The 108,460-nt window shown below is 40.1% G+C and overlaps 22 protein-coding genes across 38 annotated transcripts; 14 read left to right on the top strand and 8 right to left on the bottom strand.

The window, feature by feature from the left end:
- Positions 1-20,606: 20,606 nt before the first annotated feature.
- On the bottom strand, positions 20,607-32,577 carry LOC115765595 (arrestin domain-containing protein 17). Its single transcript, XM_030709245.1, has 4 exons — positions 32,204-32,577; positions 22,796-23,327; positions 21,354-22,192; positions 20,607-21,292 (listed from the first exon to the last, which is right to left on the bottom strand). Exons 1-4 carry the CDS (start codon positions 32,316-32,318, stop codon positions 21,234-21,236), a joined length of 1,545 nt encoding a protein of 514 aa, XP_030565105.1. The 5' UTR covers positions 32,319-32,577; the 3' UTR covers positions 20,607-21,233.
- Positions 23,749-27,794, top strand: LOC115765594 (tetratricopeptide repeat protein 14 homolog). Of its 2 annotated transcripts, XM_030709243.1 has the most exons (7): positions 23,749-23,821; positions 23,962-24,500; positions 24,566-24,777; positions 24,835-25,053; positions 25,276-25,796; positions 25,856-26,159; positions 26,533-27,794. In XM_030709243.1, the coding sequence occupies exons 2-7, from the start codon at positions 24,018-24,020 to the stop codon at positions 27,611-27,613; spliced, it is 2,820 nt and encodes a 939-aa protein (XP_030565103.1). In that variant the 5' UTR covers positions 23,749-23,821; positions 23,962-24,017; the 3' UTR covers positions 27,614-27,794. The 2 variants fall into 2 exon arrangements, with proteins under 2 accessions (XP_030565103.1, XP_030565104.1); XM_030709244.1 differs by lacking the exon at positions 23,749-23,821 and having other exon boundaries at positions 23,843-24,500.
- Positions 28,795-30,982, top strand: LOC115765596 (GTP:AMP phosphotransferase AK3, mitochondrial). Of its 2 annotated transcripts, none has more exons than XM_030709246.1 (2): positions 28,795-28,889; positions 29,864-30,982. In XM_030709246.1, the coding sequence occupies exon 2, from the start codon at positions 29,896-29,898 to the stop codon at positions 30,547-30,549; it is 654 nt and encodes a 217-aa protein (XP_030565106.1). In that variant the 5' UTR covers positions 28,795-28,889; positions 29,864-29,895; the 3' UTR covers positions 30,550-30,982. The 2 variants fall into 2 exon arrangements, with proteins under 2 accessions (XP_030565106.1, XP_030565107.1); XM_030709247.1 differs by having other exon boundaries at positions 28,807-29,075.
- A 154-nt stretch (positions 32,578-32,731) lies between the features above and the next one.
- On the top strand, positions 32,732-35,494 carry LOC115765749 (arrestin domain-containing protein 1). Its single transcript, XM_030709411.1, has 4 exons — positions 32,732-33,224; positions 33,997-34,364; positions 34,431-34,968; positions 35,028-35,494. The coding sequence occupies exons 1-4, from the start codon at positions 33,113-33,115 to the stop codon at positions 35,402-35,404; spliced, it is 1,395 nt and encodes a 464-aa protein (XP_030565271.1). The 5' UTR covers positions 32,732-33,112; the 3' UTR covers positions 35,405-35,494.
- Positions 35,495-35,567: 73 nt separating this feature from the next.
- Positions 35,568-38,394, top strand: LOC115765715 (mitochondrial thiamine pyrophosphate carrier). Of its 2 annotated transcripts, XM_030709375.1 has the most exons (4): positions 35,568-35,912; positions 35,975-36,213; positions 36,421-37,107; positions 37,181-38,394. In XM_030709375.1, the coding sequence occupies exons 3-4, from the start codon at positions 36,542-36,544 to the stop codon at positions 37,653-37,655; spliced, it is 1,041 nt and encodes a 346-aa protein (XP_030565235.1). In that variant the 5' UTR covers positions 35,568-35,912; positions 35,975-36,213; positions 36,421-36,541; the 3' UTR covers positions 37,656-38,394. The 2 variants fall into 2 exon arrangements, with proteins under 2 accessions (XP_030565235.1, XP_030565236.1); XM_030709376.1 differs by lacking the exon at positions 35,568-35,912 and having other exon boundaries at positions 35,972-36,213.
- A 112-nt stretch (positions 38,395-38,506) lies between these two features.
- Positions 38,507-40,192, top strand: LOC115765716. The gene has a single exon (XM_030709377.1). It carries the CDS (start codon positions 39,455-39,457, stop codon positions 40,151-40,153), a length of 699 nt encoding a protein of 232 aa, XP_030565237.1. The 5' UTR covers positions 38,507-39,454; the 3' UTR covers positions 40,154-40,192.
- Positions 40,193-40,502: 310 nt separating this feature from the next.
- LOC115765671 (methyltransferase-like protein 4) lies at positions 40,503-41,643 on the top strand. Its single transcript, XM_030709334.1, has one exon. It carries the CDS (start codon positions 40,503-40,505, stop codon positions 41,553-41,555), a length of 1,053 nt encoding a protein of 350 aa, XP_030565194.1. The 3' UTR covers positions 41,556-41,643.
- Positions 41,644-41,763: 120 nt separating this feature from the next.
- LOC115765670 (T-complex protein 1 subunit gamma) lies at positions 41,764-43,949 on the bottom strand. Its single transcript, XM_030709333.1, has 4 exons — positions 43,833-43,949; positions 43,712-43,773; positions 43,084-43,583; positions 41,764-43,022 (listed from the first exon to the last, which is right to left on the bottom strand). The coding sequence occupies exons 1-4, from the start codon at positions 43,864-43,866 to the stop codon at positions 41,984-41,986; spliced, it is 1,635 nt and encodes a 544-aa protein (XP_030565193.1). The 5' UTR covers positions 43,867-43,949; the 3' UTR covers positions 41,764-41,983.
- A 271-nt stretch (positions 43,950-44,220) lies between these two features.
- On the top strand, positions 44,221-45,977 carry LOC115765701 (G-patch domain and KOW motifs-containing protein). 2 transcript variants are annotated; one of them, XM_030709362.1, is made up of 3 exons: positions 44,221-44,408; positions 44,467-45,188; positions 45,244-45,366. In XM_030709362.1, the coding sequence occupies exons 1-3, from the start codon at positions 44,272-44,274 to the stop codon at positions 45,282-45,284; spliced, it is 900 nt and encodes a 299-aa protein (XP_030565222.1). In that variant the 5' UTR covers positions 44,221-44,271; the 3' UTR covers positions 45,285-45,366. The 2 variants fall into 2 exon arrangements, with proteins under 2 accessions (XP_030565222.1, XP_030565221.1); XM_030709361.1 differs by having other exon boundaries at positions 44,227-44,408; positions 45,260-45,977.
- A 14-nt stretch (positions 45,978-45,991) lies between these two features.
- Positions 45,992-47,463, bottom strand: LOC115765707 (ARL-6-interacting protein 1 homolog). The gene is made up of 4 exons (XM_030709368.1): positions 47,351-47,463; positions 47,152-47,251; positions 46,693-47,058; positions 45,992-46,629 (listed from the first exon to the last, which is right to left on the bottom strand). Exons 2-4 carry the CDS (start codon positions 47,173-47,175, stop codon positions 46,426-46,428), a joined length of 594 nt encoding a protein of 197 aa, XP_030565228.1. The 5' UTR covers positions 47,176-47,251; positions 47,351-47,463; the 3' UTR covers positions 45,992-46,425.
- Positions 47,464-47,554: 91 nt separating this feature from the next.
- On the top strand, positions 47,555-48,685 carry LOC115765705. The gene is made up of 4 exons (XM_030709367.1): positions 47,555-47,636; positions 47,712-47,836; positions 47,897-48,324; positions 48,438-48,685. Exons 2-4 carry the CDS (start codon positions 47,736-47,738, stop codon positions 48,614-48,616), a joined length of 708 nt encoding a protein of 235 aa, XP_030565227.1. The 5' UTR covers positions 47,555-47,636; positions 47,712-47,735; the 3' UTR covers positions 48,617-48,685.
- Positions 48,656-50,085, bottom strand: LOC115765704 (histone PARylation factor 1-like). The gene has a single exon (XM_030709366.1). The coding sequence runs from the start codon at positions 50,011-50,013 to the stop codon at positions 48,715-48,717; it is 1,299 nt and encodes a 432-aa protein (XP_030565226.1). The 5' UTR covers positions 50,014-50,085; the 3' UTR covers positions 48,656-48,714.
- A 145-nt stretch (positions 50,086-50,230) lies between these two features.
- On the bottom strand, positions 50,231-52,308 carry LOC115765702 (26S proteasome non-ATPase regulatory subunit 12). Of its 2 annotated transcripts, XM_030709363.1 has the most exons (4): positions 52,132-52,308; positions 50,987-52,026; positions 50,770-50,926; positions 50,409-50,711 (listed from the first exon to the last, which is right to left on the bottom strand). In XM_030709363.1, the coding sequence occupies exons 2-4, from the start codon at positions 52,018-52,020 to the stop codon at positions 50,409-50,411; spliced, it is 1,494 nt and encodes a 497-aa protein (XP_030565223.1). In that variant the 5' UTR covers positions 52,021-52,026; positions 52,132-52,308. The 2 variants fall into 2 exon arrangements, with proteins under 2 accessions (XP_030565224.1, XP_030565223.1); XM_030709364.1 differs by lacking the exon at positions 52,132-52,308 and having other exon boundaries at positions 50,231-50,711; positions 50,987-52,020.
- Positions 52,309-52,381: 73 nt separating this feature from the next.
- Positions 52,382-54,285, top strand: LOC115765703 (histone acetyltransferase type B catalytic subunit). Its single transcript, XM_030709365.1, has 4 exons — positions 52,382-52,520; positions 52,708-52,861; positions 52,924-53,425; positions 53,480-54,285. The coding sequence occupies exons 1-4, from the start codon at positions 52,452-52,454 to the stop codon at positions 54,123-54,125; spliced, it is 1,371 nt and encodes a 456-aa protein (XP_030565225.1). The 5' UTR covers positions 52,382-52,451; the 3' UTR covers positions 54,126-54,285.
- A 101-nt stretch (positions 54,286-54,386) lies between these two features.
- On the bottom strand, positions 54,387-59,220 carry LOC115765699 (katanin p60 ATPase-containing subunit A1). 5 transcript variants are annotated; one of them, XM_030709358.1, is made up of 5 exons: positions 59,013-59,220; positions 56,081-56,373; positions 55,405-56,030; positions 54,873-55,347; positions 54,387-54,814 (listed from the first exon to the last, which is right to left on the bottom strand). In XM_030709358.1, exons 1-5 carry the CDS (start codon positions 59,126-59,128, stop codon positions 54,489-54,491), a joined length of 1,836 nt encoding a protein of 611 aa, XP_030565218.1. In that variant the 5' UTR covers positions 59,129-59,220; the 3' UTR covers positions 54,387-54,488. The 5 variants fall into 5 exon arrangements, with proteins under 5 accessions (XP_030565218.1, XP_030565216.1, XP_030565219.1 ...); XM_030709356.1 differs by lacking the exon at positions 59,013-59,220 and adding an exon at positions 57,869-58,362; XM_030709359.1 differs by having other exon boundaries at positions 54,388-54,814; positions 55,405-56,018; positions 59,013-59,219.
- Positions 59,221-60,221: 1,001 nt separating this feature from the next.
- On the top strand, positions 60,222-89,333 carry LOC115765785 (exocyst complex component 4). 6 transcript variants are annotated; one of them, XM_030709459.1, is made up of 19 exons: positions 60,222-60,395; positions 63,225-63,408; positions 81,863-81,913; positions 81,993-82,056; positions 82,125-82,453; positions 82,512-82,583; positions 82,765-82,773; positions 83,199-83,311; positions 83,373-83,535; positions 83,601-83,796; positions 85,330-85,430; positions 85,727-86,067; positions 86,127-86,880; positions 86,944-87,068; positions 87,134-87,439; positions 87,510-87,911; positions 87,976-88,579; positions 88,645-88,851; positions 88,904-89,333. In XM_030709459.1, exons 2-19 carry the CDS (start codon positions 63,316-63,318, stop codon positions 89,078-89,080), a joined length of 4,107 nt encoding a protein of 1,368 aa, XP_030565319.1. In that variant the 5' UTR covers positions 60,222-60,395; positions 63,225-63,315; the 3' UTR covers positions 89,081-89,333. The 6 variants fall into 6 exon arrangements, with proteins under 6 accessions (XP_030565319.1, XP_030565322.1, XP_030565323.1 ...); XM_030709462.1 differs by lacking the exon at positions 82,765-82,773 and adding an exon at positions 82,956-82,961; XM_030709463.1 differs by having other exon boundaries at positions 63,225-63,381.
- LOC115765786 (protein jagunal) lies at positions 60,402-61,970 on the bottom strand. Its single transcript, XM_030709466.1, has 3 exons — positions 61,778-61,970; positions 61,023-61,395; positions 60,402-60,955 (listed from the first exon to the last, which is right to left on the bottom strand). The coding sequence occupies exons 1-3, from the start codon at positions 61,864-61,866 to the stop codon at positions 60,824-60,826; spliced, it is 594 nt and encodes a 197-aa protein (XP_030565326.1). The 5' UTR covers positions 61,867-61,970; the 3' UTR covers positions 60,402-60,823.
- Positions 89,334-89,498: 165 nt separating the features above from the next.
- LOC115765663 (m7GpppX diphosphatase) lies at positions 89,499-90,909 on the top strand. Its single transcript, XM_030709320.1, has 3 exons — positions 89,499-89,735; positions 89,789-89,947; positions 90,025-90,909. The coding sequence occupies exons 1-3, from the start codon at positions 89,543-89,545 to the stop codon at positions 90,831-90,833; spliced, it is 1,161 nt and encodes a 386-aa protein (XP_030565180.1). The 5' UTR covers positions 89,499-89,542; the 3' UTR covers positions 90,834-90,909.
- A 661-nt stretch (positions 90,910-91,570) lies between these two features.
- Positions 91,571-94,830, bottom strand: LOC115765661 (nuclear receptor-binding protein homolog). Its single transcript, XM_030709319.1, has 2 exons — positions 93,140-94,830; positions 91,571-92,532 (listed from the first exon to the last, which is right to left on the bottom strand). Exons 1-2 carry the CDS (start codon positions 94,340-94,342, stop codon positions 91,717-91,719), a joined length of 2,019 nt encoding a protein of 672 aa, XP_030565179.1. The 5' UTR covers positions 94,343-94,830; the 3' UTR covers positions 91,571-91,716.
- A 279-nt stretch (positions 94,831-95,109) lies between these two features.
- LOC115765692 (symplekin) lies at positions 95,110-99,152 on the top strand. Its single transcript, XM_030709350.1, has 5 exons — positions 95,110-95,323; positions 95,390-95,583; positions 95,666-97,800; positions 97,853-98,769; positions 98,830-99,152. The coding sequence occupies exons 1-5, from the start codon at positions 95,237-95,239 to the stop codon at positions 99,031-99,033; spliced, it is 3,537 nt and encodes a 1,178-aa protein (XP_030565210.1). The 5' UTR covers positions 95,110-95,236; the 3' UTR covers positions 99,034-99,152.
- Positions 99,153-100,111: 959 nt separating this feature from the next.
- On the top strand, positions 100,112-101,630 carry LOC115765764 (lipase 3-like). 3 transcript variants are annotated; one of them, XM_030709428.1, is made up of 3 exons: positions 100,112-100,366; positions 100,426-101,148; positions 101,203-101,630. In XM_030709428.1, exons 1-3 carry the CDS (start codon positions 100,214-100,216, stop codon positions 101,590-101,592), a joined length of 1,266 nt encoding a protein of 421 aa, XP_030565288.1. In that variant the 5' UTR covers positions 100,112-100,213; the 3' UTR covers positions 101,593-101,630. The 3 variants fall into 3 exon arrangements, with proteins under 3 accessions (XP_030565288.1, XP_030565289.1, XP_030565290.1); XM_030709429.1 differs by having other exon boundaries at positions 101,216-101,420; XM_030709430.1 differs by having other exon boundaries at positions 100,295-100,366; positions 100,460-101,148.
- A 1,090-nt stretch (positions 101,631-102,720) lies between these two features.
- Positions 102,721-104,111, top strand: LOC115765754 (lipase 3-like). Its single transcript, XM_030709416.1, has 3 exons — positions 102,721-102,876; positions 102,936-103,658; positions 103,716-104,111. The coding sequence occupies exons 1-3, from the start codon at positions 102,721-102,723 to the stop codon at positions 104,109-104,111; spliced, it is 1,275 nt and encodes a 424-aa protein (XP_030565276.1).
- Positions 104,112-108,460: the final 4,349 nt, after the last annotated feature.

Consider the following 108,460-nt stretch of genomic DNA (forward strand, 5'->3'; position numbering starts at 1 on the left):
ACCAATTGAAGCAGCTTTTTCTGAATTCCGTTTACTTATGTAAAGTAGTTAAGTGTATATCAATTTCAAATGATTTTATATTGTTCTAAAAAATGATATTTTTTCAGTGCTTACAATGGTTTCGTTTATATGTATAGCGGATTAAACAACGATATATTCCCCATTTTCTCAAAGCCAATTAAACTTACGTTTTTAATTTCCCTATTTAAATTGATAACGTTTAAAGAAATAATTTTAAATATTTTAACGAAAAAATTACTCAAACATATAAAGTTCAGGTTCAACTTTTTATTCATTTAAAAATAATTATAATATCATTTAAATAACCTTCAGTTTAATTTTACGTTAACATTTCGATAATAAACCTGAAAATCAAAATATGAAATGTATATACAAGTTTATAAAAAACAAACATTTTATCTAAATAAAATCATGAGAAAACTGTGTAAATCTCAGGTTGAGCAAAAACGTATTTAATGCATTTTTTTTAAATGAGTTTTGTATAGCTGAATATTATAGATATCAATGGAAGCCTTCGTTTAGCCACAGCCGCGCCCCACTAAACAGGACTAGCAATAAGCACGGACCCACGGCTAGCTATTGCCCACAGCTAAGCAATTGCCACAGTCACCGCCATGCCACCTCTTAGCAAAAAGGCACATTAATAATTTTTGGCTAGCTATTTGCTTACCAATATCAAGTGGCAAGTCATTATTCATAGCCTGCCAGCCAACTAATGATTATGAACAGTTTACCAGGGATACACTTGAATATGCCCAATGGCTGGAGCTATAGGTACCCACCTTTAGAGTTGTGGGCTAGAACTAGAGGCTGTTCATGCAGAAAATTATATGCATAAAACAAGTGATTATGCTGTCGAGAGCCCTTGCTATTATTAGGACTGTAAAAATGGCATAAAAATGGCAGAACAAGGGACAGAAGCTTCATCGTGGCCCAGTCGAGCGTTCGAGTAGAAAAATTACAAGTCAACAGCAACAAGAACAACTTGTAAGAATGCTCTAGTCGAAAGCAACACGATTGAGAGATACCCTGTAGAAATATAAAGGTAAATAAACACATCCATATCCAATTTAAAACTTAAAAAAAATAAAATAATTTACGGTTAACTAAAATCATCAAGCTTTAATAGATTTTACATATCAAATCTCCAATCGACAATTTTTATATACAAGCTTTAATTAATCATTCTTTTCTCGTGATTTCTATTACACCCCATTCTTGGTTTATTTCTTTGTGTACAGGGTATACCAAGTACAGCAAATTCCGCTAAACAGCCTTCAACAATAAGTGCAAGTCAAGCATGGGGCTTGGACTTAGCCTGGCTGGCAAGGCAGGTAGGCAGGCAGCCAGGTGCACAAAGTGGGCGTGGCTTTAACATCCGCTTAATGGTAAAAGTTTTTTGCATGCGCAAAGCCAGCGCTTTAATAATGTAACCTCAAAATTTGGGTCAGTAGTCGCTTTATGGAAAGTCATTTGGATGTTGAACCGAGTTGGCGAAAAAGTCGCGCTCTGGCAATTATGACACGACCATATGTTGCAGCCACGGCTAAGAGCCAGTGGCAGCTGCAGGTGCATTTGCCACTCTGACTCGAGTTCCCCTTGCGTTTATTTTTTTTTTTATATATGTTTTGCTTTTTGTGCTGGGGCTGTAACCCGTTAATGTGCTGCACTTAAAATTTATACCATGAAATGGTACAGCAGACAACTTTAACTTGTTGTTGTTACTTGCCTTTTGGTTTATTTGCTGCCTTTGTTGTTGTTGCTGTAGTGTGGTATACTTTTTGTGAGGGTCGCCTTAAGTGCTCAGCAGAAGCCGCAGGACTTCACACGCCGGCAATGTGCACACAGCTCGCTGCATACCTGTGGTCAACCGCCACAGGTGCCATTTATAATTCAGCCACAATTTTAATTATGTTGGTAAGTCAGAGCCAGTAGCAGCAGCAGCAGTTTCAGCACCCAAAGCAGTGAAATAGTCAACTACCCTAATGGCAGCCGCCAACGCCCCCACTTTAGCATTTGTGGTCAAACTATGCGTATACGTAATCTCAAGGCTCAATATAAAATGCATGGCAAGCAGTTGGCTATTTGGTTAAGAGTCACAAATGCGCTTAACTTTGCATAAGATTTAGCTTTTCTCTCACCACCTATGTGAGCATTGATGTCACTGTCAATCGGCTTAGTTGCTGGCATGAACATTGACATGGCTCCTGAGTGCCCGCTAATGGATAGGTTGAAGCTGAACACATCAGTGCTGACGTGAGCTTCTATTGACAATCAGGATAGTTCTCGTAGCATCTTACCGTCTCAGTTGTGCATTTTTTTCACGCTTTTTACTAAAAAACATATATGATTTCTATCTTATGTTAAATAAACCACCAATCAATTGCATTTATTTCAAGTTTTTACGTAGTTCTAAAAATAGTTTACTATACTACACGAGTTGTAAAGTAAAGATAGCACGTTTAAATTTAATAGATTCAACATTCTAACGAACCAAAAAAGAAATGTCCACTACTTAAACTTAAGATTCTTAATCATGAACATAATAATAGTATCACAACCCTTTTAATAGTGATTACCAATGCTTGTATGTTCTCATAGTTTGAATTGCCAAAAGCTTTTTATGCTTTCAGACAATTAGAACTAAATGCAAGCCACTAAAATTCTACCGAGAAACTTTGCTTGTGTGTGCACATCAGTTTTTGTAATAGGCGCCATAGCTTATGCTTTATATGAGCCATAAAAACTGTGGGCTCTTGTTTTGTTATTATTTTCATTCGAGTTTTATGAGAGCGCGCCTACAGCATAGTGTGCACCAAGAAGAAGAGAAGAGTTGCTTGCCATATGCTAAACTTGAGAACGTTAAAGGACCATCAAGAAATGCGCATTGTTGTGCATTCAATTGCTCTTCAGGTTTTCCATTATATATATATATATTTTTTTTTTATGTTGGTAAGGCACCGACTCATAATCATCATAAGTAATCTAAATTCACAGTTATAGCATTGTTGAGCTCTAGTTTAGGCACCGCATCTTCATCCATCTCGCTTGCTCCTCTTGAGCGCACTGTAAAGTGCAAAATTTTATAGTCGACTTTTTGGCAGCGGCAGTAAAACTGAATCGTGGTACGGTGCTGCCTATTTTCCTGGTCAAGTGTGTTGCACATAAATGGAAATGACTTTTGACTCTGGTTCTAAGCAGTTTGAGTATGTATGTCGCACATACTCATACGCACACACAAGCACTGGTTGTTTATTGTAATTTACATTTATGGCTATTGTAATTATAATTGTTTTCCGGCAAAGCAGCCCGTTGTTTTACACACACACTTACACACATACTCATTAAAAATTACACTGTGGGGCGCATAAATATTATTTTGCCTGTCTCTGGTCGCATTATGTTTTGTCTAGCCTCACATTTGTTGTTCATTAATTAATTTTAATGTTATTGTGTTGCACTTACAAAATATTTTGATGCACCCATTTATTTTGTATCTTCCTTTGTTGTTTAAAGATTGCAGAATGTTTCGTTTATTATTTAGCTTAAAATATTTATTTTATGTTTGTTTTTGTTCTATTAACTAGCCTACAAAATTGATGCAAAGATTAGGTCTGTTTCTTTTCCTTAATTCCAGCTAGTTGAAACCAGTTAGACTGTAGTAGCAAAAAATAATACTTAAAAACTGGCAAGTAGGAGTCCTCTAGTCGAAAGTGCCCGACTAGGGGATTCCCTGAACATTCTTCCACTAATTACAAATGCAGCTCACGCAAAGCGCTCATTCGTCAAAGCTTTACAATAAATTGACCTATGTCAAGGGATATTCGTGCATTAACCTTATTATCCGAGATTTGCTTAAAAAAACAGGATTTCGACATCGATTTTTATCGATTACAGGGAAATGGTAAGTAAGTAAAATGATCGAAAACGAACATATACGTTCCAAATTTTAAGTCGCTAATTCTTGTAGATTGTGCGTTCCATATCAACTCGACTATTGATGCTGGCCAAGAATATATATATAATTAATGGGTTCGGACACGCTTCCTTCAATTAGTGAGGACATGGCCCATCTTTTAAGGAGACCAAGCACAAAGTGTAGTTGAGAACAGAAGTTGATTGCATGGAATATAACTGATAATAACATTTATTAAAGCAGTTTTATTGCTTTGCCGAGCATTTAAAAATCGTTTAAAGAGTAAATTAGAAATAAATATAAATATTAGAAACGAATGGAGCTTATTATTAGCATGCAGTTGTTTGGCTTTGCATTTGATATATTTTTTCAATTAGTGCAACGTTTGATATTGCAATGCCAAAAGATTTGTTTGGCAATTTATTCTGCAAATATTGACAAAATAAATTACTGGAGAAAAACAAGGCCATAACAAACACAATAAAACCATAAAATGAACATGCATGCATTAGTAGAATGACAAACACAATATTTATTATTGAAATGCATGGCTTTAAACATGAGCAGCTTGTAAAAGTCCTAAGTGAAACAAAGATTTACAAGTTGGCAAACATAATGAATACACTTGAAAAACTTTGTTCAACATATTACAACCATCAAACTCTAGCATGAAAAAACAGTCCGCAACCCTTTTAATCATGTTATTTCTTTTGATCCAAACAGCCAACACTTTAAGATAAGAAGGTTCGGCTTAGCACGGCAATAGGTGTGTATGTGAATCTTTTCTTAAGCCATAAGCAGTCCAAGTTTACGTAAACTTTCTTATAATTCTTATAATCTCCTGCAACGATGTAAAAACCAAAAACCCACTTTTGAGTTTCGTCCCACTATACGATCCTCTTGAATTCAAGTAGGACGCACAGGTTTTCATGCATTGCTTATGTGTTATACTAACACGTTGTCTTGGCAATCTAATAAACTTTATCTCTGTTTGTACTCTAGTACTAATTTAGCGTCTTGTACATACGCTTTCCCTACTATTATTTCCCTTTCCTACGCCCGGTTTGACCCTAACCCCCCGTGTGTTTCTAATATAATCATGTGTTTGTCTGTGAGCCTTCGGTAAGCATCACAATATCTTTATATACAAAACTGTTTATCCCGACTTACTGACTTACTGACTTAATGATTGGTGATCAACGCACAGCCCAAGCCGTAAGAGCTAGGTAGCTGACATTTTTACTGCAGTTACCTAATGTTCCACCCGCATGTCTGGAAAAATCGCGGAAAGCGCGTGTGAAACTTTTTTATTTACCATCCATCGGCTTCAAACTCATTTTCAAAGATCTTGTTCAAATTCATTTGAAGGTTGTTTCACACTTTTCGAAAAATGCATTCCTCTTTGGTGTCAAAGATTTACGGGATGACGTTTCGTGCTCAAATTTATTTTCATAGATCTATATGAAAAAACATTTGAAACTTGTTTTGGTTTTTGGTTTTTTGGTCTAAATTTTACATTTTGCCCGAATTGCTTCAAGATTCTACGTAGGAGCTTAATGAATACGTGATTCAGCCATTTGGGTAATTCCACCAACAACAGTGGTATATTAGTGAAATTGTTGTCGTATGAAAGTATTTTGCTTATCATCCGATCGGCTTTAAATATCATTGTGAGATCAAAGGTTAAAAAACGAAAGGCGGAAATCATTGATTTCAACACTTGGTTCTTTATGCGATGCACTTAAAATATATTTTTAAATAGAATTGGGTCATATCTAAACTTTTAAGCGCAAAACGTTACACGGGCAAGGCCGGACAATACCCACTAGTAAATTAATAAAATACCTGACGAAAACTTTCGATTGTTTTACGAATTTCAATAAATTCAACTAAACAATACTTAAGGAGCTTAACTTGTATGCCAAACTTGAGCTGATACCAACACAATGTACTGAACCAAACTGCAACAAATTGCTTAAAATTAAATTTTCAAAGTCTATTATCCAGCTTTCCTAAACAAGCAAATTTCGTTTTGTATAGAATTTCTTAATTTAAATTTACTTCACAGACATTAACAAGGCAAAGCATCGATAAGCTTGCTAACAAGCCACTCTTACACACGTTTTGTATGGCCTTCGGTTAGCCAACATTTTAGTCACTTTCAATATTTGTCAGATACGGCAACTCAAACGATTCTATGTCACTCAATTCTCTGTACAATTACTTGAAATTCGTTTGCTATTCAAGGGCCGGCTGCTTTGCAGCTTTTGTGCATTGTTAAATTTTATTTACCTGCCTGAATTTTGCAAGCCTCGTATTGTTGCCGTTGCTGTTGTTCTATTTACAATAGCATTGCAGTCCAGACAGTCGATCGACCTGGCCACAAAAGAACATAACAGCAACAAAACCGGCAGCTGAACTTTATATATAAGTTAAATGTTTGAAAACAATAATATTTGCTTAGTTTTAGCGTTAATGGAAATTGAATACAATTGGCCCTTCCTGCCAAACTAGTCATAAGTACCAAAGAGAGTTTATTAAGAAGATTTTTATACCCTGAAATGGGGGAATTGGTTTTGTAAAAATGTTAGTAACTGGCAGATGAAGGCATCTTCATCAATTATTTTCGTATTTAATCGACTTTTCGCCAAAATACACTTGCTTGCAGCGAGAAGTTAAAGTACAAACAGAAAAAATCATTTGTTACTGATAATTTAGTTTTAGTATTTATAAATAACTTGCGAAGCTTCACAGATACAAATAAATAAATAACCCCGTCCTTTTTGTTTCGAATGTTTTTAGACTGTCCATATTTGGTTGAGCAGAAATCTCTGAAGTGACATTTCAGTAGTCTACATATTAATTTCAATGCCACGCCCCTGTAACACAGCTGTGCACACGCCCCCAAGTGCATTGTCCGTGGAAAAGCGCGTATCTCATATTTCTTATTTTTAATACATTTTGCGAGGAGCTGGGGAAATGTTAAGTTTAATTTAATTGCCACAGCAAAAGGCCAAAGGGCGCAACAATGTGGCCCAAGGCACAGGGCAGACACCTACACACACACACACTTGTAGTTGTTTGTCATTATTAACATGTGCACACACACCCCGACAAGCGCATACACATTGCCACTATTATTGTTTCGCACATTTGTCGTTGTTATTGTTGCTCTTGTTCGGGATATATGTTTATGTAGTACATAGCCCCTCTGTATATTGGCCAGACATTTCATGTTTGAGTGCGGCATACATGTTAATGATTGTACGCACACACACACACACACACACACACATACATGCAGACGCACGCCCTCGCGCGCACACAAGCAATGGCAATTATTATTGCGCCGCATTTTTGGCGTTTGTTGGCTTAAACGTAACCACACATTTGGGGAAATTATTGTTAATATGCAGCTGCGTACCTGCCTTAATATACAGCCAATTTTCAAACCGTATTCAACCGCAAACAAGCGTTGCTTCTGCCATGCATGTCCCGATTTTGATGCCCTGCCACCTGGCATTTAATAAGTTTTAAAGTGGTTTTGAATCAACCACAATTCATGAATCTGCGCACTTGGAAGCCTAAACATTTTGAGGCTGAATTACGAGTGCGAACAACCAACCAAAATTAAATTCTACGTATAGTTAACTAGCAATTGGTCAAGATGTATGCAGATAAAAACAAAAATGTTTCCACATAACAACATAATCTTTTACCATGTGGTCTTTATTTTATATTTCATACGTCCTTAAATCTCTTATTCAACACGTTACACATTATATAAACAATATTTTGCAGCGGGATCGTATAAATTTTTTTAATATTTACCCAATAACATCATCATCGCCTATAACATTTATCAAAATGAATTTGCAAATAGTTGGTAATATCAAAAATGTTGAAAATTTCAATTTAAAATTTAATCTGCTTTTGCTTTTGCTTTTTTATTCTGCTCATACGCTGGAAAGCGCTTATTGAAGAGTAGGCAGGCGCATTGTTATTGCAATTGAAATATCAAAAGATAATTAACATAATAATATTGTATGCCAACGCAAAAGCCCACTCACAAACTCACACACACACACACACACACACACCAGTCAGGGAAATGCAGGCGCCCAAAGCCAGTAAAAATAACAAAAGGGAATGTGGAACTTGAAAATAGCGCAACGAGTAAAATTTATTACAGTTAACACACACACAGCAGTCGCATAAAGTACACGAGCATACACACACACACACACACACACACACACACACACACTCACACAGTCACAGTAACACGGGCTCATATTAGCGTTTTGCTATCAACTGCAGAGCATTTGGCAGGAACCTCCTCACTTCGGCCATGAAACACTTTGGCACAAATTTGAATTTTATTTGCTACTTCCGTCGTTATATTGTTTGAGTACTCGTAGGTGCAACTGTGCATGTGTGTTTGGGTGTGTATGTGAGTGTGCATCCATAAGGCTGGTGAAGTTGCATACGAGCATTACCGTTAGCCCTGGGGCGCTTTGCTTTTGTCATGCACCAACTAAAAACTTATAAATACGTCATGCTGCTAATGTGCCATAATTTGGTGTAGAACTCAAGGTATCTATCTCAACACTTTACACAATACAAACGCAAGTACTTGTACTTGTGCTCGAGTCTTTTCGTTGCTTCAAGAACACACAACTCACTATATGGATATAGATTAATGTTGTGACAGCAAGGCGGCGAAAGAGCATATAAGTATTTATGATGTATTTAACCTGATTAGCAACAACTATAATATGTATCTTAAAGATACTTCTACAACTTGTATTTAATTTAATTTAAAAAACAACAAAACATTATTTCATGCTAATTCAATTTTTAAAACCCATAGATATATGGAATAAAGTTTAGTTTGTTTCTTGCTCTGTTGTAAAAAGTTTATACAATCAAAAAAGAATATTTAATAAAATATAGAGAGAAATTTATTATTATATTATTATTATAATTATTAATAAGAGGTTTTATTAAAATAATAAGTTCACTCTATATTTATATTTTGTATGTATATTTTAAAATACCGGTCTGACTTTAGTTCCGTCCGAAAAGAGTGTGTGTGCCCAGGCAGTATAACTTTTAGATTAATACAAAAGCTATTACAATGAATGCTCACAGCAAAAGTCTTTGTACACGCACACATCTATGCCTATACTCAATAAGCCAAATTAGGCATCTTTTTCTGATCTAACAGTGAATAAATTGAGTTATGCAAAGTTCGGCTATCGAATTAAATGTGCGCTGTAAATGTGCACAGCCAAATTGCATTTCATTTTGTTGGAGTACCTACTCGCCCTCACTTATAAGAAGCGAGCAACGCAAAATATTTTTTAACAAATTGTGCGCATAAAAGTAGGCAAGCAAATTTCAACCCGTTCTGCTTTTAAATTCACTTTGACTTGCGTCATTTCCTGCAGCTAAATCACTAATTAAAAACCGTTGACCGCGATAATGTTTACACGCTAAGAGCCGCACATCCAGCGGGCAAAAGGCCCATGGGCCCAACGGGTCGAATTTGGGGTTACAAAAAGTGACTACAGAACATTGGCTATGTACATCAAAATCTAGATACGTATGTAGAAATTCATGTATAAGAAGCTGCTTATGTAAACAATGTGAATACATTTTTATTTGTTTATTTTAATCTAAAAGTGTAAACAAGTGGGCTTGTATATATTTTAACAGAATCCCTCTTTTAATATAAGAAAAGTAAATAATGCTACAAATTAAAACATATAAACATTGAAATGCTGCAAACATTACGGCTACAAAGCAAAATGCTTATTTAATTAATGTTAATTAAATCTAACACGTTGTGTCATCGTAAATTTCCTGTTGCAGGTAGTAAGCTATTTATTTCTAACCACACTTCTTATCTTAAGTGTATGAATAGGTTGTTCTTATTCATTAAAAGTTAATTCACTAATTGTTCAATCAACAAGTTAAGGATGCAATGGACAAAAATATACAGATTCTAAAGAAAATAATGCCGATTGTCTAGCAGCCCTATGTAAAAGCCTTTCAGTCATACAAATCGCTTGAAAATTAATAGACTAACGAGCAATTACATATTGCCTACTATCTTTGTGAAAATCAAAAATGTATTTTTACATATTTTACACTGATATGTTCATAGGTAGGTCATAAAGGTTTTGTCATATTTTGTCATCATTTCCCATTCAATGAAATTCATGTTTTCAATATGGTAAATAAGTCGACTAACTAACAGCCTGAAGTCAACTATGTTAACTAATAGCCATCAAATGCACAAAAATCTAGACACTTCATAACCAAGCTTGACCACACTTTGCTGTCAACGCAATTTAACCAAAATTCTCATATAAAAAAATATACAAACCCTAGGCTAAAATCACATTTATTGCGAGAACTTTAATTAAATCGCGAAACTTATCATTTATATGTTTTCGCAATAGCAAAAAATAAATAAAAACCCACGCCAACATGCCCTGTAAAGGACATTTGATTTATAAAACAAAATGGAAAAATATGGTGCAACATATCTATCCAACTCACACAATTGAATTTCCTATGTTAGTGACTATATGGGGTATATACCTCTCTATGTGACTGATTGATGATTAACTGACTTGACTGACTGACTCACAAACTGACTGACTGACTTACCGACTGATTGGTGATGAACCCACTGCCCGCAACCCACAACCCATCCACCCGCATGTGTGAAACTATTGCTTGGTGGAAATGGGGTTCAAAATCTTGGTGGATGAAGTTTCAAATTCTCAAATTCATATCCAATGATCTTTATGAAATTTAGTTTGAGAGTTTTAAGTTTCGCCAGATCAAACAAAAACCTATTTTCCTAGTACAACATAAATACTTAATGAATAAGTGTTTCAGCAATGTTCGAAATTCCACCCACAGCTGTGGTAAATTGGCGGAAAATGTTCAAAGATCTTCTTTAAAAGTTTATTTGCTATGTTTTTCCCTAAATCCAACGAACGAAAGTTTATTTTTCGGCTGCAAGCCTTTCACCACAAGACTTGGCGGAAAACGTTCTTAATTCGAAAAACTTTATATAAAAGTTAATTTAAGACGTTGAGTTCAAATTAATACGGGAAGATTGAAATATTCCACGGGCGGAAAAAAAATAAACTAGCGACGGGCAATGCCGGGGAATACCCGTTAGCTTATATATATATATATATAATTTTTTTTTCTTTTTTTTTGGGGTAGGTAATTTGCACAAACCAAGCGCTGAAATCCGCTGACAAATTACTAATTGAAAGAGAACACGCGTGCAGCTGTGCATGTGTGGTAGGCAGGTGGGCGTGGCCAGTTGCGCGCCCCGCTATGCTCCCAATACGCAGTGACCCGTACGGTCCACGTTTGTTTGCCCAAATGCACGATGTGCATGTGAGTTGAATCGAACGCCCAACGCTTGGCTATGTGAATAGTTAGCGCTATGAGTCTATGGCTCTATCAACGGCTCTGCCAATGGATGCAAATGCTGTTTGTCGAGCCCAAGGCTGCCGCTTGCTACGCCCCCTGCCCCCGCCTGCCTGCTTGCTAGCCTGACTGACTGATTTATATGCAAAACGCGACAAGAGCAGTTTTTCAATTAAATTCGTTTGAGTTGTCGTCGCGGATTTCAATTTGAAAGCTGCCATATAATTTATTAGCATTAGCCGCACAACGACTTGAGCCCACCCACCAACCCGGCAACAAAAAAAAGACACAAAATTTAAAAAATAGAACTGAAAAATATAAAACGAAAAACTGAATATAATGAAAGCAGAGCTTCATCAAATGCGGCTCAATCCAATAACACAGAGAATGAAATTGTGACAAATTTGCTTTTCACTTTGGAAAATTAAAAACGCGCACATAAAATATACACACAGAACAAAATTTTCATTCATCATCACAAAATTTCGCAATATGCGTCCACCAAAAGATGCTCTACCCAAGTTGGAGTATTCTAACTGCAATATTGCAGTTGTGGATTAGAATATACAAATATTTTTTTTTATTTTTTAAGCTCTCTGGTGTAAAGTTTAAAAACAATATATTTTTTTTGTTTTATATATATTTGTGAAATGAACAAATAATGGTACTCAAAACAATCTTCAAATATCTATGTAAAAACTAACTTTCGATATGTGGAAAGTTGGTAATTGGACTCAACTAAACTTCGATCGGGCAATGCCGAGAAAAGCTATTAAAATTCTATTATAGTTTTAATTTTTTTATTTAATTAGTTTCGTATCAGGAAATTCTATTCAAATATTCAATTCTATTTATATAAGAATCTAAATACAAATATCTTTAAATCAAATAATACAATTCAAGATGTTAAAAATTCTTATATAAAAAGAAAATCAAGCAGTTCTTATTAAACGCTTAAACGCTTTCAATTGTCGACATGCCTTAACGGAAAGGGAATTTCCCTTTCTTGCGTTTACAAATTTTTTACAATATTTTTTTTTTCCTTTTGTCATCGCTTGGCTTGGCAAACTTTAATCCAAGGCATTTCATATTGATTTACTTAAAAGGCAATATCAGTTTGCAAAGCAGCGGCAAAAGCAGCCCTTAGCTCAATACTCGTACAGCACAGCACAGCAAGGCGAGCACCCATATCGAGAGAAATGTGAAAATTGTTCAACGAAAATCGGAGTGAAATTAAACTAAAACCCGCCGGCGATAACATTGCCATTGACCGACTGAGGATGAGGAGCTACAGTACAGCTGGGTGTGGAGGACAGGCTGTCCGGCTGAATGACTGTCTGACTTGTTGGCATTCATTTTGGCTGTGCGGCCGACAACGCAACTTGGGTACACTTAAGCGACAACGTACTCGACTATGTCTGGGCTGCATGGCTGTTACTGGGGCCAGGCCAGATTCAGGGCCACGGATGTTCAGGTCCCCTACCTTTCTAATGATACAAAAATTGCGATTTGAATGCAAATAACTGCAGGGCTGCTCCAGACGGCCGGGCCGAGCCGAACCGAACCGAACCGGACAACAATTACATGGCATTGAAGTGGACTGCGATGGGGTGTCAGCTCGGGCTGTAGCTTTTTCAACTGCCATTTAAATTTTACAAAATGCAAATGTAAATGGAATTTTTGGGCTTTGGTTTCATGCGACGCCTGTTGGCATCTAAATGAAGTCCTTCAAGGAGGCTATGGCATGGCTGGCGGAAGCGAGGGAGTGCCCAAATGCCAGTTCACATAATTTTGGAGGCCAGGTAACGTCTGTTTGCATTTAATTAAATGCCAATATTTGAATCAATTTGCATTCAATGTGAAAAATGTTCGGCATGGCGACTAATCAACTCATAGTTAACATTTCTTCGTTGGCTCTGCATATTTGTATTCTATTAATTTGGCCATTGGCAAACTTATTTACCCAACTGACAGAAGAATGCGATCCAAGTACCTGGTACACGAGCTGACCATGACTCATGCCAAGCTATGCCAAGCATTTCACTTTGGCCTTGTCAACATTTCTTGTTAATTTTGATTTCGTTTTGGTTTTGTCATTGTCAACATTACTTTGACTTAAATGGTATTTGGTATACCCTGTAACCATTTAAATGAATAACATTGTGTTGGTATATGTAAGAGACAAATGACAAATATCTAACGAATGAAAGCCACAGATATGTTTATGTTCAACAGTCTCTGTCAACCTATCCGTACCAATGTCCATTCGGCCTTTATAAGAGATACAACAAGCAAATATTGTAAAAAGTCAGTTAAGATTTGTTTGTCCAAATCCACACTTTACAGACGATTTTTGGTTAATGTTTAGCTTGGTATGTCATCTTTGAATACTAAAATTTCTCGTACTGGATATCCCATAGTCGAACACCCCCAACAACTGTTTTCTTACTCATTTTCATTTACTGTGCAATGTATTTAGCAGTCTCTTTGGCATTTGACAGAGTGGAATTGGAGCGAACGATTTGCTTGCCGCATATTTGTAAATTGAATTTAATATCCTTATTCAGTTTGCTTTTTTGAGCCAGTTAACCTGGCGAATTAATCGAGCTCGCATTTCAATTTAATTTGCGCACTTTATCGTCTGCATGCACATACATCGAATAACTGAACATTCATATGTATGTGGCCCATTAGCTAGGTGAGAATGTAAGTACGTTGCATTCATCAATCAGGTTATGTGCCATATTTATTCAGCATAAATTGATGAAGCTCTGAGTTTTCGAGTATCTTAACTTTTACTAAAATTTTAATCGAGTGAAGCTCTTATAAGCACATCACATTATTCTATTACATAAAAGTGTATGTGCCTAGTCGCCATCATTTTCCTTTCTCGAATTTGTTTTACTTTTATGTGGAACTTTTTTATGTTATGTGGCATGTTTGCAGTTTATTAAATTTGAAATTCATTTCCCAGCAATTTCGATGAGGGCAAATCAAATTTTAGTATTGCCTGCGAAGTAATTATTTGCGTATAATTAAATTTAGGCGTTTTACTTTATGTAAGCCAAGTTTAAATCAAATATCAATGTTAAATCAAATAGCAAATGGTCATTTTTGCAAAAATGTTGCAAGTTCAACATATTTTTTATTTAATTAAAGTGAACAATTTTGAGACGCAACATTCATAAATTAAAGTCAATTTTAGCATGATTTATTATTTACGCAAAAACACACAAAGTATTCATTATACCCTGTAATTAAGTGATAATAACGACTATTTTTTTCGATATTTCGATATAAATCGTTCGGATTTCTAAAAAAAAATATAGGTCTTTCCCCGCATCCTTAAACTAGATCAGTCAAAAAATGTTTCAGCGCCCGGAAGTTTTTAATTTTAGTGATTGAAATAATTAAAAAAGGATTTTAAAAAGGATAAAATACGATTATTGATTTCCTTTTAAAGTTATTTTTGATTTTTGCACAACGATTATATTCGATATTAAAATTTGATGTTTATTTTGGACTTACATAATTTGTTTCGATTAAACTTTTCATATGTTCACTATCTAATAAAATGATTGCTTTTGTTTAGAATGAATAACTACCGAGTTTTTTAAATTAATAACATTTGCGCCACAACTAAATTTTAATCTAATTACAGGGTACATTTCCCAGTCGATTACACTCGCATTGCCCTCGAACGTATGCAAATCATGCATAAAACACCTTCATTAAATTTACTAGTGACATTGACATAAATACCACATATGTCCACATCAGAGGTGTTAATTTATATAAATGTGTTTGTTAGCCATCGTTTTTATATTCCTATACATTTTTGGTATGCCGCGACAAGCAGCCAATAATAATAATTATCAAGCAGCATTTAAGCATTTATTGGTTTGCTGCAACGTAATTTAATTATGTTGATTTTATGCATTAATTGCTGATTTTTTTTATTTACCAAAAAAAAAGAGTATTTATTTTTATTCAAACGATTCGAAATGCAAACAATTGCACGCTAAATGTTGAAAGCTTTTTTTAACATTTATCAGAGTTTGTTTATTGATTGAACAACCAATGCGCATATACTCCATTGCCAAAGTTTTTATGCAAAACTATGCTAGCTGCAAACATTTCTCAATCAAACCATATAAAAGCGAGCATATGCTTGTAAAACCGAATTCAAACACTCTTTAGATATCAATTTTCTTTTTGATAACAATTGTTAAATGTGTCTCTGAGATGACACTGAATCTTCCTAGTTAATCGACCAAAAGTTACCAGCTAATATTATTCACCCATTTTCTGATATTCTCCAATAAATCAATTCCATAAAAATTATCTAAAGCAATGTTACCTGCCAAGTAGGGTAGAAATTGAAACTCAAGCTTTCGGTATTTAAAAATTACGCATACGTATCGTGGCGCTTGCAGGCAAAGGAAAATAATCAAGCAGCATCAAAAAGCGAGGATTATATAATATGAAATATTTCCTCAACTATGCATAAATTGGTCGGTCTTCTGCTTAAGTTGGTCTGACAGTTGAGTATGGCATGTGCTTTGTTGTGGCCTATTGAAGGCCGGTCAGTGCTTTGGAATTTCTTGAAAACCCTATTGGCTTTGGTTATAAAATCATATGATAACCGCAAGCTTTTGCTGTGGCTTGTTCGCCAATACGGCCATAGCACAAGGCTCATCAATCAGGCCATTCCCCCGATCCCATAGCCAATTCACATGTAAGCCACTGCTGCTGCTGCATTTGAGCGCTGGCCGAATTCTTCACAAGCTGTGACGCAATTCGTGCGAACGTGTCTCTATAACAAAATTAACAGAAATTGCAACATATTGTTGCATGTGGTCGAATTAGGGGCAGCAGCACGGGCAGCTTGTCTGCGTGCGGTTCCAGAAGGTGGACGGCACGTGCGTATGTGGTCTGCACCACAACAAATTGCTAGAGAAATCAACGTGACGGTCAGCATTTGTGTCAAAAACTTATTTGCCAACTGCCAATAGCAACAAAGTGTGCATTAAATTGCAGATCTTATACCATAATAAAAACATATTTCGAGCAAAAATGTAAACATTTTAAGTACAAAAAATTTGGAATTCAGTTCACGTTTTTTCTATTCAGATTCTTAATGTAAATCAATGAAAGTAATCGAAGCCCAAGGCTTTTTTTTTTTTTTTAATTTTTACACTCATCATCTTTATCATCATATAAAGTTGTATAGATCTAAAGCTTTTTAAGAATACTATATGAGTCGATAAAAGCCCCAAATTTTAACTTAGTATAAGAATACAATTAACTATAATTAATTTTTAATTTATAAATAAATAGCTATTCAGAATTCGGTTAGCAGTGGTTATATGATGGACTGCCTAAGCACGTATAAATTATTATTATATTAATATATATTATATTATATTAATATTTTGAAAATTTATAATAAAATTATAAACTCAATATAAAATGCTGACCTTACACATATGACTATTAATTCATCATCCGAACTGTCAATTATGGTCATTCTATTTGTAATTTTCTGTCAGTGTAATCCACAGACAGAAACTTCAAATGCAATTTTTACACAATGCCGCACAGCTGGAGTTCCTTAACGACAACAACAACAACAACAACAACTCTAACAACGAAGAATATGTTTAATGAAGCGACTGCCTGAGAGCGAGCAACAACAATGACAAAAGGGTCGCAGTCTTTGGCAACTGTTGCCCGTCCAAATCGTGGACTGAGCCCGTTTCACGCCCATTCACACTGAAAGACTGCTAGGAACCGGGCTGCGGGGGCGTGGGGAGTCACCACATGTGACCAACAGCTGTGGCAGCAGTAGCTGCAAAGATGTGCTACCTCCCATTGAATATCATAGAGATAGAAATAGAAAAACGTACGTGCTAAAATTTGTGCGCTTGATTAAATTTGGAGTCGCAAAATGGTTGAAAGCCAAAAGGCGAGTCCGTGACCATTGGCAAGGCCACAAGTGTAAGCCAACCTGAAAGACAATCAGGCGCCAATTTAAAACCATTTTCACTGCGGGCAACCAGTCACTGTCCAGCAAGCCACCAGGCAGCCGGCACCACCTGCTGCGGCAGTCAGCTGAAACAGTTGCAGTAACTTCTGCTCGATTAGTTTTGATTTGGTTATTCGGCATTAGGCAATATGCTTTTTACTTTGCCCAATTTCATTCATTTTCCCCATTGTTGACTTCCCCTCGGCTCAAGCCCAAGACCAGGCCCAGGCAAATATACTAATTTTCAGCAAACCCCCCCCCCCCCCCTCCTCCACGTCAAACGAAACCAGCTGATTCTGCAGGCAGCTGGGGCATGTGCCGCCAATTCGTATACAAAGTTGTTCATGGTGTGCTTGCCACACGGAAATACCAAAGAAAACTTGCTGGTCACCCTCACAGGCCCACAGCTCATATTAACTTTTCTATATCAAGAACATGCGGATCTCATTGTAATTGGCATTGAGCTCTTAATACCGAAGAGCAGAGCTAAACTAACAAATGCGGGGTTTCGTCACTATATTATTGAAATTTCCAGAATTTAATTGACCAATTCCTTCTATGGCAACTATATGATATAGTGCTTCAATCTAGAGCAACAAGACAAAATCCATGACGATGGCTTAAAGACCGAGAGACTAGCTTGCCTGGAAACAGACAGCCGAGCATGGGTATATCGACTCGGTCATTGATACTGATCAAGAATTTATTTATTTATATTCTCATGAGAAACTCAATATTCTCTAAACATAAAAAAAATGTAGATCTGTTATTACCAATTTTAATTTATGCGCGTAAAGACAAGGCTGATGTCATACAAAAATAATTTTAATTTGAGCGCTGGCCTCTGGCTCAAACAATATTAAAGGCAAAGAATATATATGTTTATATTATCTTTGGCAAAGGCATGAAGCGCAAACTATTTAATATCTTAATAAATATGAAACAACAATTGTTCATTTTTGTATCTGACTCCACAAATCTCTTGGAACTCTCCTTTGCGAACAAGAATAAGAAAATATGTAATTATATATTTTAACGTTAATATCATATTACGGAAGTAAATCAATTTTCCTGATACGCGACAACTGAATACTTCAACAGAAAAAAAACTTAAGTCTACAATTATTATTAATTCTCTAAATTCAATTATAGTTAGGCATAACAATTAATGCTGGCTGGTCAGCTTTTACTTGCTTACTGTTCAGCCATATAGACATAAGTTACATTTTTATATTAATACCACATTTTGCTTCATGTGCGTGTTGCTGATCTTGCATCTGTTGGTCACACATGGCGTATACTCAACATCAGCTGGTGGCACGTTTTTAATCCCAAAATCAAATCACTAAATTGGTCGAATCTTACGTGGCATAAGTCACAAGTCCAACTGTTTCTTACCTTAAATGTTTGGCATGGAGCAACAAGGATTAAGACATTAAAGAGCTAGGCGGTTGGGCAGCCGGGTTGCTTGGGGAGCCCCAAGCCACAAAGGGGCCAGTTCACGTGCGTCAAGAGTCGCCCCTTAACACCTGTATAATTTGACATAAATACCAGAGCCAAGAGCTCGATCGTTTGTCGCGCGTGTTGTTGGTCCCTGAATAAGAGGTATTACACTTCCGTTAAATGTTGCTATTATTTAACAATTTTGTTTATGTATGCTGCCCATGCAGACACCCGCTTCTGCTGTAGCACTGCACCCTCGACTCTCTGCGCAAACATACCCTATAAAAAATATAATTTATGGTTACTAAGACTATGCTAAAGGTGTTGGGGGAAGGGAGAGAAAACTAAATTGTCGTCATTTCGTCGCCGTTGTTCCTCGAAACAAAAAGAGGGAAAACAATTACAGCTGACTTAACACTTCCGTTGCTTGTTGAAGAAAACCGCACACGTTTATCCTACACTCTGGCGCCGGGATAGGCAGAGAGGGGCGTGAACGCACTGCTCCTTCAAGCACTTGAAATTGTAATTTAACACGTACACGTAACAATACACCGTTTGTATTTCAGGTAACTACTTGCGTAGGTGGTCAGTTTTGAGCCGGGCGACACACACGACACAACGCCCCACCGACTTGTTGACCCGTTTGCGATGGGGCACATAAAGATTACAAATTTTGATTTGGGGCTTGCTGTGCACCAAGAAATTTTATAAAAATCAAATGTTAACCGATTGCTCGACCGGGATATACAAATACAAATTTCGCCAGGTATATAAGTTTTTATCAAGTCCACAATCCGTGTCAAATGAACAAAAAGGTTGAAGTTTAAAATGGATTCAGATTAGGGCTTGTTGTCGTTAAAAATTTTGCATGACTAAAATTTAACTAGAGTCCTCGTTGGATAAGTTACCTTAGTGGCCGAGTCGTGCAGAGACAAATCAACGAGAATGCCGGCTCGGATTCCAGGCTAGATGCTGTCAAGTATTAGCTGAAAGCCATTCTAAACATAACTATTTCAGAAAATTGTTGTTCCCAATAATTTTGTAACTATATAATACTACTTATAACAATATTCTTAGAGACTAGATATGCCATATTCCTCAGCTCAATAAATAAATTATAATTCATGTATGTAAACATTTTATTGGCGCCATTGCGTTCATAAATCAAATGTCAAAAAACTACAGCAATAAAAATATTCCAAAAATATTCGCTGAATAATTAATAAAGCACCTTAGCGAAATAATTGATGTTATGATTTGGCTTGTGCAACTTAGATATGAAAAGTATCGATCGATAAATTGGTTTTGCATATCGATTGTCGATCAGTGTACATTTCATTTCGAAAGCTTTTCGTTCAAAGCATTTCGAATTTGTTCACTTTAGCTGTGCGTATTCGAGTAAAATATATAAAAATAATTATTTAAATGTGGTGCAAATAACAAATATTTGTTGAAAATGGGCGATTGAATGGACTATAACAAACATTGACCCATCGATAAGTGTTAATTGTTGATTGTTTCGGTGACCTTTCAATAAATATTAAAGAAAATGAGGACTTTCAAAAAAGGTTTTTTTCAATTCAATGAAATGCACACACAGTTGGCTGTCATAAATAATATGGGATTAATAATTAATAGTTTTTTTAAAGCTGTCTCAACATATTTTTGGAAAAAAATTTAATTTGGTAAATTGCAAGACATTATATGTAAAAAAATAAAGTTTGTGCTTTACAGTATAATATTATAAAAAAATAAATTAAATTCTTTATGATTCTTCAGACAAATTCAGTTGACGATATTTGGGTAAATTTCGTTTAACTAATTTAAAATATTCGATTAAAATGGTTTAAATCTAGTCACGATTTATTTTAGAATATGAATAAGCCAATAAGCTAACTATTCGCTAGATATTGAACGTCTGTCGCTACCACGCCTTTTAAAAAGGTGCGAACACAAAATTGGCGTTAGTATAAACGAGTCTAATCAGCCACACAAAGGCAAGGTTTCTGCTGATCCATTTAGGCAAAATTACATTTGGATATCTTACGGGCTAATGCGAAACTTATCAATAAGTTAATTGATGAAACTATTTTACACATATATTTAATGCGCTGATTTACAATGACGCGTATTGTATATATGTGTTTGTTTTTGTGTGAAAATTTGATGGCATTGTTCGTTTCGTTACGATTTGCTCATTCGAGATACGTTTTGTAACATTTGTTTAAGATACACAACTCCAGATAATAGTTAATAGTTATGCTTGTAAGCACTCTAAAGTAAACCTGAAGCGTTTCTGGGCAAAGCTTAGGTATAACTGGGCGGCAATGAACTACATAGGGGCGTGGCAATGATTGCATCTCACTTGGGCGACTCCGGCGGTGCATTGGCGCTGCCAAAGAGCTCCTCGTAGGAGGGAGCTGCAATAGATTACAAAGTTTGAAATAAAATCCTAAACAAAAACTTTTAGAAAAAACTTACGCAAAGCCTGCGCGCCGCCGGTTTGGCGTGACTGCAGGTAAGATCCGGACGCTGCTGAGGTGGATGGCAATTGGCTATAGCCGCCGCCAGCTTGCGGCTGCGGTCCACCTGACGTAGCCGGCGGAGGCGTCAGAGCAAGCAGCGTGTACTGCGGCGATTCGGGCAATGGATACGGTGGTAAGTGTGGCGGTGGATAGGACTGCACCATCAGTGGGCTGGATGAATAAGGCATGTAGGGCACATTCGAGCTGCTGCGCAAGCTAGCACGAGCCGAGGGGCTTCCGAACTGCGAAGATTGCGAGCCAGATGTGTAGGACAACTCGACGCCACCAACTGCTGGACTCAGCGTTGAATCCGATGTGGTGGAGTTCAGGGAACTGCATTCGCTGTATACCGATGAATGCGATGGCGAGCCAATGGAAGAGTCTAGCGTTGGATACACAGACAAAGCAGCAGTCGGCTCAAAGGGATTGCCTGGTGTGACAGCAGCGTCGTCCGGACCTGGTGGCCCGTCGTCGGGACGCGGTGGCAGCGATGGACGCACGGAGCCCAGTCTGGCAGACACATCCTGCGAATACACCTTGAAAGGCAAGTTAAGCACCAAATTTTTAAAGAAGCCGCGCAGCACAGCCTCAACACGCAGCTCATAGGCTATGGTTATAACGCCACTGTACTGCTCATCCGTAGGCTGTGCCGTGTCCGGCATGAGCAGCTCGTGGGCAAAGCTGCGCTCACTTTTCTTGGCGACCGCGCCCGTCTCCTTGTTGGCAATCGCGATGCACTCGACCTTTTGCACGCGCAATGGCACGTGGCTGTAGTAGGTGACGTACTGCAAAATGCTGTAGAAGAGGATTCAAATCTTGTTATTAGCATGGGGTGAAAGCGGAGTATGTGCTGTAAAGGATTGGGTGTTGGGTTCCGGGCCAGTTCGATTCTCTAGTTTGTATGTTTGTGACAGCATCGCGACGCTGGTCAAAGGTAATCTTTCTGCCGGGTGTTCCCCCGACTTAAAAAATCGCTTTCAAATTATTTGTAAACTTTTTTTCCTATTTGTTTACCATGCACATTGCATTCAAAAATGGTTAAAGCAGCGTTAACTGATTTTGTGCATATATATGAAAAGGGCAGAAAAAAATGTCTCCGACGCCACAAAGTAAATACGTATCCCTTGTTCAAGACGGCGAGCCAAGTCGTGCATGAGTATTCGTCCTTTCATCTGCATGGGTCGATAAATACCTCCCCACATACCCCACAAAATTGAACATAGGTTTTTTTAAGGGAAAGCCCTGAACCCTCAAAATTGCATATTGTGATCGGACTAAAGACATCGAGAATCCATTTACCATTTTTGTGGATATATATATATGTTTGCAAATACAAATCTAGCTTAACAACATATTTAACTGGACGTTAACTTAGACAGCCACATGGCCAGCACTTACTTGAAGCGCAGCTTCTCCACATTCGTTGTGCTGTTGTTCATGACGGTAACACAAATGCGCAACGGTTCACCTCGCACGGCGAAGTCCTCGGGCAGCAGGGCCAACATGGTAATGGGTCGTGTACCAAACAGGCTAATTGTCTTGGTGATTTGCTTCTCCAGCGGAGTGGGATTGCTGCGATATGTCGATGGCAGGGGCATATTCTTTACCACTGAAAATGGTATGGTGTGGCGCTCGTCGAAGGTCCAGGGTCTTTGTATGAGTACACGCATCTTGTACTTAATGCTGCCATAGCTGCCCCGGAAACTCGAAGGCAGCTGACGGCCCAGTGCCACATTGAAGTTAAAAGTGTGCTCGCCGGGCGACAATTCCAGGCCGCGCGGCTCGAATTCGGGAAGCGGAGTTTCACTATGCTCGTAAATCTCTTTGCTGGTGTAAAATAAGCTGCGCGTGTACTCATTGTTGTTGGAATTTTTGCGCAAGATTTCCATCCATTTGCATTTGCCTTTGCCAGTTACCTGAATTTTAATTGCTTTAAGGAAAATAAAAATTAATTTACTAAACTTTTTTTTTAAATTTAAACAGTTTCAAAAGCGCCGTCTATCGTGTTATTCGAGAACTACTTAGCTATCAGACAGCGTTGCCAACTAGTGACAATGCACTCGGCCTCATGGTTCGCGTCTTGACTTAATTCACACAAAACAAAGTGCTCTGCTCCTAACCGTAACATTTTTGTACTATAAACATAACATTTAGTTTGTAGTTTTATATATTTTAAATTTAAAATTGTATATTCAATGATGCTTATTCAATGAAACAATTGGCAGTGCCTTTCGTTATAGCATTTCAATTTCTGCAACTGTAATCGCAAAGGCGTAGCTGCCCACAAAATATCGATAACCTTCTGTATGTGTCTTTCAAAATACCAGAGTTGCCACGTGTTTACTGAACAGAAAACACGATTTTCTTCGGGCATTGGAATAAAATATATGAAGGCATTTAATTGTATTATCTGAGTTTAAGCAGGCAAGTTACTGTAAAAAATCAATCAATTAACTTGTTCACTCACTTAGCTGCAACACAGGCAAATGCATTTTATTCAGCTATGGGCGAGCCGCAAACATTGTCATGCGTTTCTCTTTTTCTTTATTTTTTTCGCACTTCAGGACGCCGACCAGTGAAAATTGTAATGGAGTAGAAATTGCAACAGTCCGCTGCGAATATGAATGCCAATTATATATCACGCGCACTCTGCTATCATGGCCAGCCATTGCAGAAAATCTGGGACGATGAGCGCGGCATTGAGGACTTGCGCCGCCTAAATCTGACGCAGCCCGACTACAGTGTGTACCTGGAGCGGCAGAAGTATTTTACATTTCAGGAGCGTGCCAAGCGCTTGAAGATTCATCAGTTTCTGGCACGTAAAGCATTGGATTTGTATGACCGGCAGTTGGTGGGCAATGTGATGGAGGAATCATGGCTAACACAAATGAGCAACTGCATCGCACAGCAGCCACCGCTTGAGTTTTATTTGAATGTAAAGGACAAACGCAAGGCCTGGGCATATCGCATAAGCGCACTCAAGCAGGGCGACATCGTGTTTGCCTCTGTGCAAAAGGTAATGGCCAATGCGAACCGTATTATGGTCAAGCCCTTGTGCACAGGAGAACCATTGCACTTCTATCTGGCCGATATGCCCATTAAGGTTGGTTTTCAATATGCCGGTCCCTTCTCCAACTTAATTTATTTAATATTATATATTTTTTTCAGGCCATCATTATGCAGGACCATTGGGGTCCACTACCGCTGGACAAACAGGGCAATCCCCGTTCATTTGCAATAAATGATTTCCTACGCTGTGAAGTGTGCAACGTATCTGCGGATGTGGAGCGCATGACTTTGGGCATGTTGGGTGTGTACAATAAAACGCCAGATCTGCAACTGGGCCTATGTGATCTCTCGGCACTTCCCAATTACTATCGGTATGTGGATTGTTCACGTGCAAAATAGTCTTTCCATTATAACACATGTGCGCTTAGTCAAATACATAATCAGGAGCCATCGAGTGCACCACATTATGAGGATCAGTTGAATGCAGCGCTGGAATTTGAAAATCCCAACTATGATGTACTATTTCAGCTCAATGGACTGCAGCCCAACGAGAATCTGACATTGATGAGCAATATCAAAGTGGGCTTTCCCGAGGCTGAATATGCTCTCGAGTTGCGCCAGAAACAGGCCTCACAATGGGCATTCCGGTAAGTGTTATAATTTCAAATCACGGCTGGTCGCAAAGTGCGCTGATAAGCAAGGTTATATGGACACTATTTTGAATGGTTCACTGATAATGCGAGCAGTAGCGACCAGCCGTGAGTTGAAGCATTTTAGTAGCGAGAACATGCATCAAAATATGTATGTATAATTGTCCATATATCCATTGCATACACCCACACACGTACGCAAATTATTTCTAAAATCAGCTCCGTAGCTGATGGCATTGAGCACTTTAAGAATGGCCAACAAGTAGAGGCCTTTCAATGCCTAAACAAGGCCCTAAACATTGATCCGCGCAATGTCGAGGGTTTGGTGGCGCGCGGGGCGCTATACGCGAATCGGGGCAGTTTCTTGAAGGGTCTGAAAGACTTTGAAAAGGCGCTAATGTTGAATAAGTACCATGTGAATGCGCGTAAATATATGGGCGAAACCCTGGTGGCACTCGGACGCAGCTATGAGGAGGAGAATCGCATTCCGGATGCTATCAAGGCCTACAGCGATTGCCTGAACCTATTGCCACAGCATGAACAGGCACGCATCTCGTTGGATGCACTGCAGCAACAGCGATCAGCAACACTTGGCAACATTTCCAATCTCAGGCCCATACAGCATGGGGCCGAGCTGCTCAATTTGCCCAACGCTGCTGGCGCTGCCATCACCATTGGCTCCTCGGACGATTCCAGCTCATCAAGTGCCAGTGACAACGACAATGACAGCGAGGAGCAGCGTAAGTGTCAGCCTAACACGTGACTGAATTTACCACAACCAACCTATTGTACATTTTAGCCGGCAAATCGCGCTCCAGGGACGTTCATTTGCCCATAGAGCGGAACAAGCACGCCGTTAGCGACGCCCTATCAGCCAACGAGTTCAAACTGGACGATGATGAGACCATGAGCAGTGTTCGTCGGCTGTTGCGCGAGGCCAGCAAGCACAAGAAATCCAAAAAGCGAGGAAAAAAGAAGAAGGACAAAGATCGCAAGGACCTCAAGAAATCCAAATCAAAGTCGGCGGATGAAGTTGATACAATGACAAGCACAGAGGCTGCACTCGAAATGCTCAAGAAAATTGACTATGCGGAGGCGTTCAGGTAACTGCGTGTATCTCATGTTAAGCGGGTCAAAACCTTGATCATAAAAAGATGACTGGCACACCTGTTGCTACTACCTTCATATATTGTATATTGGATTCCTTCATCGTTCATTAACCTGAACGTCTTCCTCCTTTGGATATGCATATATATATATATTTTTGAGCCAGTCACAGCCAGTCACTGAACACTGTAATTTTCCTAGTTATGATCTGGGCCCATTGACCCGCTTTAAGTGCCCGCAATCAAATTGATTTTATCCTTGCGCTCATCCATGCATGAAGTATTAATCGGAATAATAAGTATGCTAAGTGAGTTGCTTGTGTTTTTTGTGCACATTTTACACGTTTCCTTTTTGCTAAAACCTTTGCAGACTCATGAGTAGCAGCAGCAGTGATGCCCAGCTCAAGGCCCAGCTGCAAAACTATTTTAAGAGTAGGGAACGCTCGGAAACACCCCCGCCGCCGCCACCGCCTGCACCCACCACAATGCGGAAACATCCATCGGCAATTGATTACAGTTTAATGATGGGACCAAGCACTTCGAAATATGCTGCCGCTGCGGCAAATGTGGATGATGAGCAGCCGCCGCCGGCGCCCAAGTTTCACATTCATCAGCATCAGCAACTGCAGCAACTGGAGCAACAACAGCAGAAGCTCTCATTTCAAATTAAGAAGCGTCCGCTGCAAATGGATAAATTTGGATTGCTGCGCTTGGCCACGCCACTCAGCTCGCATTCGCACAGTCGCAGCCGCAGTCGCTCGCCTAGACGACGCAGTCGAAGCCGCTCCCGCGACAGACGCTCTTTGCGACGGCGTGGTGGCAGCTCGCGTTCTCGCAGCAGGAGCAGGAGCCGCTCGCGTTACTCAAGATCTAGAAGACGACGCACACCTAGCCGTAGCCGTAGTCGTAGAAGCAGTCGCAGTCGAAGTTACTCGCCTTCACGTTATGGAGGAGGGAGATCACGCTTTAGAGGGGGGCGTGGACATAAGCAACGCTTTGGAAATCGTCGTACCCGCTCACGTTCCTTTGGCCGAGGACGTCGCACGCCGTCGCCGTTTGTGCCTCGACGCACACCCTCGCCATTTGTACCCCGACGCACACCATCCCCATTTGTGCCTCGACGGACGCCTTCACCGGCCACTCGCTATCGACGAACTCGCTCACGTTCACGCAGCTTTAGTCCTGGGCGATATCATTCGAAGCGATTCACGCCGCGCGGACGTGGACGCGGTCGTGGACGGTTTCAGAATCGTTGGAACTTTGACAGCCGTCATAACGGCAGGCGTTCGGGTCCCGAACGGAGTGTGAGCCCGCCTGGTGATGGACCCACCATCGAAGAGGTAGACGAAATGATCAAAGAGGCACAAAAGGAGCGCAAGCAAGGCATCATTGAGAGCGATAAGGATATACTTAAAAAGAAAACAACAAACGCCCCCAGTGACAGCGGTTAGAATTTAAGTATAGGTTCATACAGCGTTAAGTTTCCCTTTATACGTAGCTCTATGTGTACTTGATAAACACTCAAAATGTAATTAATATCTGATAGACCCCATTAACACAAACATGGACACCAAAATAAAGATGCTTACGAAGCAATTTGCATGATCTGCATGCATTACAGATAAAGAAATCTTTTTTCATAACCGTCAATAAATGTTTAAAAAAAAAATGTTTTTGAAAATTCATGAGAATGTATATCTTACGCCAGATATAAAAACCAAAACCCAATTTTTGAACGTGTTTCAAGTTATAATTTTTATATCAGCAAAGGTAAGCAACATTTTATAAACGATAAAAACATTTTAAATTCAAGTCTTTATTGAATGCACAGCCAACTAAGTTTTCTATAAAGCAAATAATAAAATAAGATATTTTTCAGAATGCATATAGCACTGGACGCTCGGGAATGAAAATTTAGACCTGTCCAGAAATTAAAAACTGAATTTTAAATGCCTTAAAATTAAAATTTTACTTTTGACAGCATTTTATATATTTTTTTTTTCGATTAGGTTAATTAAATTTTGTTTAAATTGTACGCTGGAACGGACGATTTGCGAGCGCCCAATTTATTGAAATCCTCAAAATAATCGATAATTTTGGTATCGAACGAACAATTATTATCGATAAAGTTGCAATGGTTTTAAACCTCATATGGCAACTTGCAATTGGCAAACATGTTTACAAATTCGTAAAACATTTCGCATGTAATTATAAGGAACACCAATATATACCCCTTTGGGCATTTGTTTTCAGGGTATATCCCAGAATCGCTACCGATATCAACAGTTGATACAGTTTGTTGTTTTCATAGCCAATGGCTCCTTACTAACATGTACAGATGTATGCATTTCTATTTATTTAAGAAATGCGTGCTTCGTTCCTCTCACGAACAATTACAGCCACAACAAACAAATCGAGATTGCGCAAACCGGCTATTCACAATAGTGGGCGCTCTCTTACGCACCCGTATGTGTATGGGCCCACACAAAACAAAGAGCGCGAGAGTGCTTACAGCTGTATTGGTGCGCCACACTTGGCGCTGAAAATCGTACGAGCAGCGGGCATAAAAAGTCTGGACGCTAAACGAAGTTCAAACTGAGTCCGAGATAAAGCGTGTTACCCCCGTCCGCATTCAGTTGATATTTGCCTGCCGGCAGCAGCAGAAGCAGCTTTGGAGCTCACATCAGGGGGGAATATGTGCGTCTGATTGTGTGCCTATGTTTCTGTGTGAGTGTGTGTGTGTGTGTACATATATATGTTCGCGCACAAGACTTTGATTTAGAATAATAAACGCGACAAGTTATTGTAATTAGTACGTGAGCTTAAATTATAATCGAATAAACACGCGTAACAGGTAGCGAAATATATATTTAGCGAATATTATATCACAATAAATATAAAAAGAATAATTGGGTAAGTAAGATACGGAAGCATCGTTCTGTTGGCACTATAAATTTACATAATGCATAATGCAGCGCACATTCGTTCAATACGAAACAACGGGAACAGTAAACTACGCAATGCAAGAAAATCGCGAATGCGAACGAAAAGTGCAGAGAAAAACAACACGCGGCGACATTGGCTTTTGTTTGGACTTTGAACGATAAGAGCGCACCCACCACAACAACAGCTAAACACAACAAAAGCAATAACTACACAAAGACAAAGAACTTGAAAAAAAGCCATGCTTGTGGTTGTTGTTGTTGTTGTTGTTGTTGGCTGCGCTACATTGTTGTTGCCATGTTGAGCTTATGTCCATTCAAAGGCCATGTGCCTTAACAGGCAGTGAATGAAAATAAAGATTACCACGTTTACGAATTATAATCGCTTGCTAGATAAAAATAGTTGAGCGTTATCTCAAAGCCGAAAGTATATTAAATATTGGAGGCAGCCAATTTAGCAGAACAATCAATTAACATGAAATATAAACGAAAAACTTATACAAAAATATTTTCCTAATGTATCACTGCCGACTCAGATAACAAGTTACTCAGAATTTTGAAACACTTTTACGTTTTGGAAAGGGAGTTACAGCTAGCTTTAAGCATTCGTTGACTTTCTTTGTAGATGTCGCTTATAACCACATTCTCAATAATTGCCTTAGCAACAGAAAAGAAAATAATTTGAGACTGTTAGCATGTTATCAAAATAGACAAATAATCACAAAACTTAACTCATATTTCTTTTCATATCTCTTGCAGCGTAAATTCAACAAAAATACCATATAATCATAATGTATACGAAAATCTTTCGTGCTGTGATAATCGGAGCTCCTGGCTCAGGAAAAGGCACCATATCGGATCGCATTGTCAAGACTTTTGGCTTTCTGCACATCTCCTCGGGCGACATTCTCCGCCAAAATATTATCAACAACACGGATTTGGGCAAAAAGGCACAACGGTATATTGCCTCCGGCCAACTGGTGCCCGATGAGATAGTGACTAAGACAATGCTGGCCCGTATCACGGAGGTTGGCAACAAGTCCTACATTCTGGATGGTTTTCCACGCAACAGTGCCCAAGCGGACATTCTGTCGGCGCGTGAGCAAATCGATGCTGTTATCAATTTAGACATTCCACATGATGTAATCATCGAGCGTGTAAAGCATCGCTGGATACACGCACCATCCGGACGTGTGTACAATATCGGCTTCAATGATCCCCAGGTGGCCGGCAAAGATGATGTGACGGGCGAACAGCTGACCCAACGCGAGGATGACAAGCCTGAGGTGGTCTCCAAACGTTTGCAGCTCTACGATGAGCTGATGGGCCCAGTGTTGGCCTGGTATGCGAAACGTGGTCTGGTAACCAGTTTCAAAGGACGCGAAACCAAAGAAATTTGGCCTCGTGTCGAGCGCTTTCTTAAGGACAAAGTAAACAAGGGATAAGAGGGTGGTATTATGGCAAACAGAGAAAAACAGTTCAATATTGTGCACAAATTTTTGTTTCTTATAAATAGGCAGCTGTTGCTAACGAGGAGTAAGATGTGTTCAATTAAGGCCTAACATATATATTAGATATATATTGTGCGTAGTGGGGTGGGGCCAATGGGGGGTTTTACGGTTCATTGTAACTAATTAAATGTAATTGCGAAGCCTTATAAACTACAAACGAATCAAAAGAGTAAAATGTGTCCAAATGTATTTGTCTTTTGCCATACATGTGTATTCACTGATAATGTGCTACAACCATCAAAAACATTCCCCTAATAAAAATGTTTTGTTTTGATATGAATATTATATATACATATACATATATGTACTTGTATAAACTCTTCCAAGTAGGTGCTCTGATAATAAATCGTTTTTTTTTTATGTTTTATATTACCTATTGATAACGTACTTGCTGATTTTAACATGGAGCGATAAATGATATGGCGAAAACCATATTAAAGCTACGTAACACAAAACACTTGATGTAGAACAACAGATTTTACGCTCTATGGCTTCCCATATGCAGCAAACTCATATGCCCCGCTTGTTGGTGTGTAGGGCACAACAGCTGTGTTGAGTGGCGCTCACGAGGTTCTCTCTTACGCACACATACCCAAAATCGTTTAGTCAAATAGAATTAATGAGATAATGAAGTTTAGTAAACAGAAGGACGCCACATTGTTCTCTCTTTCATTCCCTTTCTGTAGGCGTCTTAACTCACAGAAACTACGATATGCAGGTGTTTGTTTTGATTTTGAAACTCTGTAAGTGTAAGCAAAGGAATGCAGTGTAGCAACTGATGAAAATAAATACGAGATTTATACTTATCTAATAACCGGCTGTTTTTCTCAAATGTAGTACAAAGCAGCTACTAAATATTGTGCATTGATAATAAACCTATTTATTTTAATATAGGCTACGGCTTATATGAATTGTAACAACAATAGTATATTTTAATATTTATTGTTGTATATCGCGTGTTAAAAAGAATGATGGTCGACTCTTTCCAATTATTAAAATCTTCTCTATTGACATTGTCAATTGACATTAATAGCGAGAGCGATGCAGTATGTGTTCACTATTTTCTAGACAGTACTGTATTGAGAGCAAAGCTCTCTTTGTGCTTCAGCCAATATTACGGCATTTTTAGTACATACACACGCACGCACAGAGGGAGTACGCGTACTCGCACACTACACCTGCACCCTGCTCGCCGCTATCTAAATGAACCCGCGCGTAGTATTTCCTGAATCAAATGACCCCACAAAAAAAGAAGAGCAATTACCAAATGCAAGCAATTGAGCACTTATCGATGAACAACACCAAATTTAAAGAATGCAGAATCGAAATCTCGCATAAACCAAGAGAAACTAAACGTAACAAAATGGCTACGGCTGCAGAGCTTTGTTTATACTGTTGTTGTCGTTGTTAAACATCTTCTTTGTTTATGCCAATGCGGCCATAACGAAACCACGATGACAATGGGTACAACAAAATCAGAAAACTTCACTACTGACCGCAAATTGTGGTCTGGCAGGGCCTGACTCACTCATGATGCAAGCTCTGGTTGTGAAATAACAAATAATAACAAGAATAATTACAATTTTACCTCTTATTTTGGTACGCTTGTTGAGATTCATCCAAATCTCGCCGCGTATGACCTGCCCGGCATAGAAAATACGTTCTGGATTGTCCAGTCGAATGCATAGTCGTTCGCTTTCCATGCTGCTGCTCTCATTAAATACTCATCCAAAAATAACATATAAAACGCCACATTTGAGCGGCCGCTTTGGTATCACTGTGCAGAAATACAACTACAACTTTGCACACTTTTAATCAGACAGAGCATGAATTGAGTCTTACACTTTAACTGATAATATGTAGCGGGATGTTAATTACATTTGCGCGCACTCAGGTCTTTTTAAATTAGATCAACTACGGCAAATATTTTTAATAATTCATGAAAAGTAACTAGAAACGTTGTTGCTTTTGTTTTAGCTTGCCACACGATAACGATAAGCGATAACTTTTACAAATCAGCTGGCGCTAAACATAAAACGGTGTTGCCACCTGGCTTGCAGTTGACGCGCTGAAAGTTTACATTTAAAAACGCGATAAGCATCACATTATTCAAAAGAAACATTTTATTGCTATAATTTGCACAATACCAAATAAAAATGATCAATTGGTTGCAGGGCTGTATTTTTGTAAGCAGGTACTTCCCCGATTATTCGACAAGAAGTAGACGCCACGCACAGAAACGCACAGAGCGCATTGCCGAAGAGCATATGAGAATTTATTAATCGGATTCTGCTTCAGTATTAATTTGTTGCTTGTCGCGTCCAGTGGTCGTGGACGCATGAGTTGGTCGTTGTGTCCTCACCTCGTGTGTGTTCCGCGTTGCCTGCCACAGTCAACAAAATAAAGATACCACATATCCTGACACTGCCTGTCACCAAGGTCCATTTACATACATATATACGTATATCTACACAGCCCAATAACGTCTACCCAAAAGATGAGCAGCAAGGTGAATTTTAGCTTCGATAGTATCTTGGGCGTCTACTACGCTGGCCAGGTAGTATCCGGCACAGCAGAGCTTATCACAGAGCGCCCAAAAACCATACGCTGTAAGTGTGTATTAGCCCAAGACGTAAATCATATTTCGTTGTGGCTGTGGATGGCATGACGTCATGGTGTTCCCTTCCTCATCCAATTCCATTGCGAATAGAAATTCTCTGGGCTTGGGGCAGACGCTTCATTAGTATTCGAGCCGTCATTGTTGTTGTTGTTGTCGTTGTTGTTGCTGCTGCCGTTGTTATGTATTTCTTTTGTTATTGTGCCGGTGGCTAATGCTCATATATGTGAATATGTATATGTTTATATGCATATACAGACATTCATATATTCGCTGTCGGCTATTTGATATTGTAGCGAGAGTAAAGAAACTAGTTTTTCTTCGAATTATACAGCTGCTATTTGTTATGAATATTGGGCATTAAAGTTAGGCTTGTGCTTTACTTTGATTTGTAAACGAACAATTTACTTTTGATTTGAAATTTGAAAATGAAATAACATCAGCCTAGAGCTTTAGAACAACAACAAAATGGGTACTTTTAGGTTTTCGATTTTTTTTTGTGGCTGTCTTAAATTAACTTGAAAGACGCATAATTATGCTTTAAACTGGTTTTATAATGGTCCGCAAATAGAATATGATTCTATAAAAAGTCAGGGCCATGTCAAATAAATTCGAATTAAGCACAATTGAACTTGGCTGAAACGCAGCTTGATCCGTAGACTGCCCACATGGCATGCAGCTTAATAACATTACAATTAAATTAAGCCAATTACTCTCAAGCCACCATCTGCTCTCTCCCTTTCACTCTTCCTGTTCCCATACAGCCATATATATAACCGTGAATGGTTTTGTGGAGACGCGCTGGCAGGAAAGCGTCGAAAAACCCGGCGCCGATGGCAAACTAGTTAAAACTCTAGAGACGCACACCGCCACTGAGATCTACTATAGCAGCGATAAGTATGTGTATGGACAGAGCGGTGGGTCGCAGCTGGAGCTGCCCCAGGGCAAGTATGTGTTCCCCTTTCAAAGCAGCATACCGCCCCAGGCGCCCACATCTTTTAACGGCACGCATGGACAGGTAAAGCACGAGGTGACCTTGACTATAGATCGAGCCGTGCGATATAATAATATATTCAAACAATGCTTTACGGTTATACTGCCGAACGATTTGAACGTGAAGCGGGAGCATTTGGTAGGTCGAACATCGGATTTCAAATACTATTGGAATAAACTAATCATTACCTTATTTTATGCTCAGCAACCCCTGAAGCGTATTGAGGAGAAAACCTTCTGGTGGGGCTCAATATTCGGCGGTAATAAGCCAATGGTCATGGATGTGAGCACCTCCTACGGCGCCTATGTGCCTGGCCAGAAAATACAGTTCCACATTGTGCTAGACAATCAGTCAGATGTGCAGTGCCAGGATGTGAAAGTGCGTCTGTTCAAGAATGTCACCTATCGCGGCAAAGCTGGTGATAAGGAGCAGCTTAAAACTACGGAGGCGCGTATAGCCGACAAGCACTGTGGTGAGGTGGATAAACATAATAAGGCGCAATTTGATGAGTACCTACTGGTGCCGCCCACAACACCAACAACACTGAGCGAGCGAGATCCTATTCGGGTTAGCTACACGCTTCGTTTCATAGCCAAAACATTCCGTTTGCATGGCGGCGGGGATTTGGTGGTAGAATTTCCGCTGGTCATTGGCACAGTGCCATTGATAGGCAGCGCTGACGATAAGGGTCCCGGGCAGAAGCTGCAGGCACCGACCACAAATGGCAGCTATCAATCTTTGCGTAAGCGACATCTAAGTTATCTATTAGCCTGTGTTTAGGGCATTTTTTTATACCCGCAGCTCCACCAAATTTTCAAGAGGATGTGTGCACTGAGCACTTTGAGTCCAATACGTTTAAGCCACGTTATCCGGTCTACTTGTTCAATGGGCAGCCTGCAAGTGCCAATGGAGCCAAATCACCTGTACCCAGTCTTTATCCGAAAGCCGAGGACACATCGCCAGCAGCTCCAGTGCATTACACACCAAATCCAGTGTCGCCAGTTGCAAAACCGACGACAGTTCCAGCTCACAAGACGCCACCGTATCCTGTGCAATCGCACGCAGCTGCACCTGCTGGTGGCAACAACTTTGAAGTGCTCGGCTTTAGCATACCCCCGGGCTATCAGCCTTCGCCGAGCGCACCTGCTGATGCCTCTGGCAATATAGGCTGGAAATAGTTATATACATATATTCTGTATTATATATTATTTTGTATAAGCACTTTGGATATAGTTCGGATTAATATTGTCGCGCGCACGTCCGGTGGCAACGCCAAAATAAATATATCGATATATCGTTAAAAAAGCGCTGGCAGTTTACTTTTTCAGCTGGTGCGCACAGCAACAGCTGTTTTGGGAATGCACTTGACGTAACTTAAGGCCAAGTTTTGTTTTCAATTTGTTTTGTTATAGCCGAAAAGCGTTTCAAAACCGGTTTTTACAGCCTTTCGCATAAACTGCAGCTAAATCAACGAGCGGCAACATACAGTTATTACACACACACACACACACAAGCGCTGGGCAAAAGAAAGTTTTGACGCAATCGCATGGCCGCTACTTGTAATTTGTAATGAAGAAGCGTCGTGGTCGTGCGGCCGCGCAGCTAAACAGTTAGCACTGCACTCTGGCAGCGAACAGTCGAATTTATTGACGAGCGACTTTTGTGGATATTTGGCATATTTTTAAGGTGAGGCATTCCGTTTGTTATGCATACCAAATGCAACGGCTTTATCTTTGTTTTGCCAGCAGCATCAGCCCTGCCAACCAGACAACAAAACAACAACAACAACAAAAGTGAAATCGCCGATAAGACGCCCCCATCCCTGAATGAATGAATTTGTGAATTTAGTCTGATTGAAGACTATGTCAAAATTGGCGCGCATGCGACCATAGCGAAACCAAAAGGAAAAAAGAAACCACAACACCAGGCATAAGAGGTGCCTAGTGAAACAAACGACTGACACGCGCTCCACTGGGCATGACACCTTGTAAGTTCGGCCTGCGATCTTCATCTCATCGCATCGTTTTTTCACACATTAATTTGGCAATCATTTGATGACTGTGCAAACAATTTGACGCGAGACCAGGGCGCACCTTGAATAGTATTTCAGTAGAGCGACAACGGAAGAGTTGAAAACTATTTTGTTTGTCTAACAGCACATTAATGCCGCCGTTGTTGTTTATATGATTTACAGAAATGCCATTGAAGACGCAGCCGCAGTAATAAAAGTGAAATCAGCACGAAAACCAGCACGCACAGGCACACCAAAAGAGCCATTGACATCGATACAGTTAGTTGAAAAGACAGCGAGCAATATGACGCCGGCGGTAACTAGCAGTACTGGGACCGTATCAGCGTGTCCCCCGCCCACATCCACACCGGTCAGTCAACGACGCAAACACAGCGCACGTGAGCAACTGCAGCAAATTGCTGCCGGCGGCATGGCGGCCGCTATTACACGTTCCACCTGTCAGCCCCTGGATGTGCTCAAGATACGCTTTCAGCTGCAGGTGGAACCATTTAGGACAACTGAACATAACTTGGTCCTACCAGGCCACAAATCCGGTACACTATTGCAGTCCTCTAAATACACGTCTATTATTCAAGCCGTGCGCACCATTTATCGCGAGGAGGGCCTGTTGGCCTTCTGGAAAGGTCACAATCCTGCCCAGGTGTTGAGCATTATGTACGGCATCTGTCAGTTCTGGACATACGAGCAGCTTAGCTTGGTTGCCAAACAAACCAACTACCTCAAAGATCACCCGCATCTCTCAAATTTCATGTGCGGCGCTGCAGCGGGCGCTGCAGCAGTGATCATCTCCACACCTTTGGATGTTATACGCACACGCCTGATTGCCCAAGACACTAGCAAAGGATATAGGTAACATACAAAATATTAATTAATTTGAACTGAATTATAATAATATTAAAATAAAAATTCAATTCGTTTACAGAAATGCAACGCGTGCTATCACGGACATTATGCGGCAGGAGGGACCACGTGGAATGTATCGCGGCTTGTCTTCAGCCCTGTTGCAAATTGCGCCCTTGATGGGCACCAACTTTATGGCCTATCGTTTGTTCAGCGAATCGGCGTGCACTTTCTTCGAGGTGGACGACCGTAGTAAGCTGCCTACCTGGACGCTTTTGGTGTTAGGCGCCTCGTCGGGCATGCTGTCCAAGACAATTGTGTATCCGTTTGATTTAATCAAGAAGCGTCTGCAAATCCAGGGCTTTGAGCAAAATCGCCAAACATTCGGACGTACCCTTCAATGCAATGGCGTTTGGGATTGTCTTCAGTTAACGGTGCGGCAGGAGGGTGTATGGGGTCTGTACAAGGGCGTTGCTCCCACGCTGCTCAAGTCAAGCCTGACAACGGCCTTGTATTTTAGCATTTACGACAAGCTTAAGCAGGTGCGCCTCTGGTAGGCGCCGCGACAGTTTTCTATTTAGCACATAAGTAGTGAAAAAGTTCACAGCACAGAATCTATTTTTATATGCAATTTACAATTAACTCTGTAAATGATACTAAGCATAGTTTCTCTGTTAATTAGTTATCGTTTTTAGTACGGGTTTGTTTTATATTAATAAGTATCTGATTAAACCATGCGCCAACCTATAAACTATATGCACAAATGCATAGACGATTCAGAAATGCCACTGTTGTTTAGTTTTATTTATCCAGTTCTGGACACTAGATATAAACGCCGCATTTTTCATTTTTGTTGTATACATTCCACATATTATTATTAAAAATGCCTCATGATACGATTTTCAAAGTGATGTCTGTACAAATGTTGACAATCGGTTTAGCAAGAAGTAAATCTAGCATAATATTATCAATTTTTTTATATATTCTACCGATATATTAAGTTATCTGTTTATATAAAAAGGTTTGTCCGAACTCATTGCTGAGCAAGCGGAAAAAGCTGCGAAGCCGAAATTTGTACAGAAGTTTCTCTTTGGGTATGCAAAACATCTGAAGCAACGCAGACACATAAATTGTGCTTTTCAAAAGTGAGCGCATGAGCCTGTGCAACTAAGGTCAAGGGTCTGAGCGTCGGAATAACAAGCGAGAGGTCGCCGGTTCAATACCAGGGTATTTTTAAACTTTTCTGTAAGCAAAACAAAAAACGGTGAACGCATAGTTGTATTGTGCAAACAGATATAAATATATAACTAAGCTTGTTCAATATTTTATAATTATTAAACTTGTGACGAGCACACGTATGCAACTGTTTTTATTGAAGTGGAAAGCAAGCAATTCGCGTTTTCAGCCATTTTTTATACAAACATAAAAGAAACATGCATTATAAAGGGTATTTATTATTTGGCACGCTATACCTACCTGATAAGCAGGGTATTTTTGTTTAAACTTGGGCCCACTGTTTAGTGAGCTTTTACTAACGATTGTTGTGAAATTGAAAGATTGGCATATTTTAAAAGCTTCACTTCATTCATTTGGCTGAAAGCAGTTGTTTTCTGGTTTTGTTTACTTAGTAAAGATTTTGGATAAGGGCGGGTCGGGAATCAGGATAAACACATACGATGCAAATGCAATTCAGCTACACAAATCTTAGGCATTTCTGTGAGATGCCGGTTCCGGGCATCTACTCTATCTGAGGCGGTTGTATTGAAAGTATCTAGGATTTTTTTTATAATGTTCTACGATCCCGTCTGCTATTTCTGCTCTTTGCAATTTGGCAAGCTACAAAATCTGGCCAAAGTGCTTGCCAATAAAGATGTAAGATCGTTAAGAATACCGGAATCAAGGGAATACGATGCGCAGCGCGAGCGAAGAGTTCCGGAAAAGACGCTCGACGAAATGCAATAAATATACGTATATATGTTCCATAGCTGGTTTCTTTTAAGCATTTATAATCAACCTTTTTACTCTTTCACTTTACAAGAGTTTGCGAATAGAATGTCAGCTTTAGACCATAGAGACAAAGAGAAAAGACGCATAAGCATATGTGCTCTCTTTATATTTAGTAAAGATTGGTGACTTCGCCATATTGCATCAGATTTTGTTAAAGCATTGGAATGAATCATTTGGTATATTTTATTTAGCTTCCTTTACTTGGCCTCAGTTAGAGTTTGGTTCCGCAGCTATCATGTCGAACACATTGCCAAATTACAACAGTTGGTTGTCCCCACGACATGCGGAGCGATTGAAGCGTCTTGGTTAGGGAAGCTTTACATACACGCTGAGATTGGAGAAGCGTCCAATGGTTATAGCGCTGCATCTGTTTGCCGATGACTTGGATGGACTGAAGCATTGGCTAGATATGATCTATGAAGTGGCAGTTCCAGATTCGTTTGGCAAGCAAATAGAATTTCTTGTCGATGATATTTGGGCAGCATACGTCTTTGATCTGTTTAACAAATATCCTTTTCGGCGCGATGATAGTAGTTTCTCCACGCAATCGCCTCCATTGATATTGGGAGTAAGTGCAGCTGGTGAAGGGCACTTTTTTGGCAGCGCCCATGGACCGAGCACGCCTAGCCTGGAAAGCCTTCGTGTGTTCTGCACTCAATTATTGACCGATTCACTAGTGCAACAGTTTAGATTTGAGGATAAGCGACGCGTGCCGGATATAGAGTTGGCAAACTTCAATGACCTTATCTACGGGGCACAGCAGGCGGATATTGTCCTTGGATTTAACAGCTCACACAAACTTGGAACGGCTAAAACTGAACATTTTCTTGATAATCTAGAGCGACTGGCTGCCAGAATGGAACAGGAACAAGTAAATATATTCAAAATGAATATACATACAAATAAGGTCCCCAAAAAGTTTAATTTCGAAGACACTCCTGCAATGTTCCTGCTACCACGATACGACAAACATAATCCCATACGCTGCTACCATTGGGCATTGGAGAATGCCCCTACATGTTGCAGAGCATGCCGGGGAAGAACTTAATTTCTATGATCGACGCGCAATACGCAGGCTGCACGCAGAGTTGCTTAAGAAAATGCATAACTATTTCAAAGAAGAAAATATGAAGTTATATCGTCATTGTTATTAATATATAATTATCATTACCATGATTTGCTTACGCTTGGCCATAAACAACACTCGAGTCGATTTAGCCATGTTTAAATGCAATTTAAAGAGTTTAAGGCTGAAATATTGAAGGTCAGCTTAATGTACGTAAAAAAGATAAAGATAATGTTCAAATGTTTGCATGCATCAATGCATCAATGTAACGTTAACAGCGAATATAATCGATAACACCTTATCGATACATCGTTATGTTAAGACAGTCAACATGCAAAAATTGCAGCTATCAAAACAAAACGAAAAACACGCGCTTTTACTTGATCATAGGCAACTTATAAACACAGCCTACAGCGCTGCAGTGCCTAGCAGTGAGACATATGAACTAAAGTCGCAGCTGTTTCAATTTCAACCAAAAGTAAGTCAGCAGCCACAACAAAACCAACGAAAACGCAATCGCAAACGCAATTTGAGCGAAACAGCGAAGAATGCAGCAGTGGACAACATTAATGAGTACCTTGAGCTGTTGCCAAGAGCAGAAGTGGACACAGTCAGAACTCTGCCGCGCTACTGGGAGGATGAGTACAGACTTCCCCAGCTGCATGGAAGCAATACGAGCGGTAAATTTCAAACGTTCCAAACTCCGGCAAGCACTTTCATCATACCACACGCAGCCTGCTTTTACAACCACAATGTGGATCAGTTAAGGGCGTTGCTGCCGCAGCTTCGGCCGAACTATGATTTAATCGTGATTGATCCACCTTGGCGTAACAAATATATACGCCGCCTGAAGCGCGTCAAGCAGGAGTTGGGCTATACCATGATGGATAACGACCAGCTAGCAATGCTGCCGCTTGGACAACTCACGCATGAACGCACCTTGGTTGCCATTTGGTGCACGAACTCAAACCTGCATCAACAAGCGCTGGAAAAACAGCTTCTGCCCCGTTGGCAACTACGTTTGCTACATAAACTGCGCTGGTACAAGCTAAATACGGCGCATCAACTCATCAGCGACTTGAACCAAGAGGATGCCTCACAAAAGCAGCCCTATGAGGTGCTCTATTTGGCATGCCATGTCCAGAGCAATGGGGCATATGCCACAGACTTGAAACAAACAGAACTGCTGCTTAGCGTGGCCAGCATTGTGCACTCCCACAAACCGCCACTGCTGGACTGGCTGCGTCAATATTTGAAGCTGGAAAGAGATCAAGTGGAGCCCAGATGCTTAGAACTGTTTGCACGTTATTTACAACCACAATTCACATCCATTGGCTTGGAGGTATTGAAGCTAATGGATGACCGCTTATACGATAAAAAATAAAGAGAAACTAAGAAGAATAATTTTTATGAGGGCTCTGAATTCTTGTATGTGGGATGGCCCTGTTGTTCTACAACTATATATAAACACTACACTACACTATATACATATACAAATAGTGTCTTTGCAGCGAGTTTTATTTTAAGCTTTCCATTTTATCCATCTTTGCTGTACATATGCCGTTTCCTCGAACTTGTTGTGAAAGCTTAGAGAATCAAGGTATTACATGAATAAATCGTGTTTTATTTTCGTTTATATTTGTTTACTGTTAATGAGAGCAAATGCAACAAGAATTTTGTATGTGACGGAGCTGGCGAAATGTTAGACATTTGTAGTGTGGTGTGCATGCGTTTTGTTTTGGTGGTTTGTGTGTTAAATTAAGTATTAAGATATTAAGCATTATTAATACACATGTATTTGTTGTTCATTGCCTACTCTTGGCCCTGAGCCATGGCTGCCGGGTTGGTTGGTTCGTTGCCGCCGCGCTTCTTCGATCCAGACACAATATCATCGATGCGCAGCAGCAGAATAGCTGTCTCCACAGCAGTTTTGTAGGTTTGCAGCTTGACGGCAAGCGGCTCCCAAATGTTCTTCACATTCATGTCGACAATTTCGCCAGATTCACCATCAATGCCCCAGGCACAGACGCCGGCGCCAGTGTGTGAAGCGTGCTTGGCACGCAGAGCGGTGAGGGCGCGTATGGTATTTGCGCCGCAATTCTGGGCCAGTGTGCGTGGTATGATCTCCAGTGCGTGAGCCACGGCTGTGTAGGGTCCCTTGACCTGCTTACGTGTCAGCAGCTGGGAGGCAGCCATTTCGACGGCGCCGCCGCCTGCCACAAGACGTGGCTCCAGCACAAGATTCCGGGCCACATGCAGGGCATCCTGAAGATTGCGCTCCGTTTCATTTAGGATGTCCTTACTGGCGCCGCGCAGCAGTATGGTGCAGGCCTTGGGATCCTTGCACTGTGTGACAAACGTGAAATACTCGTCGCCTATTTTCTTGATCTCGAATAGTCCGGCACCAGTGCCCACATCCTTTTCTGTCAGCTCCTCAGTGCGATTTACAATGGTAGCGCCGCAAGCACGTGCAATACGCAAATTGTCCGTTTTGCGCAGGCGTCGGATAGCCGTGATGCCCGCCTTGAGCAAATAATGCTGTGCCAGATCAGAGACACCTTTCTCGGTAAACACCAGATCCGGCTTGACTGCAATTATATCAGCGCAAACGCGCTGCACGAACTCCTCTTCAATTTGCAGCATGCGCGTAAAGTCCTGCTCGCCAATGATCTCAACATTTGTCTGGCTCTCGCCCTTTTTGTACTCCAACGAGCAATCCAACAGCACAATGCGTGGATTCTCAATGTAGCGACGCATTTTGGGATGCGTCACATCCTTGTTAAGCATAACGCCCTTCAGCACACATGATTCTTCAATAGCGCCACCGGGAATCTTCTCTACCTTAGCATAGCTACACATATTATAATATAAAATTAATAATTAGACCAGATAACTATTCTTCAAACACCTACCGCTTAATATCCACCTCCAAGCGTCCATTCTCATTTAGCGTAACAGTCTCAACAGCATCCAAGGCAATCTTGACAGCCATGTCAGACCACTTACCAATAAATTTGGTGCCGACGCAGGCCTTTACCACATCAGCCATTTTGGCCTTATCATTAACATCCAGCTGCACACTCAAATCGGACTGCAAATGATTAACAATATCCTCGAGGGCTTCCCGATAAGCCCGAATGATCACTGTCGGATGTATTTGCTGTTGCAAGAATGGCTCGGCAGCAGCAAGCATCTCGCCGGCTAGTACAATGACAGAGGTGGTGCCATCGCCAACCTCCTCGTCCTGTGTGCGTGCAATCTCAATCATGCTCTTGGCTGCCGGATGCTGCACAGTAATCTCTCGCAAAATCGCATTGCCATCGTTGGTCATCACAATGCCGCCCATTGGATCCATAAGCATTTTCAGCATGGCCTGGGGGCCCAAGCATGTGCGTATCACATCAGCAATGGCCTAAAAGGGACAACAAAATTACAATCTTGTAAACAGATGGTCACAATTGCACGAAAGTCGCAAGAGACATGTGAGTCACAAGCGTTACACACACGCACACACTAGCGCGGTCACACGCACACACATACCTTTCCGGCTTGGATGTTTTCCAACTGCACTTTGCGGCCCGATTCTCTTTTTGTGTTTTGACCTACACGATAAGAATAAGTTGATAAAATGTCTCACATCAATGAAAAATGTAGTACTTACTCAACACGAGTATTGGTTGTTGTCCACCAAACATATTTATAGGTGATTTTAATTAATTTCTATGCGAAAATAAAAGAACTCGTGCCTCGCGTTCCGCTGTTGCCGCTGTTTGAAAGAGAATGAGTGACGTTTGTTTTTGAGGTTAGAAACGCTGACACACGATTCGAGAAGATTCGATAACATGAATTGTTAATGCCAATTAATTAGAGCTTTACTTTATAATTGTTGTTTTTGAAATTACTCACGTAAATACTGTTTAATATAAATATTAAATGCTAGAAATTGTGATTTATTTAATTTGGCAATGCTATTGAAAATGATCAAACTCGATATCGATAATGAATCGATAACATTACGCGCTCTGGCAGCACTCTGACCACAGCTGTTGCGTTTTTGTTTATAAACGTTTTCCAGCGGCATTTTAGTCAAAAACAGACCAATGGATGCCAAAAAGATATCTTTTGGCTTTAGCAAGGTGGCCAAGAAGCCAAATATATTGCCCAGCAAAGTGCCAAAAGAAGAAAACAAAGTTGAGCTAATAAAATGCCTCGAAGGCAAGGAAATAAGACTGGTCACGTAAGTTTACACTTTTCCTAAAACAATAACAAGCTAATTCTGTTTTCTATACTACTAGTGAAAAACAAGAAGCTGCGCCACTGGTCATACAAATGCCAACTAGTCAGAAAACATCCACAGCGCTGGCAAGTCTAATGAAAAGACGTGCTGTACTGCTGGGCGAAGATGATGTAGAGCCCGAGGAATCCACTGTCGAGCCACAGTCCATAGCTGAAGTGACTGCTAATAGTGAAGGCGCAAACTTAGAACAACGCGCCGCTCGTGAGCTAATCGCCGCCGCACTCGCCAACGGCAATGAAATTGTGGATGGTGAAATGCTTGTGTTGCCGGCGCTGAAAGCTGATGAGCTGCCGCTGGATGGTGCCAAGGAGGCAACCTTGGATGACTATGATTCAATACCTATAGAAAAGTTTGGTCTTGCAATGCTGCGCGGCATGGGATGGGTGGATCCGCCGCCAAAAAAAAAGGGATCTGCTCTAGTGGACGAGGCGCCATTTTTGCGACCCAAAGGCATGGGCCTGGGCGCTGACAAGGCTTTGAAGCCAAAGGCACTGTTGGTGCAGCCGGATAAAAATGAAGTGTTGGAAATCAAGAAGCAAGCTTTTGTACGAATATTGGGTGGCAAGCAGAAAGATCAGTATGGACAAATCGAGGGCTTTGACGATCATGCGGGCCGTGTGATTGTTAAAATGGCCATTGGAGGTGCCAAGGAGGCATTCAATGAGTTTCTCTGCCAACCCGTCTCGCGCAAAGAGTACTCGCAGTATGGCAAGTGCATAAGTAAGTGGCAACCACAAATATTTAAAGAGCAGACTAAGTGAAAGGTAAATAATAGTTGCAATCGCTTACAGATACGGCCAAGTACGAGGAGTTTAAGAAGCAGGAAAACGAGCATGGCCAAATAATTATCAAGCGGGAAAAGTCAACGGAGCGAACTAGTGTCAAAACAGATCGTCGGGAAAGACAACGTGAGGAGGAGCGCAGATTGCATAGAACAAAGGACGAAGAACGGAAGCCATATAAATCAGAGCAGCGCAGTGTCAAGCCTGAAGAACGACGAGCTGATAGCAGGGACTACAAAGAAGAGTGCAGCACATCCTATAGGCGAGATGAACGCAAACCTTACAAGGCTGAAGGGCGGGCCAGAGAAGAAAGCAGAAGCAGTAGTCGTTACCATGAACATGGTCAAGATTCACTCCCCAGTAGCAGTACATCAAAATCGAGCAGTCGGCGGCGACAGCAAAGCAGCTCAGACGAAGCCGAAGATACGGGTGAATCAACAGAAAGTGATTCCGATTCCGCATACGAGCGCAAAAACAAAAAGTCGAAAAGTGGCAGCAGCCGAAACAAATCCAAGAAAAGGAAGTCAAAGAAAACAAAAGGTAAATCGCATCGTCAACATCGCTCCTCGATCAGCAGTGAGGACAGCGACAGCAGCGCAGATGAACGTGCGCGACGTCGTCATCAAAGTAAGCACAAAAAGAAGACGAAGAAAAGTAAACATGCGCGTTCCCGCACACGATCCCGATCACGCGATGGTCGTGCCAGGTAGTACAAAAAAAAAAAGAAGTCGGGTGACTCAATTGTTGACTCACTTCAAAACTTTATTTTAAACATTTATGTATCATTAGTAGACGCCTAAGAGTGCATGCCTATGCAGGATTACATTAAATTTCAATTAACTCACAAATAATCACAAAAATGTCTTTTCTTTGAGAATCTTCGGGGGCCCATACAAACTTAAAGTTAGAAATGCAGCTATGTATAGGTTTCCAAAATATCTTATGTTTAAATCATTGTTTTTAGCTATTTATGTGAATGATAATACTTTCATTATGCGCAAAGTATACTTAGCTTTTATGATAGACTAAATTTATTGATAAGGGTGTACGAGATGGCAAGTAAATGACTTAGTTATAAATATATATGCGTTTTTGGTCGAATGTGATGGATTGTGTGTGTGCCTGATGAGTTTTATTTAGTAATCCATAATATAATTTAATAAATAATTAACCATCTACTGCAGTTTCTTTTTGCCATATTGAATTTTTTCATTGATTATTTTAGTGACTTTCTGGGTGAGGCCCTTGAACACATCCTTTTCATTCAAGCCCGGCCACATGGCCACTAGCACAGTGGCACAATACATGAGCAATAGATTGTTTATGATAGCACCAATCCAGGCCAGAGCCAACAAGCCGATGCTTATTATGATCACAACCTATTGAAATCAGGAAAAGGTTGTATTCATACAGATGTCATTGTTTTATATTTTTATACTTACCATTGTTGGCTTGCGCTCCTTGAACAGGTAATCATACCATTCGGCAATACCTGACTTAATGCTATATAGCTGTCCGCAAACTTCCTCAAACTTGGCCTCTTGTTCACCATCCCATTTGTCTCCGCTGGAAACCAAACGCGACAACATTGGAATAACAAAGTCCATAAAGAACGCCAATAAAGCCAACAAAGAGAATAGAGTTATAAAAGATAGATCCATGTACCATAGCAACAGATACATGATACTGATGGCGCCAAAGACGACGCCGGCATAGTATTGCTTTTCCCATGTAAGAACGCCGTAGGCACCTACAATGGCATTGCGGAATGGTTCCAGGTCGTGCTTAAGCTTGATTAGAGCACGTTTCTGTAATTTAATGCAGTTTTTGGTTTTTTTTTTCATGATGGCGGAATTTGTTGCGTATGTGTAGTTACAAAAATTCAAAAGAATCACAATTACCTGGTCAACCTGCATTGTTGTCATTTTCGTTAGTCGTCTTTCTTAAACTGCTCGCTTGGTTTAGTTTGTCGTATATGTAGTTGTTCCCACTACAGTGGCGCTATTGTTATTTTAGGAGAAAAATCAATTTGTGCGAACTTCCAGTAAGGACGTAAAAAGCATCGATAACAACGTTTGCTAACGTAAATTATCGTCTTACGTGTTGGTATGGCAGCACCGATTATACTTGATTCAAGTTATGGACGATACTATCGGTTTCATGGGGCAGTGACAAACTCTTTTAAATATCAGAAGTTTGTGCGTGATTATCAAAATTGTACCTAACATGTGTTAGTAAAATCTAAATCTGATAAGTCTTTGTTATAAATATAAGGAGCAATAGTTAAAAAATTATAAATGAAGCTAATAAATAAAACAGAAGGGGTGTTTGCTTTAACAGTACTGTGACTTGCTACTTTAAAATACTATTGAAGAGCAGTATCAAGGTATTCCACTCGATACTTTTGAAAATGACTTGAACAAATTAACACAAGCGGCTACGCTTTCTTGTTTTTCAATAGAGATCTTTTTCCATACAACACACAATGAGCTGTCCGGGCTTTGGTGAAGTTAACATACCCTCTTCCCGGGCCTTCTGGGATGATTGCGAGGAAGACGAATTTGAGAGCATTGAGCCGGCCACAAAGTGAGAATGCAGTTCTTGTTTGTACCGTGCTTTCTCCAACAGAATATAATATTTTAACAGGTCGCAGCTGAAATTTACTGTTGGTGCGGAAGAAGCACCATTCGCTAGCGAGCTTTTCGTACTTGTCGAAGGACCGCACATTAAAGAATTTTGCAGTGGCGCGCTGCTTCAGGACGCAAAACCCATTTGCGATATACCAGCCAAAACTTCATCTTTGCATTGGAACGCTTCAAAGGGACAATTGCTGGCCGCACTGGAAGAGGATCTGACTAGCAGTGGCGAAGTCACTGAGCTGCTCATACCTTATGCACAGTTGGCTAAACGCGTGCTGACCATCACCATAAAGCCCAAGGTAGACTACAAAAGTGAGGTGATCGGCAGATACAGTGGGCACGTGGCCATAGTGCATAGCGTAGGGGGCAAAGGAGACGATAAAGCTGTGACCGAGCTAGAGGCACCCAACTTTATAGCTGGCGTAGCAGCAGGCAGTAAGTTTTCAAGCGCATATACGCACTGATTGGTGATCAGGAAAAAAAAAACTTAACGGGCGAAGCCCATATCAGCTTTTATATTAATGAATACATTACTTTGATTTCTTTAGTTGCGAGCTGGCGCAATCAGATGGAGTTGCCGGTCAGCTCTTATGTTATTTACACTGACAAGCTGCCATTGGATGTAATTGCTGCTCAGCCAGTGCTCAAGCTGTTGCAGAAGCTTGGCGTACCGTGCACCGAACGTTATATTCCACCAGCCAAGGATACCTCCTACTTGTATATGTAAAAATAGTTAACATAAGCTAAGGTGGCTGTTTATATTTTAATTAAAGGTTGCGGTTGCAAGAAAAATTACCACACCATTCATTTGTAAAGAAGTTTAACTTATTTTAATACTTCAAATATGCTCAAATTGATCTCCTTGGTGCGCTGATCCAGGTGTGCCTTGGCGATGGCTATGAATTGTGGTCGTGAGAGCAGCGAATATGCGGGCACGAGCAGCGAAGAGATCAGCATATGCAGCTCCTTGTGACCACTGCTAAACAAATCGAGGCCCAACTCTAAAGCTGTGCCAAAATCGCATTCATCCATAGCTATATTAGCTGCATTGGCGACCGGCTGTAATTTCTCTAACACAGCCTGCTTGGCATTGTCGCTGCCATCATTGAGATCTTTGCGTTCAAATAGAGCCAAGATTTTCTTTAGCTCTGCATCGCTAACCATTAGCGGCCGATACCCCTGCTGCGTCTTGCGCTCGTAGGGCACCACAATGCCAGCTCGATGAAACGTCTTGGCCAGCACCCGCTTATCGCGCTCATTCTTCAAGCTGTCGAGCTGGGCCATTTCCAGCGAGTTATCACTGATGTACTGCTTCACCGCTTTTTTGGTGGCAGCTACTTGGGCTGCTGTAAATGGTGTACCCACATAATCATGTTGCAAATAGTGGAGAAACGCATCAAATATGTTGCCAGCCACAAATTGAAACTCGCAGCTGCGTGTGGCGTCATTGCGCGCCAACATCAGCCGCTCCTTGTCCTGTGGCACATCGCGCCAGTAGCCGTAGTGTATGCCCGTGCCTTGACGCACAAAAACAGTTTGGAATTCGGGCGGATCGTAATAGAAGCGCCAGTGCCGCAGGTAATCGCCCGGTTCACCGATTTTTGCCTTATGGAATTTACCAGCCAGAAATTCAAATGGACCCACAAGCTCTAGCTGGAACACCGTTTCTACGTGCTGTAGTGCAGCCGCTTTTGTGGTGTCCTTTTTAAGTGTGTTTATGAATTTCCAGAATTCATAGAAGTCTTCTGGCATTTCCACTAGAAATTTATGTCTTATGAATTCATTGCTCTCGCATAGACTGTCATACTCCTGTTGCACCGACAAACGTATGCGCTTTTCCAGTATTTCCATAAAATTTTTGCCGGCAATATTGTTCATTGCCTCCTTCTGCAGCTTCGCCGTCTCCGACTCATAGTTGCCAACAGGCTCTTCCAGATCCATCTCCGGTGTTTCCATGCTGTCGATTGTGTTCGGACTATCTTTGTGTTCTTCCGTGTCAGTTGCTTTGCGTTTTGGCGCCATTTTTGTCGCTTCAGTTTGCTTTTCTGGGTGATTATATTTTTCTAGATGGGCGTCATTACGCTGGTAGCATTTGTCCCAGTATTTACAGTCAGCCTTAGGCATTTTTATAATTTCAAGAAATTTATTCGTTTTAATATGCAGGCAAAATATAAATCGATACTAAAAGCTTTTTCTTCTTCTTGCTAGCTAGTAGCTACCAAAATACCAAAAGGTCAATTAGGGTTGTACCAGTTGCATTTGTGTTGATTGATCGATATGTCGAGTTTACTGCCAGCTTATCGATAATAAATGTGTAAAATAATCGTTGCAAGAATTTTAATTATCGAAATAACACACCTTGCAATGTGTGTGTTGAGTTTGGTTTTAATTATTGTAGTTCATTCAATGAATACAAACTTTTGCAAAATAATAAATTTGTAGTTGGTTAGTATTACAATAAAAGTGTATGTATATGGGCAGACGTTTCAATAAGAAAACACAATAAACCTAAAATGCTACTAATCCTCGACAGCACACATAACTGAGTAGACGCATTCCTCCTTGTTGATCAAATGACAGGTTTTGTTGACCAGGGACATCAGCTGATTCACATCGGTTGCCCAGTTGTTCAATATATCCGAAGCACTCTTCTTTGTTGTAAAATACACAATGCCAGCAGGTCTATCGATCTTAACACGTATTGTATCACTGTTGGCCAACTTGGACAGATACTCCTCACAACGATTTGTGGGCAAATTTAGCAGCTCACTCATACGTGTCAAGTGCAATCGTGAATAATACATCGCTATGATGCGTATATTCTTAACAAAAATGTTCAAATTAGAATTAATTTATTTAAGTACTTTGTCTAAAACTTACGTGTTCTATCAAGCGGTCTTTCAGCTCAGTGATGCACTTCTTGCCATGCTTGGTGTTATCCTTGAACATATCGTTTTCGGCCAGAACCATGCCAAAGTCTGCATTAAACGTATCGAAGTTTATAAGCTCCTTTGACATAAACAGACGCAGTATTTCCCTGTTAAAATACGAAAACAACTAAGTCACAAGAATTAGGCATATGCCATGAATGTTTTACTTATAGGCGGGAACATCCTCCAGTTTCTTGTTCTTTGATAGATGCGCCATCATATCGCTCTGCTCGTTGTCATAGGGAGCCAATACGCAGTAAATCACAGCGCAGACCAGCTTATCTGTAAGCTCCTTTTTCTGCGCATCTGTCAGTTCTATCTCAGGCTCTAGTGCAGTAGCGGATTCCGACTTCTTGTCATCTTCTTCTTTTGTTTTTTTATCCTCACTCTTTTTCTTCTCATCTCCAGTGGATGACTCATCGGTTTCTGGGGCCTTTTTTCGCGGCGGCTCTGCAATAGCTTGATAATGACGCGATGTATTTAGGAAGGATGTATCTCGATTCAGTTGTATCATTAGGTTGTAGAATTTTAACTTGAGATCATGTTGTGCCGGATCATCAAAGAATTTTATGCTAATTTTCTTGGAAATTATCTGAGTGGACACGTAGTCCTCTTTCAAGAGACACAGACGCATTTGCTCCAATATGAGCTCGACCTTCTCACGCTTGTCCATGGAGCCATAGGTCTCCACTTGCAGCTCTTCCATGACCGCTGCAGCACCCACCACATCGCCATCGGCTTCCTTAATGTCCGCCAAGATTTTAGTTAAGCGTGCACGTTCAATTTCTACGTAGATTTTGCCTTCGGTAACGGAACGCAGCGTATCTATCAGCTTCAGCTTGCTCTCCTTATCGGGCGTTTTGTCCACATATGTGCAGCATTCCTGAATCATCTTGACCACGGCTTGCTTGAGTTGCGAACGGCGACGCACTAGCAGTGAGACGTACTCGTTCAATGCATTCCAGTTGCCTGTCTGGAGGCATATCTGGCAGATGGCAACAAGCACACGTGAACAAGATACCATATCAGCGCCCAGACGTGTTTGTTTCTCCAGCTGAAGCATAATTTCGATGGCTTCATGAAAGGCGTCAGGATTCTTTTTGGCCAGCTCCTTGGCTAGGGGAATTTTCTCATCACAGGCGGGCTCATAATCCACCTCCATTTTTGTAATGCGACCGCCATCGAACAAATAGTTATCCATGATTAGCTGCAAAATAGAAAAATATATTATAGTTATAGAATTTTTGTTGATGTTGTTGTTGTTGTAATTCGGTAGTATGACAAGGCAACTTTTGGCAGCGCCGCTACTCACATTTTGTTACGTTGAACTGTCTCGAAGCGTATTTCTTGATGTTAAATAAAGTGAACTTAACTATTTGCCGCCCTATTTGCGGTTGCTGTTATTGATATACTATTTTTTCGGGCACTAGCAAATAAATGCGGTGAATTTCGATTAAAACTCTGCAGAAATTTGCTTACAAATGATGTTAAGTTAGCTGCGCATGAAATCAGTGTTGAGCAGTGTCTGACAAACAATGCATTTTCAAATTGAAACTAACATCAAAACTAGATTGATTAAAAAAATTTGTTAAACATCTAAAAATTACAAAATTTGCAATTTGGGTTTATAGAATGACAACTGGTAAAAGAACACGGCTACGACGAAAAAAGAGCAAAAAAAGCAAATCGCGCAAACGTACGGTAAGTTGTGCATCCCTGGTGCTGCATTTTAGCTACACTGCACAACACTCGCGATTTAGCCTTTGTTAAGCCGCGAAAAATTCGCTAAAATACAATAAATTAGTCGAATGTTTTATGAAAAGCGTGTGTAAATTGTTTTTATGCCAAGAAACTACGTTGCGCTATTCGTAATTAACTCCTTGCACAGTGTCGCAAGCGTTTGCTGTTTCAACGCTACAACTACAATCACATTTTGCGCGCCAATTCGAGGGGCAGCCAAAAGACAAGCACCAAAATGGCACAAATACAGGAATATCAGGATTTGGTGCTAGACGCACTCGATACGGTTGAGTTCAAGCTGAGTAAGTGCAACTGTTATGTCAGTCTTCAACTATAGTATTAACTTTCGTTTGCATGCTTGCAGTACGCGACAAGGCGGACATCAACAATGATGCCATTATATTTCATCCCGCCATGGCTCACCAAATATTTGGTGAGTCGGAGACCATATTTGGGTATCAGGGCTTACACGTGCGCGTCCTGTACACGGCCGGTCCGCTGCACATCTATCTGGGCATAGAGTACGAGAAGCGTGTCAATGAAATCTCTGGTGGTGAAATTAAAGCAGACGATGTGGTGGCCACCATTGCGCAAAGCCTGCCAGACGGCTGCTATTTCATTAACCTAGATGAGTTTCTCAAAACGCTGGACAAGGCTGACAAGTTCCAGCCATTTGGCGAGAAGCTCGGCGAATACACTCGAACCGCCGATGATGGCAGTGAGCGGCTCTTTGAGATATATCAGTGCGACTATAAGATGTCCTCATTTTTAAAGTTCTTTGCGCGTCTGCAAACGTTTATATTGTGGTTTGTCGACGCTGCCTCCTATATAGACACCGACGACGCCCAGTGGTGTTACTTCATCTGGTAAGTAGACTTGTATATATAATTAACGCCGCTTGTAAGACTAGTTTATTGTAGCTATGAGAAATACAAGAATAAGGATGGACAGTACCAGTATGCAACTGCTGGCTACACTACCGTTTATGAATATTACGCCTATCCGCAAAACAAGCGACCGCGCATCAGCCAAATGCTAATTTTGCCACCATTCCAGAAATTGGGTCTGGCCACCCAACTAGTGGAAACAATCTACAAGTTCTACCAGTGCCAGAAAAATGTGGTGGATATAACCGTTGAGGATCCATCGGAGGACTTTCAGAGATTGCGAAATTTCGTGGATGCACGTTTGTGTCTGGAGCTTAAAAGCTTTGCACGCGACGAAATCAAAAAGGGTTTCAACAAGGAGATGGTACGGGAGGCACGTGAGGCATTGAAGCTTAACCCGCGTCAGGTGCGGAAAGTTTATGAATTGCTGCGTCTCTACTACACCAACGTGCATGACGAAAAGGAGTATAAAGTGTACCGTCTAGAAGTTAAGAAGCGCCTCAACGCCGTTTACTATAAACAGATAAAAGATCTTCAAAAGATGGAACGCTATAAAATGGACACAGAAATGCTGCGCGCACGTTTGCCCAATACGAAACAGCGCATGGAGCAGCTGCAGGAGGAGTATGTGCTCATTGAACAGGATTACAAGAATACTATTGATAAGCTACGGGCCTAAATCTATAATATATACAAAAGAAGACCGCTGGGTGTTGATTAATTTATTACATTTTCCGTTCTAAATATGTTGATTACAAAATACAATTTGTTGCTATAAGCCTACAGTAGGATTCTGTCGAATAAATGTGTATTAAAAAATACGGTCATGTGTGTATATCTGTGTGTAGAGCAAAATGTGAGGCGTGTGCGCTCTTGAGCATTTAAACACAGGAAACATTTTTTTATAATTATATATCGATACATATATGTATTGTTTTTACAAGAATTAAAAAAAGTTTGCGTATTGGAAGTACATACGTATGGGTGTAAATATACGGGGACTTTATAGATTTTGTGCTGCGCTAGCACATAGTTCGTATAACTAGCAGGACCCGTACTCCTCCATCCATTTCTCGAAACGTGCCACATCGTCGGCCGAAACGGATTTTTTGGTGCGCTGCTGAGCATCCTGAAAATCCTGTAGTGTGATGGGCTGGTCCGCATCCTCGCGGCGTATTTGCTTGATTTGCTGCGGCGTGCGGCCAGAGATGAGGCGTCGCATTGCCATCATAGAGGCATCGCGGCAAACATTGCTTATGTCCGAGCCGGAATACCCTTGCAACTCATCACCAATCATGCTCGTGTTGAGATCAGACGACAGCGATACGTCCTTAAGGCAGAGCTTTAGCAGTGCTGCACGTGTTTCCTCTGTTAAATGAAAATCTCATTAGAATATGTCTGGACGAGGTAAGTTTAGGCCACGCACCATTGGGCAGCGGTATATAGATGCGTTTCTCAAAGCGCCGGCGAAAAGCCTCGTCAATGTCCCAGGGATGATTTGTGGCTGCCAGCACCATGATGACCTTGTCATCCTGCAAACTAGCATTTAGACCATCCATTTGGATAAGCAGCTCCGCCTTGAAACGCCGGCTAGCCTCGTGCTCGGAGTCGCTGCCGCGTGAGGCGCACAGGGCGTCGATTTCATCAATGAATATGGTGCTGGGCGCATAGAAGCGCGCCATCTCAAAGAGCAGACGCACAAGCTTCTCGCTCTCTCCGCGGTATTTGGATGTAAGCGTGGATGAGGAAACATTGAAGAATGTTGTGCCGCATTCAGTGGCCACGGCCTTAGCCAGCAAGGTTTTGCCCGTGCCTGGTGGACCCACCATAAGCACTCCGCGCCACGGTCGACGTATGCCCTTAAAGAATTCGGGCATTATATTGGGCAGCACCACAGCTTCCTAGAGTAAAACAATTCAAAATAAACTGAAAATTGTGGATGGTTTCAATAATATTACCTGTAATATGGTCTTAGCCTCATTGAGACCAGCTACCTCGGTCCATTTGATGCATGGATGGCGTTGCAATATGTCCTTCTCCAGCGTATCAACTAGGTGTCCCTCATAGCCCAACGGTGAGAAATGCTTGACTTTTGTCTTGGGCGAACACCTTGGTGTATTGTGCGTGGTAGATTGTGTATGCGAATTATCCTCCAGCGATGTGGTCGCATCCTGATCATCCGAATTCGAGTTCTCATCCAAAGAATTCTTTTTTACCGCCCTTTGTTTGAGTGTCAGCTGTGTATTGGTACTCAGCTTGCGGGCCCGCAAACGTTCCACGGATCGACTCTTGCGCACTGCTGCTGTCAGCGCGGAGGCTCTGCCTGGGCGACTCAAACGCAAACCGACTCCGGCGTTGCTGGCCGTGCTGCTTGCTGATATGCCCACATTGCCAGCGCTGCCATGATGGCTCTGGCTCAGACTGTTGCTATTCAAATTGCTGCTAATGGAGGGCAGCGTTGGCTGCAGCTCGGGATCGCGTCGCCGCAACGAGGACACCCAGCGACTGTCCTGCTGTTGCTGTGAGGGAAACGGCATTGCAGTCTGGCTGGTACGTGGCTGCGGGGCTACCTCTGTATCGTAGACTGCGTTTAATTGTTGGGTGAGCGATCAAATAAACATTTGAGGCACAAACCTTGTGTGGGCAACCGCTGCTTATTGCGCAACGGCAGCGCACCGCCAATGCCCAAGCCATTGGGTGCATTGGGTCCTAGATTGTTGATGGGCCGATGTGGATTTACGGGAGCGACCTGTGGATGCTGATGTGGATGCACGATTTCTGCCGGCGGCTTCTTCCCGGCATTGCTATTACGCGTGGGCCGGCTGGTGGTGGTGATTTTGGTGAAAGCAAATGGTGACAGCGAATCCAAGATTAATGAGTCCATCATGCGCGCCATATGCGATAAGCTTGCGGGTGGCGTCGATGAGCTGCAAAATAGATAAGAAACATTGGGCCATGATTAATGCTGCTTGCCATTGGCCCTGCACATTCAACTTGGCCCAACGCCTAGCAAAGGTCAATTTGCTAGGCTTATCAGCTGGCGACAAGTCCCTTGCGTGCGCCGTTTCTAGTCTGGCCAATGTTTGTCTAGTTCCACAACACTTAAGTAGGCACACACACATGCACAGATAGTGCTCATGTATTTCTAGCAAGCCAAAGTTCGTGTGGCTAATGCGCGCACCTGTCATACCCATACATACATATGCAAAACAGTTGTGGGTTCAATAAACTTGAGCGCTGAAATGCCGCCTAGGTTATTGACGTGCCGGCGACTATTGTTATTGTTAACATTCACATGCGTCATCGTGATTAACGGTAATTCATTTACCTGAACATTTTTCTATAATAGTGCAATTGCCATTTTGTTCTATTGCTGTCTTTATCAAAAAATGCCCACACGCTCAAAAGTATGCTACACTATTTTCTATTACGTTTTCGTCTTAGCTAATTAAGTTGGCCGCAGTCGGCCATATTTCTTGGGCAGCCACAGACCGGATGTGGTCTCATTGCGCGCACATAAACAATTGGGGTTAATGTTTCTGATATGGTAGCTAACAGGCACCCACGTTTCGGAGCCAGAGATTTGTGTGATTAGCGGCTAACTGGGCCAACTTTTGCGCTTGCAGAGTCATTAAAACGTCTGATCCGCCTATTTGGCCTATATATTTATTGACTATGGCCTTATATCTATGGTTTTTTTATTGGCGCGCTTAGAAACTGTGTATAAAGCCATATAAATAGCACGCTTCATTGATGGGTAAACTGGCACAAGGCTGCCGAGGAAAATAACTGACAAAAACAGGAATCTAGATGAATGGATAGCTCAGTCAGTTCCCCCTCTCTCACTCTTTCTCTCTTTCTTTATTCTTTGTTTTAAAAAGCTTGTCCGTTCAAATGCATGTCACTGAAAAAGGTGTTTATGTTAATTTTTAGTTACCAAGAAAGCAGACCCTAAGAGCCGTCAATTTATGCAAATATCAACTAATAGCAATTATGACTAGCAAAAACGTCAAGTGGTCGGAAGTCGTCTGATAGTAGGCTAAGGACTGGGAGACTTACGTCTTACACCGAAACAATTTCTTATGAAAATTTAAATTATATTCAAAATACTCTGAATTTTAATAGATGGTAAATTTCGTGAACTATGTCTTTCATGAAATACGATCAGTGAATAATTAAGTAAATATTCGAACTTCTTGGTTAGCATACACTTCTCTCAAAATTTGTTTATAACTTGTAATAAAATGTTATGTGCTTAAATAAACAAGTGTATTTTTAAAATAAATTTCAAATGAATCGAAATTTTAATGTTAAAGGTCTCTTTGATTTGAAAGATAAGGCCTGCGATGTAATACACTTTTTGTGCAGATCCCAAAATGAACGACGTAAGGGGCATAGCCACTTTTTTTTGCGCATAATTACCACTGATGCAGATCCCATAGCGAATGATATGGCGTGTGTCTATAGCCAGACATAAAGGGCACGGCCACTTCATATTCCACCTGAACATTGGGCGGAGATTGCGGACGCACTGCTAATGCGGTGCGTTCCAGCGCTGGATTGGAGCTGGTCAGCGTACGTTGACGCATAAACGATTGTGTTCCATTGTTGTTGTTCAGCATTTGAGCAACGTTTCCGCCAGTTGGAGGAGGTCCAGCCACTGATTGGCCCATGCCAAACCAGTTTTGTGCATTTGTGTTAAACATTGTTGCCGGCTGCAGCAACAAAGACTTGGCAATATTCACTTACAATTTAAAAACACACAGAAATTTACTCTATATGTACTAAAGCTTGACGGAATATTCGGAAACAATACGATGTAGTGCCACGCGTCGCGAGTCGGCATCTACCTAGCGACTCAAGGGTTGTCCGCCAACTGACCACATAACTGGACGACGGACGCGTCCACAACAGAAAGCAAGCTCATTATTTGCATGGCGGGTAGTTTCTGGGTATTTTTTGTATGTGTTCTTTGTGTGTGTGAATGTGAAATGAGGTTAAAGGAAGTATTGCTTTGAGTTGTTGTTGCTCATTTATTGCCTACACCTGAGTCCAGTGGTCAATGCACGCTAACCCAAGTTGACTCAACCTCAAGCAAAAGATGCCATCGATTTCTGCGACTAGCTAAGGCATATACATAAATGAACACACATATATACACACACACGTATTTTAATGTATTAGAATACATTCTTAATAATTAGGCGTTTGTTTTTGCCGGCTTTAATGGCGCGCTTGCATGCGGCTTTTGATTGCAAGCCAAACCTTAGCATATAAAAAAAAATTATTTTTTATATATGTACATTTTAAATAGTATATACGGCCTGGAGTGTCTTGTCTAATATTTAACATGAGCTCTGCAGCAAATCCATCAAACGAAGGACATTTTTATTTAGTATATATACTTATAGACAAATCAGCTGCCTGAGATAAAAATCGATACGCATTGAGGGAAAAAATATGCACTTGGCTTTTACCAGTCAAGGCACGTTGAAGTGGCCTAGCTCGCCTACAGAAGGCGCTTCATGGAAAAATGTATGCCTACTGCTGCTGCTGCCTTACTTACCCTGCGCCCATCATAGGCAAATAGGTGGATGTGGAGTCCACGGTGCGTATGGCTGTATTGCCACGCAGCACAATCTTTTCGCGTGTGGTGCGTCTGTAGGTCTCCTCGCCGCGCATCCTTGTACTTCAATTTCACGTATTATCAAAACAAATATTCCAAATTTAACTATTTTTGTTTTTTAGAAATTCACTTGTTTATTTTTGCCAAAATATGAGTGTCGAACAAATTTTGCGTCTGCTCCTCCCACAGGCATTGTCAAAACGAGCTGTGAGCTAACTGAGACGGTAGATGCTGATGCTGTATGACAGCAGCCGTGCTCTCACGCGCTAAACACTCTCTTCGTGGCTCTCTTCTCTCAGCTGGTCGAATTGCGCAACTTTCAAAGTGCAGCGATGCGCGACGCTGTTGCCCTTTGGCGGCCCTCTTCACGACACGCTGCACAAATGGTCACTAACTGGGCGCAACGTTGTTGGTCAGCCGCTTTGAATGTTGGGCCCAAAGTCAGCTGGTGAAAATGGTGAAAATTGGGGGATGTTTATTTGTGCATTATGGTATGCACTCTACGCCTTTTACAGCTGGCGTGTCTTAAGAGATAGTACTAATTTGGCTTATCTGCTCTTTGATATATAAAGGCAACAATGTTGCATGTTCTCTTATTTTGTTTAGCATGCAAAGAAGTGCTGCATTGAATTTACATTTTAAAATGTTGTGTTGCATACTTTAAGTGAATGACATTTTAATTTATGGTGCGAGACTCCATACACTTAATGTATTTTCAAAATATCTATATCCGATTGCCCTTGGACTTCTCCTTTATTTTTATACATATTACTAGTTTTTCTTTCACTTGCTCTATCGCTCATTACGTTTATAGATTATTTGCTTCCCCCACCATTTAAATAAGGTTTTTAGTTATTTTTTTTAACCCACTCAGAAGAACAAATATATTTGATTTTTATTGATCGATTTTTAAAAAACTACTTATAAATTCCGATAGTAAATGACCATTCAAAAACCAGTTTGTAATTGGTGAAACTTTTTATAAATATTTCACATTTTATCTTATACAAATTTTGTATGATCAAAACTTGAACTTTGCTTAAACACTCAAAATTTCAATTAAATAACTGTAATCGTAAAATATTTTGGGCAGTTTACAAAAAATTATCCACAAACATACAAATATTTTGAATGATTGTGCATTTCAAATTATGTAGTTAAAATAATCAAAAACAAAACGCAATAAAAACCATTTGAAAATTTTTTTAAAACTAATAGTTTCAAATGTACTCATTCATCATATATGTATCAATGTAGACATACATTAATAAGTATTTAATAAGTATATTAGCCGTTTCTAACAAACACGAGGCACGTCGAAATGTAAGTAGACCACAAAAGAGAATATTAAGTTTACATCTTGTTATTATCGTTTTGTTTCCTTTTTGACTTGGGAAATTTGGTGGCTTCAGTTGCTTTGATGTCGATTCGACTTTATAAGGTTGCATGTGTATCGTATGTATATGGATAATTGTTTATATATTTACTTTTTTTTTTATGTAGTATGTAACGCTTGAACGTTTTAACTTTAACAATAACTATAACGTTGGTAATTTTTTCATTCTGAAAATATGATGTCTGATTATTAAAAATGTGTGATTTATTATTATTTCTGTTTTGCTTTTGTGCACTAGAGAGATAGTTTTAAGTTTTTTTTTTTTCAAATTATTTACAACTAGCCCTACAGCATCTTGCTTTGACGTTTCACTAATTTGGCGAGTATTTAGTAGTATTTCCACTATTTTATTGATTTACTGAAATTTACGTGTGGATGACCGCGCCTTCCAGGCCTTGACTAGATTGTACGCAAAGTAAAGTGTGAACCCATGAATCTGGAAGCCCACAAAACAAAAGGCATACCAAAATACACCATACGGAAATCCCTGAAAGAGAAGCAACCAAATTGTTAATTTGATTAGATTTTTTTTTTTTATTTTATATTTGACTTACGCGCCATACGAAAATGTCCGTTTCGTCCAGCTCTAAGGCTTTGTCCATGGTCAAAAACTCCCAAACGTCGGAAAAGTAATAGGCGAAACAGTAAAGCAGCGGGAGCACAGCCATTATCAAAATGGCAATCATATACTTTTGCATATCGCGGACCTTGTTGCCACGTGCCGCTGAAAGGCCCAGAAACGATGTGAGCAGCGAGGCAGCCCAAACGTATTCCCACCACAGTGGCTGCGGCACCTCCAACTCTTCGATTTCTAGCACAAATATATCCAAGCGATCCAATATGTCAGACGTTAGCTTGGCCAGCATGACAAAGAATAGCAGGGCATGAAAGAAAATGCAGTACTTTAGACGCGATTTGTTCAACAAGCTGCAAATAGAAGAAAATTTATTTTGCAGTTGTAGTAGTTTGACTTGTTAGTTGGGTTTCCTTTTGTTTGGTAGCCCTCGGCCTTTAGCTATCCAAAATATGTACACAAACAATGACGTTGTTGTTGTTGCTATTGTAAACAGGCACACATGCTGAGTGTCTAGCTGGCACTTTGCCCACCCACTCTGCTGGCACTGCCTGGCTGGCTGGCTGGCTGACTGGCTGGCTGACTGTTTGTCTGGCTGGTGCACCTTCTATAGCAGGAGTTGTAACTTGATTGCAGTCGATTGCGATGGCATGACCTTTTGGCTTTTGGCAGTGCAGGCGCAGCTACTTGCAAGTAATTAGATAATTTTGTGGAAATTTAGAAAGTGTTATTAACCTAATTTGATATGTGTTTGCCACTTTCTGCCTAAACTCGAAGTCATTTCCATCGGTTCCCGCGACCATTGGACCGCCGCGAGTTGCCATTTTTGTTCGTCAATTCGATGCCGTTTTTACCAAAGCTTTTTAACAATTTTAAATACAATTTAACTGTCTTCAAAGTACTTCTCACAACATTTGCTCGGGCGATATATTGTGGTGGTCGGTCGATTACAGCGGTGCAGATGGCATAATATGAGTGTTGGCTAACAGTCAAAATTTATTGAACAGTACCAAATACTCGTTATTTACAGTTTAAACTAGATTGTGGAGGTCGGGCAATAGGCGTCGTGAGTGTTGTAAATCACCATCAGTTTTCAAAAAAAAAAAAAAAAGTACGCCAACTTTTTATTTACCACATTACTTTTCCGCAATTTATCTGTAATATTAGCATAATTAAGTACACATTTATATGCAAATGTGTGATTTGATGCACTTAAATTTTGTAAGTGGACGCGAAGGCACCGTGAACTGAAGCTCATTGGTCGGGCAACTGCGTCAAAGCTACCTGTTGCTTGTTTGCATTTCAATCCATAAATCAATTCACGAAATGGCGAACAATGAAGAGTGCAAAAAGCGCATATTTAAAAATAAAATTATACATTAAATACATACATATCTATTTTTACTTATTTTTGCTGCTGCTCTTTGCAGACGGTTCAGTTCCATGCGCTCTTTGGCACAGTTCTTTGAGTGCCTTATGCTCGCTGGGCTACAAAAGTGGAAACAGCCGCAAAGTGCCATCAGTTCTACGGCGGTATTCTTTAGCAGAACGTCTTAGTGCGAAGCGCATGCGATCGGCAACGGAGTTTTTAATCAGAATTAACAATTTACGCAAGCATTTAATGCCAGTTATTGATAACTATCGTCTACGTTTTTATCCAGAGATAGGCAGCTGACTTGACTTCACCCATATGTAGTTGTGTGTCCGTGTGTGCTTCGCTTAACGGTAATTCTTGTACATTATTTGTATTACGCCCTTTGCATATTTTGCATTTTGAAAATTAATGTGTGCGCATATTTTAATATACTTAATGTGTGTGCCGTTCTTATTTGCCTTTCGCGACTGACCTTGTTTGTTAATATCGTGCCCAAATATGAAATTATTTTTGTAAATATTTTTCAAAAATTTCGGACCTGCAGCTGTGTCGACATCCGCTTGCCAATATGTTGTGTTTTTACATTGTTTTGATTTTTGGCAACAATTATCAACTTTTGTATACATACATATTAAACATAGACAATGTGATTCAGTGTGTGTGCATGACTTTTACAACCTTGTGATATTTGTTGTGCTTAATAAGAGTCTTATAAATACCATCGATCATATGATTTAGATAACAGTTAATAATATTATCAAATGTGATAAATTAGTAAATGGCTGCTGTCTCCTTGTCTCTTTGCAGCTGCTCTCCCGCCGGCTGTGCATTCAGTTAAATAATATAAGACCAACCGAGCCCAACGAAACCCAAGTGCATCCGTATCCAAGAACAAATCATGTCCGCGATTGCCGCTGACAAACGCGCATCATTTGCGCGCCGGGCCGAAAGTCTGGTGGAGCGGGTGAGAGTTTTGAAAACCATTTACGAGGTAATCTGTATGAAGTGACCAAAATGCGTGAGATATAACAATTTGTTTTTGCTTTTCGATCAAGTTGTTTTTCAGGCCTACCTGCATGATTGTTTGCCACTCAATTGGAATTAATGTGCAATTAATTGAACACGAGTTATGAATTCATTTCTTAGACCAGTCCCTAAACTATTACCACAAAAGTCCGTTTCTGCATACCAAATTTAGGCTTGCGGAAACATGAACGGGAAGTGTAAAGACATGCAATCCCCTATCGATAAAAATGCTATAAACATAAAAACCCACACACACACACATATATATTCGATATCAATATTTATTTGATTAGACGTAATGGGCGTGGGTGCTGGGCATTACGAATTAAGACACTCGCAGACGTGCCTATTTGACTTGGCTCGCTGCCCTGACTTTGGTATGCTCTGTCAATTATTCTCTGAAAATGAATAGTTCCCCAAACAAGCAAATATAGATGTGTATGTATTATGCTTGCATTTGCTTGCGATTTATTACAACAACAATTAGTGAGGCGTATTAAATGTATAAAGATCAAGGACACGCCGTGCTTATTGACAGGAATACTGTTCACCGCTTTTTGTCGTTGTTGGTGTTGTTAATGATGATGTGAGTGCTATTAACAATTTAATGGAGCGTTGTTGTCTATTTAATTGACCCTTTGTTTCTCAATTATTCCAGCGCGCTTTAATTTTGGCGAAACGGTCATAGCTCTGTGGGCAGTGACCACTTTATCTATAGCTATTCGAAAGCCTGAGATCTTGATAATGCTCTCTGTTTGTGTCGATGTACGCCTTTAGCGTTCGAGCTATAAATAAATCTTTCAAATTAAGAAGCTCGCCAAATTGGCTTGGTATTGTGCAAAGCGAATGCGTCTTTATCAGACTCAGACGCTTCTGCAGTGACATCAATTGAATGCGGACTGGGTAATAAATAGTTACATCGATGTACATATGTATATAACTATTTACGTACAAAGCCGCAGAATTAATTAAGCGGGTGAAGCAACACAGCACAGAAACTTACACACAGAAAAACACATAGTTGGCCAACGACCGAGCAGTTCATTTGTTTTGTTGCATTCGAATATTTAATTGAACGCCAAATGGTGTGTGTAATATTTAGATAGACGAGGGCAGCTCATAAATTTCATATGTAAAGAAAGTGGTGTTTTTTCAAGGACAGGCAAGTGTATAAAATGCATAAAGCGCATCATTTAAAAAGGAAATCAAATCAAATCTGTGATCCTTAAAATGTTTTGGCAACAGCTATAAAAGCTTTAATATATTATTTGGTTTTTATAATAACACAGGAATAAAAGTAAAGAAATATTTGAATGCTAAAAATCAAAAGGAAATATATTCCATTCGAACTAGAGGCCAAAAAAAAAATTTTTTTTTTACTATATGTACATATGTACATACATATATGAAAAATGTTATGTACAGTACCAATCTACAGTATATAAGTATAATACAAAAATATGGGAATTGAAGTTCTACTCGTCTGTCAGATATAGACATTAGATATTTTTTCCATTTAAAGTTTCAGATCATAGAAAACAAAAAACAATTTAGAAAGTGATTTAATTGAATATTTCCATCGGTTAAGACTACAGAACTAAATAATAAAAAAAAACCAGCAATCGTCGAGAGAGGAGTTGTATAATTATAAAGTAAAATGTATCAATCAGTTCGCATTAGCACGGCTCAGTTTTATACGAACGGGGCTTCCCCTCTTAGCATGGAACGACGTGTATGTCTTTATCGGACTGGCATATTTGTCTTATCGAAAATAGCAACGCAAATAAAGGCAATTGCGTAGAGTGCGGCAGTGCGGCACGCAAGCAAAACAAAGAACAGAGAACGAAAAAACAAAAAACAGAAAGCAAAATAAATGAACGATAAAAAGCTAATAAAGTGCAACATAAATAAATGCGTGCGTAAACATCGCGTGAATTCATCGTGCCAATGAATTTGGCAGCGGGCCAAGAAGACTCAGAGAGCAGGAGAGGGAGAGAGAGAGAGAGAGAGAGAAAGAGAGAGAGATAGATAGAGGAAAACAGTGGTAGAGAGAGGGGTGGGGCTATACACAAAGCTCGTAACTTGATGGCCTGCCGAAAATATTTTGAGCAAAGTGCCAGAGTTTGTACTTGAATTTTCCTGCTCTTTTTGCTGGTATCCTTCGTTGTCCTGACACGTGTGTTTGTATTGCCATTGGGGCTTAAAGTGTCCTCTTTTTTTATGCTGTGTGCTTTGTCTGTGTGTTTCAGTGTGTGTATGAGAATTTGTGTGTTTGTTTATAAGTAATACCGCTTTTGAAAGCCAAGCACTTGAATTTGTCCCGGGCTCACGTTTAAAACTCATTCAATTTTCGCCCAACATATCGAGCGTCTCAATTTTAAAGTGTCTGCCGTTATTTTTGATAGAATATTAAGGTTGTCTATCTAGACTGGTATTTTGAGTAAATTTATATTACTACTTATTTAACTTAAAGGTACCTAAGAAGAGCCACGAGCAATTTGATATGAAAATAATTCAATATGATTGAAAATAAGCTCAGATAAATAATTCAAGAAAATGTGCAAATCTATAAAACAAAATACATAACGAATAAAGGTTATGTATACATGCTTGTACCGTTATTCAATTACGGTTAATTAATTCTCCTATAGTACCTAATTCATTTATTGACAGATTATGCAATCTACATTATTATGTCACACAATATTTGTGTAGCCTTGTTTGCAATTTAATATATCTCGACATTTATAATTTTTGTTTTTAATAATGTCATAGAAAATGTTTTTTCTAGATGGGTTGGCGTTCAACTTATGTTTCTGACAGAATTTAAATCATATAAAAATGTGTGAATGAGTTAGAGGATTAAAGAGCTCATTGCGCATACGCCGCGTTTTTATTTTGAAATTATTTCCACAGCATTTATATGGGCTATGGAAAATACAAGCGGATAACGGTTAAAGCGCAAATGTTATGTCTTAATTTGAATTTAATTAGAGAAATAAACGAAAGTGGTTAGTAGCAGAGGGTAGCTGAAGGTGTGTAATTACGCACAATGCGAGACAAAGAAATAAATAAATAAAATAAATAAAGCTCGACTATGAGATACAACCATTCTAGCTTCTTCTCTACATACATTCACAGTCTGTTCCTTATACAATTTTTAAAATAATAAATAATATGCAAATTTTTATGTAACGCCAAAAATCAGAAATCTTTTTGTTAGAAAGTGGGAGGAACACCTTTGATACATGTGCTATATTATGAAGTTCCTTTAAGCTGTCGTAGCTTTTGAGTTCGAGGCATTTATTAAACTAGATAGCCAGACTGATCATGAATAAACTATATATTTCAAACGCTTTATTATTGGACAATTTGATATACCCCATTTTAACCCCTTTTTAATGGGCATAGGGTATATAAAAGTGAAAGCTCAACCACAACAACAGTCGCTGCACAAACGTTAACAATACATTAACAGCAACAAAGCAACAGCGACAATGTCAGCTACAATTACCTAGGCAGGTGCGCAAAACAAATAAACAACCAGAACTACAACAAAAACAACAATAACAAAGAGAAGAAGGCGACTTATATGCACAGGCTGGAAAACAAAATACATAGAAAAGACGCGTTACTTAAGCGTTGGGTGTGGGGCGTCGGGGGCGTGACAATAAGTCAAAGCAACAACGGCATAAAGTTTCCAAGTGCTGTGTTGAGCATACTTTCAGGCGCAAAAGCCGAAAGACAATTGAAAGCCCGTAAGCCACTTGCCAACGACAGCCAGCTGAGTCAACGGGGGCGTGGCATTATCTGTACTTTTTGAATAGCTATAAAAATAAGTGCAAGATAATACAGAAGTGCTAAGCCAAACAATCAACAACAAAAATAAACAGGTTAAGTTAAATGAGATTGTGATTGCGTCTCGGTTGATTGACTCAAGTGCAATAGTAAAATCTGATAGAGAAAATATCGAAAAGTTGTAGATTAAATTGACAATAAATCGTATATTATTTATACGTGGTAAACCTATGTCTGGGGCCTCTACTATAAAATATACAAGTCAATTACCAAAACCTCCAATTATAATTTGTATAATTATACAAAAAAATCGAATAAGAGCATGGGCTGTAACAATAACACTATAAATTTGATCATCTCCAATTAAAACTCCCGGGTGTCTTTATTCAGCTAGAATTTAAGTTCTTAAATATTATATTCTTATATATTATTCTTTTAAAAAGCAAGATGCCGAGTATCAGTTAATGAATTTGACTTCCTGTGGGTAAGGGTAGGACAATGATCCTTAAATGGGTTTTCTAAATAAGAAGGCTATTTCCGAAATTTGCTAAATTCGAGCAAATTCATCTGATTAAATGTAAAAATCACTTCCATATTATTATCTTAAGCTAGGTCAAATTTGTTTAACGTAGCGTATGCCCCGCGTGGGCTTACTACCGCGGTATTCGCATATGCCACACATTTGAGAGCCGGTCTTAAATATGCTGTATGCGCTGTGTCCTTTGGGTGCCAAATTGAATACATGTTTGTTGGGCAAGAAAAAAAAAGTAGAACGTGTTTTCACTCATGTCAAATTCCAGCAAACTTCAGTTTATTCGAGGACCATGTGAATTTTCTATTTGCCTTAAGTTAATTCCAATAATCTGTAATATCGCATAGGCCATGTTTATCTGCAATGTTCTAAATTCTATACAGGCAAAGTTTTCCTGCCTAAGCCATATTAAAGTTTTGTGTCGTAATTTGAATTTTTGTATCACACAACCCCTGGATATACGAGTGTGTCGCATTTTTTATTCAGCCTTGAATTTTTCAGCGTTGACAACGAATTTTTGTGCTGTGTCAGTGGGAAAAAAAACTCATCAGACTTATGGCCATGCTCATTGACAACCGTGATATTCGTAGTTGAACGTGAGCAGCATTCACATTCACGCTCACATTCGTATTCAGTTCATCATTATCAACATCATCATTAATGCCGAGCAGCATTGTTTCTTTATATTTTTCTGTTTTTTCCTTTCTATGTATTTAAAATGCATATGATAATAGTTGTTCAGTTTTATTTTTTATCCTATGCATTTTTAGCGAAATGCACTCTTGAATTCGACGGGCATTGTTGTCTGATGTGACAGGCAGCAATTTGGGTTAGGAGCTGCCATTTGCCGGCTTGACCTACGCCACGTAAATTCTAAATGCGCATATTTTATACGATTTTTGTGGGAAGTGGCATAAGGGTGGTCTTAGCTTCTTGCTGGATAAACGAATGGCAATGGCAGTCGCGCATTATATTTTCTGCGAGCTGGCAAATTAGCGCATCAAAACAAAAAGACGCTTAGAACGCACAAGAGCAACAACAATAGCGGCCGCCTCCTGGAAGAGTCGGCAAAAACAATGCATCTAAGCGCGAAAACTAAAACAAAAGGAATATTTTGTAAAAAAAACCGCCACAAGTTCACATACACACACACACACACACACACATGCATACAGTAAAAGACAATGCGTGGGTGCAAGCAACTGGGCGCTCACAAGTAGGCAACGAAGTTTTGCACTGTGTTCTGGGATTTCGCGTGGGTGGCACAGCGTTGCCAGACAGCTAAACTAAAAAAAGCAATTGAAAATGAAAATTGATGATACTGAAGCGCAAATTGAATTGTAAGGGATTAAATGAACATACATTTTCGAAGCAGCGTTGTTGTACAAAATTCCGATGAATTTTCTTGTTGCTGAGCTTTTCTATATTCAGCGCGAAGTTTCTTTAGTTTATATATTCCAATTATTTAACTGTGATTATTTATCACAGCTAAATATAAATGTCAGTATTTAAACAAATTGATTTATTTTTTGTATGGTGACAACAAAAATCTATTTTTAAAACATGTTTAAATCGTAACCTTTGCTGAAGAAGGATTGAGATTTCATTTAAAGTTTTTTTTGCCGCAATTTGTGCACACCATACATACTTATAACTATTAAGAACTTGTGCGTTGTACTTCTTGTACTTCTTGTTAAAATTTTAAACTAACAAATTCCATTAACAATCTGGCAACTTGGCATAGCCCAACACCTGCCCAACTGAGTGCCCTACGGCAACATTCTGACGCCCCCGCACAGAAAAATTTAATGCTTTTTTTTGCGTCGCAACATCTTGCTCAGGCACAAGGGACGCAGCGCCATTACCACTACACTCACTCACACACACACACACATACACATACACACACACTCACACAAAGTCGCAAACCCACCACTATAACGACAACTACCATTACAATAGCACTTCTCGGCATTTTGTTTTGCTAGCCGCTTCGTCACCATCGTTTTGAGGCTTCGTGTCTGCGTCGTCGCTTCGTGCCATTTCCGGCGGCAACATCGCATCTACGCAGCTCTGATAAGACCAGGCGGCAGCAGCAGCAGCAGTCGTCGTCGAACGCTCGAAACGTTGAAATCGAAATACGAAATAAGCTGCTAGCAAGAGAAGCTACAACCAGAGAACCAACTGCAAAAGTGTGCCCATTTGCGAATACTGTGCCAAGTGCGTCTGTGCGCCTGATACTCGCAAAATCGAAAACGTTTGTGTGTTAACCGTTTGGTTCGTGTTCGAAAATTGCGTTGTGAATTTAACTTGGCCATGTCTAAGCCGGTTACACCGCAGCATCGTGGCGCCGCATCTGGTTCGGCGGAGAAGATTAGCGTAAGTTTAGCCAGTGTGCTGCTATGCTCCGCCCGAGCTCGAATCGCATGGTTGATGACGCACAAACACTTGCCACATTTGCTGTTGCCTGCTCACTTAAATGCGCAATTCTTGAGCGGCTTGAGCTGCTTGAGTGTGTGTGTGTGTGTTAAATTTTGTGTTAGCGATTCCATCTCCACTGCCATAAGCAGTTTCTCAGCCGTCATGCAATGCATATCGCAAAAGCATCGTGACTTTGAGTGCACCTGACACGTCCTGACGCGTATTTGTGTTGCCCAACTCTAAGCAAAGGCCTTAGGCAGGCGTATCAACTGCAGCGTCACACAAAAGCAGGCATAAGTCCGCTCAAGTCATGTGACCTTGGACGCTGTTTGTGTATGTGTTTGTGTTTGTGTTGGCGCTTTGGAATATGTTGTTTGGTTGCTGTCAGGTTGGCCTCAAAGGGCACAGCATACTTTTTGCCGTGTGACTTATAAAAATTGCATATTTGTCACTGAGTAGGTGTGTTTGTGTCTGTGTATGTGGGCTTATAACTGTAACTGTTATGTATATGTGTTGTGTAAGGGTGTGTGATTGTGTATGTTGTGCGACCATTACCGTTAACGCAGTCATTTTACGTGCCATTTGCGTTGGCATCTGGCAGGCCAAATAAATTGAGGTCCTTAAATTGCCAACGACCGTTGCAAGTCGTTTATTAAGTTTCTTAATAACGTTCTGCCATAATTGTTGTAAGTCAGCTACACTGTACTGGGTAATTAAGCAAAACACAAATTTATGTTGTTTCATTTGTTTCATTGTCATATTTTTCTAATGCCATTCTAATTTTCTCGTACGGCTGGTGCTTAAATTTTCTGACATGGTTTTCTGAGACGGTTGCTTTCCAAATCTCTCAAAAATTAGCCGAAAGACACTCGAGAAATTTATTTATATTAAAGCCTGTTGGCTTTCGGCGGTTTTGGTCCCCAATTTTTATCAGAGTCTTTATAAAATACTATATTAAAGTGTGAAATACGAATTTGAAGACGAATTTGAGTGCAAAACTTCAGCCATCAAATCTTTAATCAACATTTATTCCAAGGAGGAATTAATTTTCCGAAACTCTGCCTTGTCGTGCACCTCCTTCAAATACGTTAACTGTAGCAAGAATTTCTGCTTTCTAGCCTTACGCTTTGGGCCTTGTGTTGATCACCAATCAGTCAGATAAGACAGACAGTTTTATAAATAGAGACTAATTCAATTAAATTAAGTTAATTTTATCGTTGAAGCTTCAAGACTGTTCTAGTTGATTGGCAGCTTTAGTGTTATCTTTAGCTTAAATCTCTCGCATATGATGCAAACCGTATTCAATGTATGTTCAGTTAAATATAAATCTTACTCTTCCATGTCGCCTTGTATTGTGTGGCTTGGCTTGTGTTTAACTGAATCAGCAGAGAGAAAGTATGCAAGGTTTTTTTCCGTTGGTTTAACCAACCGCAAATGTTGCATGCCCCGTGGCTTCTGCGCACGCATTCAATTTCAATTCCGAATATGCTGACAACCCAACTTATATCCGTTTGCGTCAGACAATAACATGCTACGAATTTTCCTCTGCAAGCTCCAATTTCGTGAGATTTCGTTTATTTTTTTTTTTTGTCTTCTCATTTCACCGAGCTGTTGTTTTATTTTAATGCTGACTTTGACTCTTTTGTTCTTAGCCAACAATGCAAAATTTAATTAAGAAAAAATCCGCTTTGACCCTTAAGTATTTTTTTTATGCGTTAAGCTTACTTGTTTGTTGTGTTAAAGTTTATTTGATTAACATTATGATAATCTTTTGGAATGCTCAATTTAATTCAGTTTCCAAATTAATTTAGGTTCAGTTATGAGTTTTGTTGGGCATAAAACATGAAAAACTACAGCCGAAGATTACAGCAATCGCCCGATATATCTATATACCTTCTACTTATAAAAGAATGAATCTAACTAGCCTCTGTTTTACATATACATATTTTGTAAGTTTACAGGGCATCTATAGGGTCATTTATTTGCAGTAAAAGCAATTTTCATTTGTTATTTGTGCAATTCGTGGAAAATGTGCACAGCGCCGTGGGTTACTAAATGGGTCGACGCATATACATACATGCATATGCACACGCAAACATACACTCACATACACATACATAATGAAATATCTTCCATTTATATGCGTATCGTTATTGCAGAAAAAAGAGAGAAAAAAAATTTCCTGCCAATTCTGCGTGTAATATGTTGACTTACACAGAAACCAAAAGGTGATCTCTCTAACCTTTTGGTTTCTGTGTAAGTCAACATATTACACGCAGAATTGGCAGGAAATTTTTTTTCTCTCTTTTTTCTGCAATAACGATAGAGCAAAACGCAAAACCTTCTCCCCCTTATGAGTCCACATCCACCGTTCAGCTCTTTCACTTGTTCGACTGGCTTTTATATTGTTTGTGGAGCATCGGTTGGGCAAGTTTATGGCCCTGTGCATTAAATAAACTTTCATTACATCAAATTGGCAAACAGAGTAAAAAATGCCACGCCTTTCTGTCTGTGTGTGCTTGTGTGTTATATAAGTTATATAAACGTGTACAAATAGTTTTGTTTGCCAAGAAAGCGCAAAGATGTGAACATAAAGCAATTTCTTAGCCCTTATTTGTTCGCCTCAAGCCCTATATTTATTTTTGTTTTGTTGTTGTTTTATTTGTAGCTTGTATTGATTATTATTTCATCTAGAATTCCTGTTTTAATTGCATTTTTAATACATTTTTCATTTCATTTAGCGGCAATTGAGTTGTCCTGCCAATAAACCTTACACATACGCCGCGTGGCATTAAACGCCTTCGAGGTCCAGCTGCTCCTTAATAGCTGCCGCGCACAAACTTCCACATATTTCAGTGCGGCATTTGCGACAGCATCGTGCATATTTTCTTTTAAAGCTTGCCTAACTTTGCCATTGGCAAAGTGTCAAAATTTGCAAGGCAACGTTGCTCATACGCCGCATAAAGCAAACAGCTTTTCATTAATTCCCTACTGCTTACAGACTGACTGCCTGTGCCTGCTTACAAAACTTAAATGACCTTAAATTGGCGGGTTTTACGGCAGACCTACGCTTGTAAAAAAAATAAAAAAAAACTTACCTAATGCAGCTTCTAAACTTTGCCTCAATTTGTTGGGCCAAGGCTTTCGGAGTCCGCATTTTATTTTGCCTGTATATCTCACGAACTTTTCCTTAAGACTTTTAATACGCAGTGAACGAATTCATTGAAAAGATTCGTACTCTCAACTGCCTAATGCGCGTGTCGAGGCATATAAATATATAAGGCATTGACGTGGGACTCAACTTTGCGTGCTGCCTTAAATAGAATTCGCCATAATTTCTAATAGGATTTAACATCTCCACGGGATAGCAGTAGAAGGATAATTTCCAATTAGCAGCTCATTTTCGCTCATTCTATTCGCTTCCCATAATGGGCAGCTAGGCAGCGACAGTTAATGGAAATTATGGCTCCGACGTTTAAGTTAAAGTTAATGGATGTCAGAAAAAAAGTGATGCTTATTCTACGTACCAAATGGCAGTTAAGTGATCTGGAAGTGATTCACAAGCAAAGAATGTTAATGTTTGATTATTCAAGTTATGTTTAACTAAGTAGAAACCCAATTTGTGCAGGGCCAAAAGCCAATACAAATGACTGTTAGAGAATTTCAAAATGTTTGTGGTCCTAAACTGTTTAAAAATATTAAAAACAGAGCTTTAACAGCTTTGACTATAATTGAAAGCAATAGAACAATTGAAACCCTACGATTAATTCTATTCTAAGCTAAACAGTACTTTTATATAAAAGTACAATTTCGGCAATCTATAAATTCTATAAATCTTCAAATAGGAGTTTAGCTCCTATATAATAGTCTGATGTATTAGTCCGAAGTTGACAAGAAAACTAACAATTGGTGAGCCATCGATAAACGAAAGAAGTTGTGAAAAAGCTTTAGAAATAATAGACAGAAGAACTGACGGATATAACCGTATCGACTCTTGATACCACTCAAGAAAATATATTCTCTTTGCGGTCAGATTCAATGGGCTTTAAATTAAACAAAGAAATTAAATATCCTCTTCAGATATGTAAGAGAAACATGGCTTAAACAAACTCTCCTGTATGTATAAAATGTATTAAAATGCATTAAAAGGAATATTGCAAAGTTCAAAATCAAATGCTCTCCAGTGCATAAGAGGACATTTCTCTGTATTTTAAGGGCTCTCTTGTAAGTCACGTAGTTGGCTAAATTTGTTCAAGCCTAAATTGATTGCTTTCTTGTAGTACTTTTATCCCTTGACAGTTCTGCTTATTTATGAAGTTACTTGTGCATGGCAATAACAGTATCTCATTTCAGTACATGCTAACTATTATTTACCAGTTGATAAAGTGTATCCTTTTGTGTATACTAAAAGCTGATGTTATGTGCTACATAGCACACACCTGGGAGTAATTATGTAATATTGGATATTAATGTCGATTAATTTTCAACTATTTAATGTTGCATATTGTTTATTTACACCTATTGAACTCCTATTGAATTTGCAGGTCAATTAGCAATGTCTGCATTTTAAATATGCTACGCAATGTCAGCTACTTAAATATTAATTAAAATAAATGTATTCGCAATGGTTTCCAATGGAAAAAAATAAACGCGAAACGGCTGTAAATTTTGCATATATATAATCAATAAAACAGCATGCATATTTTACAAATTGAAACCCCAAAAAGAGAATAACGAATATAACAACATATATGCCAATTATTCAATTTGGATTTTATATGCCTTAGAGGCGTTCAGGTATTTACGCGATGCTCTCAGCCATATCAAAATTGTAACATCAATTTGATGGCAAACATATACATCCGGTTGGATATGGGTGAATTGGCAGGCGACACATGACAGCACTTAACCAAACATACTATAAAAGAATGTATTATTTCTGATGTGAAAGGTCGAACTGCTTTTTATGATACCCTACACTGAGATAGATAAGGATATTATAAAGCTAGGCTTCGTCCGAAGTTAAGAATGCCATTTGCCATTGGTTTTTACCTATTTCAGAAGCTTTCGAGAATTGCTATCAACTATCTACTGATTATCAACTAGCTACTCTCTCTGCCATTTTACCGCCGTTTTGCTGCCTTATAACGGGCTACAGGGTATTTTCTTCTCGGTCATAGGGTCTGGAGTATTATAACTTGTTTTATTAAGCCGGATGTGGTAAACGCTTTGGGATATCAACGAACGCTGAAGTGTATCTCCGTGTACAAGTGTATAGTTGTGTGCGTGTGTTGGAACGTGTATGTGTGTGTTTGTATGAATATATGTGTGCAAGTGCCTGTGAATGTGGTTATGAACCGAAAATCCATTTACGCCTGAATACATTTTGGTCATGATGAAGTGGACAAAGGCGAACAAACTTTGTTGTTAGCCATAAACAAACAGCATTTGTTTGCTGAGCGAGGAGTGAGTTGGAGAAAGAGAAAGAGCATGTAAGAAAGAGAGAGAAAGAGCGATTCGATGTGTAAGTTATGAATGCAACAAATGTAACTCACTGTAAGCCCAGCGATTGAGTTAGGCAAAGAAAACGCTGATTGGCCTGGATTTGTAAAGGGATCCTGAAGAAGCGGTTGAAACTGAGTAACAAGCACTTTGTTAGATAAACTTTTGCGTTTAAGTGTTCCGCCCGCTGTCAGCGACCATGCTTTGTAGAACACTTCAGAGTAAGTTAGCTCAGCTTTCAGTTGAATTGCAGCAGTTGCAAGAAGTGCTCTTGGCAGAAACAAGAACTGCAACGAAAGACGCTAGAGCAGCTACTAACTAACCACTGTTTCTTTTTCGATTTCCGCACCTCTTTTTTATATATATATATATATAAAAGCACTCAAGCTATTTGCCTAACAACATCTATTTGCTATCAAGTCTATCAGGAAATCAACAACTTTTACTGTCACTTTTCATAGCCAGCATAAAGTTTCAGAGCTTATAAATTTGCATTTCAAGAACGTATAAGTAAAATTTCGTTGCATACTTTTTGGTCAAGGTAAACAACTTGGTTATGCAGCATGCAAAATAACAATATATGAAGGTTCTAAATGTCTATATAGACATACAAATCTCTCTCTGTATATATCTTTATATATATGTATATAATACCAATTGCATTTTCATGTTCAAAAAGTTTCGAGTTCGGTTTTTTGGTTCGCTTGTTTTCATGGGGATTCCTTTTTTTGGCCGGCTGTCAACACACAACAACATGCAGCATATTCATACATATTTCATAGCCTCACACACACATAGGTATATTTTATGTTGAACCACTAAACGTCGCCTTTTGTTGCTGTTACGAAGCTTGAATGCCTGGCAAACATGCATAAAACTGTATCACTTGCTTATGCGATATGGCTGTGGGCATTGTGAGACGGGCTTCGTACATAGTTGAGCCATTGCCCTACAGCACCAGCTGAAGGTTCCAGCTGCATGTGTGTTGTGAATACGTGTCAACTCATTGACCTCGTTCCTGTTGCTGTTGCTGTTGATGTTGCTGCTGCCTCGCCTCTTGGTAGCGACTGGCAATGCTGCTCGGTCCCTGACTGGCATATTTACGTTTTTTTGCGGTTTTCTGAAATCGCTGACGTTGCCAGTTTTTCTTTTACTTTCTCATAGCCTGTTTCCTGCCTGGCTGCGCTTTTACTCATATTGCAGGACCAGAGGCCAACATCTCAGCCGTGATTCTGCATCATTACAAGCGCCCACCATGTCCATGGTGAGCCCATTCAAATGTCATAATCGAATAGCTCGAGCTTAGTGCTCATGACATGGGAGCCGACAACGTGGTCAGGTTTTTTATTTAACTGGCATCCTTGATTAGACAGCAGCCCATTTATGGGCTGAGATTTGCGGCAAACGTTGCATTAAGAGCGATTCGATAACTGCAAGAAATCGGCCAGATCTGACCACTTACCATTTATTTATCTGAGAAAATTAATTACAATAATTAATCGAGCAAAATTACAACAAAATTTCTAAATATTTGGTTCCAAATACGAATTTTTTATACAAAGACAATTTGCCAACTATTCTTTTATATTGTTAATTGGTTTTTAATTTATGTATCACAGTGCTCAGTAATAATATTTCCTTACCTCTGAAATTTCAATGTCCTTTGAACGCAACTGTAATTGTGAAAACTTATATCTGATTATAAATTACATTTTTGCCAGTGCTTCGGGCTCAAGGCTTTCCCACACCTACGCCTAATGCGCGGCAGACCCCAATTAGCAGTTCCTTCAGTACTTAATGAAGCGTATGCCAATTAAGCGAGTTCACGTCAAAACAAATTGTAAAAAACTTGTGTATTTCAATTGACAGATGCACAAATGCAATGGAAAAAATTCCTTTAAAATTGAACCATTGAGAAGTCAATTAAAATGCGCACCCTACAGCAATAAACATAAACGTTAACAAGTTTTTGCATTTTTTTTAGCACAGCAAACAAACCAATACTTATTAAGCTAAAAGAAATATAAATCAAACGACTCAGCCAAGTGCCTTTTTATTCCCTGAAACCATTGAAAATGGGTCAAATGTGTTTGTGCAAATGTATGTCACAGGCAGAAGAGAGCATTTTCGACCCCATAAAGTATATATATTCTTGATCAGCATCAACAGTCGAGTCGATCTAGCCATAGGTTTGTTTTAAAATAGTATATATATATATCAAGTATCTTTCATCTTATACTTTTCGCCACCTTTCCGTTACTACCTCATAGCTATAAATTAAATTAAGACCCCAACTTGTGTTGCCCACCAATTTAAGCTGCTAGTTTCATTCAATTTACTTTTAAGAGTACACAAATATTCTATGGTACAATAAGATATACTTTAGAAAATTTCACTAAGATCGGTTAAGAAACACGTATTTTCGGCAGCTAGCGCAAATTCCTAGAATTTCTGTATGCATGTGCACACACACATTCATGCGCGTCTGCTTCGAATTCTATCAAAAGCATTGCAATTGCTTTTGTTTCCTGTGCTGCTATTTTAATTCTTTTCTCATTACGACTTAATTATTAGTGTGGCTGTTGAGTAGAGGCGGTGTCAATTGGTGTAATCTGTCGCGAGTTCAAGCCCTACCGAGGAAACAATGTTTTTTTTTTTTGGCTGGTGTGGCTGTTGAGTACAGACGGCGGCAAGTAGTGCCGTTTTTTTTAATTTACCTTTATTACTACAAACGCATGCGATCTGCATTTGGTCTTGGAATAAGAGGGTTCAGGGTATCCGCTAGTCGGGAACTCCCAACTAGAACCTCTTACTTGCTTAGTAATTGATTGATGAAAATATTCAGGTGGGAGAAGCAATAAGAACCAAACGCCCAAGGCAACATACAAAAGTACAAGTGAACGATTGCCATTTACAATCGCAGCTTAACAGAGAACGCCACACGAAAATAAAAAGTCGAAAGACACCCCATCAAGTGTTGCATGGTCAAAACGGTTTTTTTGCATTACGTATACGACATGTGCGGTCAAGGGAGCATAGCTCTCCGTTTTTTCTGTGTGCGACAGTCTCTCGATAACCGCAACATCCATCATCCATCCAATGTGCCAACCTCAACGATAACACGTGACGTCATCTTGACTGCGTCACGTGAAGGTGTTTAGGGGTGGTAAGAGGATGAAGCGGTTGAGCATTGACAGGTCGTGAAGTGCAGTCAGTCAGGCGGCAGATGCTCGTACATCAGCTCTGCGGTGCAATTTATTGCCAATTTCATTATTGATAAACACTTCTTATGGCATTACGCGGTGGATGGTTGTGTTTTGTCTGCTGTCTGCTATTTGAACTTAATGCTCTATAGCAAACTGCGTTTGCTTGTTGTTCTTGATCGGTTGACTGAAAATTACTTAGTAATTACCAATTGGCAATTGCCTTAGACAAAAAAGTTCTTGCTTTTAAACAGCAGTTTGTTCATTTTGCCACCAGATGCATCGATGTATGTTATATAATAACAAACAGCTAGGTATTTTTTAGTTTAAATATATAATATACAATGATTCGCCCAAAAGATTAAAAGCACCAAAATTTGTATTGTATGCATGTTTATTATATCCTTACAGCCCGGCCTTGCCCGTGGCACGCATGTTATAAAATCAATGTTCTCAAAATGCTTTAAAAAGGTTTTTTAAACTGATCGGACGGTAAACAAACTTCTTTCATACAAACGTTTTCCGCTAATTTACCACTTTTGCGAGTGGAATTTTCCAAATCGCTGAAACAAATATTCATTATATTCTTATGTAGAGCTTTAAAAATAAATTTGATGCGAATCGGACAAAACTTAAAACTCACCAAACAAATCTTTAAAATGCACTTTCCACCGAAGGACTCTAGATTTTGCGAAAAATGTGAAACACGTCTCAAATGATTTTCTATGTAGATCACTGGAAATGAATTTCCACCACAAAGAAGGAATGGATTTTTCGAAAAGTGTGGAACACCGCTCAAATGAATTTTTTTTAAATGAGTGAGGCCTATCGGATGGTTAACGAAAAAGTTTTATACAAACGTTTTTCGGGATTTTTCCACACTTGCGAGTGGAATATCCCGAATCCCCGTCTTAACGTCCATCTTTATCACATAAGGTAACTTCAGTGAAAATTTTTGCTTCCTAGCTCGTACGGTTTTGGGCTGTGCGTTGATCACCAATCAGTCAGTCAGTCAGGACAAACAGTTGTATATATAGAGATTACACGATTGATGATTACAATGTTCTAAGAGCTTTCATTTAGACCAAACAGCTTGTACTAGTTAATTAACTTGCACATTTTCTACAAATGCAACCCTGTGTGCTCTGTTTTATAGCAAAATGCGTGAATGAGTTGTCATAGCAATCAGCTCTATTATATACTGATGTACTTTTCAAAGCGCTTTGAGCAATTGTTTCTCATATTTCAAACGCTCAATTTACTGCAATTGATTTGTGACGACAATGCGCGCAGTTCCATGTTGTTTATTCAGCAATAATTCCCGGTTAGCATTGCGGGCCTCAACAACGTCACTCCCAGGTCCAATTCCATTTCCACCGCCATAGCCAGCGCCATAGTCAACGCCATTATTTGCGTTGTTTTGTTTGTTTGCATAGCTCTCTGCTATAAAGCTTCCCATCGCTGTGCAATGCTGTACGCCTTAAGGGCGTGGCATTGGAATAATGTACAATGCACAGTGCTGGTCAACGTCTAGTTGCATTATCCTGCATCTGAGTCTATCTTTATGTTCGGCGGACAGTGTTTTTATGGGCTTCGAGGTGAAAAAGTTATATAAATTCATGGCTCTAGCCCCAAGCGACAGCATCTACATGTTTTATTTATGTTTTTAATTTGAAAAACGCAACTTTTTATTTGCATGCGGCAAACAGGACGAACTGCAGCTCTTTGCATACCTTTACCCCTTATTTGTATAGTTTTTTCATATATTTTTATCCGATGACCCTCGATAGTTCGGCATAGAAATGCTATTAAAAGTCGCTGCCACATTTACATATTACTTGTTTGTTTACCTAGCTATCTAGATATATTTACTGGCTTTTCAAAAAAACACTTTAGAGCACATTAGGAGCTTAGGCAAATTGTGCGCCAAGAGCCCCTAGAAGCGGGTGGTAGGTGCACTGCTCTTTGGTCTGGTCTTTTGACACTTTTATAGTTTCGCTCAATCTCAATAAGTGCTTTGTGTGTGTGTGTGTGTGTGTGTGTGTTTGCTCGTGTGTAAAGGATTCTCGGTCTGGTATTCTGTGGAGGCATTGTGGATTTATTTGACTTTAGCTTAAGGTTTTTCTTAAAAAGAATTTAAAAGCCATTAGTGTTAGGTTAAATTGCGAAGTTATGGCAACAACATATTTGCATCACAATTACATTTCATTTCAAACTTTTTAATTAGTATTAAACTAATTTGAACGCAGTTAAAGGTTAGTTTCCTAAGCTACCTCATATTTTGCTCGTTAATTTTCATTTTGCCTAGCTGCACAGCTTTCATAGCCTACTTCAATGCGCAGTAAATTCGCGCTCAACTTTTGCAATTGTTTAAAATTCAGTTTAAAACGCTTAGCTCTAAACTGAATTGAAATTTTACGCATACATTTAGCACTTGGCATCATCGTTAAGCAGGAAACTTCCATTACCCCAGGAGCAAACACACAGCGTCATTTTGCCTATACAAAGTATTGTGCATAAGTCCCCAGCGCTTTTAATACCCTATCTGAAAGGTGTCGCATTCAGTAGAGAATCTCGTCACTATAATCATCATAATTTGGATTGCGAGAACAAATGCCTTTATTTTATTATAGATTCTGTTAATTGAAAAAAGTGAAGAAACAATGCTTGATATATTTGAGTTAATATCGGATGGGCGATTCCTATTGTTACCATTTAATTCGTATTTAGGGTATTTAATCTTCAGCAGCTCGCAGACACCTAATCTTCCTAGTTTTTGGTCATTTCATGCCCGTCATTTTTCACGCTTGAGTTTGTTTAAATGCTAACGTGAAAATGATTTGCCTTTTAGTTTCCCGCTTTTAATCCCCATTCCCCATTTTAAATGGAAATGGCCTTAATGCGTTAACAACGCAGCGCATATTTAAATAATTGTTTATTTATGTTTTTTTTGGGTTTTTCAGAAATACAATATAAGCACGGAAAAATGCGGCGACTTGACTGTTATCGTGCAGGTATAAAAATGCAATTATCTAGAATAATCTATTTAATTAATGTAATTTAATTCAATTATTTATAATTTTCAATTTTCAGGGCGACTTGTCGCAGCAGGAGAAACGCGCTGTATTTATTACCGTGCATGATTTGGGATGCAATCGTATGTAGAGCAAAGTTTCATCCTAATTACAAGCATTTTGACATAACCCATACGGCATTTTTTGGCAGATAATTCTTTTCAGGAATTTGTTAGCAGCCCATGCATGACAGAAATTAAGGAGCGCTCATGTTTCATACACGTTGATGTGCCCGGCCATGCGGACAATGCCGAAGCACTATCCGATGGCTTTCCCTTTCCTTCGCTGCAGGCACTGGGCGAAGATTTGGTTACCGTTCTGGATTATCTGCACGTGAAATACGTAATTGGTTTGGGCGAGGGGGCTGGGGCAAATGTGCTGGCCCGCTTCGGGCTCGCCCATCCCAGTCGTGCGCTGGGCCTTATTCTGATCAATGCCACGGGCAGTGCTGCAAGTGTTTTGCAGTCCTTTAGGAACAAGGTGGGGGTGTGGGCTTTGGTATGCAATTAATACATGTAACGCCCTTTCGCATTTGCAGTTCATTAGCTGGAAAAGCGACGAGGTTGCCCATTCGGCTGAGAGCTTTCTGATGTATCACAAATTTGGACATGTAAGTAGTCGCAATTCAAGTTACCACCTTGTTCTAATAGGTGTGACCTTGTAAGTGTGAATGCGTGTGTGTATGTGTGTGTCCGACTGTACTGTGTGGTTATTCTCAGTGCTATGTTGTATTTACTTTATCTTATTTTTTGTCTATTTTATGTTGTGAACTGTTTTACTTGGCACTACAGGTCATGGAGGTAAACAGTTTTACAGTCTAATAAACAAGTCCCTTCAGCTCTATTTAGCTCTCCATTTGAAGCAACGCCCTTTTTAATAGTCTCCAAATATTTCAATTCACAAATTTGAACAGGTCCTTCCTTCGAAAAGCATGTATATTAATATTTATTTTATTATTATTTTTTCATAATTTTTCTTTTAGACCTCGGTACGTAGAAACCCCTCCAGCAAGAAATCGGCCAAAATGAAAAACCAAAATTGACTTGATTAAATTAAGTCTACTCTTATATTTGTTTGCATGCTTTGTAGTTTGCATGGCTTCAGTTTTGTAGCTGTCAGCTTAATGTTGTAGCGTTGCCACCAAGTTAAATCTTTTCTAATGCAAACGTTCTGCTTACTTACACTGCACAACAAACAACACAACCATAACAAATTATACACATAGCAAATTGTTGGCGAGAACCCAGATAAGGACAAAATAGTGGCCGAATATCAAAAGCGTTTGCACCGCTCCCTAAATAGCAAGAACGTTGGCCTCTATGTCAAGGCGTTTATGAAGTATGTTATCAAAATAATGCAAAATGATTTCGCAATCCAGATTAATTATTTTCATTTCTAGTCGCAAGGATCTTACGCTCAAAGGCTGCAAAGTTGATGTTATATTAATAACAGGCATGCTCAGCCCGTATGCCTCCATGGTGGAGAAATTGCATCGCGATGTGGAAAAGGAACGCGTGACCATCTTAAAAATTGAGCGTGCTGGCGATGTATTGGCTGATGCTGTAAGTCTATTTTGGAAAAGCTCTTGTTATGGACAAAAAATTCTAACACTACGTTTCATTGTTAGCCCTCGAAGGTAGCTCAATCTATACTACTATTTTGCAAGGGGCAAGGCTTGCTTACTTCGATCGTAATGCCCGGAGTAGATCGCGGACGCTCCTTTTCTACTGCCAGCTCAGGTTCCTTTGAGCGCCGCTTATCGCGAGGCATTTCAATGGAGGACTATGACAAGCCCAATATACGTCGCCTCAGCATTATGAACAGTGAGTCCCCTAAAAAGGAGTAATCGACAAACTACACACTGTTACACGCGAGGGCAGGCGCCAAAATGTTCAGCTTTGAGTAGTGTAACTAAGTTCAACACAACGCATATTTAAATTAATTACTTAACTTAGTAACAAGTCGTGAGAAACGCGACGAAAATGTTAAAATTTGTAAAACTAGAGGCCAAACAATCATTCATGATGCAATCGTATTATTTTTTAGCCAAATGAACAACATGAATTTTAAAAAAACTTTTTAATCATTAATTAGTTATTGTTTTGAATATCGAGTAACAAAAACTTATATGTAATTTCCAACGACCCACCTGTGAAACCAAAAGAAATACGATCATATCTCAACCTTCAATTGTTCGAACTGTTCGACAGACTTGTCATTAACCAATTCTTATACACATGACATGTACAAGCAATCATCTATGTAATACCTCCGATTAGTACTGTACCTAAGCAATTGTAAACTCAAGTGAAAAAATACCGTATCACTCCCATTTCAACCTTGTTTTCAGAATATTTGCTACACATGTATTTTCAAACAGTGCAGAAATGCTGTTTTTAATAAATAAAATTATATACAATTGTTATATAGCGTAAGTTCAAAGCACCACAGCATTAAGCTGACTATTTAAAGTATTTATGAAACCAATCAGGCACACAAAATATAAATATAATGTGTTTAATCAAATTATAAAGCAATAAAGAAAAGCACCAAAAATTGTAGTAGCTATGCGCTTAAGAGTTTTTCGTAGTACCACGGTTGCGATATTGGCTTTTTAGTGTGAAGCAAATGCTTAATACATCAATTTCAAAAATAATCCAAGCACTCAACAATAGATGTAGCCACCATTCAACAATAAAGTTTAAATTTGAAATCAAATATCAGCACAGAATGTTTTGAAATGACTTACGGTCTCGATTTGTATTGTTATCGCTTGTTATCGTTTTTGAACAGGAACTGCACACTGCGCTAACATGTTTACGATTTGTATACCCTGAACCCATTAAAAATGCGTAAAAGGGGTATTATGTATTTGTGCAATCGTATGTAACAGGCAGAAGGAAGCATCTCCTCCAAGTACCTGCGCAGATCGATTTTGTCCGATGATCGATAACTTACTCCGTTTCCAATCAATCGATCAAAATCTATATCGAAATCCAGTTTTTTCAGCAAATTAGGTAAATAATAAGAGATAGTCACCAAAATTGATATGCTGCTTCTCGAATAGTATATATATATCAAGTGTCTTTAATTTTATACCTATCGCCACCTCCCGTTATCGCTCCGCTGATGTTTTTTACTTATTGCTCACTCTGCTTCATGTTGCTATGAGCGTTACTCGTTAAGCAACATGTGCCTTAAGGTCAAGCAACATTTTATTATTTTTGGCTTTTAGGGTCACACTGGCGGCCAGGGCTGCCAAAACAGTGTTATTGCAACTCATTTAATAAAGAACAAAACACTTGCAACACAAAATGTTATAAAAATAAATTAAATTAAAATAAATTCGTTTATAGTAAAGAAGACGTTCTCGGACAACTTTAACTTTAAACGCATTTGCATGGACGCGCCGCCGCCAACAAAGCCACCCAGAGGCGTTAAATATGGAAAAGATGAGGTACATTTGTTCAAGACAAAACTAAAAATACCTTATAAACCCTAAATTGTTCATTTATTGTAATAAAATAAAGTTTACAATAACCTAAAGTCGTTCAAAATACGCAGTGTAACTTTCTTTGGCGAAACAGCCGCTTGTAACGAGCTGATGACGACACCAATGCTGATGCGGTCTCATGTTGTAGTTGTTGTTTTTGTTGTTGCACGCCCTCTTTGATATTTAATAATAAAAAGTCACAAATATTAATTATACTGGGCGTGTGCTCCTGTGCTTTGTTATTGTTTTTGTTTTTGCAGTCCGCCAGCTGTGGCTTTCTCGTCAACGTCATCAAGTCTCTGGGCTTCAGCGAGACCACCGAGGAGCGGCAAAAGGAGAAGCAGAAAATCGAACAGGAATTCAAACGTTCGGATCTGCGTCTAAACGAGCTTGTCTCACGACATGACCAGCAGCTGACCCAAGTACTGCCACTATTTAGCCAGGTGTCCACAGAGGTGACGGCCAGTCGGGAGCGTATACACGCGGTCAAAGAGAATCTGGGCGCCTGCAAGCGCCTCCTGCAGTGCCGTCGCGATGAACTCAAGAAGATGTGGACGGACGCTGTACAGCACAAGTATGTGCTGGAAATGCTGGAGCAAATGTAAGTCAAATATGCTCGAAACGAAATCTAAAACAAATTCACAACGCTTCGCTTTGCAGCCAAGAGCTCCGGAAAGTGCCCCAACGTGTGGTCAGCTACACGGCGAAACGTCAGTACTTGCATGCCAGCAAGGCACTGACGGATGCTCTGGCCACGCTGAACGGTCCATTGGCAGGCGTCGAGGGCTTGGCCGACTTGCGCACCGATTTGCAAACGCGCCGGCAGCAGCTATATCATCGCTTACACGAGGAGCTTGTCACGCAGGTGTACAAGAACTCTGCCAATGAAGCCTTTCAGCGCAGCAATTCAAGTCGCCTCAATTCTAGTTTCACGCGTGGCATTGGCGCACGACGCTCCACGGATCGCATCGAGGCAAATGCTCGCGTGCGTAAGGCATTGAGTGAAATGGCGCAGGGCTTTGAGCTGGACAAGGCGGAGATAATTGAGGACGCTGATCTTATCGATCCCGAGCTAAGCATGAATTACTTTATTGCCATCATTGTGGAATGTTTTGGCATGCTGCAGAAGGTGCCGGATTCATTAGAAACGCTTCGCGTCCAAATTCAAACGGAGCTGCTCAATGTTGTGCGACAGACCACGCATCAGCTGGCGTCGGGTGGTACGCTGCAAGCTGGTGCAGGTGCCAGCAATCCGCTGCTAACCCTCCTGGAGATCATATTCAAGCAATTCAAAGCTATTGCCAAAACACATACGCTGCTGCTAAAGAACTATTTGGCTGTGGGTCAAAAGTATGCCGTTGTGGGCCCACAATCCTACGATCTGACCGACTTTTGGGCTCAGGCGCAGTCAGTAGTAAGTGTAACTATATAAATAAGTAACTGCTGTATTCTTAAATGTTTTTCTATTTTATCACAGTTGCAACTGCTGCTTACGGATTATTTGGATATACAAAATGCATCGGCGGACGAGAGCTCGCAAACGGGCTTTGTTGAACCTATAAACAATATTAATTCTTACTTTCTAAGGCGCAAAGTTCCAAGGTTAGTTATCTGCTTTTCCAAAATAGCTTATTGTACTTAAACCTTTTTCAATTCTCAACGGCTAGCACGAAAAAGGCCATGTTTAAGTTTGACAAGTCCTCGCACGGTAATGTGAACAGTAGCAGCAACAGCACACATGAGCCTTTTAAGGAGCATCGACGCAATGCTTCAGATGCCTCTGTTGATGACAATTTGGGTGCCAATCTGCTTGGCAGCGGCAAGGGCTCTTTGACTGGCCTTTTGCCTCACGAGAAGAAACAGCGAGAGAAATTGTTAATATGCACGCCCGATCAGAATGTGATCACCAAGGTGTATCTCCCAATAATGGGCTACATACAGGAAATTGAGAACTTTATGAAGTGCAAGCCAGGGTTAGCTTACAATTCTAATATCATCACTATTATTATCTCACATATATCTCTATCTATCTACACTTATTAGTCAACCTTGCAGCTTGCACGACTTTGTGGATAATTATATAAAGGATACATTCCTATCCAAGGGTCACAATCGCAATTTGCAGTTAACCATTGAGTCGCTGTCAAAGAATCAGGATGCCTGGCGTGCCATTATAACGCCCGAGGAAATGAAAAGCTTAAATTTGTCTCGGCCATTGCTGCAGTCCACTGTCATGGTAGAGCGTCGGCTGGTGGAGACCAAAAATTTAATTGAAGATTTGCCTTGCTACTCGGAAGAGCTGCTCAAGATGGTTTGTGCGCTTCTCAAGGCCTATCGCGAGATATGCCAGGCGGCCTACAGGGGTATTGTACAGCCGGATTCGGAAGATAAACGCATATACAGCGTGGCCTGGTTAAAGGACGAGGATATAAGTCGATTTTTAAAGTAGCCATCTTTCAATTAAGTACGCTTTGACCATTAACTAACTTGAAATTTGTTCCTGTTGCAGAACGCTGCCCAATTGGACGGATCTTAAGACCTCAAGCCAGCGTGCACGCCATACGCGCAAGCTGCAGCGTGGAAACTTTGAGCCGTCCGAGGAGGAGAGTCCGCTGCAGGTGCAGCAACGTAATATACGTGAAGCCGAAATGTTAACCAGCAATTTGGGTGAGGGTGGCATAACACAGCAGGAGATACTAGCTGACATAAGCGTGCTCAAGGAGTTGGCTATACTGCAGGAGAGCATGGAATGGTTCTCGTGTCGCGTCTCAGAGTTTGCCAACGAGCTAAGGCGTCCATTGGTCAACGGTTTGAATTCAGCAGCGGCAGACTGTGCGGCAAACGTGGCGATCAAGGATGGCACCATCAAAGTTATGACTAATCTGGCATTGGAATTCGATGAGTTGGCCAACACGTGCCTGCTAGTGCTGCATCTAGAGGTGCGAGTACAATGCTTCCATTACTTGCGATCCAAGTCGAGCGTCAAAACCAACAGCTATGTAGGCTCAAAGGATGATATATTGGAGCCAGATCGCCAGGTACTGGTGCTAACGAAACGGCTATCGGAAATGGATGAAGCATTCAGTGCCACCCTGCATCCGCGCAAGACAAGGGTTAATATTACCTCTCTGCAGAACGCTCCAAACTGATATCTAACTTTTCTAAGTTTTATTTTTAGTATATATTCGAGGGTTTGGCACATCTGGCAGCACGCATACTTATTCAGGCCTCCAATTACTTGGAGAATATTGATCAGATCACCGTGCAACGGATGTGTCGCAATTCTATTGCCCTGCAGCAAACGCTCAGCAACATTACGGCGTCTAGGGAGATTGCACTAGATCAGGCAAAACATTTTTATGAGCTGCTCTGCATGGAACCAGATGTAAGTGATTGAAGGAATCTGAAAGTCAAACTTTTAACGTCCACTCTTGCAGGAAATACTAAATGCCTTGCTAGAACGCGGCACGCAATTCTCAGAGATGCAATTGCTAAATGCATTGCAGTTGTCTTGCAAGGCCTGCGGAATAACCGATGTCAATTTATTGGCTTCCTATCAGCAAAAACTTTCCGATATACTGGGCGCCAAGCCCTCCAAGGGTGTTGTTGTATAAAAGATACAAGCAAGGGGAATAGCAAGATATATTTTTAAATAATGCCCCTTGTATGCCCACTCAAACAGACATCAATAATAGTTTTTAATGTGTAAGTGCAAAGAGTTTGCTAGTGTTAAGCCCAAATTGATTATAAATGTTTTGAACATGTTGGTATGCACTTGGTGTTGCGATATAGTCCTTTATATACGTGTATTCTAAAGTTCGTGAACATTATTGTAATATGGCTTATACACAATAAAATGAAAATGTAACAACGAAAAAGAAATAAATTTTAATAAAACGCAAGCCGGTCAAGTGAGGAGCAGTTGCCTCGTGTTTCTGTTAAGTGTGGAGTGGTTCTGTTAATTCAGCATAAACTTATGTGGGGCCGATGTCTTTACTTTTCGGCTAGCTGTCGTTTACCAACACTAATGAATAATTGCCGCTTGAAAAAAAACACTAATAAATAAACATAAAATAATGCCTGAACAAGTTGAATCGACTTCAAAACTGAATGTAAGCAGTGAGATTAAGTCTCCATCTTATGATTTAACCAAGTTCCGTCTCAAACGCATACTCAACAACAATAGTAAATGCAAGAGTATAACATTACTCGGCACTTTCCCGGATTTATCGGAAACTGACGCCGCTATTGTTGTTTTCGAGAAAAATGGTAAGTAAGTCGGGTGTGTCATATTGAAAATTAATTTTTTTTTATTCATATAGCCTATCGGGAGAGCGACGTGGCAACTGGAGTGTCGGCTAATAAAGAGTCGGAGTCGGAGTCTAAGCCGAGTTACTTTAGCACTGACCTACAAGTTCGAACCGATTTTATAAACAATATATACGCGAGTTTTCAGTGTGTGCCCACCCAACAGCTGTGTGGTACGTACATTAATAGTGACCTTGCAATTGTATGAGCAGATGTATTATTATTATTATTATTTTTCCTTCGCTAACAGCCGTGAAGGGCACAGTGATTTATCCGGCCACCGACAAACACATTGAGAAATATTCTATATGCCAGAAGTACATAATAAATGAAACGACAGATCTCTATAAATCCGTCACGCTGCCTTATATTAGCTCAAGCCAATTCTCGCTCGACTGGGTGTACAATATACTTGAGCATAAGCAGGAAACAGAACGAATTGTTTTCGAAGATACACATCCTGAAAATGGCTTTATACTACTCCCGGATCTCAAGTGGGACGGACGCAACGTGGATAACCTTTATTTGCTGGGTATAGTGCGCAAGCGGGATATTAAATCATTGCGTGATCTCAATGCGAGCCACTTGCCGTTGCTTCGAAATTTGCGGCAGTCCGCCAAGCAGGCTATACATCAGCGCTACGGCTTAAATCCCACCCAGCTGCGCATGTACTTTCATTATCAGCCGTCGTTCTATCATCTGCATGTACACATTAATCCGATCAGAAATGATGCGCCTGGCATTTGGTGCGAAAAATCGCATATGCTCGACACGGTCATTAACAATTTGGAGCTAGTGCCGGATTACTATCAGCGCGCCAGTCTGCCATTTGTTTTATATGAGGGCAACAAGTTGTTGGATTTATACGACGAACAGTTGGAGGTACGGACAATATCAACTCAGCCGGCAAACGAAGCAGACGATGTTGGACCAGAGGAAGCACCCGAGGCATTCACCGACGAGGAACCTGAAGAGGCGCGTCAGTGCAAGCGCATTAAGCTAAGCACCCCAGAGAAGGATTCCAATGAAGCCGAGCTTGTTGCAACGCCGTGTGCTTAAGTATGGCACCAAGTTTGATCTATATTATCAATGTGATTTGATATAATAGCCAGAATAAAAGTGGAAATGCATTAAATTTGTCCTTTTTTTTTGTCAGTTTTTGCTTTATTTATTTATTTATTTAATAATAGTGTCGCTATGTTTGTTGTGTATTTCTGTTGTAGTTTGTGGCTGCTTTATGCTACGATCTGTCAGTATTTTGCTTTTGTGGCCTTTTTTGCATATTCTAATATTTGTAATACGTTGAAATACATTCACTGCCTTTGGGGATTTTTTGTTCTTATGTCTTTCGCGTTAGTTGTTATAAAATGATTTATCAATAAAAATAATTGTGGGCGCCTAAATGTTATTTTTGAAATAGGTCGAGTGTTTTTTATTACATTTTTTTTGTTTGTTGATTTATGTAGCAGCCGCCTTTGAAATGTTTTTAGAGTTTTATAATTTTCTCGGTTGTTTAGATTAGATTATTTTCTAACGTTATATTCGAGAATGCCGAATTCGATTCGGTATTTTCGAAAGTCGTGCTTAGCGAATGCTTCGATTTTATAAGCTCGTCTCTGGCTTACGAGCTACAGCAGCTGCGTGTGTATGTGTATATGTATGTATGTGTGTGTTCGAGTGAGTGTGGGATACACGTCTGAAATCTCTTGCATGGAAGCCTTGTACAACATCTTTTAAATATACATATACATAAATATTATTTCAAGTACATACACACATATACGTATATATACATATATATGTATGCATATGCAATACATATATAGGTATATAAAAATAACAAAAATAATAGTAGCAATAAAATCGTAGTATGTAATTTTTTCATTCCATTAATAAAAACAATGCGCACCCCGCCGGCTTTGCCCGAATACTTTCATCGTCTTCAATTGCTGTGACTGTTGCTACTGTTGTGGACCGTCGCTCCCTCCGCGTCCGCCTGCTCCTCTGGCACATACATGACAGCAGTGCTGGGCGAAGTGTTGACCGACATGCTAGTCGTCATCGTTTTGTCCGCATCGGAGATAGACCAGTTACGCTCCAATTGCTCCAGCGCGGCCATCGTTGCCGTTGTGGTCACGCCAGCACCGGAACTTTCAGCGCCAGCGCCATCACTGAGGACGCCGGCTCGCAGTGTCTCCTCAAGCAGGGCCTGAATCTTGTCCTGATCATCCAGATGCACAAAGCCCAATCGCACCAACTCACTAGTCAAGTCCGCCGCTGTATCGTCCTCGTTCACCTGACACGTTAGCTGTCGATTCATTTTGTCATCCATTCGCAACAGTATGGTCATCAGTATATCGTTGCTGTCCTCCTTCAGTTTTTTCACGCTGCACATCATATTCACAATGCGACGCGACTCAGTGTCTACCGGCTCCGGCGTTGCCGATTTGACCGAGTCGGCACGTTCGGGCGAGGCAGCGCGCGAACGAAAATGTGGCGGCTTCTTGCCACTGTACGTGATCAGCGGATAGACACCATATTTTACATCCTCCACGAATTTTTCCAGCTTATCGGCGCCGGGCACATCCGATAGTCGAAATTGACGCTCATTACCGCCAGACAATTTGAGCTGCGCCATTATCACATCCGGGTGATTATAGCGCTGCATTAGCCCATCGAAGGCTGTCTCCGAGAACATAGTTCGATTGGCGGGCGAGAAGACCAGACAGTGGGCGGCCAGTAGTTTTAGTGCATGCACCTGTGAGGATTATCAAAATTTTATCATTATATAGTTAACATTTTATACAAGCTATTGATAAAAATAAGGGTATAAAAAACAAATGAAAGTGCCTGACTGTGGGACACTCTTTACCTATCTCATAAATCACAATGGGCCACAAGGTAAAAAATTGATTTGATGCTCAAATTTCTTGTATAAATTCATCAAATCGATAAAAATGCAGTTTGTTGGCCGTTTAAAAGGGCTTTAAGAGCTTTCATTCTAACCCCTTTTACATACATGTGAACAAATTATATATATCCTATTCGCCCATTCTCTTTTCTGTTACAGGGTATATGAAATAGGAATATCAATTGATTCGCGTCTTCAAAGCATAATAACTCTTTTGATGCATATATCTGTTTTCGAATCCACTTTTGATTTATTTTAAAAACGTAATATATTTCAATAAAATTCAGCAGAGCTAAGGAACAGCTGTAGCTAAATGGGAATCGATAAACAGATTTTAAACATATACCGTTTAGGTGACTAATCACAGGATACTTACATATGATTACTAGAAATTTGTTTCATATATTTAGCTGTTCTTTTTATATTTTTATTATTTGTCTTCGGGTTAACTCACCTCAAAGAGCAGTGGATGAAAAAGCAAGTCGCTAGCACTTGGTCGATCTTGGGGTTGTGGATTAAGACATTTCAGTATCAGATCACGTTGCAGATCATTGTCTAGGCTATTAATTGTGCGCAGTATGGTCTCCTCGTTGATGGCAGTCGATTCGCTGTTGCTAGACTGCGGCTGTATCTCAAGCGCGGCCATTTCCAGGGCACACATGCCAAAAGCGTAGATGTCGACAGCGGCGGTAAGTTGCTCGGCGGCACCATATTCAGGTGCATGGAAATAGTGCGCACCACGCTCCCGTTCACGTTCCGGCAACTGCTCTAGTTGATCAAGATGCTGACGGCGTACGCTATAATGTACCGCATCCGGAACCACAGAGCCTATTTTGACCAGACCATTGTGCTGTATGAAAATGCTATCACAGGTTAGATTGCCATGAATGATGGGCGGCGAGCAGGAATGCAAATAACTGAGCGCGGACAGGATCTGAGTGCACCAGCGGCGCCACGATTCAAGCGGCAACCGCTTGGCATTGCGCTTGGTGCGCTTGAGGAACTGTTTTAATGAACCGGACGACATGTACTCTGTGATGAATATGACGCGCGGTCGCTCCGCGTGCAACGTGTCCGTCCAGTAGCGATGAAATTTGACAATATTCTGATGGTCCAGCTGTAGCAGGTTGTCAAACACCTGACGCATCTTGTCCTCCTGAGTTTTGAGCTCCTGCAGCTGCGCATATTGCACCTCGTTCCAGACGACCTCAACACCCTCCTCGGTGTCCATGGCCAGATGCACACAATCAATGCCAGGCACATCTCGCTGATCAACCTCCTCGCGTCGCTTTAGCCACCGACCACATGGCGACTCCTCCAATATTTCACTCTCATCCTCCGAATCATCGCCAGACTCGCGCGGCGATGAGTCTACAGCCAAATTGCTGACGACTCCATCGCCAGCAGTTATGGATGCTGCTGCTGTTGTTGTTGTAGTTGTGCTGGAGGCGCCTACTAGGTGCGATGCGGCACTAGTTGCAGCTGTAGACGCCGGTTGTACCGAGGAGCTTTGAGCTGTTGTGGATGCGGTCGTCAGATTGCTGGCGGTGGCAATTGTGGTGCCCGGTGCCAGGGTAATTGCATTTGGATTCGGATTGGGATTCGTTTCATCCACGACGCTACCGCTGCTGCCGGCATTTGCTTGGCTATTTGACATTAGGGCGCGGTCGTCGTTAATTGCTCACAAAAGCAGTTGAACCGCTGTTGCTGCTTCTACTAATGCTTCTTGCTGTTGTTGTTGTGTTTGCTCAATTGTTTATTTCAACGTTTCTTCACTATTTGCTTGAAATGGTGGCTCCGTGTTTGCTCTGCTCCAACTAAACCAGCCGCTGTCGTCGTCGCCGACGCCGCCGCCGTTGCTCCACAGCCGCAACTTCTGCCCACACACTCACACACACACATACACACAAGCACGTACTCTCCGCTACCACCCTTCCTCGTTCACTGCCTATGACTCTTCAACCGTTGTTCAATAACACACCGTGTATTGCTAAACCTGCTGTTGTTGCTGCTTGCGTCCACGACCTTTAATGCCTTCTAGTGCAGTAGCTGAGTGAGTTAACTAACAGCGCTTATTGGTCCTGATGTGCGGCCGTTTTGGCTTGTTTAGGCGTTTTTTTCACGCTTTTAAAACACCCAAAAAATGTGAGTAAATCGATGCATCGATGCTATCGATAATTACCAGCCGATGTATCGTTATCCGATGTTTTGTGTGCATTTTTGAGCACGAGTATCATACACTCAGAAGGTAGCACTGTCTGAATATGTGTGTGACGTCACACATACAACGAATCATCATATGAGTTGAAAGTAAATGTAAGTTGGGGGTAATAATATCATTTTGTCATTAAAATGCTGACACTAAAAATTTAATTATCTTCGATGACGTGTGGAAAAATATCTACTGATAGTTGACTGATTGAAACAATTATCGCTCACTCCGTCACCCACCACTAGAGATATCGAAAACTGGGCTCACTGTCAGCTTGCACTCGCGGCTTTTATAGATTCTATTTTAGTATAAATTTTACTTAATATAATTTACGCAAACATGGACAGCATAATTGGGCGCAACCAGTTCGTCTCAGAAACAGCGAATCTCTTTACAGATGAGAAGACAGCCACAGCCCGTGCAAAGGTTAGTAATCATTTGTGTGCCCAATCTGATGCGGCTGCTATTTGAAACTGCCCGTTTTGCCCTTAGGTAGTGGAATGGTGCAATGAGTTTGGCACAGCGAATGCTACGTTGAAATGTGAGTTGCTAGTTAAAGTACAGGAAATTGTCCTCAGCTCATGTGTTGAGCTTGCCGAGGAATTCTTAGAGCCGGTGCTGTCGCTGGCGCACGATCAGAATCAGGAGGTACGCAAGCAAGTCGTCTCATTTATAGAGCAAATATGGTAACTATTAACGAAGATCTATTGATCTGGAAATCTGGTATAAGACTGTTAACACATGCAATTTTTATCATTTCACTTACAGCAAGGTCAAAGTCGAGTTGCTGCCCTATGTAATTAATGTGATATCAATGATGTTGCGGGATTCCTCGGCACAGGTCATCAAACGAGTTATACAGGCTTGTGGCAGTATCTACAAAAACGGGCTGCAATATTTGTGCAGCCTGACTGATGCCAGCGATAGTGCCGAGCAAGCATGGAGCGTTCTGAGTTTGATAAAAGCACAAATTCTAGACATGATTGACAATGAGAACGATGGAATACGCACAAATGCCATTAAGTTTCTGGAAGGCATCATAATACTGCAAAGTTATGCGGATGAGGATAGCATGAAACGCGAGGGCGACTTTTCGCTTTCTGATGTGCCGGAGCAGTGCAAACTTATCAGGCGCCAGAAGCTGCAGGATGAGGGCACCAACATATTTGACATCATGCTGCAGTTCCATGGCACTACACACATCTCATCAGTGAATCTGATAGCCTGCACAAGTAGCCTTTGTACAGTGGCTAAAATGCGTCCCATTTTCATGGGCTCCGTCGTGGAGGCCTTTCGTCAGCTCAACAATAACTTGCCGCCCACACTGACCGACTCGCAGGTGAGCTCAGTGCGCAAGAGCTTGCGCTTGCAGCTGCAAATGCTGCTCAAACTGCGCGGCTCCTTTGAGTTTGCTGGCACTATACGCAATATACTAATGGATCTTGGTGCCAGCGCCAATGAAATACAAAAACTGCTTCCCAAAATGGACAAGCAAGAGATGGCCCGCCGACAGAAGCGCATTCTGGAGAATGCGGCACAGAGTTTAGCTAAAAAGGCGCGTCTAGTGGAGCAGCAGCGGGAGAAACAGCAGCAGCCGCGAGAGATGGAACTGGATGAGGAGGAGCTGGAACGACAGCGGCAGAAAAGTACGCGTGTCAATGAAAAGTTTCTGGCGGAGCATTTACGTGCCACTGAAACTGTGGTCAATCTTGTTGTTGAGTTTTTGCCCACATTGCCGGAGGCCGCACCAGCTAAATTCTTGGCGGAGTACACACCAATCAAACAGCTGTCCCTGCCGCAACAAGTAAGCAATATTTCCCATCAATTTGGACAGCAACTGACGGAGCTGCGACTTGGACCCGGCTCGGCTGCGTTTAGTAAAGAGCCGCCAATGAGACCAAAGAGTCAGGCGGCTCCTGCCATATCAGATGCAGCAGCAGTCGCTATGGATGTAGACGAGGCGCCTGATAAGCTAAGCGAACAAGAGCTGCAACGCAAGGAAGAAGCCACCAAAAAGTTGCGCGAGACCATGGAGCGCTCTAAGGGCGAACAGACGGTCATTGAGCGCATGAAGGAGCGCGCCAAGACGCTCAAGTTGCAGGAGATAACCAAACCTCTGGCACGCAACATTAAAGAGAAGTTTCTGCTGGATGCCATCATGCGCATCCTTAACTCCGAGCGGCAGTGCATCATGGGCGGCGTGGCAGCCAAGCGCCGCAAGTTGGTTACTGTTATTGCCGCCACATTTCCGGATAATGTGCGTTATGGCATCATGGACTTCATACTGAGCGATATCAAGCAGCGTATAGATCTTGCCTTCTCCTGGCTTTTTGAGGAGTACTCTCTGCTGCAGGGCTTTACGCGCCACACCTATGTAAAGACGGAGAACCGTCCAGATCACGCTTACAACGAATTATTGAATCAGCTTATATCTGGCATCAACGAGCGCTGTGAGTATAAGGACAGAATCATTTTGCTGCGCCGTCTTTATCTAGAAGCGCCTATTCTAACCGAGGAGGCCGTAGTGCAGCTTGTAAAGCTGTGCCTGGTCGAAGAGTTCATGCCGCATGGCTTGGAGATTGTCAAGGATCTGGCGGTGCTCCGACCTCCACGTAAAAATCGGTTTGTGCGTGTGCTCCTCAACTATGCAGTGCACGAACGTGCTGATCTGCGAGAGCGTGCGTTGACGCATTTGATTACCATCTATCATGTGCATAAGATTGTTCCAGCGCGCATTGATGAGTTTGCCATAGAGTGGTTAGAATATGTGGTGGCTGAAACACCACCAAATGCCATATTCTCGGTAGATTACGGCAGGCCCACGCCGGAGACTGCATGGAAGGAAGACACCGCTAAGGTGTGTCTGCTTCTGGCCCTCACACTATTGCCCTACAAGCCGGAAGGTAAGTTACCGGCTGCACAATCTTAAGAAAAACTAATCTTGACTATTTCTAGTTTATCTGGAGAAGATCTGTCAGGTGTTTACCGAGACCTCGGCAGAACTGAAACGTACCATACTACGTAGTTTGGATGCACCCGTAAAGAAACTGGGCGTAGAGTCTCCAGCTTTGCTTAAGCTGCTGGAAGACTGTCCCAAGGGCTTGGAAACTTTGGTTATACGCATCATTTACATATTGACTGAACGCGTACCCACACCACATCCGGATCTGGTGCATCGGGTGCGTGATCTTTACCAAAACAAAGTCAAAGATGTGCGCGTGCTCATACCAATTCTGAGTGGTCTTTCCCGCTCTGAGTTAATAGCCGTGCTGCCGAAATTGATAAAACTCAATCAGGCCGTGGTGAAGGAGGTATTTAATCGCTTGCTTGGCATTGGCGCTGAGTTTGCGCATCAGCAGATGGCGCTATCGCCCACAGACTTGCTTGTTGCTCTGCACACCATTGATACGAATGTGTGCGATCTTAAGGCCATTGTAAAAGCCACTTCGCTATGTCTGGCCGAGCGTGAAGTGTACACGCAGGAAGTGCTTATGGCAGTGCTGCAGCAACTGGTGGAGATAATGCCTGTACCAACGCTGATGATGCGCACTACAATACAGAGTTTAACGCTGTGTCCACGTCTCGCAAACTTTGTGCTGAACCTTCTGCAGCGCCTGATACTGAAGCAGGTGTGGCGTCAAAAGGTAATCTGGGAGGGCTTCCTCAAGACGGTACAACGACTTAAGCCGCAATCGCTGTCCGTGCTGCTGCAGCTACCACCCCCGCAATTGGCAGATGCACTGCAACAGTGCCCAGATCTTAGACCGCAACTACTTGAGTACGCGGAGAGCATACAGGACGAGCCCATGAGCGGCATCACTCAGCAAATACTGGACATCATTACCGGCAAATCGGTGGACGTGTTTGTTACGGTAAATCTAATCGATCAGCATGTGCAAGCATAAATGTAATTATTTCCGGATGTTTTGCAGGATGAAAGCGGCGGATACATTAATCCTGATAACATCAAGAAGGAGCTATTGGATCCCTCAGATATCAGCGTAATTTCCACTGTGCCTGTTTTGACTACACTACCAGTGGCCGCACCAATGCCCGTACCCGCACCACTGCCACTGCCAGTGCCCGCGCCCGTGCTTAGCGACTTAAATCAACCGTTGCCACCTGGCGAGGATTAGCCTTAGTTTAGTTAAGTTTGTTTTGTTTAGCTTATACATTCGGTGTTTTAGTAAACCCTCTAAAATTAAATTTTAAATCAAGGCTGCAGGCTTTTAATCGAACCTGCTTGGACCCCGAATTCCTATTTATTTTTTTAAATATAAACCGAGAATATTTGAACGGAACCATTTTTAAAGATTCGGTTCAAAACAACTTCGGCTTGCGATCAAATACAGCCTGCAATTTCTATATAAAAATATCAATGGCTTGCAATAATTTCGGGCATATTTAGAATAAAATTATGGCAAACCAAGGCTTGATCCAGAAACTTGGCTTAAGGGTCTGAAATGTAGGGTTCACGAACCGATCCAATAAGCAGCTTAAGACGTAAACCAAGCCACCGGCATTTGATGTGACGTTGCAGCTTTGATTTAGCGGAAGAGTTTGCCTTGATTTTAGTTCAAGGTTTTTGGCGATTTCCCATTTCTGTAAGAAAATACGTATTCTTTTCAAACAAGCAATATAACAAGGCTCAGTATTTTCCTTGAAATTTTGAATGTGTAAATTTTGATATTTCGCAGATAAGGTGTCCATTGTGAACTAGATTGCAAAGTAAATTATCCGCCAATATTTAACTATTAGGGATCTTTTACAAATTTCTTAAGTATATTTGAATCATAATAAAAAAAAATTATCAAACTGTTTACGTTTAAACTTTCATAAATCGTACGTATAAATAAATGCCATTTTGGATTTGTGGTTAATAAATTAGAACACTTTCTGTGCGAAATCAACACAAGCGCAAGCTTCGCAATCCATGATTTATGGACTGTCGTCATGTGGGCAAGTATAAGTGAAATACATGAAGCAACACTTTATTAAAAGAACAAACAATATTGATATTTGCAAAAAAGCTCATTTAATAAGTGACTGACTTAATATGTATGCGTATTATAATTATTTATGTGCCCAATTGAAGTAGCTTCCTAATTATTTACATTCATTATTAGCACATTTGTGGAGGTTATAGGTTATATGCTTTCTTATTTTGTATACCATTTTCGAAACCTTTTTTAACATATCTCATTAATAGACATTTGGGGTAGACCATGATCACTTGATGTTAAACCCTACAGAGGCAATTGAAAAACTTGAAGTCAAATGTTTGGCTAACCGTAGTTCTAGTTTAGGCTTTACACAATGCATGACTACTTTCTTTCGGCTATCGTTTTGTTGGTAGTCATTGCGGTTGGTGTAAAGTCTGCTTCTATATTTATTACACCATTCAACATCCCGTTTTATAAGCTCTACAATCCAGCAGAGTCCAAATTGGCGATCAAGCAGCCCACAACGGTAAGTCTCTGAGTTTTGAAGTTTATTTGATTAACGTTCTGAACAACATATTTAATAAGCGGGATCGCATTGCTGATCATGGTTATCCAGTAGAGCACCACCACATCGTTACCGAGGATGGCTACATTTTGGGCGTCTTTCGTATACCCTACTCGCACAAATTGCAGAATGAAAAAGAATACCGCCCAATTGTGCTTATTCAGCATGGTCTAATGGGAGGCTCGGATGCTTGGGTCTCCGTTGGTCCAAACGATGCTCTGCCCTACATGCTTGTCGATTCGGGCTACGATGTATGGCTGGGAAATGGACGTGGCAATACCTACTCAAGAAATCATACTTCGCGCTCCACAGACAAGACCGACTTTTGGTGCTTTAGCTGGCACGATATTGGGTACTATGACATAGCTGCTACGATAGATTTTACTTTGAAGATAAATGGACAGGGACAAAAATCCATCCACTATGTGGGCCACTCCCAGGGCACTACTGTATTTTTCACATTGATGTCCTTGCGTCCCGAATACAATGAGAAGATCAAAACGGCCCACATGTTTGCTCCCGTAGCGATTATGACTCATATGAAAAACCAATTAGTTCGTTTATTATCATTCTTTTTGGGACATACGAATATATTCTCAGTTTTATTATCTAACATGGAGTTTTTACCATACAATCGCAATATTTTAACGATGATCTCTAATATTTGTGGGCACAATCGGCTGTTACGACCAGTTTGTGTCTATATTGTTCAAAAATTTTACAATGGTCGCCGTTGGAATAAGGTAAGCTAAATCAGGCGATATAATGCATAAATCTTATCAAATTCCATTAAGTAGACTGCCCTGTCAGAAGGTATTGGTGTGCTGCCGGCTGGCTGTTCCACAAATCAAATACTACATTATTTGCAGGAACTGCAATCGGGTCATTTTCGACAGTATGATCACGGGCCCAAAAAGAATCAGGAAGTGTATAGATTGAAGCACCCACCAGACTATCCAGTCGAGAAAATATCCTGTAAGGTACACTTGTGGTATTCAGACAACGATGTTATGACTTCGGTGGAGGATGTCTTGGCTTTCGCTAAGCGCCTGCCCAATAAGGAGCTACATCACATAGAGGATCCCAAGTGGGACCACGATGACTTTGCGTTGAATATGAAGCTTCGTACATATCTAAATGAACCAGTAATTGAGATAATAAGTAATTTTGAAAAGTCTTTAAATTGAATGTCATTAAATTTGTTGGGTAGACTCTGTGAATTAAAACTAAGTATATATTTATTTTTAAAAAATTGTTTTTAAAAAATTATTTAAAAAAAAATTGTAGATAATTAAGGACTATCGCTAGCGATATCAATTTCTTTTTTTTTTTTTAACTGTATAGTAAAACTAATAAGAAGCCCGATACAAATAACGAAAAGCGGTTGTTTTCTAAAGATCTAAAGTTGTTAGTAGATATTTAAATTTTTCCACGGGTGGGAAATGGGAAATGTTAATTTTCCACTATGCTAGATTTTAAGCATCGCCCTACTATGCGATTCTCATGTATTCTAGGAAGCTTAACAGGCTTTTATGCTTTGATCATAAGTCTTGTATCAATTAATTTTGATGGCAATCTAATAAACTATATCCTTTTTTATACTTTATGCATTTAAATTATATCCCTCCCTCTCTTCCTTTCTATTTCTCTCTCGTGTTTATTCCTATATCTCTATCCTGGTCTAACTCTAGCTCGTTCGCCTTTCTGCTCTCTTAATATCAAACCTGATTATGTTTTCCCTGTACCGGATTTAGAATTTTTTCTTAGGCAAAATTTGCTGTTATATGAACCACTGCGATGTGTGGTCTATAATCAGCTCTATATTTAGTTAATATAACCATCACGGGAAATCGTTTGCGGGATTAATGATAAGGTAAGCCACGTCAATTAGATAAGCATGTGCAGCATTTTACGATTAATACTTTTTTTTTTTTTTGGAGAGAACAATTTATGATAATTACACTTTATTTGCCAGTAATTTTTGGTGCGGCAAAGTTTCCCAGTTTAATCATTTAATTATTTAATTGTAATATAGACCTGAAAGTCTGGGAGATGTTGAAGCAAATAAATTGCTTTATGTTATATTAACCATTTGATTCTCCTTAAAAGCTCTGTTTGTAAAGTTATACAAGTAGCAATTCTTTGTTAAGAAGTGTATACTTTTATTCTTTTTTTTAACTTTTCCTATCTTATGTCCCCTTACTTATTGACATATTTGATAATCTAAAACCACTTGATGATATACTGCGGAAAGGCTGCTTAAAACTTCAAGTCAAATATTTGACTAGCCGCAGTTGTAGTTCAGACATTAAACAATGCAGAGTCAATTTCTTGTGTTAATTACTTTACTAGCCACCTCAGTGGTTGGAATACTGCCAGCAGCTGAAAATGCACCACCAGCCAATATTGACTTCTATAAGCTATACGACAATCCAGAGGCTCATATAGGTGTAAGAGACCGGCGCACAACAGTAAGTCTGAAAAATCTAAAGTTTCTGGTGTTTCTTTTATAAACTAAATCTTCAATTAGCGTGAACGTATTTCTGCGCATGGGTATCCAGCGGAGCACCACCACATTGTAGCTGAGGATGGCTACATTGTGGGCGTCTTTCGCATACCTTATTCCCACAAATTGCAGAATCAAAACGAGTATCGGCCAATTGTGCTTATCCAGCACGGTCTGACTAGCTGCTCGGATGCTTGGATACTCAATGGTCCAAATGATGGTCTGCCCTATCTGCTTGCTGATGCGGGCTTCGATGTCTGGCTGGGAAATGGTCGTGGCAATACCTACTCAAGGAACCATACTACACGCTCCACAGAACATCCGTATTTCTGGCGTTTCAGCTGGCACGAGATCGGATACTATGATATTGCAGCCATGATCGATTACGCTCTGGAGGTCAATGGGCAGGGACAGAAGTCCATTCACTACGTGGGCCACTCCCAGGGCACTACTGTATTTTTCACACTGATGTCCTTACGTCCCGAATATAATGAGAAGATCAAAACGGCCCACATGTTTGCTCCCATTGCGATCATGACTAATATGGAAAACAAATTAGTGCGAAAAGTGGGACCCTATCTGGGACATCAGAATAGCTACTCGCTTCTATTTTCTGACCAAGAAATAGTACCATACAACAATATTCTTTTAAGTATGTTCTCCAATTTATGCGAGCCGGATCAGATGCTGAGACCAGTTTGCGAAAACGCGTTGGAAAGGCTTTACTCTGGTGGTCGTGTGAATATGGTGAGTAAAAACAATCTGCCTAATATTTAGCAAATCTTAACCATATTTATTATGCAGAGTGCCATGCCGGAGGGCATGGCTACGCATCCTTCCGGCTGTTCCGCCAACCAAATGCTGCACTATCTGCAGGAGCAGCAGTCAGGACATTTTCGGCAGTACGATCACGGGCCCAAAAAGAATCTGGAAATATATAAATCGGAGCAGCCACCAGATTATCCGGTCGAGAATATAAGCTCTAAGCTACATTTATGGTATTCTGATAATGATAATATGGCTGCGGTGGAGGATGTCTGGGCTCTGGCTGACCGCCTGCCCAATAGGGAACTGCACCGCATGGGGGATCCTATGTGGGATCACGGTGACTTTGCCCTCAACATGGAGGTCCGTAAATATTTAAACGAGCCAGTTATTGAGATAATGAAGAAATTTGAAGAGGCCAATAAAGAAATGTGATTATTTAGATTAAGGTTTATGATTAAGAAAGTTATTTAATCTTTGCTTAAGACTATTTTTAACTAAAGAAAAAAATTGTTCTTATTGATAGCATTGTTTTGTTGTTCATTTTGGTGACCGTAATCTTAGCTGTTCAAAAAAATAAGAACGATTGGCACAGTTCAGGGGGTCTTAGATGAGTTAAAGCTATTAAAATAATTTAATCAATATTATTGTCGGTGCCAGTAAAGATACTAAAAGCTGTTTGTATACCCTTGTAAAGGGCATTCTTATTGTGGCATGTAATTTGTAAAGCATAACTAACTAACCTTGCTAACCTTGTCGTTGTTTTTTGCCTATAAATCTGAAGGGGTTATAGCTTCGAACTGGGAACGAACTAGCAAATCTGGAGGTTTCACAAAGTTTTCTCAAGATAGAACCGCAGGGTTCTTGAAATAGCTAGAGGCAGGCTGTCTGCTCACGTTTGCTACTAATATCTTATTCATGTGAGTTGATGAGACAAACATTGACATCGAGTCGTCCTGCTTGCAATTTCATTTGCTCTTAAGCAATATCAACTGCATAGTTGATATAGCCAAAAATCGTTTTTGTTGGCTTAAGATATCTTGACCAAATATATTATTTACGAGCTTTATATCTCTTTATATCGGACTAGTATATTATATAGCTCTGTCACATGGAATCATGGTGAATTATTTTGGGTTTGGGCTTACGAAAATATATCTATGAATCCGTTGTAAAGATAATGCAGCTGTTAATGATTGATTAGATATCTATCTGTACTTTACTCAAAATAGAATTTAAAATGCTTTACTTGAAGATGTCATGCATACATATGAGATATAACAAAATAATTTTTAACTAAGGGAAGTATTTAGCCTTTTGAGCTCTTTGGATGCACACGTTACAAGCACTTAAAAATTATAAGTTTGCAAAAATGTATTTTCAATTGAACAACTTTCCAAAGGCATTTGAGGACCTAGGCAAGCAAGTTCTGACCACATATTGAAAATTCTAATAAAGTTTGCCTCTATACATATTAAATCATTTGGGGCTCGATGGGCTATTCTGGTCTTCAATTCTCAAAGGGAAAAGCCAACTTTATGTTTTTTCACTTGAATACATGTGTGTTAAAAGCAGCAGCCAAATTCAAATCAAGTCCTGGCGGACATATCTAAAGAATGTGAGTAAACTGAAACTCGCTTGGCCTTGGCCTTAGTCTGTAAGTTCAAGGACGCCAAAAGGGCCAGAAAATGAGCTAAACCAGATTTTGATGTAATTAATAGACTTTAGTGTAAAAGTTAGAAAGTTATTATTTTTGTCCAGCATTTCACCTAATTACATATGATTGAAATTGATTTCTTTTCTAATAGCTCTTACTAAATTAATATTAATTTTATTTTTTATTTCATTGTTTTAAAGTTGAATAGATATTAATTTATAATTCCCCTAACTTGACATGTCAAGACTGCCATAAAATCGGTTGTCGGAAACAAGTGCCATTTATTTAATTGACATTTGGATTTAGGAATATAATAAGTTGAAGTATCCATTTTATTTCGCAGCTGCGACTACAGCTGTAAGGTTTCACAAATTGCACGTAGAGATGCGAGTTCTCTGCAACAATGTCGCCGCTAACAAATTTCAAGAGTTTTTTTTACACAATTTTCCCTTACTTGTAGTTGTTAGCTACAAGTAAATCAAAGTGTACCGGAGCATATTGCAGTTTGGCAGCAGTAAGAGAAGCGTGCAGTCAGCAAGGCGTAGCGAGCAAAAAACACACGGAAGCGTTAAATTGGCTCAAGTGTGCGCAATACAAAAAGAACCCGTTCAAGTGTTTTAAAAGAGTATACAGGACTAACGGGCACCCTGTGCAAACTAGTTGAGTTAGAAGCGTAAGTAGAGATTATCGGACAGATATGAGAGTATTGTATAGTCCCATTTATAAATTCAGTAATAGGACACTAGCACGAATTACCCAGCTTTGCTTGGGTGATACATAAATGTCCAAAATCGTTTAGCAGGTCGTCTTAATTGTGTTACGTAGAAGCTTACAATTGAATTTAAAAAAGGAGTTAAATCTCGGTCGACTGAAATGGTAACAAGTTTAATGCAAGCGATTTTCATCGATTACTTTGGATTGACTACACAGTTGACAAATTCAAAAACTTTCAATGATATCCCTTTTCGTAAATGTTAAGGTACTTTGTATAAAAATAAGAAAAAAAATAAACTGTTGCTAATGGCAAATAGGCATCAGTGACAAAAACAAGACAAGAGAATCAGATTTCCAATAAAATAAAAAAAATACTCTTACTTTATATCTTCTTCAATACAAGAATAAATTCCCGTTGAGGGGCCAAGAGAATGTTGCACGCGCATTTGTTGATGTTCTGGAGGCGTTGATTGTTTTCGGCGCAGGCCATAAAGTCAAACTAGGTGCGACTCCCAGACAAATTAAAAAGCTTAAAACACGACAAAAAAAGTATATGTATATGCATTTTCTATGCACAAAACTCTAAAAACGGGTTCATTTTTTGCTTTCGTTGCTGTTCATTACTTTGCAAGCTGTTTTTGTTTTCCTTTTAATCTCTTTGCTGCTTGCCGCTTTATATATTATACTTTCTTATACTTAAAAATTTCCATTTTTTGTAGCAGTTGGCGTCCTCTTGGTTCCTTTCCAAATACATTTTTGTTTTATTTCATTATGGCTTGGCACCTCCGGTTCGCGTTAGGCTCATTCAAAAAAAAGCAAATAATAACACCATGCAGATTGAAATTTATTTAATTACATTTAATTATAACAGATTGTGTGTCTGTGTTTGTTATCGTATAGGCAGATGACAATCGTATAGTAGCACCTATTCGCTAAAATATTTAAATTGAAATTCCTAACATACTCCAAAATATTCTGCATTTTTTTTTTTTTGCATAACCCTTACTCCCTGTTGCTAAGTCAGTTACATATATTACGCATACGCCTCGCTGCGCACTTGAGGGTTCGCAAATTGAATTCGCACCCGTATTTACATAAGCCTCACACATTCGCGAGTGACTTAGCTTAGTTACAGTTTTGATGTCAAAAATGTTTACCAACTGCTCTGCATTCTGTTTGAAATGAGCAATCAAAAGAACAATTAGTTCTCATAAACGTGTTGTATTTGAACATTTTCAATTTATCAATTGCATCAAGGTCCCATTGCATATTAAATTATAAATTTATATACTTTACATCTAGCATAAATTGACGCACAATCCAAGTGCATTGTGCCTTTATATGGCCATTAATGTGCATTAGTTCATTAGTTGGACTCAATAAAAACCACACTTAATGCAGTGAGACCGATAACAAGGCAACAATTGTACAACAAAGTCTTGCTCATAGTCAAAATAGTTAACCTATTGAAGATTGCACTTGAGTGTTTTTTTATCGCTCTCCGTCTGTATTTGTAGAGGGTATTATAATTTTTGTGAATTGTGTAACGCATGGAAGGAGTCATCTCCGACCCCGTAATGTATATATATTCTTAATCAGTATCAACAGCAGAGTCGATATAGTCATGTCCAACTGTCCGTCTGTCTGTTTCTGTGCAAACTAGTCTCTCAGTTTTAAAGCTATCTTTATAAAACTTTGAAGAATTCCCTTATTTTGTTGCACGCAGTACATATGTCGGAACCAGATGGATTGGATCACTTAATCATATAGCTGCCATGTGAACGATCTGTCGTAGCTCACAAGTCAAGTAGTTTTTCAGCTTTACCTCATTTATATGCAAAATCCTAACAACATCGGACCACTATATCATTCCATAGAAACGATCGGTCTAAAACTAAGTTGTACGAAAAGTTTTTTGTTTTTTAAGACATCTGAACTATAGTCGGCATTACCTATTTTCCCTGTGCTTCGCTAATATGGGCAAAGCACTATAAGCATTATGAAAAGTTTGGGTCTGTAAGGGTATTAGGTCTTCGGCGTAACGAAGATAAGCCTTATTTCTCGTTTTTTTTTTTTTTGGTTACAGCTTCGGGCAGAGGTGTAAGCAAATTGTTATCTATTATTATACATTGTGTATATTTAAAATGCTCAGTTAGCGCTTTACTTTAACTATGTGTTCACAAATTTGGTCACAAATATCACGCATACGCCATGCATGCATAGAATGTCGTTCATGGCCTTTATGAGCGCATAAAACAAATAAATGGGGCCTAACTTTAATCAGATGAATTTGACTAACAAACCCCAAATCTAAAGAAAATTGCAATGTGCCCATGTACACTAACTAACAAATAGCAATTTTTCTATCAATGAATGTGTTAAGTTTATAAAAAACCATAATTTGAATAAACTA

Source organism: Drosophila novamexicana, unplaced genomic scaffold (assembly GCF_003285875.2).
Source record: "Drosophila novamexicana strain 15010-1031.04,08,12 unplaced genomic scaffold, DnovRS2.1 tig00000986-arrow-arrow-pilon, whole genome shotgun sequence".
In the NCBI taxonomy this organism is placed as follows: domain Eukaryota; kingdom Metazoa; phylum Arthropoda; class Insecta; order Diptera; family Drosophilidae; genus Drosophila; species Drosophila novamexicana.

Bases quoted from the DNA above. Each gene is read 5' to 3' on its own strand.
- LOC115765786 (XM_030709466.1), bottom strand. From the start codon at position 61,866: ATGGCAACTCGCGGCGGTCCAATGGTCGCGGGAACCGATGGAAATGAC. The intron at 61,396-61,777 runs GTTAATAACACT...TTCTATTTGCAG, and splicing joins GCAAACACATATCAAATTAG to CTTGTTGAACAAATCGCGTC. The intron at 60,956-61,022 runs GTAAGTCAAATA...CTTCTCTTTCAG, and splicing joins CGGACATTTTCGTATGGCGC to GGATTTCCGTATGGTGTATT.
- LOC115765764 (XM_030709428.1), top strand. From the start codon at position 100,214: ATGCATGACTACTTTCTTTCGGCTATCGTTTTGTTGGTAGTCATTGCG. The intron at 100,367-100,425 runs GTAAGTCTCTGA...ATATTTAATAAG, and splicing joins CGATCAAGCAGCCCACAACG to CGGGATCGCATTGCTGATCA. The intron at 101,149-101,202 runs GTAAGCTAAATC...TCCATTAAGTAG, and splicing joins ATGGTCGCCGTTGGAATAAG to ACTGCCCTGTCAGAAGGTAT.
- LOC115765749 (XM_030709411.1), top strand. From the start codon at position 33,113: ATGAGCAGCAAGGTGAATTTTAGCTTCGATAGTATCTTGGGCGTCTAC. The intron at 33,225-33,996 runs GTAAGTGTGTAT...GTTCCCATACAG, and splicing joins GCGCCCAAAAACCATACGCT to CCATATATATAACCGTGAAT. The intron at 34,365-34,430 runs GTAGGTCGAACA...TTTTATGCTCAG, and splicing joins ACGTGAAGCGGGAGCATTTG to CAACCCCTGAAGCGTATTGA.
- LOC115765785 (XM_030709459.1), top strand. From the start codon at position 63,316: ATGTCCGCGATTGCCGCTGACAAACGCGCATCATTTGCGCGCCGGGCC. The intron at 87,912-87,975 runs GTAGCCATCTTT...TTCCTGTTGCAG, and splicing joins GATATAAGTCGATTTTTAAA to AACGCTGCCCAATTGGACGG. The intron at 88,852-88,903 runs GTAAGTGATTGA...CCACTCTTGCAG, and splicing joins TGCTCTGCATGGAACCAGAT to GAAATACTAAATGCCTTGCT.
- LOC115765699 (XM_030709356.1), bottom strand. From the start codon at position 58,152: ATGTTTAACACAAATGCACAAAACTGGTTTGGCATGGGCCAATCAGTG. The intron at 56,374-57,868 runs GTAATTATGCGC...TCTATTTTGCAG, and splicing joins CTATGGGATCTGCATCAGTG to CTCATCGACGCCACCCGCAA. The intron at 54,815-54,872 runs GTGCGTGGCCTA...TTCATTTAACAG, and splicing joins CTATATACCGCTGCCCAATG to AGGAAACACGTGCAGCACTG.
- LOC115765704 (XM_030709366.1), bottom strand. From the start codon at position 50,013: ATGCCTAAGGCTGACTGTAAATACTGGGACAAATGCTACCAGCGTAAT.
- LOC115765716 (XM_030709377.1), top strand. From the start codon at position 39,455: ATGGTTATAGCGCTGCATCTGTTTGCCGATGACTTGGATGGACTGAAG.
- LOC115765705 (XM_030709367.1), top strand. From the start codon at position 47,736: ATGAGCTGTCCGGGCTTTGGTGAAGTTAACATACCCTCTTCCCGGGCC. The intron at 47,837-47,896 runs GTGAGAATGCAG...ATATTTTAACAG, and splicing joins AGCATTGAGCCGGCCACAAA to GTCGCAGCTGAAATTTACTG. The intron at 48,325-48,437 runs GTAAGTTTTCAA...TGATTTCTTTAG, and splicing joins AGCTGGCGTAGCAGCAGGCA to TTGCGAGCTGGCGCAATCAG.
- LOC115765707 (XM_030709368.1), bottom strand. From the start codon at position 47,175: ATGACAACAATGCAGGTTGACCAG. The intron at 47,059-47,151 runs GTAATTGTGATT...ATTAAATTACAG, and splicing joins CAACAATGCAGGTTGACCAG to AAACGTGCTCTAATCAAGCT. The intron at 46,630-46,692 runs GTAAGTATAAAA...TGATTTCAATAG, and splicing joins AGGAGCGCAAGCCAACAATG to GTTGTGATCATAATAAGCAT.
- LOC115765692 (XM_030709350.1), top strand. From the start codon at position 95,237: ATGGACAGCATAATTGGGCGCAACCAGTTCGTCTCAGAAACAGCGAAT. The intron at 95,324-95,389 runs GTTAGTAATCAT...TTTTGCCCTTAG, and splicing joins CAGCCACAGCCCGTGCAAAG to GTAGTGGAATGGTGCAATGA. The intron at 95,584-95,665 runs GTAACTATTAAC...TTTCACTTACAG, and splicing joins TCATTTATAGAGCAAATATG to CAAGGTCAAAGTCGAGTTGC.
- LOC115765715 (XM_030709375.1), top strand. From the start codon at position 36,542: ATGACGCCGGCGGTAACTAGCAGTACTGGGACCGTATCAGCGTGTCCC. The intron at 37,108-37,180 runs GTAACATACAAA...ATTCGTTTACAG, and splicing joins GACACTAGCAAAGGATATAG to AAATGCAACGCGTGCTATCA.
- LOC115765671 (XM_030709334.1), top strand. From the start codon at position 40,503: ATGCAAAAATTGCAGCTATCAAAACAAAACGAAAAACACGCGCTTTTA.
- LOC115765701 (XM_030709361.1), top strand. From the start codon at position 44,272: ATGGATGCCAAAAAGATATCTTTTGGCTTTAGCAAGGTGGCCAAGAAG. The intron at 44,409-44,466 runs GTAAGTTTACAC...CTATACTACTAG, and splicing joins AAGGAAATAAGACTGGTCAC to TGAAAAACAAGAAGCTGCGC. The intron at 45,189-45,259 runs GTAAGTGGCAAC...AATCGCTTACAG, and splicing joins GCAGTATGGCAAGTGCATAA to ATACGGCCAAGTACGAGGAG.
- LOC115765670 (XM_030709333.1), bottom strand. From the start codon at position 43,866: ATGTTTGGTGGACAACAACCAATACTCGTGTTGA. The intron at 43,774-43,832 runs GTAAGTACTACA...CTTATCGTGTAG, and splicing joins ACAACCAATACTCGTGTTGA to GTCAAAACACAAAAAGAGAA. The intron at 43,023-43,083 runs GTAGGTGTTTGA...TAATATGTGTAG, and splicing joins TTGGAGGTGGATATTAAGCG to CTATGCTAAGGTAGAGAAGA.
- LOC115765703 (XM_030709365.1), top strand. From the start codon at position 52,452: ATGACAACTGGTAAAAGAACACGGCTACGACGAAAAAAGAGCAAAAAA. The intron at 52,862-52,923 runs GTAAGTGCAACT...GCATGCTTGCAG, and splicing joins TACGGTTGAGTTCAAGCTGA to TACGCGACAAGGCGGACATC. The intron at 53,426-53,479 runs GTAAGTAGACTT...AGTTTATTGTAG, and splicing joins CAGTGGTGTTACTTCATCTG to CTATGAGAAATACAAGAATA.
- LOC115765663 (XM_030709320.1), top strand. From the start codon at position 89,543: ATGCCTGAACAAGTTGAATCGACTTCAAAACTGAATGTAAGCAGTGAG. The intron at 89,736-89,788 runs GTAAGTAAGTCG...TTATTCATATAG, and splicing joins TGTTGTTTTCGAGAAAAATG to CCTATCGGGAGAGCGACGTG. The intron at 89,948-90,024 runs GTACGTACATTA...CTTCGCTAACAG, and splicing joins GCCCACCCAACAGCTGTGTG to CCGTGAAGGGCACAGTGATT.
- LOC115765596 (XM_030709246.1), top strand. From the start codon at position 29,896: ATGTATACGAAAATCTTTCGTGCTGTGATAATCGGAGCTCCTGGCTCA.
- LOC115765661 (XM_030709319.1), bottom strand. From the start codon at position 94,342: ATGTCAAATAGCCAAGCAAATGCCGGCAGCAGCGGTAGCGTCGTGGAT. The intron at 92,533-93,139 runs GTGAGTTAACCC...TAATCCTCACAG, and splicing joins TTCATCCACTGCTCTTTGAG to GTGCATGCACTAAAACTACT.
- LOC115765702 (XM_030709364.1), bottom strand. From the start codon at position 52,020: ATGGATAACTATTTGTTCGATGGCGGTCGCATTACAAAAATGGAGGTG. The intron at 50,927-50,986 runs GTAAAACATTCA...GTATTTTAACAG, and splicing joins GAGGATGTTCCCGCCTATAA to GGAAATACTGCGTCTGTTTA. The intron at 50,712-50,769 runs GTAAGTTTTAGA...ATTTTTGTTAAG, and splicing joins AAGACCGCTTGATAGAACAC to AATATACGCATCATAGCGAT.
- LOC115765754 (XM_030709416.1), top strand. From the start codon at position 102,721: ATGCAGAGTCAATTTCTTGTGTTAATTACTTTACTAGCCACCTCAGTG. The intron at 102,877-102,935 runs GTAAGTCTGAAA...ATCTTCAATTAG, and splicing joins TAAGAGACCGGCGCACAACA to CGTGAACGTATTTCTGCGCA. The intron at 103,659-103,715 runs GTGAGTAAAAAC...TTTATTATGCAG, and splicing joins CTGGTGGTCGTGTGAATATG to AGTGCCATGCCGGAGGGCAT.
- LOC115765595 (XM_030709245.1), bottom strand. From the start codon at position 32,318: ATGGAAAGCGAACGACTATGCATTCGACTGGACAATCCAGAACGTATT. The intron at 22,193-22,795 runs GTAAGTGCTGGC...CCTCTTCTACAG, and splicing joins GTGGAGAAGCTGCGCTTCAA to CATTTTGCAGTACGTCACCT. The intron at 21,293-21,353 runs GTAAGTTTTTTC...AATCTATTGCAG, and splicing joins CGGCGGCGCGCAGGCTTTGC to CTCCCTCCTACGAGGAGCTC.
- LOC115765594 (XM_030709243.1), top strand. From the start codon at position 24,018: ATGAATGCCAATTATATATCACGCGCACTCTGCTATCATGGCCAGCCA. The intron at 24,501-24,565 runs GTTGGTTTTCAA...TATTTTTTTCAG, and splicing joins TGGCCGATATGCCCATTAAG to GCCATCATTATGCAGGACCA. The intron at 25,054-25,275 runs GTAAGTGTTATA...TTCTAAAATCAG, and splicing joins GCCTCACAATGGGCATTCCG to CTCCGTAGCTGATGGCATTG.